The sequence below is a fragment of the Impatiens glandulifera genome, chromosome 1, assembly GCF_907164915.1.
Source record: "Impatiens glandulifera chromosome 1, dImpGla2.1, whole genome shotgun sequence".
NCBI classification, from domain to species: Eukaryota; Viridiplantae; Streptophyta; class Magnoliopsida; order Ericales; family Balsaminaceae; genus Impatiens; species Impatiens glandulifera.
Window position 1 is genome coordinate 144,175,957 of NC_061862.1, and position 144,179 is coordinate 144,320,135.

A 144,179-nucleotide genomic window follows, 5' to 3' on the forward strand; every position below is an offset into this window, starting at 1 on the left:
CTCTGATTTGTAAACAAAATAGGTTAATTTATTATTATTATTTAAAGGGTTAACATGAATTTTATAGTGATTAATCATTATTTAATTTAAATTATTTTAAATGAGAATCGAAATCACCTTTAATCTCTTAAATATTAATTTTATATCAACTTTTGTGAACTATCTTAATGTATTAAAAAAATATTATTTAAGTATTAAGATTAAAATATTAAAACTATGCCATTAATTTGAATGGTTATAATAACATTAAAACTTTCTAACACAAATCACAATTACCAAACAATTAACTAAACTAGTATAGAATATATTGAGAAAATATTAAATAAGTCAAATTACTTATTAAAAATTTATCAAATAAATAAATATTACTTACAATTTTTAAATAAAATGGTTGGAATTATATTCAAAATTTACATGCAATATTTCAAGATTGATTTTGAATATTCAAACCAATCCAATTACAATTCCACCCTAACCAGACAAATTTTTATTTTTATTTATATATATTTAAAAAAATAGTTAGATGTCGTGATTTTGTATAGAGTGTGTTTGATACCCGGTATAAGGGATATAACACTATTAGTATAGTATAAACTATACCAATAGTGTTTTAATATGATGTTTTGTTAGAATTTTATTATTAGTATAAATTATACCTCTATATAATTTATACATCATGTTTGTTATAAAATTATAACTAGTGTCCCTAAGTACAACACTTCTCACTTTTCTTATATCACTTAATTTTTAATTTCACATTATAATCTTTATTAATATTATATATAACTTATTATTATATAATATATTAAATATATTTTATTTAGTTTTAATATTATTATATTTAATTATTTTTAATATATATTTTTAAATAGTTTAATATTTTAATTAAAAAATATTTATTTATTTTTATAATGATAATTTTATTAATTATTAATTTATATATTTACTTATATTATAAATAATAATTTTATTTGATTACAATTATTAATAATATTTAAATTAAATAAATATAATTTATCGTTTATATTATAATTAATTCTTTTATATGTTAATTAAATTTACATTAATTATTAAATAATAGTACAATAATTTATAATAATAAACAATATTATTTATAATATAGATAAATATAAAATAATTAAAATAATAATAATAATTAAAATTTTAAATTAATATTTATACAACTTATATTATATACCAAACACAAAATTATAAACCATATACAACTTATACCATTTCTTATAATTTATACAAAACATCAATAACCTATACAATTTATACTACCCTATATTATTTATACCTCGTTACAATTTATACCTCTATACAACTTATACCTTATATAATTTATACCACGTACCAAACGCTACCTTATTATATAATAAAACTATTATTTTAGGAAAATACTATTGTAAATAAAATGTTATTTGTGGTAATATTTTGATTGATGCAAGTTTAATGATAAAATTATATTAATTTAATGTATTACGAAAAATGAGATTTTTTTTAAGTGAAAAAAATTCTGTATAATATTTAAAAAATAATAATGAAAATCAAAAAATTAACGAGAACGAAAAAATGTTATACAAAAAGGCGATTAAACGACTCTAATAATAATTGTGTTGTGATGACACGTCGATCATATCTGATCATTAATAATTATTAAAAGTAGTTTGATTCTTGTCCAACTAGACAGTATCATGGATACTGACACAATGATTCATGTTCGGTAGAAGTCATATTTGACGCATTAATCCTGTTAGAATACGCAAGATCGAATTAAGAATTACATGAACATTTCATATTCAAGTTACAACTTTTATGTGTGGGAAATAAGGAAACCATTGATCATCTTCTTAGGGGCTGCCTATTTACTTTTTGATTTGGGATAAGTTTTTCAAATCTATGGGTCTTCTTAGTTTTCCAAGAGATTGAATGGATATTAAAGAAGTCTCTCACCAAGGCTAAGGGTAGAGATTTCACTTCAAACGTTTGAAGTGTTTCTTTGCCAATATTGTTTATCACATTTAGATGTAGCGGAATGCGAGAGTTTTTTCAAGAGTTTGAAATGATATTCAACATGTTTGGAGGGATATCATTTTGATGATAACTCACTTATCTGAATTTGATAGTGAATTCTCACTTGTGAAAGAAATTGATTGATTTGTCAAAATTGGATCATTGCTTATGAGGAAGTCACTCAATTTCAAAATGACATATTTTTTTTAATTGTGGTTGTTGTTTGGATTGTTGTAGTTCGTTCTTAATGGTTGTTGTTTATGTCTTTTAAAATCGAGTTTAGGGTTTGTCTAGCTTGATTCAAATAACTCATGTTCGTTTTTTTCCCCTTTTTTAGGCTTTTTTTAATAAAATAATGCTATGTCTTCTCCAAAAAAAAAAAAAATATTTAAACTTTTTAAGTTTTATTTAAAATAATTCGGAATTTAATTATTTTGAAATCCGATTATACGTCATCGTCTTTCAAATTAATTGTTTATTTTAATTTCTTGTAACGAGCCCGTATAAGAATTTTAGAAAATAAACTTATTGTCTTGAGATTTTTTTTAAATTATAAATGAAGTAGTAAAAATTAATATATTTTACTTACAAATTTCATCTCAGTGATGATCACAACCCAAAATTTTTGAAACGAATCTTAGCTCCCCAACATTTTTGAAACGAATCTTAACTCCCATTGATATTCCAAGGTAAGAGGACCAAAGGACACCAATGACGCGAAACCAAAACTTTAGCCAAACTCATTATTCACCTTGACAAAACAAAGTCCAAAATAATATAATAATATAATAGATTTACCAAGATTAACTCACAAACTGAAGTAGACACCAAATAACCATAGAATATCACGAAGATGCAAACCTATCATATTTTTTAGTAAAATGTATTACAGTCCTCACTTTTTTTACATTATTATTGTCTTCGTTTGGTGACATTTTTGTTAGAAGAATGAGTCTGATTCTTTTTCATTATTATTTCATGGAGCAAGATTTGGAGGAATGTTGTGAAGCATCCTTAACTTGGATTGGGTGATACCCAATGTGTACTATCTCAGGATTTTGGAAGGATTGAAAATGGTGGTTCTATTTAGAGGCGTGACAAAAACAAATGTTTTCAATAAGTTATTTTGTTCTCGTTACCTTGGATTTTCTAGCAAGTAGGCCAATACATCCTCTGTTTCATTTCGGGCAAAAATCTCAGCAAATTGTTCCATCTCAAGTATTTTCTCAAGAAAGTTGGTTTTTTTGCAAGTTGATAATGTAACAAAAGGAACATAACTGATCCAAAAGAAAGATTAATTGAACAAATACATTCAGAAATCACAAGTTTCTTAACCAAAGAAAAGCTCCATAGTTATAAATCGAGCAAGTATCACACTCCAACAACAAACCAATGAATTCTGCTTTGTAAATTTTTTTCCTATCTCTTTTCCAGAAACCAATGAATTTTTTTTTCACATTTTTATGTGTTCTAAAATAAAATAAAAAGGAAAATTAGAAACATCAGTTCATATCATTAGTGCTTTCAACTCAAATCAGAATTCCAAAACCAATGGCATGTTCAACTTCCTTCTCTTAGCTTTTGGGCTACTGGGAGAAGAATCTGCAGATGTTGATTCATCGCACTTATAGCTCAGGCATGCAGCATCAAGTACACCAATCGGGCTTTGGGGTATTGATGGGGAAATAGAACTTGGAACCTTAGTAGTTGTCCCCACTAAATATGAACCATTGATCAATTCGACACACATAAACAATCTCTCCTGCGAGAAATGAAAAAAATATGATTTAAAAATTCACAAAATGTAAATCATTCATGGATTCCTTTAATTGTGTTTTGCTTTTACCTTATCTAAATGCTGAATGAGCAAATGATAGATCGATTCTTCCTTGTCATCATCTCTTTCGAATGATTCATCTGCAATAGACAATGCCACAGCTGCTGCAATCTCGGAAGGTCTAAACTCCAAGAAATCAATCCCTACATTTGAATACAAAAGATGTTATGAAACAAAATGGAAATCAACCAAACCAAACCATCCGAACCAAACAAATTGTGAAGTACCTTTCAGTAAGCTTGATATGAGATGGATGGATCGACAGATGGAAGATTTAGGAGGAGTTCCATCATTGTAGATCTTTCTAAGAAAATAGTCTATGAAGGAGAATGGAGTAATTGCCTGCATTCTCCATTTCAATGTACTCAAAACTAGTAGCTCCATTCTTTGTATAGTCTTACCCTCAAACAAGAATCGCGATTCACCCACCTGTCAATACAAAATGCAATTCAAAAACGAATCAAGAAAGAGAACAAGTTGTTTTGTTATCTACATTTTCATGTTGATCATGATTTCCAAAACCAAAATCATCTAGAAAATAATCTACATTATGATCAAGAAATAACCTGATCATGATCTAAAAGTTACACTATAATTTGGATTATCCAATTATTTGTATACAAAATGAAGCAACAAAATCCACACTATGGATCGTGATTGTGACAAAATACCAGTTTCTAAATAGGCTCAACGAGTGTGATATATAATACCTGTAAGTCTAATGTTAATGGCATCTCAGTCTCCTCCATTTTGGCTGCAATAGAGAAGCAAGCCACAGCTAACAACTGCATCATCCAAGCTTTACCCTTCTTCAGTAATCAAGCAAATAGATCAAATGAGCTATTTTGATTGGATCAAGTTGAACAAAATATGATAAACATAGATGGGCAATGTAAAATGTTTTGAAACTTAATCATCTACTTACTGGTAGCTCATAGATTGAAAGGAATCTGTCTAGATAGTTTATAGACAAATACAAACACAGTGGTCCAAAATTGAAGTAAGCATGAGCCTGTTCAAATCAATAAGAAGAAGAAAAAAGAAAACTCATCAAATCTATGAATCTCTCATGTTCTTCAGTAGACTGACTCAATGGAAGAAGAAAAGCCCAATATATGAATTCAGATCCTAAAATAAAACAGGACAAATCACTGGTATAAGGCAAACCTTTCCAATCCAATCAATGGCATGCATTCTAGCATCAGAATCCAAATCCCCATTTCTCAATCTATCCAAATAATCTCTAGCAGCCAAATGCTCACACTCCCTTTTCAGCATCAAGGTGAAACACTCATCATTCAAAACTGGCAACCCAATCAAGTATTCATCATCATAGTCAAAGATATGGTCTTGATGATTCTTTTGTTGATTAGTACTATCAAAATCGTCGAAAATGAGATCGTTGTCTTCTTCACAGAGAAGGCTACAAAGAGCAGAATCGAAACCAAGTTCCATCGCAATAGCACAGTGCTTACTGAAACTAAGTAATATGGATGATAAAAAGAAACAGAAACTAGGGATTTATAGTTTAGATTTTGGGTATTTTTTTTAACCGATAGATGAAGAAGATGTAGATTATTATTGATAGAAAATAGAGAAAACCCTAAACAGTATGAGATATTAAGAATCAGTAGCAGATTAAGCAGCCATATCACTCTCTCTCTCCCCCCACCTCTACCCTTTTCCTCAGAGTAGATGAAAAGACTGAACTCTGAAGGAGAAGCTTATGCAGATGAGGATTTGTGCATCCCCTTCGTTGATCTTTAGGGTAAATGGGGGGAGAGAGAAAGAGAGAGAATGAAATTGAAGGCTTGAAGATGCAAAAGATTGAAGAGAGACAGGGAGAGAGATTTTCTTGACTCTTTTAGACCTTGTGTAGTATTATGTAGCCCTTTCTCTTTCTTTGATTAAGTTAATAATTATTTAAGGCATTATTACATTACCCAATTTTTTTTATTTATTTTTTATAGTTAAGAAATTAATAAAACATGTCATTGATAAATTAATGTACAGGATAATTAGAATATATGTAAAAAAAATTAATCAAACAAGATTTTGTTTTAATAATTTTAAATGTTATAAATTATTATTTACGTGATATTCATAAATAAATAAATAAATAAATAAATAAATAAATAAATAATTAATATCACTAATTTAATAATCAAATTTCAGTAAAAAAATTAAGAATTTTGATTACTAATTCTCTGAAATTGAGTAGTTAAATTAGTGATATATATCTTTTATTTATTTATAAATGTCACATAGATAATAAGTCAACTACGTTCAAAACGGTTAAGACAAAACCTCGTTTTGTATAACTTTAACAACAAGGAGCCCCACTTGTCTAAATAAATTGATTGAGTTGATTTATGGGGTATGTGTTTAACCCGCAAGGATTAGTCGCACTTTGAAAGAAAAGTATAACACAACCTTTAAAAAAAAACAACCAGGAGTCCCAATTGATAAGGTTTTGAAAAAGAGTATGAAATCTCAATTGTCCCACTAAGAGCCTGTTTTTGACAATTTGACCAAATTTGATTGATTGAATAAAATAGCTCAAATGGTTAATTTGAGCCTTTCATTGAAGGTAATTGAGATTTTGGATCTCTTTTTTCAAACCTCTAGAGTTCTTTTACAAAACAAAGTTTCATATTAATAGTTTTAAACGTCCTTAACTTATTATCTACATAACGTTTATAGATAAATAAAAGTTTCACATCACTATTTTAACTACCGAATTTCAGTGAATTAAAGATTTTGCTTATTGATTCTTTAAAATTCGGTAGTTAAACCCTCAATCTGGCTTGAAATTTGGTAGTTAAATTAGTGATATAAATATTTTATTTATTTAAAAATGTCACGCATAATAAGATAACGACGTTTGAAATTATTAAGACAAAATCTTGTTTTTATATAACTTTAATCACAATAATCATTAAATTATGATGTTTAAAAAAAATACTTAGAGATTTTAATTGGCCATATATAAAGATTGGTGTTTAATGAAATTCAATGTACAATTAAAAGTCTATAAATTTTCATAAATATATAATCTATCAAAATATCATTCAAATTAAATACAATTGAGAGTACAAAATTTTAATAAATATATAATCTATCAAAGATCATTCAAATCAAACTAAATCCAAATTAGTTGAATCTCAATCTCAGATTTAAAGATGGCAGAAATAAAATTCAGCTGCAGACAGATTCAAAGTGATAGAATTGAAAAACTTTTGCATATTTATGATAGAAAACTATGGATTAAGATTGGTCAAATGTAATACTATTTAGAAAGATGGTTATAAGGAATAAAAACTCCAAAATATAAGTAAACCATTTGCAAATATATAGGTGTTGTTATTTGAATCGGTAACATGTTTTATACAATTAACAGGGTCGGTCGTGAGATTGAGATTTGGAGTGTCTTAAGCGAAACAAATAAATTTATTTTTATACGTTGTTTTATTAGGTATATTTTATGTTAGAATAATTACATATATATAATAATTTTATAGGGTCGGTCTTGAGATTTGGAGTGTCTTAAGCGAAACAAATAAATTTAGTTTTATATGTTGTTTTATTAGGTATATTTTATGTTAGAATAATTACATATATAATAATTTTATAGGGTCTGTCGTGAGATTTGGAGTGTCTTAAGCGAAACAAATAAATTTATTTTTATATGTTGTTTTATTAGGTATATTTTATGTTAGAATAATTACATATATAATAATTTTATATTATTAATAACAAAACTAACTTAGTTTAATTGGTTAATTAGTGAGAAACCTTATTAGTGTGTGTTTTTTCTTTTTTCTGGTGCCATGTATACAAATAAACCAGTTAAATCCATATTAAAAAACTCTACTGCTGAAAGAGATCACATTAACAAGAAGAAAATTACCAAATACCAACATACTAAAGTGATAATATTAATTGATATTCCATATTCCAATAGTGAAAACAATTCAGACAAAGAAATTGAATTTGTTAGATCCAAATGAGTTTTGACTTCAACTCGGTCGGGTCGGGTCGGGTCAGGTCGGGTCGGGTCGAGCCTACAATGTGATAAAAGAAAATATAAATATTTTAAGTTTGGATTTTCATGCTTATTTTCGTCACTTTTTTAAATATATGGTCTTAATTATTTTTATATGTATTTTTTAGATGCTAGTAATGCTAATTTAGATGAATTATTATTACAATTTGACAAATTGGTAGTTCGGGACAACATATGAAAAGAGGAAGTAAGATCTTAATTAAAGATCTGTCTCATATTCATCTTCAAAAAAAATTATGGACAATAGAAACCGAGCTTAGAGATGATGTTATAAGAAGATTTCGATGTGAGCTCGTCAAATGGTACATCTCTTCAAAAAGATCCCATCAGATTGCAATAAGAATTTAATTTAGCAAGCTCATATAGGAAAATAAAGCAAACATGATTAGGGTTTCATGATATGAAGCATATTGAAGAACTGAAACACATCAAGAACAATGTGGTTAGTAGCAATATTGTCCCACAAAAAAGATCACGGATTTTATTTTCATAAAAAACGTTTTGAATGAAAGTGGAGAGTCATGATTGTGTGGTGAAATGCTAATTCTCCTTAATTAAACAAAATTGTCACAAAAAAAAATATTCAAACATAAGGAGGTTATCGATGAAGGGAAATCATAAATCTAAGTCCAATTTCGGGTTTATAAACTTCATAACAAAATTTGAGAGAATGATGTTTATGTCATCAAATTTTTAATAGGAGACTAACCTATTAAAGTAACTCAAGTGACAAGAGTAAGTCCTATAAGATCAAGGTCACGCATTCGATTCTCAACTAAAACGCCTTAAGCTGAAATATATGTGCGGAATTGCCAATTTGAGTGCAAACACATCATTCATAATAACAACATACTATTCCCAGCATGTCACCGCATTTGATGAGAACTCATGCCTCATATGTCACAACAAATATAAAAGTTAACCACAACAAATATAAAAGTTAACCATACCACAACCCAGTGTTCTATCTTTGTTAAATCAACAAGTTTCTAACGATAGGGATCATGTTAGTATCTTACATCAAATAAAAAATCATCAAAATTCTATGCAAATAACATCAAATGTTTTTAAAACCCTAATCATTTTTTTAAACACTCTTAAGGAGAAGATTGGTGAACATGCCACAAATATGAACAATTTTTTTAATTCTCATATAAAGAGATATAATCGAAACTTAAATTATGAAAAAAATATTAAAAGAATGAAATTGGGATATGACTATATTGAAAAATAGTTTTGAGATTCCCTATGAAATGAGGAATATTAGGAGACACTATAAGAGAAAGTTTCAATTCGAAGGAAGGGCCCTAGGCATCCACCTAACTGGCCCTTACCCTAGGGTGACGATTGAAGCTATATGAGATCAAATATCAAGTTGTTCCTGATTAGTATATAAAAAGCTTTTTGAGTTTTTTTTTTTTTTTTTTTTTTTATTTTATTTATTATGTTAAGAAAGTATTCAGACAATGGTGTAATGTACCTCTAAACTATCCCAAGCTCGATTACAGAATTAGCAAAATATATATTTTTTTCTTTCATTACTTTCAGTAATGTAATTTCTTATAGAAAAAAAATTCTGTGTATGTTTAGAGAAACGTTGCTTAATTGTTGCTCAAAACAAAAAAGTTGAAATTTATTATTAAATTTAATAAAAAAATTTGGTTTTAAAAAATATATGAAAGACTATAATAGATATACTAACTTTATCAAAACTCAATCTCCATCTTTGCAAAAAAATAAATAAAAAGAAGTTAAAATCCAATCTCCATTTTATTAAGTAGTTATGATAATTTTCATATATCTAACTTTGAGATTGATATTGATTTTAAAAGATAATGTTTTGTATTTGGTTTGTAAAGTAGTAAACTATACTAAATATAAAAATATTAAACTTACTAAGATAATTTAAGTAACAAGTGATTCTTAAGAGATTTAATGTTATATATTCGATTTTTGAGGTTGTTTGATATTATTTGTTTAAAATTTGAATTTAAACATATATCTTTTATTCTATTGAAAAAAAATTAAAATTTATCATTTTTAAAGTGAGTTTGCATTCTCGTTAATAGTCTCTATCCTCCCCCATTTAACATCACATTAATATAAATGTTTGTAACATGTTTAATTGTGTAAATTATAAACTATAATAGATTTGTGTTTAAATATAGGTAAACATGAACATGGGTGTAATATGCTGTGCTTTTTTTTTTTTTTTTATCATAAAATAACCTTTTATATTATGATAATTATCACCTACAAAATTTCCTTAATTACCGCACTTACACAAGAAAAAGAATAGCTCAAAATAAACCATATAGCCTTATATCATATTGTATGACCCCCTAAAAAAACTAGACCATATAACCAACATCCCTTTCGGTCACCGCTCCCTTAAAGACACGTTAATGGGTTGGCCTAACACGTCCCACGTCCCTTGTAATTCATGACAATATGAAGTTAGAAGAGTTCTTTGGCGGTGAGGTGTCCTAATAGTTCTTCTTTAATTCAAAAAAAAAATTGCTCACTAAGAGTCCATCTTCTCTCTTATTTAGAAATATTTATTTTTATTTCTATTAAGAATCAAACATAAAACCTTGAGTCTTTTACGCAATATTTTTTTTCAAAATTGACACTTGAGTTATTATATGATGTCAAGTTTGCATTGCATCACTATTCTATTTGCAATTTTAACTTAAAAGAAAAAGTTAAGTTTGAGATTAGATCGAACTAAGGTTTATATATACTCATAAATATAATGAGTTCATTTTAAATAAAGTTCTTCAATTTCATAGAAATTAAAAATGAAAATGATTTTTATTTCCTTAATATAACAAACTGATCAATAAACTATATTAAGGTAATGTAGTCTTAACTGTAATAAATATATTTAAATCATAATAATCATATTTTACTCAAGTTGGAATAATTATCATATAGAGCATTGAATGGAGAAATATACATATATTATTTGAATAATTTTCAATATTTTGGTTTGGTAGAATAATTTTCCAAGTAAAATGCAACAAGTTGCTGGCTGGACTCAGTGTGGTAATTAATAGGACTCAGTGAAGATTAATACATCAAATGTAAGTTGACTAATGATAAGTAATTAAGATATGTAATTAACAACTAATTTACACATTTAATTTGTATAATTGATTACTTAACTAGGATTAATTTGCAAATTGTGCAAACTATAACAGCATCTTATATGTGATCCAATCTTCTTCTTAAAATACTATTGTATTAAAAATGTCATTAATAAATAAGCTAAAAAAATAGTCACAAGATTACAAAGTATAATAATAAACAATGTAAGAATATAAAATAAATAAAAAGTACAGAAAGTGTGACATAACCGACTAGTTGTAACTTTAAACTCGATTTTCACTTGTAACGACTTAAGTTAAAGTGGGATCATTATTATGAATGATCGTACAACTTTTTTTTTTTATAAAAAAACTAAGATTTCAATTTTTTTTTTTTGCAAAATACATAACAAAACTATTGCAATCAAAAGTCCTTACAAAATCTAGAATATCACTAGCTGAAGTAACTGGGAGAGCTCCAAAGAACCTGGACCACTACATATGTAAGATCGCAAACCACAGTCTTGCGATCTTTTCTAGTCGGTTCTATATACATTTGATTCAAATTTGAAGTTATTGAATTCGAGGCGAATTCGAATATAATAAATAATATTTTGAGCCGAACTCGAACTAAAAATATTTTGTTCGATTGTTCACGACTCGATCGCAAACTTTTATTTATTTCGAATTTGAATTATTTGAATTTATGGTTTGATATTGTTTGAATCAAGGTTCTAACAATTCAAATCGTACTCGAGTTCGAACTTTACTTCGAATCGAGCTCGAACCAAATTTTATTAAATTTTCAAGCTTCCAATCGAAATCAAATTCAAATACGGTTCATATTTTTTGAGTTAATTCTCGAATATCATTTTTTTTTGTATTATTCGATTTGATTCGGTTCATTTGCACAAGAACAAGATCATATCAACAAATAAAATAATTGTTAAAACAATTTTAGTAAATATGAACACTTCAATAATATACAAAACTCAATATTGATTATTATTATTATTATTATTTTTAGCATCTTCATGACACTTGTTTTGATTTAGAATCGGTCAGAGTGACTAAACAATAATGGTCTACTACTACTTATTGTCACATGAAAAGATAATCAATATTTGATTTTCTTTATTGTCAATTAATTAAAAGGTATATTAGAATCTTATGAGGCATGAGCCAATATTTTCCTTAAAAAAAGACATTATGTTGGCCATTAAATAGCCACCCCATTCAAACACAAATTAGTTGAGAAAATGTCTGCCAGAAATCTCAATAATTTGTTGCAGTTGGGCAAATAACTAAAATTAAAGGTATGTCTTTCTCCATGCCGGATAATTAGAAAATTCAAATACCCTTTTGCTTCTTTTCATTTTTATTATTTATTTATGAATTTCTGCCCTTTTTTTAAGTAATTAAATCATAGAATCCTATAATTAATATATGTTAATTCTAATCATTTTCAACTTTAAGAAGTGTTCAACTCTCTTCTAAACATCAAATATGACAATTTGACATCAAACACAATTTTTTATTAATTTTTTCATTGTTATTTGAACTATTATGATGAGTTAACTTTTAATATCCATTTTATTAGTAAACTATATTTAGATTTTAATTTCCAAATTGATATGCCTAATAGATATAGTTTCAAATGCTAATGAATAATTAAGCTATATATATTCTTTGTAATCTATATTTGATTTCTAATTAATTTTAGAAATTTTCATTAGATTGCAACATAATCAGATACGGATTTATATTAGGGATAGGGCTTATGTCGATTCAGCCAATCCTACAAAAAAAAAAAATTAATTTTATGGTAGAAATATGATATGAACTCCAAATTTCATATTTGTTTTTTCAATTTAATTAAATATTTATTTATTTAATATTTATTTTAAAAATGATAAAATTTATATTTATACACTCGTTTTATCCATAAATTTTATTTTATTTTTTAAACTCACCACAAATATTTTTCAAGTCCATCCCAATTCGAATTTTCCATCTCTTGACACAATTAATACTTGAATAAAAAAACTAATACTACCAGAATAGTCCGGTGGAAAGAGTCAACTTAAGAGACCAACATGTCACGAGTTCAAACTGTGGGTGTCATATTTCGTAATTCAAAAAAAAATATTACTTAAACAAACTAATTAACTATTCCATGTATATATTATATATTTTGTTTAGAAAGAAACAAAAAAGTAAAAAGAAAAAGGTAGCTAGGACAAGGTGATCACTTGTTTTGTCATGGGATTCTATTAAGTGAATGCATTCCCCAAAAACGTGTTAATTAACAAACAAATGTTTTTTTTTATCTAAAGACACTTTGTGGGGGACACAAGATTCAAAAAGCATTTCTTCTTCTTCATGCCATCCTAATATATATTGTCATTTAGCTTCAATGTATAATTCACCTTTTATATTTCTTATTCATTTGTTTTAGACAGCTCATAAATCCTTATCATTCCATATATAATGCTCACCATTTATATAATCTAATTAGTTTTCCATCTGTATATATTGTAATGCTACTAATTAACTAAGAAGAAATTTAACTTTTTGTTTTTATCTTATTGAGTTCGGCATAGGTTATGATTGAGTATTCGTGTTATAGTGCTTAAAATCGTGGATCTGCTAGAAGATATTATTAGCTAGTTTGGTTGCTGTTTTCGCTTTCTTTTTTATTTGTTTTAGTCGTCGTTTTATTTTCTTTCTTTTAGCATTATTGTTATATTTATTTATTTTTGATAGCACTACAAAAGTACGTGATTACATTTTTTGTTTTTGGTATAAAATTGTGGATAATTCTCTTTTGGTATAGTATTATTTATTTATTGAGAAACGAATAATTATGTTAAAAGTTGTTAAGATCATATCAAATTACTTAGAAAATTGATTGAAGAACAAAAAAATTAAATAATCAAACATAATAAGAATTGAGTATTAGAATAAAGGTGATAAAAGATCAAGACATGTAGTGTTGTATTTTCATAAAATAGCTAAAAGTTAAGCAGTGTTGGAATGATTCAACTATTCAAAATTCTTGTTGATATTAAATATGAGTTTAAGAAACAACACTAACATTTGTATTGTTATAAAAAAAAGTTATTGATTTGTGTTAATATAATATTTTTATTGAGAAAAAAATAGTTATTATATTAAAAGTTGTTTAGAGCACATCTAGCGCTGTGCAAAAAATTTGAAAAATCGAACCGAACCAAACCGATTGCTTCCTAATTTCATTTCATTGGTTTATTGGTAAACTGGTTCTAGCGGTTCCGGTTAATCGTATTTTTATAGGTTAAATGTTTCGGTTTTCGATTGAACTATTTTTCTAACTTTTAACCGGTACCGGTAATAATTTAATTATATATTTATATTAGTTATTTTGTAAAATATTATAATATTAATAATGTATATTAGTTATTTTTAAATATTATATATCTTATAATATTTAATAATCTATTATAAATAACAGAATATGAACAAGAAGACGACACAAACCATAGTTTTGAAAAACATTATTTGCCTCTTAGTTTTTATTTTTAATTTAATTTAACTTAAGTCTTCATTTAATTATTTTTCTTTTGACCATTTACCATAAATATTTATTAGTATCTTGATAGTATATGTAATTGTCCAATTGATGAAATATTTAATATTTAATTTTAAAAAATTAATTATCAATTTCCGGTTAAACCCAGTTAATTGACCATGAACAAGAACGGGTATGTACCGGTAAAACCGATATTAATACCGGTTTGTAAAATAAAAGGAAAAACCAGACTTAACCGGATCTGTTTAACCGGTTAATCACCCCAAATCATAACAAATTAGTAAGAAAAAATGAACAATAGCAAAACATAATAAAAAAATATATATTACTAGAATAGAAGTGATCATATTCTTTAAAATGGTGACTTGTCAATGTTGTTTGAACTCTCAATTCTACTATAGTCTATAGATAATATTGATATAAATTGATATCAATAAAGATTCAAGGAGAACAATATCAAGTATTGTCAGGATGCAACTTTTCAAAATTCCAATTATATTACATCACTTTAAAAAAAGAATACATTTTTATGTGGTAGAAGAACATTGTTGATTCTTCTTTGCATTTCTCTTTGACCCAATCTAATCCATGCCTTAACCAGCTGACCCGGCTTCCTATGTGTGAGTAAATCGACCCACATTCCCACTTTCTCTTATCCTATTTTTAGTGGTCCAAACTATTTTTGAAACACCTAAATTCAGAGTGGGACATATTTGAGTTTGAACAAAATAATTATTGTTTTTTTTTTAAAGTATTTTGGATTATTGATTTAGATAATATAATGTTTAGAAATATATTTAATGGTGTACATATTAGTAAATTAAATAGATTCGGTTAAACTCATCTTGATCCACTCGGTATTGTCAAAAGTGTATTGACATAAAAAAAAAATTGTTATTATATTTTTGTTTATAATGTTATATTAAAAACATATAATAGTTGTATTATAATGAAAAAAAGTGATATGCGATAATTATATACATATTATACCATAACTATTATTCTCTTTTCTCTTGCTATAAAAAAAACTAGTGAAATTGAAAAATGTTGTTTTTCGATTCTTTCGATGACTTTTCTAGCATTTAAAAGTGTCTCGTTTAATTTTTCTTCACTTAGATTTGGTATTATATTTTGTTCGGTGCGACATTTTATTTACCCGGATCAAAATTTTCATATTATATTTTTTTTTATTCAAGTAATATTTTCAACCGTAGGTGAGTCGTTTGCTTCTCATATCCTTTAATTATGTTGGTGATCTTTTATCGAGTTCGTATATGTCTCTTTCTTAGCAGCAAGACAAAATTATATAAAAATCTTTTTTATATTTTTTATTTATGATTTGTACGAGTTTCTCACTTTTTTGCCACATACGTAGATGGTCAATTGTCATTTTGGAAAAAAAAAATTCTGACGTTCTTTATCCACCCTTGACTAAGAATAATTTCAATTTTCGTTCAGAATATTTAGTAGAGATTCTTTCGACACTATTTTATTGGTTAGTTTGGCTTATTCTACTTCAACACTCATATTTTATAAAAGTGACCCTCAATAAATTGCATGATTATCGGATATTCACAGTTGAAAATTGTAATTTTGTAAATTGTTCATCTAATTTGATATTTAAATCATTAATTGTTTGTACTGATTTTTTTGTATTTTTATTAATTAACTTTTTATACATAATTTCAATTGAATTAAATGAAAAATACGTACTTTTTATAATGATTATTATGTTCTTATGTTCAAACTTTAGTAGTATAAATTAAATCTATTTATTTTTCCAAAGTGGAGATGGGTTGGCCCAACCCTAGATCCAATCTATCTTAAGGAATTTCAATGTTTTCATTTCCAAAAAATAAAATATAAACACTCAATTTTATTCTAACTTTGAAGCATACAAAACACAACTAATTGGTTAATCTTATTTGTAAACTAATATTTTATCACAAGTAGTAATTTCATTGAAATATCATTAAATGTTCATTTACTTTTGATTATTTAATTGGTCATGAACCTTTTAATTTCTCAATGAACCATGCACATGCAAGTATTAAGAATTTGGGAAGAGGCAATTTTAAGATCATTGACTACTATATATTAAAGCTAGCTTAGCTAACTTCATAAGTTCTATTTATATCTCAAATCTCACCTTTCAGTCAATATTAACAATGGCATACCTAACTAAATTACTTTTTCAAAAAAACTAATTGGTGTCCATTCCGATTCTACCCCTTAGAAATGCAATCACTTTTGTTTTTGTTTTATAACAATTAACTTTATTTTAAAATATAACAAACATAACACAACAAAGAGGTTTGTTTCTTTGTGTGGGGGGAATAATTATGTATTAGAAAATAATAAATAAAAATGAAGAAATAAACAAAAGAAAGTATATAATTAGATTAAATGAAAGAAAGTTTATAATTAATAAAAGTGTGTAAGCAGCTTCCTACACATACGACCATTACATCGGTTAGATGCAAGTTGGCAAAACCCATAATCTCTTGTCTTGGAGCTTGTTTGATATTTAGTTTTATCTGAGTTTTGGATAAAAATATTATATTTGGTTTAAAAAAAATAGTTTTTTTAATTTATTGGTCATTGATCCTCTAAATAGATGAAATAGAAATATGAGGGAGGATATATTAAAATGTATTTTAGTGGATAAAAGAAGTGATGAGGTAGATGAATTGAAATGAAGAAAAATATTGAATTTTGAGTAAAAATATAGAAAAAATCATATCAAACAAGCTCAAATATGGTCTTGGTCAATTCCTCTTTATCATTTATATATAATACATACTTAATCTATATATCAACTATAAGGAATTTTGTACTTACTCAAAAATAAATGAAAATTCCTAATTATTTTGAATTATTTCTGTTGAAGAGAGAACATTTTTTTTGGTTATGTTTTAATAAGGTTTTTTTTAAATAAAACAAATTTCATTATTTGTTTTTGTTTGTGAAGATTATGAAAAAATAATAAAAAGTATAATACAGTGTAAGTTAATATTATATATATGTTTCTTATAAATTATCTATCAAGGTAGCTCAATGATAAGAGTAGGCTTAAGTGACTAAAAAGTCACGGGTTCGATTTCAATTGAAAGCGATTTAAGTTAAAATGGAGAATTATGATGGTAGGAGTGTCATGTTAGTTCTCCTTAATTAAAAAAAAATATATTTTCTCAGAAATTATTTACAAGAAAACTCAAAACACCCGAGATACCTCAAAAACTCATACATTATAAGGTATGCCGTGAGATTTTTCAACATCTTCCTTTGAAATTGTTTTTTTAAATAATGTTGATTATTCTCTTTTATTTTAAAGTATTTTTCTCTTTTTTTTCTAGTCCTTTTAATCTTGGTGGCCAGATTCAACATAGGTAGAGGAGAAATCATTAGATTAAGACTTTATTTTTCTTAATAATGATTTAAAAGATTAGATGAGAATATAAATATGAACAAAAGTAAGCAAGTCCTTTTTTATTGGCATATGGGAGTCAATAACTAATTTATATAGAGATCTAGAGTTGTGTCATTGAAATTTATTTAATTCACCACAATTAATTATGTTTCCGATTTGATTTGGTAGTTGATGGTGAATAATATAAGTACGATGTTTACAAGTTTTGTGAGATAATCTCATTTGCTATTTTTAATTAAGGAGAACTAGCATGATAACCCTACTGTCATTGTCCATACTTTCATTCAAAGCGTTTTCAGTTGGAATCGGGATAACCTCATTTGTAATGATGTGTATTAAAAATTATTATAACTGTTAGGACCATTAAGTTTGAACTACAGGAAGAGTTTAAAAAAATACCTCAAGAATAGTGTATGAAAATATAATAATTGTTACATTAGAAAAAAAAAACATTGATTTCAAGATGATTATAGTAATAAAAGTTTGGCTTTGGATGATGTTTGGCATGAGGTTATAATGTTATATATGAAGCAAGAAGCTGCTTTTCTCATCTTTTAAGAAAGTTTGACTGTGACTTCATAATAAATGACCATTTGTTTTTATGATGTAAATTTTAATAATATATTATTAACAAAACTGTTAAAGGAGAGATTGTGACATCATTTATTATAATTAAATACAATATATTTAAAAAAACTAAAAAATGAGAGAAAAAAAAATAAGAAGAAGAAGCAAGTGACAACATATTCAAATTGTCTTTTATGTCTCATTCGATGCCAAGACCTTCCTATAAGAAAATTCTTCAAAAGAACAAATGTGACAATAAATTGTGTCAATGCCAACTTATTGTTTGGTCATTAATATAAACATTAAACTTATTTTTAAAATAACTAGACCCAAACTAGTTATAATATATATAACATTAATAAAGTTTAAGGAAAAAAATTAAGTTAAAAACTTTTCTTTCAATTTTTTTTTGCTTTTTTGTAAAAAAAGATAAAAACTATTTTTTCTTGACCCTTCAAATGAGTTTTTTTTAACATTGGAGGGTGCCTCATTTGTTTTTTTACTACTCAGAATTTCAGTTAGTGTTATGCTTTGTTTGGTGTGATATTTTGTTTAGCAAAATAAAAAAAAAAAATTATTAAGAATTTGTATAATTCAAATAATATTCTCAGTTATTAGTGGGTTATTGTTTGTTGCTTATACTCTCCGATTGTCTTATTAATCATTTCTCGAGTCTATGTTTGTCCCCTTATTTGCGATAAATGAGATAAAGTTACCAGATTTGAAGTTTCTTTTTTATTTTTTAATAAGTTGTCACTAAAGTTGATCTTTCAGTTGGAAGCTCTCTTTTAGGTATCCTTTCATTATTTTTATGAATTTCTCACTTTTTTTTACCATATATGTTAGATGATTAGTTATCAAAAATATAATTCTGGCGTTGTTTACTAACTCTCGATCAAGCACAACTTTTACTGCACTCAAAATATTTTATAGAGATTTTTACGACACTGTTTCGACTTGTTCTATTTCACCTTATATCGTTACAGTTCTTTTAAAGTCACTTTAAAAAATTACAACATTATTGAATATTCTTCATTAAAATTTTAATTAATACATATTTGTCATACCATTAATTAACATATAATTTTTCATTTAATAGTTAAATTATATTTATAATTTGATGTATAGATATATTAATTATTATAAATTATATATTCTTTAAATGTTATTTTTGTGCACTTTTTGAAATCCTATTTAAAATTTCATGTTCATAGTGTTAACAATTTGATGTATAAGTTATTTTTGTGTACTTTTCGAAATCATATTTAAAATTGCATATTCATAGTGTCAATTTGATGTATCCAATAATCTAAAAGTGCAACAAGTAGGGGTGAGCAAATGGGTAAAACCAATCTCTTTTGTTCGATCCGTATTAAATCCAAACAAAGTTTATCCAATCCATAATCCAAACCATTTTACTAATTAATACGGATTTGATTGAAAATGGTTTGGATAATCCACACTAAAAAATATTTATATATATCAGCTTGAAATTAGTCAGCAATTTTTTAATTTTTTTTTTTACTTTTTTTTAATTTTTTTTTTAAATTTGAATTTTTTATTATTATTAAATTTGAATCTGAAAATAATAATAATAATAAATAAAAATAAAAATAAATATTGTTGTCAAGTGATGATAAGTAAAATATATATTATATTGAGATAAAATTTAATTTAAAGAAAATTAATTAAAAAATATATTTTTATTTAGATATTTTGGATAATTTGGATAATCATAATCCAATCCGATTTAATTCAATCCGAACTCAATCCGATCCGATCTCAGTCCAATCCGAAATATCCAATCTGAATTAGTATTTAGGATTCGGATTGGATTGGATTTCAGATTAAACCACCCAATGCTCACCCCTAGCAACAAAAGAATAAATTAATAAAATATATAAATAAGATGTAATTAATTAAGATATAAATAAACAACAAAATAAAATAACATTTTTGTTTTTAATATAGAAACTAGCATAAAACTTCACACTTTCAGTTCAATTTAAGGCGTTATAATTTAAAACTGTTGAATTATAGAGCTGGTTGGGTATTGGTTGGCCCAATCTCTAGTAACCCACCTACTGGATTTGACCTAATAATATAAATAGATATTACTCTATTGGTAGGAGACAAATGTCAAGATCCTTTATGGTGTTTGGAGACTAGAGAAAGAGTTACCGCCTTTGGTGAGGTAGTGGTGCAACGAAATCGATAAAAAAGATAAACTGAGCCAAACTTCAATCGCATTCACACCCAACAATGGTATCAGAGCTAGGGTTTAGGGTTTGTAATTAGAGTTTGAGATTGGGTTGGAGAATATGAGTTATCTTCACCAATAAGCGCAAATTTGTTTATTCTTTCATCCTGTTACTTTTATTTTTTACTTCTGCTGCTACCGGAGGAAGAAGAAAGTCGCCGCTTCTAGAGAAGAAGTCGTTGTTGTCCTATTCAACCGTTATCGGTGTCGCGTTTGTCGCGACCGCTGAGAATCAAAGCCGTCGCTATGCCGCTGCTGAGAAGACGAAGCAGCAAATCCCCGAGCGGGGTGGGTAAGTCAAAACTTTATTTGAGTTTTGTAAGGTATCATAGTTTGAATCTTCATATTAATTTCTGTCAATTGATTGTTGATTATTTTTAATTTGTTTGATAGCATGTCTGGTGTTAATCAATATGATATGATTCTGTTTGACGGAAAAACTAATTTTAGCATTTGGAAACAAAAAATGAAATGTGTTTTGATTCAGAAAAAATGATTTAAAGTTGTTAGTTAGGTTTATGCTGTTACTGATACCATTGAGAAAAATAGTAAAATGAATGAAAATGCATGTGCCTCCTCTATATACTTGAACTTATATGATTCTATGATGAGAAAAAATTGTAATTTAGAGTGTGCAAAAACCTTGTGGGATAAATTGTCTGAACTTTATACTGAAACTTCTCTTCCTAATAAAATGTTCTTACTTGAAAAGTTTTTCAAATTTAGATGGGATATGTCCAAGGACATTGAAGATAATCTGGATGTTTTCACTAAACTTATTTCTGATATTAAGTTGTGTGGTGATAAGAACATTGATGAGTATGCCCCCATTATCTTGTTGAATGTTGTTCAAGATTCTTTTAATGATGTGAAGTCTGACATTAAGTATGGTAGAGACAGTGTCACTCTTGACATTGTTGTCAATGTTCTTAAGAGTAAGGAGTTAGATTTGAGACACTCTGGGGGAAAGTCTGGTGGGGAAGTCATGCATGTGAGGGGTAGATCTCAGAGTAGATCGAGTGCCCAAAAGAATGTCAGTAATGAGAGTTCTGGTAAGAAATCTCATCATGCTAGTAAAAATAGATCTAAGTCTAGGTCTAGTGCTAGAAAGTGTTATAATTGTCATGAGTCTGGTCATTTTATCAAGGACTGTCCTAAGCCTAAGAGAAATTAGCATGTTGAAAATGCTAATGTGATTGTTTGTGAGGGTAATATGAGTGATATTTTTATGATTAATAATCTATGTGATTATGCTAGCTTGAACTCTGTGTTATCTAATTCTTTGTGCAAATTTGATTGGCTAGTTGACTCTGGTTGTACCTTCCATGTGACTCCATTTAGAGATTTGTTTGCGAATTATAAAGAGATTGAACATGGTTTTGTGTCTATAGCAAATTCCAAAAATTACAATGTGTTAGGAATATGTGATGTATGCGTAAGGTTCTCTTGTGGTTCTGTGTTTACTTTGAAGAATGTGAGGCATGTTCCTGATTTGCGTTATAATTTGTTGTCTTGTGCATCTCTTGAGAATGATGGTTTGGAAGGAAAGTGGGGGGAAATGTGTTATGAAAGTTTTATGTGTGTCTCTTGTTATCTTTACTACTAAAAAGATGAACAATTTGTATGTGTGTCATGCTAAGACTGCTTGTGACTCTGTGAACTCTGTGATTGGTGATAAATTTATTCTTTGACATAATAGATTAGGTCATATGAGTAACAAAGGTCTAGAAATTTTGCATAAAGGTGGTCAATTTGGTAGTGATAAATTATCCCCCATCCCCTTCTGTGAATCATGTGTGCTAGGAAAACAGTATAAGGTGAGTTTTCTCATCACCTCCTATCCAAACGTGTCTAAGTATACTAATATCTTTGAATATTTGCATGTTGATGTGTGGGGTCCCTTTAGTGTTGCTATACATGTGGGAACCAATATTTTTTGTCCATCATTAATGATTATTCTAGGAAAGTTTGGGTGTTACTTTTAAAACATAAGTCTGATGTTTATGAAAAGTTTAAGGAGTGGAAGATTTTGATTGAGAATCAAACATGTAAGAGAATCAAAATTCTAAGGACATATAATGGTCTTGAGTTCTATAATAAAAAGATGAATGATTTATGTGTTACCTGGGGTATTAAAAGACATAGGTCTGTGTCGTACACACCACATCAGAATGGTGTTGTTGAGAGGATGAATAAGACACTTCTAGAGAGGGTGAGAGCTATGTTAGCGTCTGGGTTGTCTAAGAAGTTTTGGGAGGGATGCTTTTCATACTACTGCTTATTTAATAAATAGGTCCCCTTGTGTTCCCTTAGGAGAGAAATGTCCTAAATCTGTATTTTCAAGTAAACCTCTTGATTTGAGAAACTTGAAAGTTTTTGGCTGTGTTGGTTATGTACATCAGAAGGTTGACAAGTTGAAGCTTAGGTCCAAGAAATGTGTGTTCTTAGGCTACCCTGAAGGGGTAAAAGGTTATAAGCTTTGGGATAAGAGTGAACTTGGGCTTAAGATTGCGATAAGTAGAGATTATGTCTTTAATGAGAATGATTTTCCTTGCTTGCATATGTCCCCCACTCCTGTTAATGATGCTCCTAATAAGGTGGAGCATGTGCCTGTAGTTTTTGATCAACCCGCTGAACATGATGTGAATGTTCTCAATGAGGTGGAGCATGATAATGTGCATTATATTGATGATTTTCATGATTCAAATGTTTTGTCTGATTCACATGATTTTCTTGATGATTTGAATGATTCAAATGTGTTGTCTGATTCACATGATTTGTTTGATGATTTGCATGACTATCAACTTGCTAGAGATAGAAGTAGAAGAACTGTTAGAATGCCTGCTAAATTTAGGGATGATAATTTGAATAATTGTAATATGTATGAATTTGCTTTTAACATGTTTGAATTCCTAGATTGTAATGAGCATAACTCTTACAAAGAAGCTTTGAGGTCTAAGTTTTTTACTAAATGGATTGTTGATATGAATAATGAAATGAAGTCCCTGAGAATCAATGATACTTGGAAACTTGTTCCTAAACCTCATAATTGCTCCTTAGTGGATTGTAAGTGGTTGTAAAGGTGAAGCAAGAGTCTGAAAAAGTTAGATTCAAGGCTAGGTTAGTAGCCAAGGGATTTACTCAAAAGGAGAGAATAGATTATGCTGAAATTTTCGATCTTGTTGTCAAATTCACTACTGTTAGAATTATGCTTGCTTTAGTTGCTCACTTTGATTGGGAATTGAAGAAAATGGATGTTACTATTGCTTTCTTACATGGTGAACTTGATAAGAATATTTATATGCATCAACCTGAGGGGTTTGTTGACCCCAAGTTGCCTGATCATGTTTGTTTGTTAAAAAAAGCCTTGTATGGTTTAAAACAATCTCCTAGGAAATGGAATATCAAGTTCGATAAGTGCATGCAATCTTTGATGTTTAAAATAAGTTCTTCTGATCATTGCCTTCACTTCAAGAATATAGACTTTGTGCATGTATTTCTTTTATTGTATGTGGATGACATGTTGATTGTTAGCCCATGTCTGAAGTCTGTTATGCATGTGTAAAAATCGTTTTGTGAAAATTTTGACATGAAAGACTTAGGTATTGCTAAGAAGATTTTGGGAATGAATATCATTAGAGATAGAACACAATTTTCTCTTGTGTTGAATCAAAGTGCATATGTTGCTAAAATTTTGAGTAAATTTTCTATGTTTGATGCTAAATCTGTGAATGTGCCTCTTGCTTCCCACTTTGTGTTAAGTAAGGATCAGTCTCCTAAGACTGAAACTGAAATAACTGAAATGAAGAATGTGTCTTATTCCAATGTTATAGAATCTGCTATGTATCTCATGATTAGTACTAGGCCTGATATAGCATATGTAATTAGTTGCTTGAGTAGATTTATGTCTAACCCTGGTATGCCTCATTGGAATGCTTTGAAATGACTTTTGAGATATCTAAAAACCACTATTGATGTTGTCCTGACTTTCTTTAAGTGTTCTGTAGGTACTAAGTTAGTTGGTTATGTGGATTCCAATTATGCTAATGATAGGGATAATAGAAAGTCTACTACTTCCTATGTGTTTACTTTGTGTGGCTCTTGCATAAGTTGGAAGTCTCAACTTCAAACCATTGTTGCTTTATCTACTACAGAATCTAAGTATGTAGCTGCCACTGAAGCTTTTAAGAAAGCAATTTAGCTTAGAGCTATTTTGTCTGAAATTGGTTTTCTTGACAAAAATTTGGTTGTGTTTTCTGATAGTCAATCTGCTATTCAACTGTGTAAAAATATTTTTTTTCATGATTGAACTAAACATATTGATGTTAGGTTTCATTACATTCGGGATATTGTTGAAAAGGGCATTGCTAAGTTAGAGAAAATTCCTTCAGAATTTAATCCTACTGATATGGGTACTAAGTGTTTACCTGCTGAAAATTTTATTTCATGTCAACTAATTTTAAACTTTAACTTAGGGAAAGCTCTTTGAGATTCTTCCTTTGTGGGCATGGCATGCTTTATGATTTTGCCTTCAATCTTTGTGATTTTCCCATGCTTTGTGCTCTTGCGTTTGATCTTTGTGATTTTTGCATGCTTTGTGCTCTTGCATTTGATCTTTGTGATTTTCGCATGCTTTGTGCTCTTGCGTTTGATCTTTGTGATTTTCCCATGTTTAGTGCTCTTGCGTTTGATCTTTGTGATTTTTGCAGTCTTGTGCTCTTGCGTTTGATCTTTGTGATTTTCGCATGCTTTGTGCTCTTGCGTTTGATCTTTGTGATTTTCGCATGCTTTGCGCTCTTGCGTTTGATCTTAGTGATTTTCGCATTCTTTGTGCTCTTGTCACTGGTCTTTATGACACAAGTTTACCTTGGGTATTCTCTTTGTTGCCTTAGTGGTAATAAATTGGCGATGATGTGTCTTGTGATTCCGTGATTGTATTTTGCACTACTTTGGGCCAAAGGTGGAGATTTTTGGGTATTGGTTGGCCCAACATTGTGGCCTAATCTCTAGTAACCCACTTACTGGACTTGACATAATAATATAAATAAATACTACTCTCTTGGTGGGAGGCAGATGTCAAACTTCTTTGTGGTGTTTGGAGACTAGATAAAGGGTTTTCGCCTTTGGTGAGGTAGTGGTGCAACGAAATCGATAAACAAGAGGAACTGAGCCAAACTTCAATCGCATTCACACCCAATAGAGCTTACATTTCTAATAAATTCTACAAAAGTTAATAAGAGTTTATTGAGTTTGTGTTTAAGTTTAGACTTGGACTGAATAAAGAGTTATTTATGTTTTATTATCTGAATGTTTATCTTATAAATATATTGTTGGTTAGTTATTTATAGGGTAAGCCAAAATTTTAGAGACATAAATAATGTGAGGCAAAAACTATGTATTCTTCTTCTTTTTCATAGTGAAATCCGGTGACGACGAAAATGAACATAACTCTTTTGAGTGAACCACTATAAATTTGTGTTTTTCTTGTGTTCATATTTTTTGCAATTTTGAAGATCGTTTCAAGCAGGTAATATTTGAAACATCCAAATCTTAACAACTGGTATCAGAGTTGCTAGGATAGACCAGAACATTTGAAACGATGACAGACACAAACAATATATGACATAACATTGAAACATTCGATGAAACATATTATGTATTTTGGATGATGCAGATTGAGGATTACCTCTACAGAAAAAAGCTTCATGTTTCTTTGAGTGAGAAACCAGAAAATATGGATAAAGCTAAATGGAAACTCCTTGATAAACAAGTTTTTAGAGTTGTCCGATTGACACTAGCCAAAATTGTTGCTCACAATGTAACAAATGAGAAGACCACTAGTCTGATGAAAACACTCTTTGATATGTATGAGAAGTTATCTACTAACAACAAAATACATTTAATGTAAAATGGTTAATGATACTTCTATCACTACTAATTTGAACGAAATTAATACAATTGTGAATAGATTGTTATTTGTTGAGATTGATTTTAGGGACGAAATTAGAACCCTGATTTTGTTAGTATCTTTACCGAATAGTTGAGGAACATATGAGGGCAACAATTAGTAACTCTGTTGGAAATGAAAAATTAAAATTTATTAAAGTTAGATATCGTATTTTGTTGACGAGGTTAGTAAAATTAATTATGTTAAAATGTTCAAAGGTTCTACTCTGAATGTTGAAAATAAAGGCAGGGGTAATGATAAAAATTTCAACCGAGATAAGAGAAGATCTATATCGAGGAACATGAGAAGTCAGTTCAAGTGTGGGAGAATATTTGATTGCTAGAGTTGTGGTAAGTAGTGTCACTTGAAAACACCGAAAAGAAACAATGTTGATAAAAATGATGTAGTTAATGCAGTTACATAAACTATCATTGATGCGTTGTTTCTATCATTTGATAGCCCGATAGACTCATAAGTTTTGGACTCGGGAGCGTCTTTCCACACCACTCTCCACAAATAGTTAATATAATACTATGTGGCTGAAAATACGGGAAAATTTATCTCGCAGGTGGTGAGCCTTAAAATATAGTGGGCATGAGGGATATCAAATTGAAGATGACAAACAGTTCTGTTTAAAAGATTAATAAGGTCAGACACATTCCAGGTTTAATGCATAATTTGATTTATGTTACACAGATTAATGACGATGGTCATAGTTTCAGTTGTGGAAACGGTGCATGGAAGGTGACTAAATGAGCAATAATTGTTGTTTAATGTCATAAAACTGGAACATTATACATGACTTCAACATGTAGAGAAACAATTGTTGTTGTACTTGATGACTCAAAGAACAGTGAATTATGACATTACATTTTAGGCCATATGAGTGGAAAAGGGATGCAATTTCTTTTAAAGAATGGTTAAATTTCATAACTAAAATCCATTGAACATCAGTTATGCGAAAACTGCATTCTTGGAAAACAGAAACGTGTGAGTTTCTTAAAAATTAAGAAAGAGCTCAAGAAAAATAAAGTTTAAAGTTGGCACACACTGATGTCTGGGGACATGAACTTATTTCTTGTATTGGCGGATCACACTACTAAGTGACGTTTATAGATGATTCGACAACATATATATGAGTATACTTTATGAAGAACAAGTCTTATGTATTTGTTGTTTTCAATAAATAGAAGACTTTAGTTGAAAATAAAAACAAATTAGAAAGTTAAGTATTTGAGATCCGACAACGGAGACAAGTACATCAATTCAGATTTTATAGAGTATTGTGATGTGAATGAGATTAGTATGGTGAAGAATATTTCCCAAACGCCTCAAGAGAGTAGTTGAACGAATGAATCAAAAATTTAACGAGCATGCTAGAAGCATGAGATTGCACGTTGGGCTGTCTAAAATCTTTTGGGAAGAAGCTATCAACACAGCTGTCTACTTGATAAATAGAGGACTCTCTATACCTTTTGAATTTAGAATTTTAGAAGAAGTTTAGTGCAATAAAAAAGTAAATATTTCTTATTTAAAAGTGTTTGGTTGTTTATTATATGTGCATATTAATGAATGTGATAGAAACAAGTTTGTCTCAAAGTCTAATAAGTATTTTTCATTGGTTATGGAGATATCGAGTTTGGTTATCGTTTCTAGAATAATCAAAATTGGAAGACCATTCGTACCAGGTACGTCATCTTCAATGAACAGGTTCTTTACAAAGATTGTGTTGGAAAGTCAGATGGTTTCAAAATTAAAGAGTCTATTATAGTCGATTTAAGAGATTTTTATGAATATTACCGAATATCAAAGAAGACTAATGTGTTGTTGAAAAAGAAATCGATAAAAACGTGGCCCCATAGGCAAATCAGCCAACATCGGTTATACAGTTGAGAAGATTATCAAGAAATTGAAAATCATTCGAACTGTGGTCTCCATCTCTGAACTACATCTTGTTGACAAATAGAGGCGAAAATGAATGCTACGAGGAAGCAATGAAATCTGATGAATGAATTAAGTGGGAGCCTACGATGAAAGATGATATAGACTTTTTGAAGTCAAATCGGACTTGGCAACTCACTAAACTTTCAAATGGAAAGAAATCACTTCACATTAAGTGGATCTTCAAGATTAAAAAAGAACATGATAAAAGTATGAGGTACAAGGCAAAGTTGGTTGTGAAATATTTAAGTAGAAGGAAAGTATTGACTATAACGAAATACTCTCTCTAGTGGTCAAATTGATGTCAATAAAAACTATTTTAAGTTTTGGTTGTGAAAGAAGACCTACATCTTAAACAAATAGATGTCAAAAGCCTTTTTCTTCGAGGTGATTTGGATTAAGATATTTACATGTAACAACCATAAGACTTTGAGGTAAAAAGAAAAGATGAGTTTAAAATAGCTCAAAGACAATGGTACAAAAAAAATATAGCTTCGGGAAAGGTAACAACTTTGTGAGGTGTGAAATTGATCATTGTTGTTATATCAAGAGATTTAAAAATTTGTATATTATTTTGCTCCTCTACATTGATGATATGTTGATTAGTAGAGAAAATTTGTCTTAGATTAATAAATTAAAAAAATAGTTGTTTAAGAAGTTTGTAATGAAGGATTTGGGTGTTGTAAAACAAATCATTGGGATGAGAATCTTCAGGGATAAAAAAGTTCTCAAACATTCACAAGAAAAATATGTGAAGAAAGTTTTCAGCAGGTTCAACTTGTACGATGAAAATCAATTACTACCCCCTTAGCTAGCCACTTTAGACTATCTAAAGATCAGTTGCATTCAACATAGAATGAAAAAAAATAATGACCACTGTTCTGTATACCTCTACCACTTGTTGTGTTATGTATACGACGGTTTGCACACGACCGGACATTGCATGTGTAGTGGGAGTTATTAGAAGATTTATGAGAAACCCGAGTATACAACATTAAGAGTAGTAAAATATGTACTACAATACTTAAAGGAAAGTATGAGTCTCATTTTGTGTTTTTGAAAATCTAACATTGGTTTGGAAGAATACGTTAATGTTGACAATAGTGGAGATGTTGATAGTAGGAAGAGCACAACAGGGTGTCACTTTGGTTTTAAAATTGCAAAAGAATGTTGCTCTTTTCTAGTTCTGAAGTAGAGTATGTTGATGTAATAGAGGTTGCTAATGAGATGATGTGGTTACAACCTTTTTTGCGAGAATTCGGTCAAGACTACGAAAGAAGTGTGTTGCGATACGACAATCAGAGTGTCATTCATTTGGCAAAGAATCCATTTTATCATGGAAGGACGAGGAATATACAAATTCGTTATTATTTTATCCGATTATGTTTAGGAGATGTAGTGTTAACTCTTGATAAGATTCCCAAGAGTGAGAATCCAGCTAATATGATAACGAAAGTTGTGGCAAACGAGAAACTGAAGTTGTTCACAACTTCAATTGGCCTTCTTCGTTAAGACACAGGATGAACTTACGCTACCGATAGAGAGAATATAAAGTTAGTCTCCAAGTGGAGATTGTTGAATTTTGGAGCTTATAATAAACTCTGCAGATTTTTTTTTTTTTTTTGGGGGGGGGGGGAAACGGTTAAAACCATTTCATTAAAATCCCAAAAGTGGGAGGGTCAAGAATCAAAGTTAAACAAGTCTTAGCTAGGATTATAAGATGACAATCAAATGACCCTAAAGAACCTGATTAGTAGCAATCAAACATACAAGAAATAGAGATTACAAACAAAGATTACAAACTGTATCAAATCCTAATTATCCCAATCAGGATTTTTATTTCCATATCAACCTGATGTTTCAACATATTGTCTTTCTCTTCCCCTTATCCTTCCTCTTCCCCTTCCCCTTCCTCTTGCAATGAACGGGGGATGAACTGAAGAGGTTGATGAATACTGCATATTCTCATCTTGATTTCTTTCTTTATATGAACTTGTTCTTATTTGATAGAAAGAATTATTCTTCAGAATTTCTGAGCTCTTCACCTTGTTGTTCTCAACTTGAATTTCGAGATCATTGTCTTTAATTCCTTCAGCTTCATCTTTGGAATCCTCAACAACTTTAGATTCCTCTGTATCAACATTGGCATTCTCTTCTTCCTCTTGATTAACCTGAGTATCTTCCTCTCTGTTTTTATCAACAACCACTTCAACTTGATTTGATTGAGAATCATCAACTATTTCTTCAACATGATTAGGTTGAGGATCCACCTCCTTCTTAGTATCGCTTTCTTCTTGTACATAATTTTTTTTATCTTCTGTTTCCTGTTCCTTAACCACATTTTTCTCTTTAAAAATAGGCACATTTGTATCGTTTTTATGCATCTTTACTTTCTGACCATTATGAATTTTCTGATTTTCTTCCTTAGCCAAATCACATTTTGGGTTTGCATGTTGGAAAGTAATGGAGAAAGAGCATCTGTCTGACCTCCACTCATAAGTGATTTCCATGACAGTAGGTTTTCCTTTTCTGTTTACTATTGTCATACTTTTCGGCAGTGTGCTTCTAGGATGCACCTCAATGCTAATTCTAACAAATGTTAGGTGCTTTCCTCCTTCAGTAATTGGATCCATGTATAATGGTCTACCCAATAAACCTGCAAAATGACTAAGAGCTTCAGAATTGTACATATGTGCAGGTATATTCCAAAGCTTGAACCATATCTGTGCAGTTTCTTTTGACTTACTCAATAGGTCCAAGTCTTCGGACCATTTTTCTAACTTCATACAATTGGATCCTATATATGTATGCTCATTTTCTAAAATTTCCTCTAGATTAGATCCCTTCTTGAATTTAAGGAAATATAAATCATGGACATTTGCTGAAATCTTCTCCAGCCCTTTTTCTTCCCATTGCTTCAACAATGCATCTTTAGTAATTGGGAAGGATACTCTGTTTTTCCCTATGTAGTTTCCCACAACTACATTTTCTCATTCTTTTATACAACTTTCTTCTACTTCAGTAGGCAATTTAAATTCAAATGGAGAATTCAGTACCTCCACTTTTGTCTGTGTATTGCCCAAGTATATTTTCCATTTATAAGAATGATCTTCTAACTTTTTTGTATTGTTGTTCTTCCAGACTTCATTAGTTTTCCATGTCGAGTTGCTCCTGATAGTATATGACTTAGATTTGGGAGCCTTCATTAGTTCCTTCATTGTAGAAACTGACCATTAAACAATTTCTTCATATTCTTCTTTTTTCAACAGATTCCAGTCTTGAAGATAGTGGGTGTTGAGTTGAATTATAATCTGTTGTGCTTTCTCCTTATTGATGACAATTTCTCCCGTTTTGGCATGCATAAGGAGCTTTGTAATCTGATTCTTGAGCCCAAACAGATTAGCTCCTTCATTATAGCGTATCTACCAAGCTCCTTCATTATCCCCTTATTTTCCTGCATTATTTTCAATAAGAATTTTCCCACTAGTAGTTGGAGCATATTGCTTAATTGTGTTGGTATCCTGTTGTTCTTTGATAACTTCTTCAGAAATTCTTTCAAATTCTTTGATTGTTGCTTCCTTAATTCCTTCAAACATAAAATCCCTAACTTCTTTTGATTTATTACTTTTATTCTTCCCCTTTCCCATAATAGCAGAGACAGAGTAATAGAACAAATTAATTGCAGAAACGCTAAAAGATGATCAAAAGTAAACCGCAATCGATGGCAAAATCTAACGCTGCTTACAAATGTACAATAAACCCTAGAATAGCAACACTTAAGGAACGACGCAAGATAATACCGGGATGCCTGTGTCGATCGTCTCGTGCCGCATTTGCATATTGTGTCGCCTGTGCCGATCGTGTCGTGCCGCTTGTGCCGATGGCGCTTCCTTTGATTAATGGTAATTCCGATGTCGATTTGATAACTTACGGTACAGGACAATATGGTGTCATTCGTGCCTTTCTGCTTGTTCCTATCGTGCCGCTGTACCAATCGTGTCGTCTGTGCCGATCGTGTCGCCCGTGCCGATCGTGCTGCCTGTGCCGGTCGCGAATCAAATCTCCAGAGCTTGAAACTCTGCAGAAGTTAATTAGAGTTTATTGGGTTTGGACCTGAACTAAAAGTTATTTTGATTTTATTATTTGAATTTTTGCCCATATTTCTGTATTTTCTCATTCTTATAGTAAAATTTGTTGTGAGTGAAGTAAACGTAACTATTTTGAATGAACCACTATAAATCTGTGTTTCCTTATGTTCTTATTTTTTTCCGTTTTTTATATCTTTTTAAGTAATAAATTTTGGAGCATCCAAATCCTAAAAAAAATCAAATATGTAGTGTCAACCGGTTAATTATTTATGTTAATTTGAATTTATTCAATATAAATACATTTAAATTAGATCATGTGATGATGAATTTTAAATTTTATTCTTTCATGATTGGGTTTGATATATTAGAATTCTGAATGTAAATTAAATTTTTATATATCAAAATTGAAAATATCCAAACGTCGGTAACGGTGCAAAACAGTTGTTAGTTAAACGTCAACGTTTAAAAGGTCACAAGAAAATGTCGCTAAATATTATGACGCTATATAAGCGCCGCTAAACTAAAACCTAGGTTATATAAATTCCTTTACTTTAATTGTTGCCGACACAACTATTAACGACGTTTCATTTTGCGCCGATAGAGTTAAGGCACATTTTTTTGTAGAAAAGAAAATTACTTTTATTAAATTAAATAATTAATAAAAAAAATTATAACAATGAAAAAATTCATAATTTAAGTTTATGACAATAAGAACTTAGTAATTAACAACTTACCATTTATTTTCCAATCTACAAATCAACTTTTCATTATTAAACAGTCAATATTTTGTTACTTGTTGACTCATCTCGGAATAAATTTGCTATTTTGATTTTGGAGATCTCGTTTTGATTCGGATTTTTAGAATTCCAATAACTAAGTCATGCAATGTAATTAATTACTTATTAAATTTGACTTTTTTTATCCTCGATTTGTCCGCCCATTCTCCAGTTGTCCATTTATAAATTAAAGAAAGATGTGAACAAATTAATGAATATTTGCCTAATTAAATTATATTCAAAACATCATCTCATCTAAATTAACTTTCATCAAAATACTTGGCCAAAACAAATGTTACATAGAAATTTATCGAAATTTTCTCGTCAAAACCCAAACTTACTAGTTATAGCTATAAAAGTGTTTATAAGCACAATCAATTTTGAATTTTAAATTGGAAAATCCAAGGCTTTTCAAGTGTAATAAACTTTTGAATGCTAAAATGTAATGAATCAAGATAAAAGGGAAATATAATATTAATCAAATTTATTAACTTTTTCTTGCTATGAATAAAATTTGAATTCATAGTACTAACAGTAGATGATGATAAATTATCAATAATAATGATTATACTTTTATGATTTCATCAATTTAATTCACCACAATTAACAATCTTCCATTAATGTTACATTTCCCCAAAACTTGTATTAAACTTTATACAAAGAAGAACTTAAAATTTATTTCTTTAGCCTTCATTGAAAAATTTTCATTTATGCAAAGAAAAATAATCAGTTCAAATCATCGCAAAGAAAATGTTCTCTGGCGGCCGCGACCTCAATTCTCTCCGATGGGTCGCAGAGGTTTAGTTGTCTCGATTTTACGTTTCTGAATTAAGAAGATTTTGCGCATCTTATTGTTTTGATATTCTTCTATGTTTTTTGTTCTGTCACGAAACTTATGTCAACTCATGTTATAATTTGTATCGATATGTTATATTGAATTCTAGATCGATGTATCAATCATGCGTAATTTCTGATCCATTTCATTTAAATTCAGGATCGTGTTAATTATCATTTATCATCAAGAACTATACCAATTCAAGGTCATGATGAAACAACGACAGATACAGAACACGAAGAAGTTTATGAGGGCGAACGATATTCTTCGCTGGATTCACCCCCACAAGAAGATAATGTTTCCACCAATATATCTGTTCTTAGAAAAAATGGTGCAGCTGAAAGGTATTCAATAGGAAAAACATGTGGAATGGTTTATACAGATGATGATTCTGATGATACAAACTCTGAATATTCGAGTACTCAGCCTGTAAACAACGATCCACTTTATCGTGTTAGAACATATGAATCTAATGGCTATTATGGTTCTTCTTCTTGTGGGAACTTTGCTGCTGAAAAGGTAGCCTCTTATTAGGGTTTGTCTTTTTTCTAAAGAAAAATTGAGTTATATTGAAATAGTATATATATTGAAACTAAATGTTATTGTGTGACATATTTGTGCCTAGCTTAGAAGGTGAGAGTTGAAATTCAAATAAGGTTAAAGATAATTTGTGTGATATTATTTTTCATTGATCTTCATAATTGAAGGTAACATGCACTAGAAACCTGCATTATGAGAAGCTCTATGATGATCATGATGATGCTCCATTCTTTGATTCTGCTAAAGAAATCAAACAAAGTACTGATCCAAGAGAACAAGTGCTTACTTCAAGAGTAAACTCTCATATAATAAATACACATGAAACTGTTACTGGATCACTTCAATTCCCTACATTTCATGCCAGGTTCTTGTTAATATGCTTGCTTCATTCCTGTTTATTCAAATTTGTGCCATTTTTAATATCTTCTTGATTTAATTCAGTTCACAAGGGCCATGGCTTTCTGTGATTGCATACGATGCATGTGTTCGATTATGCCTCCGTGCCTGGGCAGAACAATGCATGGAAGCTCCTATTTTCTTGGAATCTGAATGCGCTTTGTTGCGAAATTCATTTGGGTAATCATCTTCACTCTTTTAAGTTTTAACCCAAATTGGATTATCAATTCTTTTTTTCCACCTTCCACTACAGATTACAGAATATATTATTGAAACCAGAGGAAGAGCTGTTGGAAATACATTCTTCTATCCAATCTAATGAGATAGCTGTCACTAAACCTAGGAAAATGGTTGGGAAGATGAAGGTTCAAGGTAATTGTCAATTGTAAATTGTATGCAATATGTCATATACTAAATGTATTGTTGATAATGGCAGTAATAAAGGTAAAAACAGCTATGGATCCACCAACTGGCTTCAACTTATCATCCCTGAGTTCAAAAAAGATCAAGTTGTATACTACTGTTGTTCAATATAAGCTCTCTAATATTCATGTAAGACTTTCCTCTGGCTGGAGAGCAGTTGGAAGAATACGTTTTACTCGTGAGAGAATACCTTCAAACCGTTCATTTTCACGCAAGAACATGGCTACTTATGTACGGGCTAGTTCTCGGTATGTCAAACAGGTCTCCAGATTGGTGAAAGTTGGCGTGAAAACTTTGCGCAGCAATTCATCTTCTCGTGATGAAGGTGTCCCAGTCCCAGGTTTGTTTTGTTTTTTGTTGTGTTACTTGGTTAGAAAATTTTCAAAAATGTTCTAAAACCAAGTTTCAGCAGAAGCAACAACATACACTTGTTCCTTGCGATTGAAGAGTTCAAGCGAAGAAGAGGCTGTTCGTCTGAATCCTGGATCGGGTGAAACTCATGTTTTGTATGTGTTCTTTGCATTTTACTTTCAAAAAAAGTTTGTTTCCTTAACTGTTTTTGATCAGTCTTGACCATCTTAATTACAGTTTTCCAGATAGCTTAGGAGACAACCTCATTGTTGAGATTAATGACTCTAAGGGAAACAAAACAGGCCGAGTTGTTGCCCAAATAGCTGAGGTTGCTGAAGATCTGGTAAAATTTTCATTAACTTGCTACAACAGTTGTTTCTGAAATAGTGTTTATGATGAAGAAAACTTGATTTTTTTTCAATTTCAGGGCGAAAAGCTACGATGGTGGACCATTTATCGCGAACCTGAGCATGAGATTGTTGGAAAATTACAATTGTATATTAATTATTCAACAACATTGGATGAGAACAATCTTAAGGTGCTGAATTTGTATATTTATTATTGGTTTACTTGTTGTAAATAGTACACATATAACTTACATTAATTTTGGGCCATACTATAGTTTGGCAATATTGCAGAAACAGTTGCATATGACTTAGTATTAGAAGTAGCCATGAAGGTTCAGAAATTTCAACGAAGAAATTTATCGCTACACGGGCCATGGAAATGGTTACTAATCGAATTTACGACTTATTATGGTGTTTCTGATGCATACTCCAAATTAAGGTATTGTTTCTAAAAAAAATAGTCTTTCCGAGACAGTTATAAAACTTTCAATAACTGAAATAAACTTTATCAACAGATATCTATCCTATATTATGGAAGTAGCCACTCCAACAGCAGATTGTCTCACATTGGTTTATGATCTCTTATTTCCTGTCATTATGAAAAGAGGAGATGACATTAAAAGAACATTGAGCCACCAAGAGGTATATAATTACTGAAATTTTGATTATTATTGTTACTAGTATTTGAACTATTTTGTGTTATTAATGCGTTAGAAACTAATTTATATTATTCGATTTCATATGTTCAAAATTCATTAGTTAAAAAGAGCTTTGAGATTTATTGTTGGTTCCTTATTTGGAAAGATCAAAGATCACATTTTAGTTTGAAGAGTACTTTCATTTGCCTCCTTCTTCTAAGAAGTTAGATTTTGTAACTTTGTATTTATTTCCTACTAATTCTTCTCTGTGTGGTTTCAAAAGAACCGAATATTAGGAGATGTCGAGGAACAAATCAACCAGATTCTCGGTCTGGTTTTTGAAAATTACAAATGTTTGGATGAGAATTCACAATCAGGAATGAAGGAAGTTTTCATCCCTTCAACTGGCATTGCAGCACCTGCCCTGGAGCCTGCTGTGAAACTTTTCACTCTTCTTCATGATATTTATTCCCCTGAATCTCAAGCAAAACTATACGCCTATTTTCAGGTTCAAATTTGACCGATAAACCAATATTTTTTCATCGTGGTCAATCAAACTGTCAAAATATCCTTACTTTTTTCTTTATTTCACTTTGGATAATTTCAACTTTAGGCTGCTGCTAAGAAGAGGGCAAGAAGGAATCTGACAGAAACAGATGAGTTTGTGACAGGCAACAATGATGCTGTCTTGATGGATCCTGTTACTAATTCTACTGCTTATAAAAAAATGAAATCTCTTTGTTTGAACTTCAGAAATGAAATTTTCACAGATATGGAAATCCACAATCAGCATGTTCTCCCTGAGTAAGATTATCTATAATGAATTGGGTTAGAACTTAGAACTTAGAACTCGATTGGATTAACTCATTTGTACAATCCTGCAGATTTATAGATCTTCCAAATTTGTCATCAGCTATATATTGCGTAGAATTGAGCAATAGATTGCGTAGATTTCTGATCGTTTGCCCACCAATTGGACCAACACCTCATGTAACAGAACTTGTCATTGCAACTGCAGATCTTCAGAAGGATCTTTGTAATTGGAATATTAAGTGAGTTTGAATTTGAATTTGAATTCTATTATTTCTGCATTAGTTTTAATAATCTCATGTGTTTTCTTTCTAATCAGTCCCATCAAAGGTGGAGTTGATGCTAAAGAACTATTCCATTTCTATATTATGCTTTGGATTCAAGATAAACGTTTGGCTTTACTTGATTCATGCAAACTAGATAAGGTAAGAACATTAATTTTCACATCAAACCTCTGTTTTTATTTTACAAATTCTTTGTTTTTTTAATGTTTATAGATCAAATGGCCGGGAGTTAGAACACAACATTCAACAACACCTTTTATCGACGAAACTTATAACCGTCTGATGGAAACTTTGAATGATTATGAAGTTATAATTAGTCTCTGGCCAGATTACACTACTGTTCTGGAGGATGTAATGGTTTATTCAATCATTAAATTTTGTTTTGTTTGTTTTATTGGCTTGAATTGACGATTTTGTGTTTTGTTCTTCAGGCCATTGCTGATATAGAGAAGGCAACTATGGAGACTCTAGAAAAACAATATGCAGATGTCTTGTTACCGATAAAGGAAAACTTTGCCCCGAAGAAATTTGGACTCAAATATGTACACAAGCTAACTAAAAGATCCACATTACAATATGTTGTCCCTGATGAGGTAAACTCTTATAAGTAAAATTAAATCTCATTTGAGTAATGCTAACAAAAATTTATTTTGTTTTTGAAGCTTGGGGTTCTGTTAAATTCCTTGAAGAGAATATTGGATTGTTTGCAGCCCAAGATTGAAAAGAAATTCAACTCATGGGGGGCAGAATCTGTAGATTGTTTAAGTGAAGTTACAATCATGATTCGAAGCAAGTTTCGAAACTATATTCAATCTGTGGTGGAAAAACTAGTTGAAAATGTTAGTACTAACTCTTCTACTTGTCCTGTTTTATGAATTGAAGAAGTTTATGCTGAATTTTATCTGTTACAGACAAAATTACATAATGTTACCAAGTTAAAAAAGATACTCGGAGATTCAATAGAATGCGTGTCTGAATCTGAAGTCGAAAACAGAATGCAGCCGCTAAAAGACCAATTGACAGACACAATAGAACATCTTCATGGAATTTTAGCGACGCGGGTTTTTGTTCTTGTATGCAGAGGATATTGGGATAGAATGGGACAGGTGAATTAAATTACTTGATATATAGATTATTTCTTCTTCTATCTGATATATTGCAATTTTTTTTGTCTATCCTAGGAAATTCTTACATTCTTGGAGAATAGAAAAGATAATAGATCATGGTACAAAGGTTCAAATTATATTGTCGAGGTAATTTTTTGTTTTTTTAATAGCTTATTTGTCACAAAATGTTCATGCAACGAGTAGTGGTTGGGTTAAACCAACATATTTCTCTATAGAAACCGAAGAGTCCACGTAACATTTATTGTCTCGTTACTCAAATATTTTCTTAGTTATCTAACCATCACATTTATTATTCTTAAAATTGTATAAATACCGGATTTATACAATTTGGAAATCATCAAGAACAACTACTAATATTCATAGTGGATAAGAGTATATTCATTTGGCTCTCTTCCTCTTTTATCTCTATTTTATATTCTCAATTTAGAAACGGAGCATGTTGGATTGCTCCTCTTCTTTGAACCATCAAATGATTGAAACAAATTATAGTCACTCATTTTCTTCCTTCTTCAAGTTTATCTATTTGAAACTTGATTATCACAATTTTATTCTTTGGAAGTCTCAAGTGATACCGGTTCTAAAAGAAAATCGGTTGTTTAGCTTTGTTTCCAGCAAAAATCAATGCTAGAATGCTACCATTGAAAGTGATGTTATTGATGAAGAGGAAAAACCTACCATCATATTCAATTCCGATTTTGAATCAGATCAAAGGATAATAAGTTGGTTCTACGCCACCAAGGTAGTCCAGTGGTAAGAGTTGGCTTAAAAGACCAAAAAGTCACGCTTTCAATTTAATCTGAAAGCGTTTTGAATTTAAACGGAAGCCATGACTATGGGATGTCATGCTAGTTTTCATTTAGTTCATAAAAAAAGTTGGCTCCTATCAATTCTCACTGAACCCGTCCTTACTCAAATTATCGGAGAACTCCATTATTTCGGGTTTTATGTAAAAACCTCTACAGCTACGAAACATTTTACACGTACCTCAAATTACAAAAAAAAAATATTAAGTGTTGCTCGTTTACTATGGATAATAATGTTTTCTTTGAATTACATCCATCATATTGGACGGTAAAGGATTGCATTATGAAGATAGAGGTTCTTCGCGAGATGCTTAGAAATGACTTGTATCACCAACCCCCACTAAACCAAGTATTCATCGGCTCTCGGTCCTCAACATCAACTTTGCATCGTCGGTTGTGACATCCTTTGATCGCTACCACTTCTTCTATCATTTCTCAATTCCATTTATCTGTGTTGGGCAATAAAACTCTTCTTTTTTGTGAGGCATATCAGTTTGGAAATTACACAAACAACCTTTTAATATATTGGAATCGCAAAGTAATGCTCATCTTGATTTAATTGATTCCGATGTTTGGGGACCGACACCAACCTTCTCGTTATTTAGCTATCGTTACTTTGTTTACTTTGTCAACAATTTTAGCAGATATTTGGTTGTATCATATTCATAGAAAATTCGATGTCCTTCTCACATTTATTAAGTTCAAAATCTTGGTTGAGAACCAATTTTATAAGAAAAATAAAAAGATTCAAACGATTGGGGAGGTGAATTTTGTAGTCGTGTTGCCCTAACTGATAGTAATGGTATTCAACATTGACTATCTTGTCCACATACGAGTGAGCAAAATTGTGTTGTCGAATGGAAGATTCGACACATCATAGAAATCGGTCGTGTCATACTTGTTAATGCCTCCATGCCACAATAGAGCATTGGGATGATTCATTCCTAGGCCAACTTTTAACCGTGTTCCCCATATGAGTTTTTTTTGGACAATTCCTCGATTATGTTGCCTTCAAAACTTTTGAATGTGTTTGTTACCCTTTCACTCATCCTTACCACCAACATAAATTAGATTTCAGATCTATTTGTTGCACATTTATTAACTATAATCTCTCATAAAAGTTATTGTTGTTTGCATATCCTCACTAGACATCTTTATATCTCTCTTGACGTTTTGATGAAACATCATTTCCTTCCTCCATAACTTCTAACCCCACACCACCTCCACCATCATTACCCACCCCCACATCCATTTTACTTCCCAATTTTTTCTCTCAAAGTCTTACTCATCCAACTAGTGCAACAATAACTGAGACACATCATTCCCCTATTACATACTCACAACCCTCATCCCCAACCTTTTACAATCCTTACACTCTTCAGCTAAAAATACTACTATTATTCCTCCTCCAACTCGTCATTCTCTCATTTGTGCTCCAGATTGTTACATGCATCCTATAACCACTCGAGCTAAAAATCGTACATTCTCACATTCCGCTAACCTCACCTCAACACCCATGCCTAAACCAACTTGTGTCTCTTTAGCCATGAAAATCAAGCATGGACTACTATGACATTAAAGTATAATGTTCTACTAAAGAACCATACGAGTGGGATCTTGTTCCACGCATTTCCACTCAAAATGTTGTTGGATAAATGGGTCTTCAAATTCAAATGCAAAGCTAATGGAACCATTGAACCCCACAAAGCGCGACTAGTTACGAAAGGTTTTCATCAATAGTCTAGTATTGACTACAAAGAGACTTTTAGTATGGTTATCAAAGCAATGGCCATCTAGACAATTCTCTCATTGGCTATTACCCGTCAATGACATACTCATCAACTCGACATCAACAATGCATTACTCCATGGTACGTTACTTGAAAATGTATTTATGGCTCAACCCTGGTTTCACTCATTCAGAACTACCTAATCATGTGTGTCATCTCAAAAAGTCATATATGGACTTAAGCAAACTCCCCATGCATAACTCCATTCTCTATAATGTTTTATTCTCTATTTGTTTTTTTACATCCAAATCAGACACGTCTCTATTCCTCTATCATAATAGTGATATATATGCATAATTACTTATTTATGTGGACGATATCATCTTTACAGGTAACTCTTCATCTCATATCTCATCCTTTATAACTCAACTACAAAATATGTTCCACATTCGAGATATGGGATCTATTCACTACTTTCTTGAGATTGAGGCCACTCGAACAACTATTGGCTTATATCTTATTCAGGTTAACTATATCTCAACATGTTAAAACGTGTTAACATGTGCAATGTGAAACATTTTCTTACTTTGGTGGTTGATGGTCTTCCCTCTCCAAACATGATGGCGACCCTCAATTTATATATCGAAGTACAATACCTTACTTATTAATTATCCTTGCCTTTGTTGTTAATCAAGCATGTCAGTTTATACATTTCTCTATCATTAGTCATTGAGGAGCAGTTAAACGAATCTTAAGGTACCTTCAAAATACCCTGTATCATGGGCTCTTGATTTTTCGATCATCACATCTCTCTCTGCCTATTCAGATGTTGATTGGTGTAGTTGTCTTGATGACCGATAATTCACTACTGACTTTTTTATATTTCTTGGTGATAACTTAATATATTGGAACTCCAAAAAGCAAGTTGTTGTTTATCTCTCTAGCACTGAGAATTTTGAGCTTTAGCTCAAATCACCACTGAACTTGGTTGGTTACAATCACTTATTGATAAACTTCAACTTTCAATGTCTAAGGCTTTACTTTATGGTGTGACAACATTGGGGCTGCATTCTTATCAGTCAATCCGGTCTTCCATGCCCGAACTAAACACATTAAAATTGACTTCCACTTTGTTCGTGAATGAATCGCTCGGAAGGCTCTCACCATCCCATACATCTCTACTCATTATTAGATTGGTGACATTCTTACTAAAGGACTTTCTTCTAACATATTTTCTCTTTCTACGTGACAAACTTACGGTGTGTGTCACCCATTTCGCTTGTGGGAGGATGTTAAATTAACATATTTATCTAGAGAAGTTGAATAGTCCACATAACATTTATTGTATCGGTTACTCTAATATTTTCCAACCATCACATTTATTATTCTTGAACAATGTTATCTTTTATTGTATAAACATCGGATCTATACTATTTGTAAATCATCAAGAAGAACTACTCATATATATAGTCGATAAGAGCATCTTTATTTGACTTTTTTCTTCTTTTATCTCTGTTTTATATTCTCAATTGGTTGATATGTCCAAATTTTGTAGATTTTGGATTGTACATTTGCATCACAGATGCAGAAGCTGTTGGGGAATGTGGTTCAAGAGTCAGATATTGAGCCTCCGAAAACTGTAATGGAAGTTCGCTCAATACTTTGGGAAGATGTTTCGAGGAAAAAGGGGAACTCGTTTTATTATTAGTAGTATATTGGATTATTTTCTTGGAGAATATATACATAAAGAGCTTATACTGTTTAATTTTTTTTTATTGAAAAGTACTTTGATTAAATGTGTAGAATAACTGGATTAATCAATGTGCACCTAAATTGACCAAATGATATTATTACCCTCTAATGGCATGAAAACATGGTTTCATTTTATTTTATTGGTTTATTGGCTGCTATTTTTCTTGTTGTTTTGTCTATTGAGTTTGGTTTATTGTATTTACGTAATAATATTGTATTAATTCATTGAGGTGCATTTATGATGAGATTTTAACGGATTAACATATGCATTAAAAATTAATATATGTCTTATAAAATTGAATTGATTTCACATTTTTCTACATTATTGTGGAACTGGGTATTTATAGTCTATTTATGAGCTTAACTAAAATTCAATTGGTGAAAGTTTAGTTGTTTTTGGCCGTTGTTGGGAGATTTGAATTTAGATATCAGATATAGCATGCCAAAATTGTTGAATAACTGTCTATTATTATTTGTAAATTATTGTTGAAAAGAAATCGATGTATTATTAGAAATCGTATTCGACTTATGCATATCATCCATAACGCTATTAGTCTGACATGTTACAAATTTTATTTGAAAAAACCATAAATGGAAATGTAAAATTAGTTGAAAAGTTAATCATTCTCGTGAGATCCTTTCACGGTTAATCTTTTGGTTTTGTTTTGGCCTATTTTGATATTTATATATTTTCATGGATTTTAAAAAATCTTCCTTGATTAGTGATTGTATGACCTAATAGTATGTTACATTTTCTGACATTCTATTTGAAAAATAAGATCAGACTTAGTTGGGAAGCTTTTATGAATAATCTTTCTTAGTTAATCATAATTTTTATAACCTATTTTGATCTTTAATTTACTTTTCACAAATTTTAATTTTTTTTCATTCTTTCTAATATCATGTTTAATTAAAGTTCATTGTGGTTAAACTATTTTTATTTTCTTATAATAATAGATTTTAAAAAAATAATAAAAAAATATTTATTATAATTTATTGTATAATAAACTAATCTATCTCAACATTATAATTCATTTTATTAATTAAATAATTAAAATTATCATTTAAAATATTTATTTTAAATTATATTTTATTTTAATAACATTATATATATTAAATAAAAAAAAAATATTTTTCATCAAATATATTTTTTCTTTAGAAAAGACAGGTGAGAGAAAAAGATCACATGCAGCCTTATCACCTAGCAAGCAAACAAATGAACACAGCTGGGGATTATCGTCGGATTATAAAATAATTTCTTTTCTTAATATATATATATATATATATATATATATATATATATATATATATATATATATATATTCATCCATCATTCTTATAAAAATAATAATTTCATTTTTTCTGATATATTTTATACTAATATTTATAATACATTTATCTTCTATTTTTTTTTTTTTTTGAAATAATATTATATTTATCTTTGCTTGAAAAAAATATATATACAAATATTTCAAAAAATATATATTTTTAAATAATGGCCTAATCAAAATGTATACATTTCATTTTCATATACTGTAGATATAGGTTTCGAACCTTATATTTTTTGTTATCTATATTGATAATACAAAAATTGTTTAATTTTCAAATTATGTACAATTTACCATGAAATAACTCTTAATAAGATTTGGCACACCGCCAAATTATATGTTTACCGTTTTTAAATCCTAAATAAATAATTGACGTCACAAAAACGATAACCCTTCCAAACTTTAACCAAATCTAATTACCGAATATTGTTTGTAAACAACCCGACAATCATTACAAACATAAATTTGTCGGTAGAGGGCCGACTCAATCAATTTTTATGAATAACTAAGTATGACAAAAGATTTCAAGAACATTGAAGCGAGTTCATCTAAAGAAATCTTTTGTCCTCGGTTACCTAATTAATTCAAATAAGACAAATGACATAGATTTTATTAGTAATTAATTTGATTGAAATCAAGTTGATAATATAATTAATTAATTTTTGGCCATACAAAATTAAAAGTAGTAATATAATAGAAGAAGACATATTTCAATTTATCATAATATATAACTAGAGTCCAACATGATATGGATAACTCAATAATGACACAACCACAATAAAAGATACAGACAAACAGACAGTAATGATCATTAAACATCCAAAACAAAACAGATAATTAGTTACAGTTCTCACGGGCTATCCCAACAAGTGAATTAGCAGTATCAAACAAAATCCTCAAATTTTGTTGCTGCAAATTCGCTATCACGTTCAAAACGGAGTTCACATTATTAGGTGCTGCAGCCATAGCCAAACAAGCCAAAGAACCGGAACTGCTATGAATCAAGCTGTTCTCTTGTGGCAATGCCAAGTCCAACCCTGTGAAATGAAACGTTATGGTTGGCCCCACATCCCCGTTAATCGCCATGAAACACGTGTCGAACGCCCCCAACGACGAGAACGCGCTCGCCCCCACTTGTTTCCTAAACTCGTTGCGAACGGCTTCGTACACGGATGGTACGAACCTCGTTATCACGGTTCCTGAGTCGATGATGGTTCCTGCCCCGGAACTCTGGTCGAATGCTAGTAGTTCCGGGGCAATTGGGACTAGAACTTTACCCACACTTATCCCGGTAAGGTTCACGTAGTACAAAGAGGGCCTCCTAGGGTTTTGGAGGAGCGGAGTGGTCCTAATGCTCTTCGGTTGTCCCACCGGCCCGAGTTTCAATGACCCGGAGAAATAGTATGATTTGAAGCTCGGCAGGCAATAGGAAAACACGCCTGAGTACAACGAACCGGATTGAGACATCAGCGACATCGGGCCACGCCCGAGGCCTAACAGGCCTTGGGGCGGGACAGACTTGCCCGAGACGGCGTTGACACACCCGAAGGCGTAGTTCGGGATAATATCGGAGGCGAGCGCGAGAGAATCGCGAGATAACGCGGCGGAAAAGGATGAGTCACCACCGTACGACTGGTTGAACGAGCATTGAGCCGTGACTCCGATCTCATTACTTGGGCATGACTGACCACGGACTTGACTGCACTCTGGGAGAGTACAGTCAACTGACCCGTAGGTCGATGAGGCATTGGGTGTAAACAGGGTGGTGGATGTGCACCCGGTACACCCGCTGCATGGGACCCATGCAGCATTATTGCTCGTGTCCAGGACCATGAACATGACTTGAGGTGGGGTCCCAATCTTAGCCTTGACAATGTAATTGCCTATGTTAAAGCTTTGGCCAGAGGCAATGGGGAGAGAAATTGGTTTTGGACCTTTTGTTGCCACCAAGCTTGACAAGTAAGTGACTCTTTGAGGGTCCTTAGAGGCCATGTTCATGACGGTGTCGATCCAACCGGAGGATGTCTTCGGAGCGATAAAGAAGGGCGAACATCTACCGTATACATGGATTACCGACAGATCTGAGGGGTCGGATTTGAGAAAAGAAACGTCGCAAGGATTGGAAGTCGAAGTAGTGGAAGAAGTAAAGAACAATAGAGTAACAAAAAGGGAGAACAAAATGGATGATTCCATTGTTTTTAAGTGTTGTTGGCCAAGTTTATTCTTTCAAGCCAAAGGGGGTTCTTCTTTATATAGGGGAAGTTTGTGGCAATGAAATTACCTAAATACCTATGAGAGTATTTATATTATTTTTATTGTAATAATTGTATTAGATTGAATATAGAACATGCATACATTATTAAATCACATATACTCATTAGGAAATTAAGTTTATTATGGATTTTAATTAGATGAATATTAATGGTTAGAAGCTAAATTAATAAAAATGAGTATAATGATGTGTTTAAGAGGATTTGATATGACTTGAACAGGAAATAATCAGCAAAATAATGGATGTTTGTTTGAACATGGAAATTGAATAAATAATAATAAATTATGAAAGAGAGGACAAATGCATGTGATTAGAATGGAAGATAGAACTCTGGTTCGTCAACAAATGAGCCCAAGTACATTTTTTAAAAAATTAAAACATTATTATATAATCATCCCAAAGGCATAAATGATTCTGAAACACCCAAAAACTAATTTTAAAAAAAACATCTAGGAAACATTAAAATGTTGATTGAATTATGTATTAGGTATATATGTATAAATATATATAATGAATCAAACTAGCTATGTTAGGATGGTTATAAGAATAAAACAAATTATTTGAGAGTATAAATCCGAATATTTAACTTTGTGTAATAACGTAAAAAATTATAATCTAATTTTTATTTTACCTTTTTTTTAACTAAATAAATTAAGTATAAGCTGAATTTTATCAAAAGTAATTGAAAATAAGTTGAACAACCCGAAACAAGTAAGCTCAGAGTATATGAAGTGAAGGATTCAAATATGTTGTTTTATCACATTACCTAAAATGAATTAAACTTATCATGTGAGTGTGTATTAGCGTATATTAAGTACGTAAGTGAAAATTGAATGTTTACTATTTAAACTTTTAATACCGATTTTTACTACTTTATAGATTAAAAAGTGTGACAAGAGCTCTTCAAATGAATCACAATTCACACATCATAGTATTACTCTAGCACACACATGAGTTTTCATGAAATCTAGGGCATTAGTTTTTGCACCAAACTACAAATATAATTATCATATAAAATAAGAACATCTTAAAATATTTAATTTCAATTTTTTAATTTCCAGCAAAACATGGTTATTTTGTTATGCGTACCCGACATACGGGTGGTCACGGGTTCTTCAGAAGACTTCTAGACAGTTATGGGACCTACCTCTAGTTTTATCTTAGACTTTTTTTTTTTTAATTTTGTATGTATTTTAAAAATTATTTTAATAAAAGTTTAGTTATTTTAATTTTTTTTAGATAAAATAAAAATATTTTAATATTTTAATTAATACATTAAATAATGGTATGATTAATTATATTTAAAAAAAATATCAAGACTTCAATATTGCATAGTCTTGTTCAACTATGGTTATTTAGAATTTTGATTAAATTTTTGAAAAATTATTGTTTAATAAAAAAAAAGAATATTTGAGTTTTTAATTGATCGAATTATTATAATATATTTTTGTTTTTAAAATTTTTAATTTATAAAATATTTAATATTCTAATTAATAAATTAAATAATTAAAAAAAATAATATAAAAAAGACCCACATCAATACTATTAGTGAAAAAATATTAGATAGAATGTTTTTATGAGATGGGAGTTCACAAAAAAAGAAGAATATTATTAAAATATTTGTTTTATATTTTTATTTAAACTAATTATGATACAATACTTAATGATTAAAATAACTATTTAATTATTAAACTAGCTATTTAAATTAATTTTAATGCAATATTCAACTATTAAAATAGACAACACAAGTTAATATTATATTTTTTAACCCTAAAACCCAATTTGGCTTAACAACTTTCCCTTGTTATTTCAATGTAATTATTGGATTTATAGGTGACAATTTTATTTATTTATTTACTTATTGAACTTAAATATATTATGTGTGAAGATGTTTGCTTTAACAATAAACTATGACTTTATAATAAAAATATGAATGGCTAATTAAAAACATATTTAAAAGAATTAACATTAGCAATCAAAAACTTATATTGGATTCCATCTTGCTATATTCAAACTTTTATGCTATAACTTTTTAAATATTATTATCTACAAGGTTAAATATTTGTTTGAAAACTCATCAACCTTCTTAAAAATATTTTTGTACTCGTTAATTTTTTTATTTGTATGTATTTTAATATTTGTTATGATTTGTCACTTAATTTTTATTATATTTAAATAATTCTCATTTTTTTTATAATGTATATATTTGAATTTGTATGATGTCATGTTTAATTTCATTTACTTACACAAATCTCAAATTTTATAATACATAAATCATTTAAAGAAAATTCTCACTATATTATTTTTTTTGGAATAAAGGATCGGAGAGCTAACATGACACCCCGATTAAACTCAAAGGATTTTCAGATTGAATCGAACCTGTGACATTTTGGTTTCTTAAGCCGACTTTTACCACTGGGCTACCTTAGTGGGATAGAAAATTCTCACCTTATTCCAATGAAAAAACAAATATAGTGTCATTTTTCAAAATAAAAAATATTATGTTCTCATCATATAATTGACATTACAAAGATAGCTAAGTATTTGTTGTATTTAGAAATTACAATCAACAACCATATTAATTACATCATTATTCATTCACCATATATATATATAATTATAATTAGTTAGTTTTTAATTAGTTTTTAACATCATTACAATCAACAACCATATTAATAACATCATTAGTCAAGAGTGTTTTTAATATATTTTTTATTTTATTAAATTTATTAAATTGTAAAGATAGCAATATAACTGTGAAAACCTATTATAAATTTGTTTAGTTTAAGTAACAATAAATTGTCATAAATTATTTTAAATCTATTCCATCAATATCATAAAAGATCACAAATATATTTGATTAATAAAAAATAAGAGAAAACGTAACCATATAAATTATCTCTACCCCACAAATAACTTAAAAAAATGCTGAATCAAATAAGTCATAATGTTTATTTTAATACTAAATTATACCTAAGTCTTTCATTTATTTTTGAAACTTTAATATTTTATACCTTTATAAATTTAAATATTGAGATTTCAAAACACAAACCAGAACAAAACTAATCCATTCAAAATAAATAATACCAATAATAAAAACAAATTATTTAGCTTAGAATCCTGTTTTGCTATTAATGTTTGAGATTCTGATCTCAATAATTTATTTATTTTTAGTAACATATAAAGTTACATCATTCTAGATCTTCTTCACAATCTCATATATATAGAATTTTATTTTATTCACTTTTCTTTGATTATTTTTTGCCATTTCTTGTACTTTTATATTCAATAAAAAAAAAGGAATTGAGAAGAAAATGAATGATATATTCAGCATATTTGAAATTTGATACTTTTGTTTGCAATACAATTAATTCTTATTAGAAAATATGTCAAAATTGAAATTGAAATTGAAAGAATATTTATTAAGATTATGGTGTATTTTTTTGACTTCTTTGATATAAAGATTTGGTAAAAGAAAAATATATTTAATAAATCAATATCTAGATCATTTCCTAAATAATTGTAGATTCTTTTGAACAATAATTTTAAATAAATAATAAAAAAGAAGAAAGAAACAAAAGTGCTTTATGTCTTCATCATCAATAATAATTTCAAGAAGGTCCCATTCCATTCACGAGATCACATTATTTACTCACTTTGTCTATGTAATTTTTAGTAACATTTAATTAGTCTTTTGTTTGCAAGTTTAAAACTCTATTGTTTTGGTAGGTTTAGTTTTATCAAAAACGTAAATGCTTAAATATTTTGAAATTTAGTTAAATTCATTGAGTTTATTGTTGAACACGCAATTATTACATTTAGACATTTTGTGTTGTAAGAAACAATTTTTTATCGGCCGAAACTTATTAGTATCATATATTTTGTATGCTACTAAATACAATCATTTGGATTTTCGGGATTTGTTACATTTGTATCAGAGCTTTTGAATAATGTATGTACCAAAATCGATTAATATTTTTTTCACTTGTATTATTTTGTTTTCAATATATAAAAAAAAAAGTGTATCATTAAAAATATTGGGATATATTTCCTATTTATCCTAAGGTTTGTTTATATATCATATTTTAGCCCATATTCCTTATTTGCTTAGGGCTTATTCTTCTAGCCCACTAATGTTAAGATTTATTAGGGGCTTATGTGAAGGCCAGGTGAGTCAAAGAGGGGTCCAAAGACATTAAAAATACAATGATTTTAAGTAGGGATTATGATAGTAAAGTAATAATCTTATTTATTTATTGGGGAAAATCTAATAACTTGTTTGATATGGAGTTATTTGTATTTAATCCAATCAATTCATTGTATTATCATCTATTACTTTCTCAATCAAAACTCAAATCATTAACTAAATTATGAAATTAATTTCCCCTTTTCATATGAATGTTGCGAGTAATTGGTTGAGAGTACTCCTCTCCTTGTTCATGTCGGGATTGAAGGTATTTTTTTTAGATTCGGTTCATCCAAGCAGTGTAGAAGTTGAAACCCCACTCAAGCGCAAGTATTGGATGCTAAATTTTGAGAGAAACAAATATATTGGGAGAAAAAGGCGGTGATGATGACAACTTTCATCGATATTGTGACATTGAGAAGAATTTTGGGCTTAGAAAAAAAAATAGTCACCACTTACACTTTTGATGTGTCTTATATAAGATAATGAGATATTTAATGGGAAGTCTAAAAAAGCAAAAGAAAACAAAGAAATCTCAACTTTAAATAGAGTTGTATAAGCTGAAGAGCAATATATACTACGATGAATTGACCAAACGCAGTCTATGACATCGATTGAGTTTTATTTTTGATTTGCTGAATTTCAATTTGTGTTACTCTATTGTTTGAGTTTCTTATGGTTATAATGTTGTAAATTATAACGGTTTTGGTCTAACTTTAACTTGTTTAGTTGTTTTTCTCTAGTGATGTGAATCTCACATTATCTATAATCAACTTTAAAAAACAATAATTTAGTTTAAATATTTTGATCACTTCCCAAAGGAGATTTGATTTAGCTTATTAAACTTACACAAGATTATTGTGGCTATGAAGGAGATGTACTCTAGAAAGAGAGTGAAAAACTCTAGAGATTTTTAAGGAAGCACAATTGGTACAGGCGGCACAACACGACACGATCGGCACATCCACAATACGATCGGCATAGTCAACACGATAGTGTCTTGAGTCGGAAGTCATAAAATCGGTGCCAAAATCGGCGCCGAATTTAGCATTGTTCAAAGGAAGCGTGATCGGTACAGGCGACACGACACGATCGGCACGACCTGATCTGTACGGACGACACAATATTGTCTAGTGTCGTTCTGTTGTGCAATTGGTTTTGCCTGTTGTTTCTGGTTTCTTTTGGCTGCTTTTTGGGATCTGTTGGTTGTCGTCTGCTATGCATTTTGCTCCCCAATCACGCTGGTCTGGGTTGAGTGGCTTTTGCTAGCTCCTCTATTGTCATTTGCTGTTGTAGATTACTGTTGTTGATTTTTGTTGTAGGTCTGAATTGTTGTTGGTTGCTAAGGCATTTGTTTGTTTGCTGCGTAGGCTGAGCCACGATGAGCCTACGCTCGACCAGCCTCCTCAACCGACCTAAAAGCACAAAGAAAAATAAAATAAGTTTGGAGAAATTGGCTAAAAATACTGCCACTTCTTCTAGTTGTCTGGCCGGTAACAACGCTGCTGATGTAGATGACACTGTCTTCAATTCAACTATTGCATCGACCAGTCACATAGTTGGTCTATCATCCGGTTGCGCCTGTCTCCCGGCTCATCTCCCAACCGGCCATGACTCCCCTCCCCTAACTGGTCATGTAGTCTCTATCTCGACCGACCTGGCTGTTGTCAACCAAACCAACAACACTACTCCTTCGACAAGTCATTTCGTTGTCACCTTGACCGGTCACGATGTTATTTTTCCAGTTGGGCTCACCTTAATCACTACGGCATGTCACAATATCCCCACCATGACTGCTCAAATTCCCGATAAGTCGTGGACCATGGGACAAAATAAAATCGCAAATTTGGCAGGCATTCGGAACCAAATTCTCAAGTCCCTCGCCCACTTCCAAAGGCATGAATTTGTCATGACCAATGAAAGGAGAGAGTAAATCATTTACCAATTCAAAATCCGATTCGACCAAGATCGGAACTCATTCGACAAAGCCAAATACGAGTATATCATTATGTGGTCGGTTATTGTCATGAGGGATTTTACAAGTGCCCCAAAACCTATGTCTATACTACACAAACAAACACAAACCGAACATGATAAACCAACAAGACTTGGGGTAAAAACGAGACAGCTAATGGAGGCAAACTCAATGTGGATTCTAGCCTAAAAATTGAAACGCTCGAACACCCGTTCCAAATCGAACTCCCCTTAGAAATTGAAGAGGGATGGGTCAACGATTGGAAGCGAGTTGTCGTCGGTCACTTCATGGTAGGGCTGCAAATGAGTCAAGCTGCTCGTGAGCTGTTCGCGAGCCGCTCAGTCAAAGCTCGGCTTGAGATTGACTTTGATCGAGTTCGAGTCGAGCTCGAGCCGGCTCGTTTAATATTCAAGCCGAACTCGAGCTCATATAATGCTTTCTCTATAGCTTGTCGAGTTTTTTCGAGCCTGATAATATATAATATATTTATTTATTTATTTAATATAAAAAAACTTAAAATTTAAAACAATTTTTTTTATTTTCTCTCTATTTTCAAATCCCTTATAGAAGGCCATAATCCACATTATTATATTATATTGTCATAAAACAAAACCCTAATTTCTAATGTATCAATCATAAGTGACTATTCATCTCTTTTTCTTCTTCTTTCTTCCGTCTTCACCATTTTTCTTCTTCTTCCTCTATCTTCACCATTTCTTCTTCTTCCTTCTTCACTATTTCTTCTTCTTTTGTCTTCATCATTACTTTCACTCATTCATAATAGGTTAATACATTTTTTATGTTATCTCTCATCTACAATATTTCTCTCATTCATTCAAAAGAAACCTACGGGTAATTAAAATATATTTTCATTTCTACTATACTTATTGCTCATACTTTTAAATAACTTTGTTTTTTTTTGTATTATGAGAAATTTGTGCTTATATAGTTCGTTCATAGATTTATATGGAAAAGCACTATTATATATATTAATTGTTCATAGATCTATATGAAAAACACTATTATATATTAATGCGGTTCGTAGATCTATATAAAAAAAATACTTGATTATAGTTTTATATAGAAAAACACTTATTATGCGTAAACAATATTATATATAATAAAAGATAAAAAAAAATATAATATGTTGAGAGAAAAAATGAATTTACAATATTAATAATATATTGTAATATATAAATAAATTAATAGATTCTTGCTATAAATAAGTTAATAAATTATTGTTATATTTGTACCCAAATAATTTAATTATATATACTAATATTTAATAGAAAATAGTTGAATTTGTTTTTGTCTACCCTTAAACCTTAAAGTAAATTAAATTTTAGTTATTTGTTTTAACATATATTTTTTATATTAATTATTTGTAAGCTTAAATTCAGGTATGTGTACTTATGATATGTTTGAAGAACGTGACTTAAAAATATTAATATATTGAATGTTCAAACAATTTATATAGTATTGTACTTTAATTTTAGAATTTTATATTTTAGAATTTAGAATTTTAAATAGTTATGATTTTTTTTGATATTTTTAATTTTAAATATTATCTTTTAAATGTTGAATATGTATGAAAGTTTGATATTTCATTTTGAAAATAAATTTTAGTTTGAGATTGAGCTTGAATTCGAGTTCGAGCTTGAGTTAGAGCTCGAATTCGATCTTGAATTCGAGCTTGAGTTCGAGCTTTTCGAGTCGAGCCGAACTTATAGGTAAATAGTCGAGTCGAGTTCGAGCTCAAATTTATAAACTCGTTCGAGCTCGAATTCAAGTCGAGCTAATAAATACTAAATCGAGTCAAGCTCGAGATCAAGCAAATTTGAGCTCGACTCGGCTCATTTACAGCCCTACTTCATGGGCACCCACAAGGCCCCATTCCGAGCAATCAAGGCCGCCCTTTTTCGACAATTGAGATAAAAGGAACTCAAAAAAGACAAAGTCAACGACTTTGGCCATTTCTTCATTGATTGCTCGGAATGGGGCCTTGTGGGTGCCCATGAAGTGACCGGCGACAACTCGCTTCCAATCGTTGACGCATCCCTCTTCAATTTCTAAGAAGAGTTCAATTTAGAGCGGGTGTTTGAACGTTTTAATTTTTAGGTTAGAATCCACATTGAGCTTGCCTTCATTAGCTGCCACATTTTTGCCCCAAACCTTGTTGGTTTGCCATGTTCGGTTTGCGTTTGTTTGTGTAGTGTAGGCTTAGGTTTTGAGGCACTTGTAAACTCCCTCATTACACTAACCAACCACAGAACGGTTTCCTCGTATTCAGCTTTGTTGAATGAGTTACAATCTTGCTTGAATCAGATTTTGAATTGATAAATGATTTGCTCGCTCCTTTCATTGGTCAGGACAAGTTCATGCCTTTGGAACTGGGCGAGGTACTTGAGAATTTGGTTCTGAATACCCTCCAGATTTGTGATTTCATTTCGTCCTATGGTCCACAACTTATCGGGGATTTGAGCAGTTGGGGGTGGGGATGTAATGACATGCCGTAGTGGATGAGGTAAGCCCAATTAGAAAAACAGCATCGTGACCAGTTAAGGTGGCACTGAAATGGCATGTCGAAGGAGTAGCGCTACTAGTTTGGTTGACAGCAGCCAAGCCGATCAGGGTGGAGGCTACATGACCGGTCAAGGGAGGTGAGTCATGGCCGGTTGGGAGATGAGTCATGATACGAGCGCGACCGGTTGATAGACCAACCATATGACTGGTCGATGCAACAGTTGGATTGAAGGCAACGTCATCTACATCAACAGTGTTGTGACCGGTCGGACAACTAGAAGAAGTAGCAGCTCTTTCAGTCAATTTCTTCAAACTCCTTTTATTTTTCTTTGTGCTTTTAGGTCAGTTAAGGAGGCTGGTCGAGCGTAGGCTCATCGTGGCTCAGCCTGCGCAGCAGACAACAAAATGCCTTAGCAACTAGTAATAGTTCAGACATGCAACAGAAATCAACAACAGTAATCTATAGCAGCAGATGACAATAGAGGAGTCAGCAAAAGTCACCCAACCCAGACCAGCCTGATTGAGGAGCAAATTGCACAGTAGATGAAAACCAACAATTCCCCAAAAGCAGTCAAAAGAAACCAGAAATAACAAGAAAAACCAACTGCACAACAGAACGACGTTAGACAATATCGTGTTGTCCGTGCAGATCGGGTCATGTTGTCTGTGCCTATTGTGTCGCCCGTGCCGATCGTGTAGTGCCTATTGTGCCTATCGCACTTCCTTTGATCAATGCTGATTTCGACGCCGATTTTATGACTTTCAACTCAAGACAATATTGTGTCGTCTATGTCGATCGTGTCGTGGATGTGCCTATCGTGCCGCTGTGTCGATCGTGTTGTGTTGTGCCGCTTGTGGCGATCGCGCTTCCTTAAAAATCTCTAGAGCTTTTTTCTCCCTTTCTAGGGTTACATCTTCGTCATATGTTGTGCCACAATAATGTTGTATAAGTCGATTTATCCCTACCCTAATAAGCCCAGTAAGTCTTCGAATTAGGGTAATGTTTTCCCTAGAGCAACCCATTTAATAAAATAAATAAAATATTTAAGTTAAATTTATTATTTATAAACACATAATAGGTAAGATATCAAATCCTACTAATAAAATAATTTGTTTTTATCTATTTTTTAAACTAAACTTAGGCTAATAAAAAAAATATAACTTATTTATTTTTTATATTTATAATATTATTTAATAATATTATTATTATATATATATATAATTATATATATATTATGAATATGATACAGTATATATAAATATATTTAATAGGAGTATGTTCTTATTTAAAATTATTTACGATTGGTTGGGTTTGGAAATATATATATATATATATTATTATTATTATTATTATTATTATTATAATTTTATATAAATATATAAGATATTAAAAAGAGTTGGAATATATGAGAAATAATAAATAAAAAATATTAGAAATAAATTAGAGAGAATGAATAAAAAAGATTAAAAATAGATGGAATAAAGGAAAGAAAATGAATAAAAAGATATGAAAGAGTGATAGATAAAAAAATGCTGAGATTATAAACTTAAACGTTGAAGGAGGGAGGTAAAGAGAAAATTATGTTTAAACGTAAAATATGTTTAATAATAATTTTTGCGTTAACTTATTACGCAAAATTCTTGTAACAGATTCTTACGCAAACGTGATAAGCAATATTTAAACACTTAATCAAATGTCGGTTAACAACCGACCGCTCTACCATTAAGCTACCAAGGAACAACGTGTGATTTGATCTTATAGAGTTCAATTCTCGTTCTCAACCCATGACCAATATGAATCGAAGCTTCTTTCGTAACTCCCGGAATTTCTTCATAGTGTCTTCGTTCCATGCCTCATTTCATAGGAAACCTCAAGGTGGCTCTATTTCATTATATTTCATCCATATCCCAATTTTATTCATCAATATCTGTACTGTGATTCGTTGACACATAAACTTCACTTTTTTCTTTATATCTAGTATCTAGGAAAGAAGTTAAGTAAATTGAATATCTAATTTAGGCATTAATAAATATATATATATATATATATTTGAAAATATGACTTATTATAAATTTTATTTATTTTGTTCACAACACTAATTTATTTTCTTTATATATATATATATTAAAATTTAAAAGAAATAAAATCTGAAAAAGATCAATGAAACAAAGTTCATTCCAATTGTACATTTCATCGTCTTTTAAATAAAGAGAAATAATTTGGGCAACAATATTATAACTAAAGTAAGGTCACGAATTCGACGTGCTATACTATGCAGGAGAGAGAAAATTAAAAATAATTATTATTTTTTCCCTTATCTGCCTCTTTGTATTCTTTTTATTTTATTTTTCTCCCCGTCTGCCTCTTCAGTTTCATTTTCGGCGATTTCGGTGTTTCCATCTTTCGTGCGACTTCTTTAGTTTCTTCTTTGACTATTTCTTCTTCTTTGGCTATTTCTTTGACTTCTTCAGTTTCTTCTTCGGCTATTTCTTCGACTTCTTCCTCCTTCTGTGACTTCTGCAACCTCGACGATTTCTTTCTTTGAAAATAGTAAGCCTTCAATGGCCATGTTCATGACTTGATTAACCCTAACATGACATTAACCCTATATTTTTTCGTTTCTTTTCAGCAGAATGAGATTCCTACATCTTCATCTAAGTCTATCAAAAAATCTAATATAAGGTAAGTTCGGGAACTTTTTTTTAGGTTTATCCCAAACATGGCAATGTTCAATAACTTTTTGTTTATGTTTTTGGATATGGCCAAATCTAAAGATTTTATAAAATATGGCCAAAGAAACGTTTTTTATTTCTATTTTTGCATCTATATCACCACATGAATTTGAAGAGATAGTGTTTTTTATTTCTTAAGTAATGTGTTTAGATATATGCTTTAGTCCTGAACATGACCATGTTCGGGACTTTTTTGGACAAGTGTTCAAATAAAACTTGAATTTTTAACACTTTTATATTTGTTAAGTGTGGTTCATTTATCTATTTTTTGTATAGTACATAAAAAGAACTGTCGGCCCTCGACAACAGATTTGTCACTGCTGACCACAACTGCTACGACTGATGATAAGGGTGTGCAGCTCCCTCCGCTCCCTCTCCAAAAAGGCAAAAATTTAGTCACAACATAATTTTGACATGGACCTCGTCAATAGGACTTTAAAATCTACTTAAACAATGATCATATGAACAAAAAGAGGCCACGAAGGTCATAAACTTCAGAGGGCTTTTGTCACTTTGCCTTTCAAAATGTACGGGTGAACTCTCTCTACACCTCGTTAGGTCATTTGACTACAAAATGTGAGCAATCATCCTACGGAATGACGAGAAATTTAAAATAGATGAAGAGGATATTTAGTGTGTATTGGACATCCCTAAAGGGGAGATTTGAAATTATCAAGTCAATTAGAAACGAGACAATGTACCCTGAATATGATGATTAGTTGAGGTCGTGGAGAAGACAATGGGAATAAAACAAAACAACGGCGGTCCTAAAACAATTGAAATGTTAGATAAGATTTTAAACAACTAAGCAGTTGATAATAATTTTAAAATAGACTTTGTAATCTATGTTGTTAGCAGCTTTATCTAGACCTCACAGAATCAACAATGCAAATATAAAATTATTCCCAAAAAAGTTTATTCTAAAGCATCATTAATTTATATACACTTCTCTTACACAATTTTTATATTTGTAGGTCCTGAAATCTATATTTAATGATAATAATATCCGAAAGTTGAATTTGTACCAATTCATAATTAATGGCTTAGTTGATGCCCGCAAAAGTGATAGATCAATGAAACAAGTCATTTCCATGGACCGTAGGGGTGGCCAAACCTACGGATCGGATACGATCCGGTATTTCGGATCGGATATCCGCTTTTATTTTTTTCAAAAATTGCGATCCGTATCCGATCCGGTATCCGACCACTATCCGATCCGAAAATACCAGATCGGATCGGATCGGCCAGCCGGATACCCGCTGATCCGATTTTTTTTCATATGCTAGAAAATTGAAATTGTTCATTAAAAATCTTAAAATTCAACGCATAAGTACAATACATATCAAAAATATAATTCAAATACCAAAATGAAATCAATATTTTTTTAAACAAAAAGACATTAGTCCACCCAAGTGACTCAACATTTTATAATACTTGTAGGCTGCAACCTTGTAGGAAGTTCCATCAACTTTAGTGGCTTCTTCTTCAATGAGTCCCAAAATTTATGAGCTTATTCTATAAAAAAAAACAGCACAATAGCTTCACATATTTTACCACAATGATTTATTCAATCAAACATTACAAGATGATGTACCTTGACATTTTTCTAGTTCTGGTATGATAGACTTAAGTCATAACTCTCATCATCAATTATAAAGCTTGGTTGCTCTGTAGTTAAATCTTTCATTCCTACGAAAATCAACAATGAACAATTTATAAATATCATTATTAGTAAATTTAAAAACATATTAATCAATTAAAATTAAATAAAACAATTAAAAGATTAAACCTTCTTCAAGTTGCTCCAATGATGCTAAACTTTCTTCAATTATCACAGCCTTAGTTGTTCGTTCCCAATCTTGGGTACAAATAAGAGCCTCAACTATTCTCGGGGTTAAAGAAGTACGAAATGAGTCAAGGACGCGACCCCCGGTACTGAAAGTCGACTCAGAAGCAACAGTTGTCACAGGTATAGCAAGTACATCACGGGCCATCTTTGCAAGAATAGGAAATCTCCTTTGATTATCCTTCCACCAAGACAAAATATTAAAATTCTCATAATCATTCTCAAGTGGCTCTTCTAGATACTTATCCAACTCAGATTTGTTCCTTTGAGCATGATCAAAACCAACATCCATTTGAAACCTTGAAGTCAACAACTTTACAAAATCCATAACTTCCCCTTGACGATTCTCATTCCTATTTTTCAATGGACTATTTGAAGAGGAACCTGTTTGCTTATCTTCTTGAGGCATTGAAGAAGTGTAGAGCTTGAACATTTCATCAATAAGAAGCTTCACATTCAAATTCAAGATTGTGCTTTTGGTATCATCAAAGCAATTACGCACAACCCAATCAACTAGATGCATCTTATGCCTTGGATCAAGTAACATAGAGATAAATATCAAATAATTGATGTTAAGAATGTCGCCCCAATACATTACTTACAAGTTACCGCAGCAGCTCCTGCCTCCAAGCTCCAGCCTCCAACTCCAGCTCCAGCAACTTCTAATGAGGATTTGAGAAACAGACAGATAAAGGAAAATGTGAAGAAGAATAACTCCGGCAGCTTCTATTGACTGGAGAAAGAAAAATGTGAAGAAGAAGAAAGGAAAATGTGAAGAAGAAGAAAGAAGAAGAAAGAAGAAGAAAGGAGAATGTGAAGAAGAAGAAACAGATCTCTAAAAGGTAAGAATTAAGAAACCCGTTTGAAAGGGTTTGTAATTTGTGAACAGACAAAGGAAAAAAAAAGAAAAAAAAAGAAAGGTAGAGAGAGAGATATATTTAATTATTTTATAATATTTTGTTTTTAAATTTATTTATTTAACAAATTTTAAATATCATCGGATCGGTTTCGGGTATCCGATTTTTTTTTACCCGATCCGGAAATCCGGTAAAAATATCGGATCGGATCGATATCCGAATTCGATCCATCGGATACGGATTTTTTCGGATCGGATTGGCCGGATCAACGGATCGGATCTTTCGGATCGGATTTTTTGGCCACTCCTAATGGACCGTATACATTTTCTCGTTGTAAATAATATTTTTCAGTACTTTAATTCAGTGGTTTATTCAAATATATATATAAATGTTTTAACATATTGATTATTGTTTCAATTGTGCTACATAGATAAAATGGAACTGAGCCGATGAGGATTCAGATTTAGAAGGGATGTTGGACGCCTTCCACTTTCAAGAAACTACTAGGATGAGCCTGAGATGGTGGCAGATGAGGTGACAAATGATGTGACATGTGATGTGACAAATGATGTGGCAGATGAGGTGGAGCCTCAAATTGTAGAGGATGAGCCTCATATTGCAGGGATGGTCAAGGGAAATGGGAGTAAGACCAGTTTGCATCGGTATTAACCTCATTCATTGTTAAAAATGAATTAATGTTTATTGCTATATATACAAAGAATATGACTATATATGCACAAAAAATAGCAAAAGCCACACAAGTGTTGGGAGATGTAGCAACATCAACGCAATAACATAAAATGAACACATCTATCTAATTTGATTCCTCGATCCATGTCTTGTACGAGGCTATAGAAACAAATGAATTTCTTAGGGATGTTATGCACAAATACTTTACAAAGACACCCCTATAGAAGAACCTCAACTCATAGGGGTTCGAGTTGAAACACCACCGGAAGTGGTGACGGTTGTCATACATCCTCAACCCGTAGAAGTTCGAGTTGAAACACACCCAAAGTGGTGGTTAGGGTAGGAAAAGAAGCCCCCAAAAGAACCCAACGTAAGGAGAAATTTATAGTTGAATCACCACTCGATGTGGTGGTTGGGGTAGGAAAAGATTCCCTAAAAAGAACACAACTTAAGAGGAAGATTAATAAACTTTGGGCAGTTCGAGTTGAAACACCACTCAAAGTGGTGGCGTTTGTCATACAACCTCAACTCGTAGAGGTTGGAATGTTGGAGTAGTAAAAGAAGCCTCACTCCCACTTAGATCATAGCCTAAAATGAAGATTAAGATTAAGAAACTTTGGACGGTAGTTCGAGTTGAAACACCAGAAGTGGTGGTGGTAGGCATATATCCTCGACCCGTAGAGGTTCGAGTTTAAACACCACCTGAAGTGTTGGCAGGTTCTGTACAACCTTAACCCGTAGAGGTTGGAGTGGCAAAAGAAGCCTAATAGGATTAAAAAACTTATGTCGTCTCTTAGCTCTCCATACATGGAAACAACTTCGAAGAAATATGCCAAATACTTCGAATCGATCAAAATATCTGAAAAAGAAAAATTCATTGTGGAGTTAATTTTTCCGATTTAGACTTAAGGCATCTTTAGAACTCTTCATAGTCATTATAATGTTTGGACTTAACTCTTATCAAGATGTGTTTTTTTCATTTTCTATGTAGTGAAGATTTATTCCGGAGCGAGCAAGTCACGCTGAACAGAGACCATATGCTTTCGATGAAAAGTGAAAATTATGTGGATTGTGGAGAAATTGATGATTGAGCCCAAATTATCAATTTCAGAAATAGTAAACAACCCAATAGGGTCATATAGAGAATTTTCTTTCTACATTTTCATATGTAAGCTTTTTTTATCTGATTATTATCTTTGTTTTTTAATTTGATGTTCATTTAAAGATGACACGTTGTTATGAAGATTCTTTCCCATTACACTTAATGACGAAATGCTATTATTTAATATATTATCTGAAGTCTTAAAGATGGTTAACATTTTAAGTAATCCTTTCAATATTTTATTTTTTTCGGCTATCTAATCATGTGATATCTTAAATAAAATTGTCCTTTGCAGATCTTCTTCCCTATTTTAGAACATTCTCATTTTTATATTTTCTGAATTAATATGACAAAAAAAGAAATCCAAATAATTTACAATCTTCCATTTCCAGAAGGTTTACATTGGGAGGAAAAATATGACAAATCTCAGGCCTTGGTAATAAGTCGAATTTCGCTATCTAAAAGTGTTTATATTTCACATCTATGTTTATATTTTTTCTTACCTGGTAAAACAGAAACGAGTTTTTGTGGAGTTCATGGAAATTGTTGACTTAGGTATCACCGTTTCAATATCTGAATTCACGTTTAATGTTTTTAAATTTCCTTGGCAAGACTCCAATAATAAAATAGATTGTGGAATATATTGTATGTGATATCTGGATTTAACATTTTATTGTTTAAGAATTCTCTATACTAACCTTCTGAAACTTAATTTTTAAAGTTTAAGGGAATAATCGAAGCATTAAGGATAAAATATGGTGGGAATCCTGATGTAGAAGTGAACATTCTTAGGAAGGAATTGTCTGAAAGATTACGTCTCCATCACCAAAAAATGAACAAAAATATAAATAAATGAACACAAATTGGAACATTATATATTAAATGAATTGCAAATTAATACCATTTGAGGTGACATATTATCATATAAATACATTAATCGTGTTGCTACATTATACATCCTTATATATTTCTAAATTAACATAAAAGTTATAAATTCATTATCTAAATCAAATAAACTTATGAAACAAATTAGCAATTTTAGTCCCGAACATGACCGTGTTCGGGACTTTTTTGTTTGAACATGACCATATTTAGGACATTTTAGTTTCGAACATGATCATGTTCGGAATTTTTTGTCCCGAACATGACCATGTTTGGTATTTTTTGTCCCGAACATGGCTATTTTATATAATTCCTTTTCAGATAAAATCACGTTTTTTTAAAAGGAATCTTATTTGTAATTTTTGTTAATAATCAACAAGAACCTAGAAAAAATCCCCAATATACTAAATCAACACAAACATAAGTTTTTTAATAATTCAATATCTTATGAAAGTTTGAGTTAGAACATATTTACAAAATTAACATCCTTAATCTAGTTTGAGCTAAAATATGTTTACAAAATTAACATCCTTAATCTTTTGTATTTTCAATGGGAATGTCTGTTTGTACATCTATTTTCGACCCTATCAGCAAAAATTGCGATGACATGAGAAACGTCAATGAATGGTCAGGCATGTCAATGGGGTAGTGGGAATTCACGTCTAGTATTGGAGTTGATGTTAGAATTGAAGTTGTAGGCTGAAACAAAAAAGCTTTTACAAAACTTTTATTAAACATACCATTGTAAATAATTAAGATAAAAAATAATGCAGTTAAACCTTCTTTTGAGATCTCGAGTTGGTGATCGACTTCCTCACAATTTTCTCAATGAAAGATTGTTTTCTCTTAGTTAGTTGTCGACTCGAGTTCTTACTTTCACAAGAGAGTGTACCAAAATTCATGTTGATGAAGATACTACTATGCCTTTGTCTGGAGATATTTATGTGCATTTGTCTGTCCTTCCATGATTATCTTCTATAGACAAAAATTGTTCTTTGAAGGCTTTTAAGCCGTTAGCAATATAGAACAATTTTCTTCAGATTTTGCTCAAATGTGTTGAACCTCTTGCATTAATGGGGTTAGATTGTTGTAACTTTTTTTTCTTCCATAGACATATATGAATCGCAAATGTTGATGATAGTTTGATACTCACACTTAATATCTTTAGGCCACTAGTTCATGATAAAACACATATGTACCTCATTCACCCTCAATTTTCTCAACACATCCATGATATGTCTACACAAAATACCTCTAAACTCAAACATTCGATATTGACATTTAACATTATAGTCCAATTCAGTATAGTGCACTTTGTAAGTAATATTTCTTAAATTTTCTCCATTAATTCCCAAAATGCTCTCCTCAACTTCAAATATAATAATTGTCATTTCTTCTTTAAATATAGAGATATTACAGAACATAAACCCTCTAACTTCTTATTGGAACAACTTGAATATCTCTTGAGTGTAGAATCTTTGGAATTGCCTTTAAAAAGCATAATCCCTCACAATTGGTATGAGAGAACTAAACGATTGAAAATCCAACTTTCTCAATATTCTTCAACAAAGCCTTATCATATTGCTCCACAAATTGTTTGAAGGATATTTTAGAGTGCACAAAGTCGTCAAAAAAGGCGTTCATACTTTCACTCCGTTGAGATGTGGACATCTTTGCCCAAAAGTGGTCTTTCACATAAATAGGTATCCATTTAGATCTTTTTTAAAAATAAATAATTTAACCAGACATTATCTTCTAGCTGATAATCATCTAATGGTTTCATTCAATCGTCTTTACATTGTTGAATAGTAATGGAGTTGTATACAATGTTTTTATGTCCTTATTTTTGGTTTTTATTCAACATCGCTTCCAAATTTTGTAGGAATTTTCTTCTTGATATGTCACAAACAAAAGTGATGATGAGATTCATGGAATACCTTTTCAATTGCAATTGACATTGATCTATATTGATCTTTGATTATGGCATTTAGAGCTTGATAAAGCATACATGTCAACCAAACTTTAAACAACCAAGTGAAAGACTTTGAATCTTCACTTGACAATAAGCCACATTCAAGTAAAATGGATTGACCATGATGATTGACCCCAAAAAATAGAGCAAAGAGCATGTCATAACGATTAGTCAAATAGGTTGTATCAAAAGTGATAACATCAAAGAAACACTCATAGGCAACCATGCACTTTCTGTATGTCCAAAACACGTTTCTATTTCGGGATTTCTCGTCCAAATCAACAAAGTAAAAAAGTTAGAGTTACTACTTTTCATTCTTAAAAAAATAATTACTAAGTGCTTCAACACCCCCACTCCTTAACCTTAACCTTCGATCTTTTAAAATGTAATTCCTACATGTTCACTCATCATAAGACATGATATCATACCCTCCAGTTTCCACTACAAACAATTGAAAACTTTTGACCAAAGTTATTCCTATTTCATCGTTTAATTTCAATCTCCTCTTTGCATGTGTGTCCATTACTTTGTAAGATTTAATATGTCGTGCCTTCCCAAGGCTTAATGTATGGTTATGCTTAATACATACGCTTGTTATCACAAATTCTTCTTCATTCCGAATAACTACATTAATTTTAGTTTTATAATTTGTCTTAGTTATATGTCAAGGTTTAAAAAGATTTTTTAGACATCGTTGGTTTCATAACACTCTTGGAACAAGCATTAGTGAAGCATTTCTACTTATTGTCTACATCATTTTTTGTCCTTATTTTGTAAATTCCGAATCTATTTGATTGGGCATATGATTTATAGAATTCACAAAGTTCTTCTTTGGAGGAAAATGTCATTCCAACATTGGGAATTCGGCTGCAAAAAATAGTCTGAAAATATCATTATAAAAGTTATTTTTAAATGCAGGCATGTTCATTATACATTATTATTTGAACTACCAAAATATCTCAAACATGGCCATGTTCGGAACATTTTGGTCCCGAACATGACCATGTTCGGGATATATTGGTCTCAAACATGATCATGTATGTAGACTTCTTCATGTGGAATGCAAAACAAAACAATACCTTTCGGGTTCAATAGACGATTTGCTCATTGCTTCTTCTTCTGGGTTCAACGACGTTGTCTTTGTTAGGTTTTTAAACATAAAAATGATTTAAGGTTCGTTAAACCTGAATTGAAGAACTTGGTTAACTATATAAAATAAAAATAAATGTTTTGTATAACTGAAGCTGAAAAACATATCATTTCGACGAAATATTTTTGTTTTGTATAAATGAAATGAATAAATTTAGGGTTTTGAGTTATGAGAAGATTTTCGTTAGAGAGAGTTGAGAGAGAGAAATGATTTTAAGAGAATGAACGCTGAAATTGAATTTAGACATAAAATATTATTAATTTTATTATTATTTTTTAATTTTCTTTCTCATGCACATGTGGTAAGTCACGGTCGGATTCGTGTCATTACTTTCGTTATAATTTTGTTGCTATTATTAACTCTCTTAAAGAAATATTATATATAATTGTATTTATTTGATGGAAGATAGGTTATTATTGATTTTTAATTGATTAAATTATTATAATATTTTTATTTAAATTTTAAATTTAATAAAAATATTTTGATTGATAAATATAATAAATATAAAAAAAATTATCTAACAACCCAAAATCAATCCTAGATCAAGAAAATAATTATGAATAATAAAAAACATAACCTAATTAAAAGATAAACTAGATTACATCATATAAATCCAAATTTCAGCTAGTTAAGGCATTATTATTTCTAGAAGAACTAAATATTATAATTTCTTTTTGACTTTAAAGCTTGTACATATTTGACAAATGTAATTTTGAAGTTTACTGATTTGGCAACCCGAAAATGACTACTGACCTGCAAACTGTAATTTAAAAATATATTTTCTTACATTAAAAATAAAATAATCTAAACTAAGCAGTTATTACCCACCTTTGAACTAAAATTGAAATTACATTTTTTTCAAGTTTTTAGCTATTCATTTTAAGATTTGTTTGGTTGGAATTTATTTGAATAAATTTTGAATTATTTTAAAAAAAAATTATTGATGTTGATTGTAGAAAATAGTTTTTTTTATAAAAATATTAAAAGGTATTAATATATATTAAATGATAAAAAAATTTAATAAAAAAATAAAATGTATTTTAATATTTTGGTTAATAAATTGATTAATGTAATTAATGAAAAAATAGATAAAATTATATTTAATTATATATAAAAAACTGAACAAGGCTTTAATTTATTTGTGACATGCTTTTCTATTTGTTTTTTTTTTTATTTCACAAATAAGACTAATTTTATTGCCTTCTCTGAATTATTTTGATTTGTTGGGACAAATTATTACTGAATTATTTTGATTTGTTGGGACAAATTATTATTATTATTATTATTATTATTATTATTATTATTATTATTATTATTATTATCTTAATTTTTGTTGCAACTCCAACATGCGTGTATTCTTTAGTAAATAATTTGAAAAATAATTCAGTTTACATTATTAAATAATTAATTTAAATTAAAATATTAAACTATTTCATTTTTATTTTTTACAATATTAAATAGATGATTTAACCATTTAACTTAAATAACCCTAAATTATCGTAAAATATTTGAGATTAAGAATCTAGCATGTGGCTAGTACCAAAAACTTTGTATTTCTCTATTTTTAGATTTTTTTTAAATAAGTTGTAAGTAAAATTATAATTACTTATGTTTTAACATTTATCAAACACATTAGGTTAGTTCAACTAACCAGAGGAGGATTGGTTAATTCCTAATTAAGTGAAAAAACAATTAATTTTTAAAAACTTTTAAGCCACTTTTAAGATTAAAACTCTTAGTTGTGACATATAATATAATGTTTGGTGAGACTAAAAATTGAAAATGGATTAATGAAGGGTAAAAGATCTAAGGGATTGACGATTGTGAGGTTGTGAGACTCTTGATTTTATAGGGGAATATGATAAGATTCTTATGGATTTATGAAAAAAATTGTATTATGGTAAGCTGTTGTCGTATGTGTTATAAGGCATCGTCAATGGCAAGTATGACTGAAATTCACGAGGTGATGTCCGAGTCTTTAGATAGTTACTATGAAGTTTGTATTGAGTCGGATGATATGGTATATGAATACATATTTGAGTATCATCCCGATTATTTTCTGGTAAATTATCTAATTGGAGAGAAATCATCGAACTTTTAATGATTGTAGATCCTCCGATGCATATAATTCATAATGATATTATTATACTGCTTTCTGATATTTGTTCTTGACCGGTGTAGTTGGTTGAGACGTTATTTTTTATTCTTAAGAATTTACGAGTTCAATAACCTATTATGTAATATATTTGTATTTTTTTCTTATTTTCATTATTTTGTGACTTTTTTTAATGTAATACTTTGTTGGTATGTTTAAACGATATTTTTTTTATCAATTTTAAATATATATGGGTCATTTAAATAATAAATCAAAACTCTATTATTTTAGTTAAGTTTAAACTAAATAAATATAATATAATAATTAATTCATTAGGATAGTTTCAGTAATTCTTAAACCATAAACAAGTTTAATTTCCATTTAAAACGTTTTAAATTAAAATATAATTTCATTTTAATCTTTCATTTTTTATATAACATACTAACCAAATTCATCATTAGTGCCTCTAACTAATCTTTATTCTCAATTATTTTTTCTTTTTAAATAACTTAATTATTTGTTGTAAACTTAATTTATGCACTATATCAATTTTTTAGCCGAACTAAATCAATATTGGTAACAAAGTGAAATAAAAAAACACTTTAACCATAATCTGTAATTTGGTTACCCAAATCTATTACTCAAATCTTTGTAATCTGTCCACGGAACATATTTTACTATCCTTGTGTTTTTTAAACTACAATATTTATAAAATGATATTTTATTAATAATAAATTTATAACTGTATATATAAATAAATAAAAAAGAATGACATGACATTATCTTATTGGTTATAAAAAAATTAAAAATAAAAAAATTATTTTTTTATTTCAAACAACTTATTTGTTATACTTGAATCCATCTTTCAATATATACACCATGATTCAACAACATTAATATAATAATTAATATTATTGGTGTAACTAACATGAGCCGACATTCAATTGAGCAAGGGGCATGCCACTTGCAGAATTACTTATTATTTTTAGCTTCATTTTATTCGGATCACTTTTTCATTTCACATTGCATCATTTAATCAAATTTTAAATTGATTTATTATTAAATCTAGTTTTCAAATATATATATACATATATGTGAAAAATATAATGAAACCATTAAGCATCTCCAACTAAAATTTAAGCTTCTTATTATCTATTAAGACTAAATTTATTATAATTATAAATAAATGTTATCTTAATAAATAATAATTTATCATTTCACTAATATATTTATTAAATAGTATTGTAATATCATTCCATACAAATTTATTTTAACAAATAACTTTGAATGATTAAGTATCATTCGATATTAATAATTCAAATAAACTAAATATTATCAAACATATTTAAAGTTAAAATACTAAACTAATAAAACTAGACCATGTATTTATGTCAAAAACGACATTGAAATAATGTATAAAAGATCCTGATCAGTTGACTAAAGGAATAAAGATTGATTCCATAAACCTTATAAACATATAAAATAATGTAGCTAAAATTTTACAAAAATTATATTAATTTTAAATGAGCACTCAAACTGTACCTTTCAAAAACCAACCTAACAAAAATCATCATCTTTTAAGTTTCATTAATGGCGACGTTGAAATATTATTTGTAGCAATATGAATTTGACTTTACTTGATAATGTATATAGCTATTAATATATTTTTCAACAGAAAAAAACAAAATCTGAATACATAAATCATAAGAATTTTACTAGTATCAGATTTCGAATTTGTCGTTTTTTTGCATTCTAAGATCTCACAATTATGATTTGATTTCACTGTAATTTCATTTTAATTTAAAACGTTCTTAATAATAATTAAATTTGAGATTTTTATTATCTTAAATAAGTTTATTTATATTAAAACACATAAAATAAAGTAAGAGTTATAACTCAAAATTATTATACTAAATCATAAAAAAAAATTAATCAATGTTAAATTTACCTGAAAAAATTTAAATTTATCTAAATAAAAACAGGATTAGATGATGACATTTATTCTTGGAGTAATTTGGTCCGCTTTTGAATAAAGTTAAATTCAATTATACTCTATTAAGAGTAATTTACCTGTGACGACTTTATATACGGAAAATTGAATAATTCAGATATTGAGTCGGGTTTGGTATTATTTGGATATCCGATTTTATACCCCAATAATTCATATTTACTATGTTTTAAACAAAGTTAAAACAATTAATCAAACAAAATTAAGAATAAAAACATTGACATGATAATTTTCTTCTATATATAAAAAAATAAGGAAAATAGAAAAGCATGTAAATAAAAATAATATTCTCTTTAAATAAAAATATAAATCATCCTCTAAAACTGGGATAGAATTAAATGAGCCATACTAGTAAGTAAAGGTGAATATTTAAACAAAACAATAAATTTGGGGGCTTCCTTTATAAATAAACCGGGACCAATGGACCAAACAAACTAGGCTCTAGGTGAAAAACAAAATCCACCAAACCGGTTCATGTAGGTTTGGCGGCCAACCGGACCGGTTAAAAAGTTAACTCCAACCGGAATATTTGGGTGGGCAAAGAATTCACGTCTCCCTAATCAAATTCTTTTCCTCCAACCATCAAATTCTTTTTATTCTTGTACTTCTTATTAATAATAATAATAATGAAAGTTAATATTATTTGAATAACAAAAGATAGGAGTATTTGAAATGCTTATTTATTTTAAGAAAATAAAAGAGTTATATATATATATTGATCTTAATTGTAGTGAATTTTTTTTAATAAAATATATAATTTAGTTTAAATTTTAATCAATTTTTTAAATGATTCAATTATATTAAAAATTATAATTATCATTTAAACTAATCGATCAAGCATAACATAAAAATGTGTTATTCAATATATTATCGAGCTTGTAAGTACTCGAGAAAAGAGTTAATTTTCCTAATTGACTCTATCAGTTTTCTGGTACGAATCTAAAAAAACGTTATAATAATAGTATTAAGAATGATACACATCAAACGACTATGATAATTGAAAGTTCAACGATTTCTCTCAAACCAGATAGCCCACAAAAAAAATTAATTGGGATGGTAACCCAAATATGCAGACTTATTATATCAGCCACATCAATCCAAATTTCTCAACAATTACTCAAAAACTTGAACATCACCCAATGAATCTCAATAATACTGCACAAAAGACTCGATATACTAGCCACCACTCGAATTCGGACTCCTTATTAGGCTAATTGAGATTTTATACATTTTCTTTTAAACTTCACCATTTGATACTACTTATTGTTAAAGTTATACAAAACGTGATTTTGTTTTTAACGAATTCAAATCTTATTATCTGTATGACATTTATAAATAAAGAAATAAAAAATCCATAACTAACTATCGAGTTTTAACTACTAATTTCAAAAAAATTGGCCGTCAAATTCTTTAATTCGATAATTAAATTAGTGTTATGTATTTTTATTTAATTTTTTATAAATATCACACAAATAATAAGTTAGCAACGTTTAAAATCGTTATGACAAAACCCCATTTTATATAATTCTAATAGTAAAAACCCAAATTATGGGATTTAAAAAAAAAAAATCAAAACTCAACACTTCTCATTTAGAAAAAAATTTAAGACATAAACATTCTTTGACAAAGTAATAAATGACTTAGCTTTGTTTGATGTGAAATTATTTGAAATTTTATTTTATTTTATTACTTTGAATTAATTACAAAAAATCTGAAATTGAATATTTTAAAAATAATATAAAAGCAAACATATATGCCAAAATCTAGAAAAGAGAGATAGAAACAAAAATAGTAATGGTTGTCAGATAGGCTAAGAATCTTTTTTTTAATTTTTTTCAAATAAAATTTGTGATCAAGTTAAAACTAGTCTGCAAGTATTCCTTCCCATCTTTGACATTTTTCCTTTTTCTCTTTCTCTCTCTACAAATTTCACTACTTTTCAAAATTCGCCCTAAAATCTCGATCTGACTTCTCTCAATCTCTCCAAATCCATACACAGACTGACGATTCAATTCATTCTCTGTATGTGTATGGGATTTTTTCAATCTTCAGATTCATATAAATGTTGTTGTTTCAACGTATTTCCACAATCTGGAAGATCCTTCATTTCTCCACAACCACCACCGCCCTGTTTCAGAAATTCTCCCCGTCTGCTTGCTGTTTGTCGCGGTTCATTTAATCGGTTGTTCGATCGTCTGCATGCGAAATCTCAGCTGTCGACGCTGCCGGAGGCTCTATGCGAGTGAGATTTCGATTTCGATTCTGTTGTGTTGGATGCATTGTATTTGAGAAAGGATAGATAGATAGATAAATGCTTGTCGGAAGGGATCTAGGGTTTTCGTACCTGGTCCTGATTTTTTCTTTTATTGGTCCTGTATTCTTCTTTTTGGTACGCCGAAGATGGCGACGATCTGTCGCTAGAAAAGAAGAAATTAAAAGACTTTTGATTTTGGCGGCCGAGGAGGCGGCAAGGGTTGAAGTTGAGGCGACTGCTGACTACTACACTAATTCAGTTCCCTTGTTTATTCCTCTTCCCGTGCATTATCAGTGCGTTGTGTGTTTCTCACCCACCAAAACACGATGTGCCAGATGCAAGGCTGTTCGTTACTGGTAAGAAAATTATTAATCTTGCTTTCTCTTTTCAAATGTCATTGTCTGCTTTCTTTGTATCCATGTCTTTCTTCTCTTGCTTTTTTCCATTCACAATTCCCCACCCACATGCATCTATTGGATTAACTAGCCTAGAGTTTCTTTGTATCCTGCTTATTAGAATTTCCTCTAACCTGATTCCTTGAGAAATTTTAGTTTTCTTAGAGAATAAATCATTTTCCCTTGATACTTTAGGACAACCATTTGTTGTAGAGTGAAGGGTAGAAAGTGTCTCATTAGGTATTGTCTGGTGCTGATATTAGTGGAGGGGTTTGTTCATTTCGAAATTGATAGAATTGATAATGTGTGCTTGGTAGTGTGTTATTTCTTTGTGAGCTTAGCTAGAAACAATAACATATGATGGATTCACTATATGTAATTTGGGTGTTGGTCTCCAATATATGATGCAGAAAATACACATGAGAATGATTGACATAGATATGCTTAGGATACTTACAGTTGATGTTTATATGCCCGTTTAATAAAAAACTTTATGCTGCAAAAGAATTAGAGGGCCAAAGGAGGTTGTATTAAGAACCATGATCAATGAAAGATGTGTATCTACATTGTGCACACTATTCCTTAAATTAGTTCATGCAGGAACATGTTTCTGATATGTGTATATATATATATGCATGAATCAACAATTTGTTGAGAGTTTCCTGATTAAACTTCCTTATTTGACTATAGTTGTGCTGTTGAAATTATTAATGAACTTTCAACTTTAGCAAAGTATAACTATTATTTTATTTTTTTGAAAAGGGTAAACTTTGTAGTTCATAGAGGTTTTAAAAGTGAATGCGAGGAGCGGTCAATTTACGAAAGCAGAAATAAAATTAAATGCAAAACAGATTAAATTCTAATGTTCTTAAAAATATGAAGGAAAGAGATGTACTTATGACACTCAGGTTAGTCCTTTTTGTTTCCTCCACAATCCGCATTCAAGCTGCGAATAATTTTGTACTTATCACTACATTTGAGCTATCTTAAAGTCCATTTTCCTGACGTACTTTGTGTGATACAAATTTATTATCTGCCATATTAGAAGATTAGCTGACGGAAAATTGTGATATGTTGCTCATTATTTGTAATTTTCATGTAGTGGAATAACTTTTATAGCTTATTCTCTTGGTTTTATAGTGTAAAGACACGCGTCCAAAGGATAACTCAAGGATAGAAACCGATAACTATGATTAATGCAGTGAATTATATTTGTACAAAATTCAACCTTATCTAAAGTTTTTAGGATCGTTGTGAAGACAATTTTAGAAAAGTCACATATAGAGGAAAAGGGTATTTAAGTATCTAGCTCAAAAGACACAACCACCACTCAACATTAAATATCAAAAAGCTATCCTCCAAGGTAAAAGTCAAACACAAACCAAATGAAGATAATATTTTCACATCATGAACATGCTATAGATTTTATTTATATATAAAAGGTCAACTTTTCATTAAAAAACAAGAGTGGAATGCAAAAAACATTCCTAAACAGCTTGCAGAATACATAAGGGGTGAAGAAAGCCAAAGAAATTAAATAAATGAAATACAAGAATGTTAGATTCCGATAAGCTCGAAGTTGTCCCATCCGATGCACATCTCCTTTTTCTTGATTGACGCCGAAGTTTGTCGAAGAAAACCTTCCTGACTGCCCCAAAACTCCTTCCTTTGAAATGAATATGCTATAGCTGATTGCATTCTTTGTTCGACTTTGATATGTTTGATGGATTCTCTAAATTTTACATTCCGCTTGATTCATGTAATGACATTTTATATTTCCATATTGGTGTATCAAATTTTCTAGCTCCAGCAAGTGCCAAATCATTCACTGGAGACAAGGCCACAAAGAGGAATGTCACCCATTTACCATTCATGATGACACTGATGAAGCATTTGATGCTGTTGAGAAAACATCAAAGCACCTAGAATATGAAAGTGGCGGAAACAATTGTGAAACAAAAAGTACTCAGCATGCAAATTCTGATTTACACTATCCTGAAGACCCATCCTCTCATTTGGATTTATCTTCAGAGTGCTCCTCTCTAAGCAGTGAATCTGAGGATGAGTGTATTACTCCTGAGGAAGGAACCAATTCTAAACATGACTCCAAAATTGATAATTCTGACAAGGCTAAGAGGAATTGTGTTGCCGATGTTGAGAAGATTAAGCTATCATTATCAGAGAGGACTTCTGTTAGTGACGCTGTAAATCATCTCAATAGTCCTTTGAAGGAAAACCAACACAATTCCAAAATCATTAACCAGACCAGCCAGAATACATCATCCAAATCTGTGAGTTCATTTGTAAGTGACTTCAGTAAGTCTCCACTCCATGACCCTCCAATATCTTCAGCGGATTTCTGGGAAGGAACCAGCAAGACCAGTCGAGCCAGACTTGATGCTCATGAAGATTCTGCTCAAAACAAATCAAGTGCAGATGTCAATTCTGGCATTGATGATGTACATGCTCATGAAGATTCTGCCCAAGTCACATCACTTCGAGATGGAAATTGTGGTATTGATGCTCATGAAAATTCTTCTCAAATTAGATCAAGTAGAGATGAAAATCGTTTCATTGATGACAAGAGATCCCCTCAAAATTCTCCCTTTAACTTGCAAAGGAATGTGGCCTCTACTACCCGCAAAGACATTTCTAATGCCTCTACTCCAAGAATTGTGGCCTCTACTACCCGCAAAGACATTTCTAATGCTTCTACTCCAAGAATTGTGGTGACAAACAAAAGTATGGATAAGACTATTTTGCCAGAAGTTGAACAGAGAAAGTCTTCTACTAATCATCAATGTGCTTCCAAGTCGGGTAGAGAACAGTTATTCACCAAAGGGGAAAATCAATTACTAAATCCATTGGTGTCCAAATCTGGTGGAAGTGAAAATATATTTGTTAGAGATGCTCCTCTTTCATCCAGCAATAAAATAAATTCAGTTCAGGGTGCAAAGCCTATGAAATTGGATACTTCGACTTCTGTTGCAGCTAATTCATCTCATTTCAAAGATCATTCACCTAATGTTAAAAATGGCTTGAGAGCATCCGTTTTGAAAGTTGTTGAGCAGGCATCTAAATCATCAAAACACTATTTGTCAGGTATTCGGAATGAGATTGCTGGTCGACATGACAACAAGGTTGGAGCTGGAATCTTTTTGTGCTACCTATGCTTGATAATTATTTATATTGCATGTGTTGACATCTCTTGACACTATAATTCTTTTGCAGGCTTTATTTCCATACGATCAATTTGTGAAGCTTTATAACTGGAAGAAGTTTGACCTACAGCCATGTGGCCTAATCAATTGTGGGAACAGGTGATTTCAATCAGTCTTTGTTACTGGAGATGGATTTAAATACTGAATTCATTAGCCCATCTTATTAGTCTGGAACTCTATGTGTTTGCTTTATCAAGTAACTTTAGATTACAATAAATGTTTATTTGTTTCTCATTGTCCTTTTTTGCCAGAAATTTGAGTTTCCAACAATTGCTTTCCTTCTTCTCCTCATGTCCATAACTGAGTAGAAAGAAATACTGTTTCTCTTGAAAATTTTGGTCCTTCAGACTAGTCAGTTTGCATTTTCTTTTGTTTACTTGCATTACAATAAGTGATAAATAGTTCTGTTCTTCTACAGTCAGGATCGGGTATATAGTTTTGTTTTTACACTCAGGATTTGTATGTAGTTTTATTTAGCTACAGTCATTATAATTTTGTTTCACTTGTCCTCTAGAAGAGGTTAGCGCCTCACTCCATTATGGTGTGTTTTCCTATTTATTTACGTTAATATATTATTATGTACTTACTAGGTAAATTTAGCGTGATATAAGAATGTGACTTGAATTTCACTCAACCTCTCAAAATTTTCTACCGTCAATGCATACACTCCATTTCAAATAAAGGAATGAAAATAAATATAAAAATATATTTTGAGAGACCTTAATTTTGAAATAAGTATCTCAGGGAAAATAGAGGGTAGGAGTTAATGTATTTTTTTTAAAGAAATGAATTAAATGTTTTTCCTTTTCCTTTTTCAGTATATAACTTTTACACACTTTGGGCTTCTTTGTTCAGCTCGTTTAAATGTACTTTATTTCTTATGGTTTTGCAGTTGTTATGCTAATGTTGTGCTACAGTGCCTAGCTTTTACACCGCCCCTGACTGCTTATTTTCTCCAAGGGAGTCATTCTAAAGCATGTATGTCTTTTGATCAATCTTCCTTGTACTGGATTTACAGAACTTAAAAAAATATTTTGTTTTATTATTTATACCTTTTGGGAAATTTTTTTCTTCTATCAAAGGTCTAAACAAAGAGTGGTGCTTCACTTGTGAGTTTGAAAGACTCATTATGAAGGCAAAGGGGGGCACTTCTCCTCTATCTCCTATTGGAATATTATCCCAAATTAAAAATATCGGAAGTCATCTAGGTCATGGTAAACAAGAAGATGCTCACGAGTTTCTAAGGTTAGCATTCCTTGACATTGATTTGATTATTGTCCTTGTTCACAAGTCTTCTGATGATTGAAACATCCAGGTACACTATTGATAAAATGCAGTCTATCTGCCTCAAGGAAGGTGGGGTAAATAATAATACATCAGGATTCTTGGAGGAAACATCACTCATAGGCCTTACATTTGGGGGTTACCTACGGTCAAAGGTACTAAACTTTTCTGTAAAATAAAATTAGTGAGCCTGAAAGGGGACTGAACTGGATGGGGCAGTTCACAAGCAGGTTTTTATGCAGTGTGAATGAGGCATATAATATTAATGTTAGTACGGTTGTGATTCTGTAGATCAAATGCATGAAATGTGGAGGTAAATCTGAGAGGCATGAGAGGATGATGGATCTTACTGTTGAGATAGAAGGTGATATTGGAACTCTGGAAGAGGCTCTTAGACGCTTTACAGCTACCGAGATTCTGGATGGTGAAAATAAGTATCACTGCAGCAGGTTGGTGATTGATTGTCCTTTCTTGTTAGGCTGTTAAATAATATGGCTTTGTTTATTTGTTATGCAACTGTTATTTCTTTATTTAGTTAATATGCACAAGTCAAGTTGTTTATGAGAAAAAAAAAATTTAAAAATAGAAAATTTTTTCTCGAGAAAAAAAGTTGTTTTCGAGAGATACATTTTTTGTTGTCTTTGACGTCAAAGAGTCCCAAATTATTCAATGTATTTGGTGAATTCATTTCCTATTTAACATCACCATTTTCAGATTATTCTTGTCTGCATTTCACATTTCCATTAAAAAAATATATTCTCTCGTTAACTCCCTTTTTTTAAAGTGTATTTTGGTCCAAAATAATTTCATACAGTCTTCCTTAAGAACTCATCCCAGAACCTTGAGGATTTCATAAAACGGAACTGAGGGAGTAATATTCTTCCATGTTAAACATAATCATCTGTAACTGGGAGAAGGAAATCCATCTTATAGGAAAGTATTTTATATATTTCTTCATATATGATGATGATCTATGAGTTTTAATATATTCCCTTTTAATCATCATTGTTTGGAAGCACAGTAACCGATATTTATATCTTCTTTTATTGGTCCTTATGGTTTAACATTTTACCATATTTCCCTTGTTTAAGATGGTTGGCAGAGAAACATTTCTGAATTTTGTATGAGTGCATAACTTTCCATTATTGTTCTAATTCTGTAAGATAACTAAGCTTCTATTCTAGCATTTAGATCTAGGGCAATTTTTCTTTAAGTTGTACCGAGTTTGTTGTTGGTTATGTTGAGTTTCCTTCACCTAATGACTGATATTGATTTACCTTTTTTGGGTGTTGATTATCAGTTGTAAATCGTACGAGAAAGCCAGGAAAAAGTTAACAGTGTACGAGGCTCCTAACATCCTAACAATAGCATTAAAGCGTTTTCAGGTGAAATAAGCTTTGCATAGTTTTACGTTTAACCTACTTTCTTTGACAAGACTCTTGTAATAATAAAAGAAGTTGCCTTATATTTTTGTAGTCTGGTAAATTTGGGAAGCTGAACAAGTCAATCAAGTTCCCGGAAACCCTAAACCTTGCTCCATGCATGAGCAGGACAAGTGATAAGTCGCCCGTTTACATGTTATATGGAGTCGTGGTGCATTTGGACATTATGAACACAACGCTTTCTGGTCATTACGTCTGCTACATTAAAAATGTTCAGAACAAGTGGTTCAAGATTGATGATAGCACTGTATGTATGCTCGGCCTTGCTCCCAATCACTACTCTGATAAACAACTTATCTCTTAATCTAAATAATTAAGTGTTTTTTTTTTGTATTAAGTTGTTATGACAAATACTTCATTATTTAGATTCAGCTCAAATTAAGATTATAAAATAGGCTAGAAAACTTGACTCATTTGGGTAAGTTATAAATGACTTAATTTTGTAAAATAGTAAAAACGTACACAAGAAAACTTTTAACCTGCGTAAATTGATCAAACTATTTTACAGTATGGTTAAAATAGTTTTTTTAAGTTCTTTCTGACATTAGTTTTCATTTGCTTTAGTTTTTCATTTGCTTTAGTTTTTTAACATTTAACTAATCAGACAATCACACTTTTTTATTCAAAAGAACGCAAGATGTGTATGCCTAATCAGACACTTAAAATTGAGTATATAGCATACAACACTTAATTTTCAGTTTTATCAAAACATTTAGACACACTTATGTATTCTAATTACTTGTATTTAATATTTGAACTTTTGGTTTTAGGTTAAAGCTGTGGATCGTGAAAGCGTCTTAACAAAGGGGGCATATATGCTTCTCTATTCAAGGTTTGTAATTTATTTGGATTTATCCACATCGACCCATATACCGAATTATTCTTACTTTACTTTTTATAACATTTTAAATATTAACTCATTTATCATTTAACTCAAAATAATCCAAAAAGTGGATTATTTCAACGGCTGAGAGTCCTGAATCTTTATTTTTTGTTGGCAAATTGTTTTTATAGGTGCTCACCTCGTTCCCCTAGGTTGATAAGGAATCCGACTATGAGAACATCAAATGAGATAACAGATGGCAGACGATCTGGCAGCAATTATCATCCAAATTGTACTTGTTCTCAACAAATCCATTCAATTCAAGACGACGATTCTTCTAGCGAGAATTCTCTATCTATGTTCTCCGAGGAACGCTCTTGCAGTACCGAGAGCAGCAACGTGGACTCTACAACAAGCTCTGACGACATATTTGAACAGTTTTTAAGTGATGTGGGTTGCCATTGGAATAGCCTGTGGAAGCATTCTTCAGATTCAGACTCGTCATCTTCTTCATCCTCGCCATCTCCATTGTACCACCACGGCTTAAGGTATTCTTCTCAAGATGCTGATCCGATTTTGTATACTGATAAAACGAGTAGAAAATTAGGTAATGGCAGTAGTTGTTGTAGGGTGACTGAAATTGACAGATTAGGGCGGGCTAATGAGGGTGTATTGTTGAGACGATCGAGAAAAGATTAGGGCATCTAGTTCCCTTTTTCTTCTTTTAGAGGCCCGGGTAGTAATAGTAGTAATAAGAAGAGTATTTAGATGGGCAGTGTTTCGTTATGGCGAATATGGCCATCATTTTGTTAAACTCTTTTATATGTAATGACAATATTGTTATTATTGGTAGATATGATATGTATAGTGGAAGGGGATGTTAATTTAGCCAATGCTGCCATTCTTTTATTATTTTTATGGCTTAATTTACCTTTTGTTACCGCAATGTTTAATACACTTAATTGTTACTTCTTAGCGATAGAAAAACAATAAAATCTATGGCCCTTACTTAATTGGACAGGAATTCCTCAAAATTCTAATAGATTAGGTCAGAATCTTGATACATGCTGCTTGATAACATTAACAGCCTTATTGAGTAGTTTTGCATGGAGATACAAGAAAAGAGGTATTGAAGGCTAGGTTGGGTAATTAATGTGAGATGGATACAAAGAAAAAGATTGTGTTATACAAAATAACCTATTTATGGTCTTCTATTGAATGAGAAATTTAAGGTTGAGCATTCAAACTGATTCGTCTATAGCCTATAATGATCTCATTCGATTTGTCGGTTTATATGTTGTAAATTTATTACTATTATTTATAAATTTTATTTACGTCTTTATTTAATAAAAATGGTTGTTATTTTTGCGGGGATTTTTTATACTTATAATTGCTAAAGTTAATTTACAATATGTCAAATCTAAAAAAATCTAATTAGCTCAATTACAACTCATTTATAGTAATAAAACTCATTTATGGTAATAAAACTAAGGAGGATAATGAGTACTCGATATTCGTGGGTACCCGATAATCGAATTCGGGTATTTTAAATCGAATTCGGGGTCGAAGATAGAGAGTGAAAATGATTACCCATTCGAAAATAAGAAGCGTGCAAAATTCAAACTCGAATCCTCAAAATATTAATATTAAAGATTAAGACTTTTCAAATTACACGTCATTACAAATTTATAATAAATATATTATTAATGTTATCTATACTTACGTTCCACTCTAACATATTTTAATTTATCTTTCTTATAATTCTTAATTTTCACTTTTTTACTAATAAAATATTTTCTCATTTCAAGTTCAACAATTTTTTATTTTTTAATTTTGTTAAATTCAAATATGTTATAACAACTTCATATTTTTTAACTTTTACAACATAATTATACCATACAAATAAATAATATTTTTTTTTTATAATTTTAATATTTAATATATTTAAAAAATAATAAATATAAATTCATATTTTAATTGGATAATAGGTTTTTGTCATGTATCGAGGTTTAAGGTTTAAGATCTTGATGGTATGCTTAATTTTTAAATCTTAATTTTAAGACTAATAAATTTATATATTTATAAAATTTAAAATAAGAATTTGTGTATAATTAAATATGTAAGAGTTTTAATTAATTTAAAAACCTGATATATATTTATTTTTTTAAACAAAGTATTCACTAAAATTACTATAAATACAAATATTGCATCATTCAAGATAAAAATCAAACAAGTTGAATAAAGTTACAAGTTACAACAATGGTTCCTTCAATTTCAATTTCTTATTACAGAGAAAAAAAAAACTGAGTTTGGGCTCAAGGGCAAGTATACATATAATAAAGAAAACAAAACTCAACATTTCGGCGTTATTTAAAAATAAAATTAAAAAACGCAAAGTTGTAAAATAGCAAGTACCTTATAATCGGGCGACATATGAGTTAGACTGAGTGACATATCTCACCCATCTGTAAGGATTATACGCCGCCTTCGATTTATTAGCTATCTGCAAATACTTCACCTGTTGTATATAAAATCAAATACCCAACCACTTTTAGAAGAAGAAGAAAAAAACACTAAAATAGCCACGTCGAACAAATATGCAGTCAAGATTCACTTGCCTGAAGTCTCGAGGCATTATACATTGGTATGGTAAATGTCATATTAACCGGACCAGCTTCCTTGGTAAGATTTCCTACCAAAAAAACAAATAAATCAAACCTAATGAAGATTGATTTTGCAATAATGAAGGATGTTGTAAATGATCATACCATGCGATTCCTGGGAAAATGTCAGCTTTGCCCGAAGTGTGTTTTCAGACCCACCGACAACCTGTCGCAATATTATGCAGCGTTATATATTGAGCTATGTTTCATAATGGTAAGAAAATTCTTACTTTATTCAGACTCCATTCTAGTCTTTTATTGGACTCTTTAAAGTCTGTTGTTTGTCCAACTGCACCAGGTTCCAATTCAAAATGAACCCTAAAAAATATTGCAGGATGAAAAGAGATCAGCTAATTGCATAATAGGACGACTAGATAGGGAAAAATAAATAAACTTTTCCAAATTAACCCAAATTCCTTCTAGCACTAAAATTCGGAACTATTTTGATCTTTTTTGCTAAACGGAGATGAAACAGATAAAAGGAACGCATGACTGGGTCATTTACAGAGAAGATGAGCTGGTTGAACAAAATGAGCCCCGGTTGGAATTTATGAATTTCTAATTTTGATGAATTCAATGTTGATCAATGAATCAGAAATGAAGACAACGTGGTGAAAAGTGATGTGTGAGCTTCTGATCAAACCCTAATTAGCACAACACTACAATCAAACATGCAAAAGTGGCCAAGTTTGGAAATTCAGTTAAGGTTTTCATGTCTGAGTATTTATTGATTCTCCTTATTTGTGATTGCGGTTTCTCTAAGCCATGAAAATTTCTTGCATGTCAATATAGACAGTCTAGCAACAGTTAAACACAATCCATGGAAGAAAACTATCTGTATTTATTCCCTAGATAATTCAATCAAAAGTGAGATACGTTTACAGCTTTATTTCATTGAAGTTCTTTTTCTATGCAACTTCGCCAAGAATCTATGTTCAGGATCTTTTGGGCAGATAGGCAGTGTTTGATAACACAGTTTATTTGATAATTTGAGTTCTTATTTAAAATTCCTTAATTATTTAGATTCATCTAAACTAAGCTAAAAAAATTGGATTAATTCGATAAGCTATGAAACTTAACACAACAATATAGTAAGCGCGTACAAAAGACAACTTTAATCATTGACAAATAATCAAATTACGTCTCTGTAAGGGTTAAATAGTCTGAAAGTACTTTTCCGACATCAGTTTCACATCTTATCAAACCATCTTACATATGACAGACTTAAACTCAGAATTTATTTTTTCACACACTTCAACTAGTTCGACACTTAAAATTCAGTATTCAACACTCCCATAAACTATATTTCATTAGAAAATTGTCATTCTGATATCTTACATTTCTGAGAAATTAGGGCCTAGTAAAATATGATTGAGAAGAGATCAGTATGAACAATACCTGGAAGTATACTTTGGCAGTGGCATTTGTACTTGAATTGTGTTTGCAGTAATGCTCGAAGAAAATTCAGCACGTACTTTCAGAATCACTTCAGCCTTTTAAGAAAGGGCAAACAACACTATAAGAACAGAGAGCTTGTTTGATCTGGTTTTTCTTTTGCAAATAAACCAGTTTTATTCAAAAAAACCTTATTTGATGCAAAAAGTGGTTTATTTGGGTAAAATGACTAAAATAACATTAGTATTTAGAATTTTCAAATGTTATAAAAATAAAATAAGGGTGTTTTTGGTATTTTAGTTGATGATTTGAATGATGAAGTGATTGATGATGGATAATGGTTTATCAAACATAATTATTTGCCCTCAGAGCTCCAGTTTCTTTATAGAGAGTAAAGAGGTATAAGAATTATATTGACAAAGTATTTGCAATGATATCTTATGTTATTAATACAATCTATGGATTTGTTGTAGGGGCAACACATTTGATAAGGTGATTATTCCGCTAATTTAACATAAGAAATCCATCCAATGAGCAGAAACAATGTAAGATCTATTCAGAAAGAACACCGAAAATAATGACCAAAGACAGAAGTTCAGAATAACAAAATTTTACAAACAGACTACAAAATAAAGGACAAAGTTAAGATCTACCTTCAGTTGTCCAGCTTCTTCAATTAAAGCATTAATGCGAAAAGGTGGCTTAAATTCCTGTGTCATTCGGTAGTTCATGACAGGGAACTCACCATCAGGAGGCACCTAACAATCATAATAAGCAAGATTAAGAATCAGATTGATTGAAACAACCAGAGAGAGAGTACAAATTTCATATTGTAGTCCCCTCACCAGAGAGAGAGTTCTATCCACTTCAAAATTATCAAGATGTACAGATTCATGGAAATTACAATCATCTAAAATAACTGCTCCTGATCCAGAAGACCCACTGTAATCTGTTGAGGAAGAAATAACTCAAAATCTTGGTCATATGTATTAATTAAATATGAACAAATAAACATTCCAAACTTTCAGTTTTTACATGCAATTCAAACTGAGAAATGCTGTTGATTATAAAATCCTTATTTTTTCATGAAAACGTGAATATGTAGAGAGTTAGTTGAACCCCATAAGTGCATAAAAACTGACGAACTGACAAAAGAAAACTAACTGAATAGACATAATGATGTCATGTGTCATAAAAGCAATGATGGAGCCATATGCGTGATACATAATGCAAAGTGGGGTTATGGTTAAGAATATTAGAAAGCCCTCGAATATTGATACCATATATTGATCTCGACCCTGTTCCAATGCTCAGGTCCTCATTAAGCGCTAGACGAATCTCTGGATTGCCAGTAAGATAACTCTTCATTTGAATAGTGCCATCAATCTCCGAAGTCAATATATATCCCTATCATGCCAATATCATTTGAACAAGTCAGAGACCAAGCAGAATATTAAAATCCACAAAAGCAGGATTTGCAAATCCATATATGAAAATAAACATAAATTTTCTTTAGATTTATATGTCATGGACATATTCATGCAAGGGTAGCTGCAAATATAGGTAAACCATATATGTTTTTCTATCTTATATTTGATCTCTTGTTTCAACCTAGTCTTGTCCGAACAACAATAGGAATCAAATCTACAGCTTGATTCAAGGCCATCACCTTGACATGACAGATTGCATCCAAATCATTCTTTGATAAAGATCTATTGTTTCTAGAAAACAATGGTATCACTTACTTACTATCCCAAAATTCTATACTACAAAAATGTGAGCTAAATTTGTGAACCAATGAAGGAAGACCTAGATGATACTCATTTTTTCTCTTTATTGGTTTCAATTTATCTGAAGCATAAATCATATTAACAAAAGCAGAAATTTCTCAAAACCCGGGAATTCGAACATAGTAACAATTAGAAAACCTAGCACATTGGCACCTTTTATCATGCTGTGGTTCTGAGCCTAGTCATACATGTTTTCATCCATTTGGAAAATGATGAATCAGACAGCTTGTTGTGGGAGGAAGTGAGAAAGAGAAGAAAGCTCATCAAAGATTCTAAAAGAAAATAACAAGTCGGAGACAGACAATTATTACATGCAAGAAAAAACAAATATAAAATGATGACATGTCGGCACCAAAATAAGACCCTTGTAGAGTTTTCCTTGCCTTGCTATTGTACTCTATCTTAACAAAAGCAAAAAAATAAAAGAATTAAACATGAAAAAAAATATCACACTAACCCAATGTGCCATTTTCAGTTTGCAATGGAAGTGATTGGCATAATTGAGGAATAATAATAGAAAATAGCATAATAGCTTTCTTTCTGTTAACAGATAATACTTACGCTTGAGCTGAATGTCAGACTTATTTTCTCAATTATATCCACAAATATCTCCTCCCTCTTCTTGCCACCAGGTTCATTAGCTACAACTGATTTGGTGATAGCTGTACCTGGCATTCTTTTGTTCCCTTGCTGCCAATATTCATTTGGTAAGTTCATTAGAACAATAATAGAAGATGAACACAGATAGTATGCCATATTTGGAAATTAAACACATTATATAACACAATACCATAAAGATGGAAGCAGGGCCCAGATTAGGTAATCGTGCAGCATCAATGAGAAGGGGTTCGTTAAACACAAAGGACTTCAATACCTCTGTTGATGTTGTTTGTACATAACCAAAGTCCTGGTACCAAATATAAAGCCATGTGTAAACTTTACTTATTATGAAGTTAAACAATGTCTTAAGTCTTTCTATACATGAAGAATATTTTCTTCCCAAAAGATGGGAAAACAAGAAGTTATTTTTTAAAGTTATTTCTCTATTGGTTGCTGAAACAGAAAAACCAGAAGTAGCTTAAGGAAATTAGTTAACTACGTGATATTCCATTATGCCTAGAATAACAAAAGCCAGGAGAGACACTTACTATAACTTCATCAAGCAACTCATAAACAAGTATAAAATTCTTCCGCAGTGAATCTTCATTTAGAATTCCAAGGTAGTCTTTGGTAACACGGGCAATCCTTTGTAATAGTTCGAAAACAAGAGAAGGTGGGATATTGGCTCTTGTGGTTGCAACGAACAACAGCCCCGCAACTTTCACATGGAAGTAGTTCACTCCATCAACATTCTATTTGTAGAGGAACAAATCCAGGAGAAACATTAATATACTCATCTCAAATTCACCAAATTGCAATAATATACTTGACACTGAAAATGCAAACGAAGTTGATGGGGAGAAGAACTTAGAGATAAAGAGAATGTAGAAGTCTCTTTTAAATTAATTATCAATAGATAAGGTGAAGATATTTCAATCCAGTGGACTACAAACATAATTTGAAATTTGTCCAATTATTTTATCAACCAGAAGAAATAGTTAGATCTCCCAAGAAAGTAAATTAGAAATTACCCATGAGCTATAATTCATAATGTGTTTTGGGGAGAAAATCAAAACTTCTATGCTACCTCAAAATTTAGAAAGGAAAACGTTACCTACAAAGACAGGGGGCGCCTCCTCTTCGCCATCTGCATTCCAAAACTTAACTTTACGGAAGAATATTTCTGCACTCCCTTTAGGTATATCACCACGATCTGTATCAACAGAAATTAGTTAACAAAGAGTCTTAACTTTCCAAGGTACATAATCGCTACCACACTTTCATGGACCAAACCAAGTCACGCTCAAACAATAAAACATATGAAGTTCATGGTACATTATATCAAGAGATTAAGACGCATAAGCATCTAAAGAGCTTATTAAAAAAGGCATCTAAAGAGAAAAACAAACTGTATGCCATATAGATGGATTAAAGCGTGCATATACTATTTAAAGAACCGAAATATATATTTTTTGTAACCAGGATGTGTGAGCCAGCTTTTAAAGAACCGGCAATGACAACACATGTAAACAGATATGATATTATTTTTTTTCCGTTTTGTTAGCTAGATTTGGTGCATGCAAAGGCTCCATCACTTGTAACAACATAGCAATTCCTAACACATGAGCATCAACTATGAATGCCTATTTCCCCAACATGCTCAACTCTAAGATAAACTTGGGAATCTATTAGCATCCACGACAGATCTAACAAAAAAGCCAAAAACTGATTTATCTCTTTTCGAAATAAACAAGGAATAGATACTTAATTTGTCCATCAAAGTATAAATGCATATTAAGATTCCTTTTTGACAAAATTCATGCACCTGATTTAGAAATATACAAGCAAACAGTTCATAAATGGTTGCATTGAAATCAAAATAGGTAATTAATGGTAGTTTTAGAACCCATGAAGAGTCTCATTCTAAATCGAAGTGGAATGATGCATGTTATAGAACAATCTGCTCCACTTTTCTGATCAATTCAAAAGAAGATCAGTAATGCCAAAATTACAAATTAAAACTTCTCAGTTAGTTCCCATTATGCTACTCTTCAAAAAAATTACAGATATCAGATTAACCAATGTTTCACCAAACCACTAATCAATTCAAATCAATCATGATTGATCATATATATAGCAACCCCAATTGTAACAAATAACAATCCATTATTGAATTTCAGATAAATCAGCCGTATGAATCGATCTAGCTTCCAGTACACGATTCAAGAGCAACGGAAATCAAATCAAGAGTTGAAATTAGCGGATGAATGAGATCTACTTGCATGTAAAAAGTTAAAGAGAAGAAAGTACTCACAATCACGGAAGACGATGTTATCGCCTCTCTGCGATAACACAAAAAACTGAGAGATCATTTCTGCAATTTCTCAGTATCCACCTTCTTCAGATGAGTTCTTTCAGTAGCTTCTACTATATAATATACAAAGGAAATTTCTCTCTCAACCTCTTCATAAACTTAACTCCATACCCATGATTTTACTATATCATCTAAATCTCATCCCTTGTCTTTTATATTGAACTATTAGATGATGAAAGAAATTAGGTTTTTTTTCATTTAGACATTTTTTAAGCCCTAATTAATTTAACGATGAGTGATGAAATAGTGAAACCCGAACAAATCAATTAAACAGCATCGAAAAAATCTCTATCAAATATTCTGAGCGGCAGTGAAAATTGTCATTGGTCGAGGGTTGGTAACCAATAGTGAAAAAGATTATGTCAAATAATAATTGACGATCTACATATATGATAAAAAATTAGAAATTCATAAAAACAATCCGAGGATAACTATAGGAGAGTTTCTAACTGAAAAATCTGTTTAAAGTGACTTTTTATTGAAAAAATACAAAATAACTTCATATTCGATAACTTAATCTTATTTGTTGCTATTAAAGAGATAGATGGACTCGAGAAATGATTGCCAAAATAATTGAATGATATGGGCAGCAAACGATCCATCAACCGCTGAGAATATTATTCGAATTATAAAAATTTATGATAAAATATCTGATTCGGTTAAATAAGATGTCGAATCGAACTTAGCAAAACACCTACTCAAATATGAGTGGTGAAAATAAAAATGAGACACCTCCGAGGTTAAAAAAGTCATCAAAGGGTTAATAGAAAAAAAACTGTTTAAGCAAATTTTATGGTGAAATTCTTATATCATAGTTTAAAATTACACCTTGATTAGCTTAATGCCTTAATCATTGTATAGTTGTGTTGATTGTAATGTCCAACCAATCAAGTCAAATCTTCCTTTTAAAGTTAAGCTAAATTAAAAGTTTTCTTTTCAGTTTTTTTTCTTCTTGAAATTGTAGACTTGATTTCTTAAAGACATATTACTGCATGGGTAGTTTGGTCGTAGAGCAGATTTGGTTACTCAAGCTTATTTGATTTTGGTTATTGGAAGGTTTTTAGTGGATTTATATATATATATATATATATATATATATATATATATATATATATATATATATATATATATATATATATATATATATATATAATAAACTTATTTGAAAAAAAAGATGATTGAAATGGTTAAATTTTGGATTAAAATCTAAAAAAAAATTTATCTCATACTAACTCTAAGTGACTTTTTATCAAATTATTTTGACTATCCAAAATGACCATTTTTTTCACTTCTGTACTTTAAGCCGTGTTTGTTAGATAGTATTAAACTTTAGATATAGAATAATAATACCAATAGTAAATTTAGTTAATTGTTTGTTAGATAGTATTAAACTTTAGATATAGAATAATAATACCAATAGTAAATTTAGTTAATTGTTTGGTTAATTATTTGAGAAATTTGACGAAATAATCCTAATAATAGGCTTATTTCCAAATTTAGCATAGGCATGATAAATTTTATAAAATTAACCTTTTGCCATGGGTAAAAGACAATTCTACCCTTAATTAAAAATTTGGGTTATTTATGTTTCTTTTCCTCTCTCTCTCTTCATTCTCTTTCAGTTTCTCCTAGACCGATCCTTTGGTTTCCTTTCTCTCATTTCAGTTTCTCCCATTTTAGTTTCTCTTCCGACGATTCAAGCGAAACAACGAAACGAAGGAAGCCGATCGATCAACTCCCCGAGGCAACGCCGGAACGCCTTCATCATTTCAGGTGAGTTATGCCCGTTTTTCCATCGTTTTCCTTGCAATAATGCTGAAACGAAAGATTGGTTTAGAGTTTAGGGTTTAATATGCATTTGTCGTAGGCGTCGCAGGCGAAAATGCATATGTCGCAGACGAATATGCATCTGTCGTCTGCGAATATGCATCTGTCGCCTGCGAATATGCATCTGTCGCCTGCGAAAATTGCGCATCTGTCGCCTCCGAAAATTACATTTGCATATGTTGAGTTCTTGTTGTTGAGCAAAAAATGAAGTAAAATGTTATTGTCCTTTGTGTTTTGTAAGATAAAGTATCATTTTTTTTCTTTGTTTTTTCAAGGAAAGTGAACCCTGCTTCCCTAAAGAAGTATAGTGATACAAGGGAGAAATGTCTAGAGGAGCATGGGGTTGACAGGCCGTCAATTGGAGATGTTTTGTGGAATTTGGAGTACGCCTCTAGCTTGAGGATCTTCATCGGCTCTGACGGAACCGGAAGACAACAACACGAACCATATTCAAGGAATTGCATTGAATCCTCCACCTATGGAGGCGTTTGATAACAACAGCGCAAATAGGGTGGAGGATGCGAGTTATGGGGAGGAAGATGTGGCGACAAGTGCTGTTTTCTCGCAGCTAGTAAATCCTCGTGAAAGATAAAAGTTTTTGCTCGTGAGAATTGAGTGCATTTATACTTAAAATTTGTTATTTCTTTCTTATCATTTGGTGATAATAATATCTTAGTTGATCACTGAAAATCATATATATATGTGTGTATATTGGATTTATGTCTCTTCTACGTACATTGCTTAGAGAAATCTTGTCAGTTGAACTAGCTCCATAAAGGTTCACAATTCATCTAATACTCCATAAGTTCAGTCATTCTACAATTGTTGCATTATGTGTTGACTCACTTCTCCTTTGGAATCAGATCAATCTGGATTTTAATCTATGATGGAAACTAGCTTGACGATAGCTGGGTCTTTGTGATAGTAAACTACTTAGTAAAACAGGACAGACACCTTTTTTTTTGTTCCTACACTGGGATATTGTAAAAGGTATTAAACAAACTCGTCAAAGATGTTTAAAAGAAAAATATGATTGAAACAATATGACATAAGTAGAACACACTAGAAGAATTTGGATGCATCTTTTTTCTTTTGGATTTATGATTGATCTTTCTTTTGTCTTCATACTCGCTACAAAAGGCATAGATGAACTTTTTTTAATATAATCATTATTTAACATAAATTAAACTTAATATGTCTCTATTTTTTGGTAACTTACTCAGATGATATAATATATGTTTTATTTATTTGATAATTTATTTTAACAAAAATCTCAAGATCTTAATAAATTCCAAGACAAACACAAGTTACATCCCACAACATAATTAACAAAAATAGAACAAAGTTACATAATTCATCATCTTCCCACGACAGAATACAAACGAGATGAAACTACTTGACTTTCTTCTTCTCCTTGATTGACGATGAAGATGATACAACACCAATTCTATAGGGGTCGACATTGTAAACGTACTGCTGAATAATGGAGAAAAAACCCATCTCCAGACACACCAACACATTCTGATACGCCTCTTCAATTTGCTCCACATCAATCCAAATATGATGGGATTTTATTACCCCATGGCAACTAGAATCTCAAGCACAATCCCCTATTTTGTTTGTACACAATAGATTGAATGATTCACAAATATAATGATTTGGATCCATATTCAAACGGAAGGTTAGAATATTACCTGCCAGAAACAGAAGAAGACAATTCCCTTGATGCACAAGAATTTCGCTAGAGGGCTGTGTGGTTTCAATTCTTTATCAAACACATGGTAAAAGATCACAAGAGAATACAAGGCAAGTGAGACTGAAACATTTAAGATAATAGTGAATGTCCAGTTAATCCAACTCGGATATATTCTCATTCTTTGAAGAACTATCATCAAGATTGAACATACAAACTGCCATGTCCACTACTTTAGAAGCTTTAGCGATTGGTGATTCAACCGAACTGTATGGGCTGCAATTAGTATAAAAAGAACCACATCTTTGAAACAGAGGAAATAAAATCTTCAAAAACTACACCCAAAAAAATAAGTTTTACCCACCTGAAAGAGAGTCATTGGAAACGAGTGGTGAATTTCTCTTCCTTTTACCCCATCTGGAACTATGTTCTTTCTCAAGGATATGTTCCAAATAGCTATACATCAACGCCATAAACTTAGCAATCACCTGCATTTACAACAACAACGGAATAATCTCCCATTAAAATTACAAAACCCTTAAAAATGTTTGATACTATACTTACCAAAGTTTCATAGCATTCCTTGATTTATTCAAGAAAAGTAAAATAAGAACTGCTCCATGTAAATTGTAACAAACAAGTGTAGGATACAACAACATATAAAGGAGCCATGAGAATGATAACCAATATAGCATTTTGTTCCTTTGGTTCCCTCCAGCATAATATATGTGTCAAGACTAATTTAGTAGAAACCAACAGTGTAATCACCAAGCAACAAGTTGTTGCAATATAAGTCATTTGTGTTGAATGCATCTTTCCTTAATAACTGAGAACCTGCATTACAGATTTGAAACTTCAACCCTTAATAACTAGATTTGTTGTATTATTCACGGGTAGATTGACACCGAAAAATTAGAGAGATATGAAGTAACACAAGAAATCAATCGACACTCTTCACTCTAGGAATCCACCAAAAGAGTTTAGAGCAAGATAAATAGAAGATAAACTTCTAAACAAGCTTAAAGCTCAAAGTAATTATTATATCAAAAGTGAGTTGTCTTTCACGATTACAAAAAGGCCTAAAAATAGGCAAAACTAAGAAGTTGGAACAACTCTCCAAAAAGAAGTAAATAAACTTTATTACTAGATAATTAAATATTATGACGGTCGATCTCCAAAAGTGACTATTTGAATTCTACCACACTTCATTAATTTGATCTTATCTTCTTGACTTCTAGAGGCTTCCCAATTCCAGCATCATTCTCCCCCGGTTGGAGAAGATTCGACATCGAGTCTGGAACTTGTTTGTCATCAATGTATGGTGAAAGATCAGAAACATTGAACGTGGTTGAGACATCATAGTTTCCTGGTAACTCCACCTTGTAAGCATTATCACCAATCTTCTTCAAAATTCTAAAAGGACCATCAGCTCTAGGCTGTAATTTTCCATGTCGAACTCGAGGAAAACGCTCCTTTCTTAAGTGAATCCAGACCAAGTCTCCTTCATTGAAAACATAACGCTTTCTATGCTTGTTCGCCACCCTTTGATATTTCTCATTGTGCTTGATAATTTTTGACGAACTTTCTCATGCAATTGCTTAATATCCTTAGCACGATCTTCTCCATCCTTGCTTATATGATGAGTAATAGGTATTGAAGCTAGATCTATGGGAGTGATGGGATTCTTACCATAAACAACCTCGAACGGACTCGACCCGGTAGTTTGACTCGATGATCGATTGTAAGCAAACTCTGCTTGAGCCAAAACCTCATCCCATTGGCGAGGATTCTTTCCAATCAAACTTCTCAAAAGGTTTCCCAAGCTCCGATTTACAACCTCTGTCTGTCCATCAGTTTGTGGATGGTGAGAAGAACTAAATTGAAGTTTAGTTCCAAGTTTCTTCCAAAGCGTTCGCCAGAAATGACTCATAAATTTCGAATCCCGATTAGAGGTTATTGTCTTTGGAATGCCATGAAGCCTCACAATCTCTTTAAAATAAAGAATAGCTACGTGAGTGGCATCCATTGTTTTGATGCAAGGAATAAAGTGCGCCATTTTTGAAAACCGATCAACGACCACCATAATCGAATCTTTGTTCCTTTGAGTGCGTGGTAGCCCAACAACAAAGTCCATACTCACATCTTCCCATGGAAATAATGGTACCGGTAAAGGTGTGTACAAACCCGTATTTTTCCCATGACTTTTAGCAATATGACACACTCTGCACCTCTCTATGTACTTCTTGACATCTCGTTCCATACGTGGCCACTAAAAATTTTCTTGTACGAGTGTAAGAGTCTTTTCTTTTCCAAAGTGTCCCGCAAGACCTCCGTTGTGTGCCTCATCGATAATTGTTAGCCTTAATGAACAATCTGGAATACATAATAATGTACCTTTAAAGAGATAATCATCATCAATCAAGAAAAACTTGAATGGAGCTTTTGAAGATTCCTCCCAAATTCTGCCGAAGTACAAATCATCTTTGTAGAGATCTTTTATCACCTCAAATCCAAGCACTTGTAACTGCAACGTAGACAACAAAGAATGTCTTCGACTAAGAGCATCTGCCACTCGATTTAGCACGCCAGACTTGTGCTTGATCACAAAATTGAATGCTTGCAGAAACTCGACCCATTTTCCATGTCGCGGGTTCAACTTTTGTTGTGAGTTCAAGTACTTCAATGCTTCATGATCCGAGAAGAGAACAAACTCCTTGTGTAGTAAATAATGTTGCCAATGATCCAAGGTACGAACAAGGGCAAAGAACTCCTTGTCGTATGTTGAATAATTGCGTCGGGAGTTATTCATCATCTCACTAAAGAAAGCAATGGGTCTGCCTTCTTGGCTAAGAACTCCTCCGATCCCCACGTTAGAAGCATCACAATCTACTTAAAATACCCTTCCGAAATCTGGAAGTTGCAAAATTGGAGCTTCCGTGATTTTTTTCTTGAGAAGTTCAAAGCTTTTTAATGCTTCCTCCGTCCACTTGAAACTACCACCTTTCAAACATTTAGTTATAGGAGCAATGATAGTGCTAAAATTTTTGATAAACCTGCGGTAAAATGAAGCCAAGCCATGAAAACTCCGAATATCATTAATAGTCTTAGGGATTGGCCAACTTAAGATAGCTTCAATCTTGTCTCGATCCATCTTGATACCGTCGGAAGAAATATTGTAGCCCAAAAAGACGAGGCTGTCAGTGAAGAAGTGACATTTCTTCAAATTGGCATATAACTTCTGTTCTCTTAGCACCCTAAAAACTTGTCGAAGATGATTTAAATGCTCTTCTGGACTAGAGCTGTACACAAGAATATCGTCAAAATAGACAACAACAAATTTCCCAATAAATGGTTTAAACATGTGATTCATAAGTCGCATAAATATAGAGGGTGCATTAGAAAGTCCAAATGGCATAACCAGCCACTCGTAAAGACCATCTCTAGTCTTGAAAGCGGTTTTCCACTCATCTCCAGGCCGCATTCGAATTTGATGATAGCCACTCCGTAAATCAATCTTAGAACCAATTTTGAAGCCGTGAAGTTGATCAAAGAGATCATCGAGGCGAGGAATAGGAAAACGGTATTTGATCGTGATTTTATTCACCGCCCTACTATCAACACACATACGCCACGAACCATCTTTTTTTGGCACAAGAAGTGCTAGCACAGCACAAGGACTCTTACTTTCTTGTATAAGACCTCTTGCCAGCAAGTCTTCAACTTGTCGCTGCAACTCTTCATATTCCTTAAGATTCATTCTATAAGCAGCTTTATTTGAGATTGACGCACCAGGGATTAAATCAACACAATGTTGAATATTTCGCATGGGAGGAAGACCCGTAGGAATCTCTTCAGGTACGACATCAACAAATTCTTGTAAAAGAGGTCGCACTTGTAGAGGAATAATATTATCTTCCTTGTTTTCTTCCAAAACCACCAATGCAAACGCCCCTAATGATTCATTCATTACATCCTCAAATTGTGATTTGGCGAGCAAATTATTTCCTTCTTCCTTTGATGGTTTAACAATGTCCTTCATTCTTGAAGGTCCCAAAATTATTTTCTCGCCATCTTTTATAAAAGTATAGGTATTTTTGAATCCATCATGTTGCGTTTTCCTATCAAATTGCCAAGGTCTCCCAAGAAGCAAATGACAAACATCCATAGGGATAACATCACACCAAATTTCATCTTTGTACTTTTCTCCAATAGAAAATTGAACGAGACATCGATTATTTACCTTTACTTCATTACCTTTCCGAAGCCATGATAATTTGTAAGGTCGAGGATGATTTTCGGTTTTTAATTGCAGCTTCTCCACCATAGCTGTAGCCACAACATTTTCGCAGCTTCCTCCATCGACAATGATGTCACACACCTTGCCATTTGACGTGCATCTAGTGTGAAAAATATTATTACGAAGCCATGAATCATCTGGAACATAAGTGGTGTTGAGGATACGCCGTATTACTAAAGCTTCCCCATAATCTTCATAAGTGATATCTCCCTCCTCGTTACATTCATCGTAAATTGGTGTTGTCTCTTCATTCTCTTCTTCATACTCTTCCTCAACGAGAGTAATGATTCTTCGATTTGGACAATCAGCGGCAAAATGTCCGAACCCTTTGCACTTGAAACAAGTTTTTTGATTAGTTGGACCACTTGATTTTTCAAAACTAGCAGCACCACCATCCTTACTTGTAAAAGATTTATGTTTTACGTCTTTTATAGCTGGACTGTTCTTGGAAGTAGAAGCACTTCCTCGGTTATAGCCACCACCACCCGATGAGAAACGTCCCCCAAAATGACTCGATTTTTTTTGTTGTTTTTCAACTTTGAGAGCCAACTGACATACATCATTATATGTCAAATATTGCTGCAATTGGACCACATTTCCAATTTCATATCGTAGCCCTCCAAGAAAACGAGCAATAGTTTGTTCTTCCGGCTCCAAAACATCGCATCGCATCATAAGATTTTCAAATTCAGCCACGTAGTCTTCCACAGATAGATCATTCTGCCTGAAGTTGTGATATTTGAGAAAAGCATCTTGGCGATAATTATTCGGCAAAAATTTCCTCCTTAACTCCTTCTTCATTTTGTCCCATGTTTTGATCTTTTTCTTGCCATCACGCACACGTTGCTTCTTAAGGTGTTCCCACCAAATGGACGCATATTTTTTTAATTTGATAACCACTAACTTCACCTTGTTATCTTCTTGAACATCTTTGAACTCAAAAATTCTCTCAACGGTATTGAGCCAGTCAATGAATTCATCAGGATTATTTCTTCCTTCAAAATCTGGAATATCAACTTTAAAATCCAAAAACCTGTGGCGGACATTGTTTCTTTGGAACCGTTGACCACGAGATGCACGGTCACTTGCGTCATTATCATCATGAAATGGATTGAAATCCTTATCATTAATTCTTGAATCATCATCTGAACCATGACCATCAACATCATGTTCACGATATTCGCCACGCGCAAGGCGTTGTTCGAGTTGCTGCACTTGTCTCCTTAAATCTTCTAACTCAATATCACGAAGGTCTCTTTGACGAGGTTTAGGTTCATCATCGTTTGGTCCTCTTCTTCTCCGACCAACCATTGTAAACCAAAGCTCTGATACCACTTTGACACCGAGAAATTAGAGAGATATGAAGTAACACAAGAAATCAATCGACACTCTTCACTCTAGGAATCCACCAAAAGAGTTTAGAGCAAGATAAATAGAAGATAAACTTCTAAACAAGCTTAAAGCTCAAAGTAATTATTATATCAAAAGTGAGTTGTCTTTCACGATTACAAAAAGGCCTACAAATAGGCAAAACTAAGAAGTTGGAACAACTCTCCAAAAAGAAGTAAATAAACTTTATTACTAGATAATTAAATATTATGACGGTCGATCTCCAAAAGTGACTATTTGAATTCTACCACACTTCATTAATTTGATCTTATCTTCTTGACTTCTAGAGACTTCCCAATTCCAGCATCATAGATTTCAGAAAATTTCACGAGATTCTAAATCTAAAAGTTAGAAAGAAAAATGTATGATCAAAGTAACTAGGATTCCGAGTAGAATCGCGCAAACAACGAAGGTTGTGAACTCCGACAAGCGAAAAATGTATTTTCGCAGGCGACATATGCATTTTTCGCAGGCGACAGATGCATTTTTCGCAGGCGACAGATGCATTTTTCGCAGGCGACAGATGCATTTTTCGCTTGCGACAGATGCATATTAAACTTTAAATCATTCATCCACCTCCCAAAACGCTAAAACCCTAAACTATTATTTCATTTCAGCATTCATGCAAGGAAAACGACAGAAAAATGAGCATAACTCACCTGAAATGATGAAGGCATTTCGGGGCGTTGATTCGAGGAGTTGATCTATCGGCTTCATTCGTTTCGTTGCTTCGCTTAGATCGTCGGGGGAGAAACTGAAAAGAGAGAAAGGAAAACCAAAGGTCGGTCGAGGAGAAACTGAAATAGAATGAGGAGAGAGAGGAAAAGAAATAGAAATAACTCAAATTTTTAATTAAGGTTAGAATTGTCTTTTACCCATGGAAAAAGGTTAATTTTACAAAATTTATTATGCATATGCTAAATTTGGAAATAAGCCTATTATTAGGGTTATTTCGTCAAATTTCCCGATTATTTTATATAAACAGTGTTGGAAAGTCATATAATTTATACTTCAAACTAAACTAAGTACAAGTTTCTACCTAGAACCTATTACAAGCCTATATAAACAAATATATTCCATATTTAACCTTATACTTCTACTTTTATTATTTTCTTTATTTAAAACCCCTATTTTTACATTTACCCTTATATTTCAGTTATGTTTTTTTTCTTCTTATTTGATATGTTATTTACATTTTTTTTTAATTATAGTTTGGTGAATCTATATAAAAAGTTAATATATTGATCATTTACTCCCTCAATTTTAAAAATGTTAAAATTATTTTAAAAAAAGTATTATATATAGATTCTATTTAAATATAAATAATATTAAATAAATAAAAATTTAAATAAATTATTGGTGTATAAAATATATAAGATAATTTAATATATTGTAATAATCTTATTAATTATGTGAGTATTCTCAATCATTTTCTTTATTAATTAGATATATTCTTAAATTAGGTAAATTAAAAATACTTATTATTACTTTACTAATGTCATGATTTAATATATTGATAACAAAGTTGATTATTAAATTAGATGTAAAGAGTTTAAGATTTTTCAATGAACAAATAAATAAGAAAATTATAAGTAATAAACAAAGTTTCAATATATTCAACATAAACAAAATATCTATATTTGTTTGCAACATTTTATAACATAACACAAAATATGTTTAAAATAATAAAAAACACATGAATGAAAAAAATAATAAAAATAATTATTAATTTAACAATTAAATTTATATAAATATAAAGGATAAAATTGTCTTTTACATTTTATACAACATTTTTATACTACCAACCAAACACAAAATTATAAAATCTATACAATTTATAACCTTCTTATACTTTTAACAAAATACAATTAACATATATAATTTATACCTCTTAATACCCTTTTACAACTTATACCCCTTACAATTAATACCTATATAATTAATATCATATAACAAACGCTACCTAAAAAATATATTTCCAATTAGTAATAGCTCTTTAGGACATACCATTCTACTATGGGAATTTAATTTTACTACTATTTTTTTTTGCCTTATAAAAAAAACATATCTTATAAAATATATAGTATAATATATTAATTTATTTATTTTTAATGTAATAAACTAGTATGAACCTCACCTGAGTCTATGCATTATCTTTTTTCTATTTTGGTTTAACACATGGGTGAATCAACTTATAAGTTCCCATTGAAATATGATCCACATAAAAAAAGCACTTCGCTTAGCAGCACGACGCTCCCCACAATCCGTTTTCACGGTTTAGGCTGCCCCCAACCGATGTGCGTCAAGTGGTTGATATTATCCGTAAGATTTGTCCACGGAGTGTGAGTCAAAGCTAGATTGGGGTCGGTCCCGATGGGACCTAATGATTTTTTTTGAATCGTGATCTTTTTGCTCAACTTTATCCCAGTTTGGCCGAGGAAGCAAGCAATGACGATATCTAGAGAATAAGCATCGGCACAACAGTCGCAATAATAAATTATTTTCATTTCAACTTAAAAGTTTAAATGATAATCGAACTCGTGATATTTAATATTTTAAAAATATATATATATATATATATATATATATATATATATATATATATAAAACTTGTAAGAAATATAAAAATAAATATATCAATAATTTTATAACATTTAATTATACTTACTCGTGTTAGCTACAAGTCTACCACATATAAAATCACCCCAATAGAATATATTATAATACAAAGGAATAACCTTCCATTTAAAACTAAGTAGATATATTATTTCCTCTTAATTAGAAACTCTAGAACTAGTTTGGGTGGATACTTATTTTTTTTCTTGACAATTTATGATGTTTTGGTTTTAAATAAAAAAAACTATACAAATTCAAAAATTATTTTTTAAATAAAACTAATCCATAAAATCCAATCACATAAAACAAATAAGTCATTTGTTGTTGTTTATTTTAAGGAAATTTAAGAGTGAGTCGGTACGGTATATCGTAATTTTTTATTCATACCTTATAACTTATAAAAAGTTTCAGTATAAGAAAATTCATGTATTTACTATACCTTGATTTTGATACATGTAACGTTAAAAATCGACCATTCCCGTAAAGAGGTTTTTGTTACTCGATAGTCGTGTTTCATAACTCACATTTCTCTTGAGTCTAAAATGAGACGAGGAACCAAAATAATAAGTGCGACTAAAATTTATTTAAAAAACATTAATTTATACTATTTTTGATTTTTTTTTAAATCGTCACATTATTTATTACTCAGAAGAAAACTATTGCTTATATATATTTTTTGTTTACACAAATTTGCCAACAACAAGCTTACTTACCCAACCTCTCAAGCCATTTACTAAAATAATTTTGTTTGAAATTCATTTCCATAAGGTAACTTATTTTATTGATATATTTTTAAACTAACCTAACTTAGTATATGAATCAGATACATTTTCCCACCTTTTTTTTTTCCTTTTTTAATTATTTTTATAATTTATTTTTAAATATATTCTAAATTTAATAATTAATAATTATAATTATATATATTTAAATTATTATTTTTATATATGTGATTATTTATATTTTAATATATTAATTTAAATTATTATTTATATAAATTTAATTATTTATATATTTATACATTTAAATTATTATCTTTTATTTTTTTTATAAAAGAGAAATACAATCTAATAGAAATGGTAGTTGATTAAACCTAACGACAAAATTTTACAAAAACAAAATTTTACCAAATACAACGAAATTAACCATTTTGAGAACAAAAATTAAAATGTTCATCAACAAAAACAAAAATAAAAAATGTTCATCAATAATAATGAATAATTTAATAAATATTCATTTAATTATTTTCATAAATATTTACTAAATAATTTTTATTATTAGTAATTTAGTATAACTTTTTTTTTATTATGTTACATTGTTAAAAAAAGTAAGTATTAATATATATATATTATTATATTATAATTTAATAAAAATGTGAGTATAAATTATAAATATATATTATTATATTATTAAAATTAAATTATTATCCTATTTATTATTTAATGTATTAATAATAATTTAAATTATAAAATAATGTTAAAATTTTAAAATAAACTAATTAATTAATTAATTAATAAAAATAATATCAGAGAGAATTAGAAAACTTACATTTTTATTTATAGAATTTATTTATTTTTATTATATTTTATTTTAATTATTTTATTTAAGTTAATATTTTATTTTAATATTTTAATTTAGTAAGTTTAGTTTTAATTATATATATTATATTTATAAAATTAAATAGTTTATTAATTAAATGAGAATCTAAATAAATTTAGAGAAAATGTTAATGTAAAGTTGAGTAGATTAAGTAATGTGTCTAATTGTGTTTATATTGTTTCGTGTGTATACTCATGCCCGTGTCGTGTTTATACTTGTGTCATGTCCGTGTCAACTCGTGATCGTGTTACGATCGTATAAATTTATAATCGTGTCGTCTCGTGCTCGTGTCCAACTTACGACCAGAGTAAGATTATACCGTATCGTGTCGTTCCGTACTAATATCGTGTTGAATCATGTTAGTTCGTGTTGATCCAACCCATTTCCTATCTCTACTAAGACTGTAACATATCCGCTAAATAGTAACTGAATGTATGACTTCCATCTACATATCTAAGCTAAAGTCCACATGAACGATATTAGGACATCATATCGACCATATTCATTACATAACTCATTCAAACATGAAATCATATTAGATGAATATGAGTTAGTTGGATCAAAGGAGTTGGACTGATGAATCTGCATATAAACATTTAATTAATTATAGTAGGTGAGAAAATTAATCTCGATTTATAAATTATTGAGTCAAATTTTTTACTTTTGTTCTTAAAGGATTTATAGAGATTAAGAAGAAAAATTTTAAATAAGAGACTAGAAAAATGTTTAAGTAATTAAGAAAGAAATTTGGAATGAGTTTTACAAAGATTTCAAGTTTATTTTTTTTAATTAAAAAGTACTTATAACCTTTTAATTAAGAATTAGGTGTATAAATGGAAGATAATGCATGTAAATTGAGAACTACTTACTCCCAATTTAGGGCATCCAACGCAGGACCTGACCCATAAGTCATTACTTCCGTATCAAAATCTACATTTAACTCTTGTGGTGGATAGTGTAATTTTATTTTCATACAGTATAATATGAAAAACAAAATAGTGAGAAACATATTTTATAACATAATATTTGTAATTATTAATAAAGTTTTATGCACATACCCAATTAGAGTTGGGCGTTGTGCATAAACATGCGACTCGGACAAGTTGTGTTAGACTTTAAATTGTGTCATATCGTATCATGTCTCAATCTTATGCGTGTTGTGTCGTGTCTTGACGCATTCAAAATATTATGATCAACGTGCTATTTCGTGTCGTGTTAATTTGTGTCCACAAATTTATTTGTGTCGTGATAACTCGTGTTTATTCGTGTTTTGTGTTATTCCAAATATAGTTGATCATCGTTTTGATTCAACCGTGTCGTGTCGATACCCATTTTCATGTGTGTTATGTCTTGTCTTGACACACATATTAATTATTTATATATATATATATATTAAATTATATTGTTAATAAAAAATATAAAATATAATTTTTATTTTATCTATTTATTTTAGTTTAAAAAAGTTAAATTAATTTAATAAGTTAAATGTATTAAATATGTTATTTTAAAAACTAATTAATATGTTAACTATTTAACATATAATTTTATAATAATTTGAATGTTAATTATTTAAAATGTGTTTTAAAATTTATAAATAATTATTTAAGTAAAATTAGTTAATAATTTAGTAATTGAATGAGAATTTAGAAAGATGTGATAATTTAAGAATATTAATATAAAAATAGGTAGTATATGAAAGTTGACTAAAAATTTAGTAATTGACATATTTATAAATATATATATATATATATATATATATATATATATATATATATATATATATATATTATATCATAATTTAATGGAAATATGAGAAATGTGGGTAAAAATTATAAATATATATTATTATATTATTAAAATAATTATTATAATATATTAATTATTTAATGTATTAATAATAATTTAAATTATTAAATAATTTAAAATTTTAAAAATAAATTAATTAATAAAAGTAATTGTAGAGAATTATTAGGAAACTCACCGTTCTATTCATATAATTTATTTTTTATATTTATATTTTATTTTATTATAATTAATATTATTCAAGTTTGTTTAGTTTTAATATATATTACACTTATAAAATTAAAGAATTTATTAATTTAATAAGAATCTAAATAAATTTAGAGAAGGTTAATGTAAAGTTGATCGAGTAGCTTAAGCCGTTTTGTATGTATATTTGTGTTCGTGTCGTGTCTGTATCGACTCGTGCCCGTGTTACGATATAAACTCATAATAATGTCGTGAACATGTTGTTTCGTAATTGTGTCGTGTCCATTTATAACTCGAGTGAGATAATATCAAATTGTGTCGTTCTATACTAATATCGTGTTGGATCGTGTCAATTCGTGTTGATCCAACTCATTGCTCATTCATTCAATTGATTCGTTTGTGTTCTCAAACTTTTAAACTCTTAATTCTTATCTCCTTTGTTGAGAACCTTCTTTCCAAACTTATAATTTGGTTTGGTATTCCATCCCTACGGACGACATATGCCACAAACGGTGAATAACTTGCATAGAAAGAAAACATATTGAAGAAATTTCTCTGAGTAATCTGCATTTTGAAAACTAATATATATCATTTTAAAAGCGTGAATGCAATTGGAAAAGTAAGAAAAATATTCCTGATGATAGTATCTAAAAAGAAATGAAGTTTGAATTATGATGGTCATTAGGAGGTCCGGTCAATCATATAAAGTTAAGGATTTTTTATATTTGAATATGTATATGATTATAGCTAACCAACATTTGTCTTTGTATTGCCAATATATGTAGTTACTTAATTTAATTTAATTTAATTTGATAATTTCATATTTATAAACATTTTAATATTTTCAAGTTATATATATTATATAATAAGTCATATATATGTTTTTTATTGATATAAATATTTATTTGTTTTTAGAATTTATGTTTATTTATATTGGACAAACATAATGTTGAAAGTCACCTCATACAGAGATGTGCATCGTGCATAGACGTTTTTAATCAATTAAGACAAATTGTGTTAGACTCTCAATCATGTCGTGTTTCAATCTTATGCGTGTCATATCGTGTCTTGACCCGCTCAAAATATTACGATCCACAAACTCTTTCGTATCATGTTAATTCGTGTCCACAAGTTTATTCGTTTCGTGCTAACTCATGTTTAAATTCGTATTTTATGTTATTCTAAGTAGAATTGGTCATCGTGTCGACTCAATCGTGTCGTGTCGATGCACGATTTCTTATAGTAAGCCCTAATGTTCAAAATGTGTTTAATTAGCTAGTATGGCTACTAATTAAATAAAATTAGCAACTTAATTAATTAAAAAGAATTATTACCAACTCTGTTGGAATAAACTATACACAATATTATGATGTATAATTTTGCCCAACAAATCTTGCCATGAACAACTATGCATCCATCATCTTCTCTCAAACAATGAGAAAAGACTTTAGGCATAACCCGTTGCAATGTCAACTTTGATAAGAAAGATGAATGACCCTAGCCAAACCCAAAAATTTTGTCGAAGGCTAGACATCCCTAAAATATTGGCCGAAGTGCTACACCTATTAAAAAACCAAATTAAAATTAATAGATGTTTCTTAGAGAGATACGTACTAATACATAAAAAAATATTCCACTATTCTCAATTCGGATAGAAAACTAACCAATGTTCTCCGATCAATTAAATATTACCCAAAAATAATGGAAGTGTATACCACTGAAGACTACAACATATCCGTTAAATAGTAGTCAGATGCATGACTTTCGTCTACGTATATAAGCGAAAGTCTACATGGACTACTACTATTAGCACATCGACCATATTCACTACATAACTTATAAATCGTCTTAATTATTAATAATGATATCAATATTTATTTGTTTTTGGAATTTAAGTTTATTTATTTTGGACAAACATAATGTTGAAAGTCATCTCAATACAGAGATGGACATCGTGCATAAACGTTCCTAATCGACTGAGACAAGTCATATTAGACACGCAATCGTGTCGTGTTTCAATCTTATGTGTGTTGTATCGTGTCTTGACTCACTCAAAATATTATGATCCACAAACTCTTTCATATCGTGTTAATTGGTGTCCACGAGTTTATTCATGTCGTTCTAACTCGTCTTTAAATTCGTGTTTCTTGTTATTCCAAGTAGAGATGATCATCGTGTTGACCCAATTATGTCGTATCGATGCTTGTTTTCATGCGTGTCAAGGTTATGTTTTGACACACTCTTGTTAATATATTTATATATATATATTAAATTATATTCTTAGTAAAAAAATTAAAATAGGATTATTAATTTATTTATTTTAATTTAAAAATTTACAACTTAATTTAATAAATTAAATATGTTATTTAAAAAATTAATATGTTAAATAGGTAAAATATGTAGATATAAATTTTAGCATATAATTTTATAAATAATAATTTAAATATAAATTATTTAAAATGTGTTTTAAAATATACAAATAATTATTTAAATAAAATTAGTTAAATTTATTGTTTTACAGTTATTAATTTATTTAAAATAATTAATATATTAAGCTAGTTAAATATGATAAATATGAAATTTTATAATTTTTAAAATATTAGGTAAGAATCTATACATAATTATTTAATTAAGTATACAGTAATATATATATTAAAAAGAAAAGGAGATTTTTTTATGAGAAAATATAGTTTCTATTTATTTTTATTTTATTTAATCAATTTAATCTTATAATTTTATATTGAGATATTTATTTAATTTTTAAAAATTTAATAATGTTGTATTAATTATATTTAAAAAAATTGTATTTTGTTTGTAGTTAATTTATGAATAAAAATAAATAAAACTAAATAACAAAAAGGAAATCAGATTTTTTTTAACTATAGATCTAGATCTGGATCTCGGGCCGAATCAAATCAGATTTTTTTAAGACAAAAATGAAAATAAAAAAATAAAAAAATTGAAAACTATTTTTTTTTATAAATATCTTTTTAAAATATTAATTTAAATAAAATAATATTCTTAATTAAATAACTTTATTCCAATTTTAATTGTTTCAAGATTCTATCATTTAAATAACTACATTAAATAATTATTATTAAATATAATATAATACTTTTATATATTTTTAATATAACTTAAAATATTTCGAGTTAAAAATCAGCTGCAACTAATTCATTAAAAATATTAAGATTTGTTATAATTTCAAACATAACATGTTGTATCTTAATAGTTAAAGATGAGAATATATAACTTTTATTTGATAAATTTATTTTAAAATGTGTTCAAATCTTATCAAAAACTATTTTAGTTTATTAAGGATAACAACAAAAATAAGAATTTTTATTTTTTTTTATTTTAAAATATTATTTGTGATTTATTAAAAATTTTAAACATTAATACATATTATTATAATTTTTTTAATAAATTTACTTTTTTATTTTTTATATCCGTGTTCCTAGATAGTATTAAAAGTATCAAATAGAATGTAAGATTATCTTTATAAAAATATATTATTTTTATTGTATTACTGAATTATAATAAAATATTATCATTTGTAATTAAATAAATAAGAATATATTTTTAAAATATAAATAATATAATAAATATTAAATTAATATATATCAACCAAACTAAAAATTAAAAATAAAATTTATAAATTAAAAATTATTTTATACATTTTTTCATACCAAATATCAAATAGTCATCCAGATATTGTTTAGCGAAGATCCAATTTCAACATTAATTCCAGATGCTTTCCAAATTGGCCTTATAATATAATAAATAAGAATATATTTTTAAAATATAAATAATATAATAAATATAAAATTAATATATATATATATATATATATACCAAACTAATAAATTAAAAATCATTTAAAATACACTTTCTCATACCAAATATGAAATAATCATTCAGAAATTATTCTTGGGTTTTTCACCAAAGATCCAATTTCAACTCTAATTCCAGATGCTTTCCAAATTGCCCAAATTTATTCCATTATTTTTATTTGTATGGATACCAAATTTATTTTGTTTGGAGGCCTCCCATTCTTAGGCTGGCCCTAATGCATATTCATTTATTAACTAGCTACCTTGTTAGTGCATCATTTATAAGAATGATGCACTAATCTCATTTGATTCCCCTCACTTACATTCTTAAATGTGTCATATTTGATTATCATAGTTCTATATTTTATTTTTTAGATTTAGATTTAGATTTAATTTTTTTTCTTCTAATTTCTTCAAAATTTTTATTTTATAAAATGAAATAGTAATTATATTGACGACAACATTATAACATCTTAATCCAAACAAATCCTTCCCTTATTTAGGGATATAAATAATACGGAATTTTTTCTCGTCTTATCTCAAATTAGGTTTTCCGTCAAAACTCTCTACTATTTGGGCGACTCGGTGAGCGTGTCCATTTTTCTCTGAAATTGTTGTTGTATCGTCTTTCTTCTGTGTAGTTTCAGATTTGTTCTTCATTCGTTTTTGCTCATTATTTGTTCGATTATATCCATTTTGTAGATCTTTGTGTATCTTTCGATTGTATCCATTTTGTAGATCTTTGTGTATCTTCCGATTGTCATGGTAGCTTAGAGAGTTCTTTCGACATATCGTTTTTGCTCATTATTTGTTTGATTGTATCCATTTTGTAAATCTTTGTGTATCTTTCGATTGTATCCATTTTGTAGATCATCAGATTGTCTTTGTAGCTTTAAAAGCTCTTCCGATATATCTTTTTTTCTCATTATTTGTTCGATTAGATCCATTTTGTAGATCTTTGTGTAATATATTTTTTTTGTAGATCTTTTGATCGTCTTTGTAGCTTAAAGAGCTCTTCCGACATAACATTTTTGCTCATTATTTTTTCGATTATATCCATTTTATAAATCTTTGTGTATCTTTCGATTGTATCCATTTTGTAGATCTTCAGATTGTCTTTGTAGCTTAAAAATCTCTTTCGATATATCGTTTTTGCTCATTATTTGTTCGATTAGATCCATTTTGTTGATCTTTGTGTAATCTATTTTTTTTAGATCTCCTGATTGTCTTTGTAGCTTAAAGAGCTCTACTGTTCGCTCATTATTTGTTCGATTATATCCATTTTGTAGATCTGTGTGTATATTCCGATTATCTTTGTAGCTTAAAGAACTCTTCCCATATATGCTCTCATTTTATTAGATCTCTTATTCCCTTTGATCTTGCTCATTTTGTCTCAATTATCTAGATTTTGCAGATCTATGACAGGGCATAATTGTAAACATCCGACTGCATCCATTCTGTCTCGTTTGTAATATAATTCTAAGGTAAAAATACATATTATTGATGTAAGAGTTAACTAGTTAGATTTATGTTAGATTTTGTGTGAGTCTTTGTAGATTGAAGAGAGATCACTCACATAGCTTTTTTTTTTGTGTGATTTAGGTCATTAGTTAAGTTATCTTTCTCTTGCAATTTTTTGTTCTCTTATAATTCTCTTATTTATTCATTGGATATTAATTTCTCTTTGATTTGTTCATTATGTCTTTTGCAGATCTATGTTAGAAAATCATGAACATCCGGTTGCACCATACTTTCTCGTTACATACTATAGTTTCACGGTAACATATATTTTCGTTGATTTAACTAGTCTCAACGAATTATATTCGTTTTTGTCTTCTTTAACCATGTCATATATATTTGATTGTTCTTATATTTCAACACTAACATTTATTTTGTATAGATTAAGGATTTGTAATGCTATATAACACCTATTAGGACATGATTTTTTTAAGTTCATAGATCCATCCATAAGTATTGTATTTCTTATAGCTGTAGTTTTTGCAACAATAATATCTTGATGACTATAAATGATTATGCCTAATCAGTTACAAAATTTTCATTTTCTTTTTCAGATTTGTAATCACAATCAGCCATTCTCCTCTAAGATAAAAAAGGTTAGTAGTTTCTCTATATTATTTTCAATGATTTAATTTAATACCAGTACATGATTTATAATCAAATAAAAATTGTTCAAATTTAAACTAATAATGTTGATCAGCATTACAACTTTTGAAGAAAAAGTCCTATTGGATTATGATCTAATCCAATTATAATGTTGGATAAGCACACACAGATCTAATACAACTTTTATTGATAAATTATTTGTTCTAATTTAGAAATGAACCGTTCCAATCTTCCAACGAAGAAATCCATTCCCCTAAAATATCTTCTTGTGAAGGTTCCATCTTTCTCTTCTTCTCGATCGGTTCGGACGATTCTTCCTCGTAAAGAACCTACAATTTCATTTATTTATAAGATATAAAAATTAAAACTATTTAATTTTATGTTAATTAACTAAATATTATAAGATTAATCAAGAATATATATATACTTACCATAGCATTGTCCAAACTCTTTCTCTTCTTCTCAATCGGTTTGGACGATTCTCCTTCATAAATAACCTATAATATCATTTATTTATAAGATATAAGAATTAAAATTATTTAATTTTATGTTAATTAGCTACAAATATTATAAGATCGAATTGAGAATATATATATACTTACCATAGCATTGTCCAAACTCTTTCTCTTCTTCTCAATCGGTTCAGACGATTCTCCTTCATAAATAACCTACAATTTTATTTATTTATAAATATAAGAATTAAAATTATTTAATTTTATGTTAATTAACTACAAATAATATAAGTAATGGAATTGAGAATATATATATACATACCATAGCATTGTTCAAAATGTTTTCACTTTTATATTTTTTTTCTGAAACAAGTGGCATTCTTGAGTACATTATGAAGTTTTGCACCTCTATGAAAGAACGGAATTTTCTAACTTTACGTTCATTATCGGCGTAATGATAGTAAAACTGTTTACAAAAATTATGTATTAGTCACATATTAATAAAAATATATAAAATTTAGTTTTAATTTAAAATCATATAATTAAATACCCAATCACATCTATTATCAATTCTATATTTTTTATTAATCCTCCATCCTTGAAGCCTTGTAAACAATACTGGTGATTGTTTTGCTTCCTACATTAATAAACCATATGTTTTATCAATAACAATATAACAAAATTAAAATAAAATAAACTTGTAATAAAACAATACCTCTTCCCTCCTTAGTAAAATATGCATGATGTCATCAGGGAGGAAGAAATTTATAATTCTCGACCATATTTCTGTCATTGGTAGAAAAACACCTACTCTCACATATTCTTCCGTCTGTTAAAAAAATTAAATTAATTAACTAATAAATCGAATATAATTAGAATTGGTCTAAAATTCTGCCCTACAGTAAAAAAATATCAATTTACCGTGGTTTCGATAAAAATGTTTTCGCGAACTTCACGGGGAAATTTTAGTCCAAAGTTTAAATCGAGATTCCCTTCCTCTCTTCGTTTATTACTTTGTCTTGATGTCAACTGGTTAGCATAAACAAATATGAACCAGAAAAACTAACAATTAAGATAAAAATACAAATCTAAAATTAATAAACTTACCTGAGTTTTCAATAGGGTAATTCCCAACGGATAGTCTAAATATTGAACTTCAGCTTCTTTATTTTCAATTTCACGAATCACAACCATTTTAAATTTGGTAGAAAGTATGTTTCACAATAAACAAATAAACAAATTGATCAGATTGATGATAAATGTAAAATAAACAATGTTATTTATACACTTTAAAATTATCCCAACCACAATTTTATCAAATTTATAACAACCCAATATTTAAAATTAATTATGTTAAATTTAATTTTCAGATCTTATTGAGATTATAATTGCAATTTAAGGTATAAGATATAGTATATTAATTAAAGTTATATTTATATTTCTGTAATGTTGAACCATTTATAATAATGTCTTATAAAATATATACTCTTTTTACAAAAAGGAATATATATATATATATATATATATATTTTAAAATAAGGTTAAATAATTTCCTAGAAAAAAAGTAACATAAAAATAGTTTGAAATTTCTAACAAATGGTCAAATATGAAATAAGAAATAAATTGACAGCTATTTCTCGTCTCTTTTTACTTCATGAATATTAGTTAAATGCATTAACCAATATTTGAGTAATCTTTTTCATATTTATGTAATCTTGTCAAGTATCATGTGAGGTAAGCTGAATATAATAAATCAAATATTCATCATTCTTATCTAATAAATCCAATTTATTTATTAAAAGTAAAAATATATATTAATAAATAAATATTTTAACGGGCCAGTCCCACTTTCAAAATTTAAAATCTTAGGTTTGACTGAAACTTATAGATTGTTTTATTTAACTAGCAAATATTGAAAAGTAATTTTAATAAAATTGATTCAGATTTTGATGATAAATCATTAATAAATTTATTTGAAATATATATATTTAAAAAAATAAAAAATTTCATTTTATTATTATTATTATTTTAATACAAGCATGAATGTGTCTAGTCAAATTTGAACCATTTACATATATTACCAAGCTTATACAAAAATGGACAAATATCTGTGCATAATAAAAAACATGTTATAATTTAAGGTAAATTTTTAGGCATTTAATTTAATTGAAAATCGAACTTTAACTTCTTTTTTTAGTATTGTATGTGAATTATTTTCCTTGTTTACACATTTAATTGTGTCTTAAAATTTGGACTAAATAGATTTTATGTGATTTCTTTCTATTTTTTTCAAATCTGAAATCTCATTCTAATCTTATAGTTTATTTTTTAAGATAAAAAAGTTAATAGTTTCTCAATTTTAATCATTTAGTATAGAATTAGTACATGATTAAAAAAATTATAAGGACTGATATTGATTAGGATTATACTTTTGAAAACAATCTTCAATTGGATTATGATCAAATACAATCAATGTTTGACCAGAAAAAATAGAAGCTTAATAATTTGATGTTTTGGAGTCTAAATACAACATTTATTTGATAAATTCAATTAATCTTATTCAAAATATATAGTATATGGTAAATAAAACAATCTAGAAAATAAAACAATCTAGAAGAATGATGAATATTTGAAAGTGGGACCGGCCCGTTAAAATATTTATTTATTAATATATATTTTACTTTTAATAAATAAGTCAGATTTATTAGATAATAATGATGAATATTTTATTTATTTATACAGCATACTCTCATATCATATTTGACTAGATTACATAAATGTTTTTTAAAAATGGAAAAAATATGAAATATTTTTAATGCATTTAACTAATACTCACACAGTAAAAAAGACGAGAAATAGATGTCAAGTTATTTCTTATTTCAAATTTGATCATTTGCTACAAATTTCAAACTATTTTTATGTAACTTTTTTTTTTAGGAAATTATTAACCTTATTTTATTATATATATATATATATATATATATATTTTCTTTTTATAAAAATTGTATATATTTTATTGGACATTATAATAAATGGTTCAACATTACATAAATATAAATAAAACATTAATTAATACACTATATCTTATTCCTTAAATTGTAATTATAATTTCAAAAAGATCTGAAAATTTAATTTGACATAATTAATTTCAAATATTGGGTTGTATTAAATTTGACAAAATTGTGTTTAGGATAATTTTAAAGTGTACAAATAATACTATATTTATTTTACATTTACCATCAATCTAATCAATTTGTTTACTGTAAAACATATTTTTTACCAAATTTAAAATGGTTGTGATCCGAGAAATTGAAAATGTAGAAGATGAAGTTCAATATTTAGTCTATTCGGTAGGAATTACCCTATTGAAAACTCGAGTAAGTTTATTAATTTTATATTTATATTTTTATCTTAATTGTTAGTTTTTCTTGTTCATATTTGTTTATGCTAACAGTTGACATCAAGGTAAAATAATAAACAAAGAGAAGAATGGAATCTCGATGAAAACTTTGGACTAAAATTGCCCCGTGAAGTTTACAATAACATTTTTATCGAAACAACGGTATATCGATATTTTTTACTCGATGGAAGAATTTTAGACCAATTCAAATTATATTCGATTTATTAGTTAACTAATTTAATTAATTTTTAACCGACTGAAGAATATGTGAAAGTAGGTGTTTTTCTATACTGGTGATAGAGTTATGGCCGAGAATTATAAATTTCTTCCTCTGTGATGATATAATACATATTTTACTAAGGAGGGAAGATGTATTGTTTTATTACAAGTTTATTTTATTTTAACTTTGTTATATTGTTATTGATAAAACATATAGTTTATTAATGTAGGAAGCAAAACAATATATTTTTATTTAAATAACTTTGAATATTATATATTTTGTTAATTGTATGTTAAATTAACCTTTTATCTTATTTATTCAATATTTAATTTAATAATTTATAAACACTATTTTACTATACAATAATATTCTAAACTAAAATAATAAATATTTATGAACTAATTTAAAAATGTCAAAATATAATAAATTATTTTTAAAAACTATACTATTTCTTAAATAATAATTCAATTATTATTTAACTATTATTAATAATTATCTTAATATAATAAAATATTTTATGATAAAGATTTAACATCTACATTGACATCTTAGATTAATTATTTAATAAATATTATAATAATAGATTAATATATTTAAGATGATATTTTTGAGTGTGTTTTGTAGTGATATTTTAAAACTATTAACTATTCTTATAAATATATATATAAATAAATTCATAAAATATAATAAATATATAATCGTATCCAAACATTAAAATATGAATAATTATTTTAGTATTATATTTTAATATGTTTTAATAGTTTATTATTGTAATTTATAATATTATTGTTTAACAAAACATTTATGTTATTTTTTAAAATTATATTATAAAATTAAATATTGAAGAAAAAAATTGAAATAAAAAAGTTTATTCAAAATATATTAAAATGAGTTAGAAAAATAAAACATTAAGACAATATTTAAATACAAAATTATATTAAATATATTCAACTAACATTGTTAAGTTTTTAAAGTGAGTGATTTAGATATTTTAAACTTAGTATATGGGCTAAAATTATACATTATGATGTTTTGGACAAAGTTTAAACTGAAAATAATTACCTTTTACTTTTATCTAAACTAAACTTATTCAAATACATTTTTATCCTCTAATTTTGTTTTATTTACTATTAATTATTATCTTGTAATTCTGAAATTACTTGAAAAAAAATATTAGTGTTAAAATATATTATTTTAAATTCTAAAAAATAAATGATTAATGATTATTTTATAAAGAGGAAAAATATATTATTATGGACTTAACAAAAATATATTATGGACGAGTAATTTGAATAATCTTTATCCATAATCAACCTAATTCGAACTAAACTTAAATATTGTACACAAATTATTAATTTGGATTTGGTTCAGTTTAAATTTGGATTGATTTTTTTGTAATGAAACGATATAGATCTTTTTCTATAAAAAAATGTTAAAAACCAACTTGTAAATAAACGATGACGAGCTAACGCAAAATAAATATTTAGTTTCTCACTTGAAAGAAAAGGGTATTTCTAGTAAATTTGTAATTAGGTTTACCATTTCTAGCAAAATTTTCACTTATATAGAGATATAAATGACATCAATTTATCTCGCGTTATCTTAAATTGGGTTACCGACACATTTCTCTCTATACTCTTTTAGAAACAATGTGAGCGGCCATTTTTCTATGATATTTATATTGTACTATATTTCTTTGTTCTACGAATCTTTGGATCTACACTTCATCCATGGTTTTTCATTTTTTGTTGGATTATCTTCATTTTCTAAATTTATATTAGACCTTTGTAGATCTACTTTATTTGTACTTCCTTGTTTCTTATAATTCTTTATTTTTTATTCACTAGATCACTTATTCTCTTTAATGTTGTTCCTTATGTCTTAATTATCTATGTTTAGGAAACAGTGAATATCCAATCTATATTGTCTTGTTCCGATAAAATATATATATTTTTTAAATTTTTATTAATTTATGAGTAGATAGTTAAAGTGACTCTATTTTATATTCCACTCATCTCAACAATTATATTGTTCATCTAATAATCGATTCAACACCTTATAAAAAAAATATACTTTGATTCTATTTAATCTCTTCAATAAAGGTTTCTTAAAGGTACATGTCATATTTGATCGGTCTTACATTTTTTTAAGTTCTTAGATCCATCCATATGCATTTCATTTCTAGTAGTTTTAGTTTCTTCACCAATATATTGTCTTTCAATGCATTTGTCATTATAATTATGAATATTTTTTTCCATAATTTTTATAATTTCTGAAAAAGGTATGTTGGATGATTTGTTGCCGATATCGTGAAGATATATGATGATAGTATCATCTTTTAATTTTCTCTAGTGTGTTTAAATTTGGGTAAAATGTGTCTCATTTAAATTGAATGACTATAAATACATATTTGTTTAAAACATTATGAATTCCTATGGTTCTAATTTTTGTGTGACCCGTATTTAATCACTAGGTTAACGCAACTCTCTTAGTTAGAAGGTTTTTATTGGAAATCAAGTTGTTTGATATTTTTTTTAAACTCCTTATTTTATTATTTTAGTGCTTTGATAGTTATAATTTAAAATCTACCTTGGATAGAAAGTCTAATTCATCTCTCTCAAATAAACATAAATGTCTTTTCAAATCATTATTTTTTTATATTCTCAATTTCTTTATTTGTTGTTTTAGTCTTTCAACTATATTTTCTGATTAAAAATAATTATAAATATCAGTTAGAACTTTATCATTAAGTATTAATTTTTTTTTACTATTGTTGTATTTTACATTGTTTCTTCTTTCATTTTTTTTAGATTTATATTAACATCAAGATAAAAAGGTTAGTATCTTCTCTATATTATTTACAATAATTTACTTTTAAATTATTTAAAATTATGATCAAATAAAAATTATTCAATGAAATAATGTTGTTGAAGAAAAAAAATCAATTGGATTATGAGCTAATCCAAGTATAATGTTGGATAAGCAAAACAAATTTAATACAATATTTATTTGATATATTATTTGTTTTAAAATTCAAAAATACCAATAATATAGAATTTACTTTTAATTTAAAACCTTTAATTAAGTATAAATCTAAGTTTACCTTATCATTTTTTTACTTTGATAGTTTCTATATGTTTTTTTTATCTTCCATCCTTGAAGCCTAGCAAACAATGCAATGGATGGTTTCGTTTCCTACATGTTTTAAATCATATATTTTATCTAAAATAAAATTAAAGTGATTTTAACAAACAAAAAAAATAAAAATGAAATTAACTAGTAATAATATAATAATTCATCATTCCTTAGTAGAATATGCATGATTTCTTCTAAGAGGACAAAATTTATATGTCTAGACCATATTTCTTTCTTCAATAGGATAAGACTTACTTTGACACATTCTTCTCTATTCAAATAAATTGTTTTAGATATTTAATTTGTTAAAAAACTAAAAAGTAAAGAAATTATTTAACAAATAAATCTAATAATTTCAACCATTTGTCTAAAACTTTGTACGTAGAAGAGAAATATATTAATATAACGTTGTTTGGATGAAAATGTTTTCACGAAAATCCCGTGGCAACTTAAAAGCAAGTTTTTCAACGATTTTCTCCTTTCAATCTACTCATTTAGTTTGACGTACAGTGTTTAGAAACAATAAGTATGAAAAATCATTAATGTTTGTTTTAGTTGTCCATACTTATTTATTCTAATTAGTTGACGGCAAAAAAATGGTAATTAAAATAGCGGAAAGCTCGATGAAAATGTTAAGATTTTCACGAAAATATTTTTATCAAATTAACGTTTATTGGTATTTTTTCTTCAAACACAGTGTTAGATAAATGGTACAAATTATAATATTAGATTTATTTGTGAACTAATTTCATTATTTTTATTTTTTTTTAGCAAACAAGAATATGTCAAAGTATGTCTTGTCTTAATGATGACTGAGATTTGGTCTAGATATTTCAATTTCATCTTCTTTAAAGATATGATGCATATTCTACTAAGGACGGGTTATGTATTATATTATTATTAGTTTATTTATTTTATTTTTGTTAAAATCATTTTAATTTTGTTTTTGATAAAAAGACATTATTTACAAATGTATGAAGTGAACCCATCCATTATATTCTTTACTAGGCTTAAAGAATGGAAAATAAGAAAAACACATAGAAAGATAAAAGTAAAATATGTGACAAAGTAAACTGTAACCTTATACTTAATTAAAGTTTTTAAATTAATAAATTCTATATATTTTATTAATATGTGAATAGTTTTTTACAGTTTTACTATCATTATAATGATACTGAAAAGATATTTTGCGACCCATGGTGGTTTGCTGTTCAAGATCTTCTCTTAGGAATAGGGATTGCTGGATTGGGAAGTTATTGCAGAAACAATATATATCTTCTAAAAGTTACGTTTTAAGTTTTCTTAGATTTATCTTCTCTTCTAACATAGCGGTAAAAAGAGGTGAATAACCCTAACTTAACTTGTGTCTTATCTTTATGTAATATTTGATTGGAGTCAGCTATGTAAAACCGAATCATAATCACTCCTGAAGTTGATGATATGATTATTTGACTCAAATTTTGCTACAAGTACGATGGGATTGGCAACTTTTAATTAATAATGTTCTATATTTTCAGCATTTGTTAATATATTCTTCAGTATTATTTTTTTTTCCAATTTAAATTATTTATTATGCAAATATATTGATTTTCAAAGAAAAAACAGAGGTCATTTACATCAACTTTGAGGTGTTATTAAAAATTATTTGTTGGCTTTCAAAATAGATATCAAGAAAGTTTTCAACTCTTTTTAGATGGGAAACCATTAGAGACTTTCTGGTTGTTTCTGCTTTTTCTATGATTTTTATTGATTGGATTATGTAGCTCGTTTCATCGTCCTACTTTGTTGTTAGTGTCAATGGAGTCCACAGAGGCTATTTCAATGGTGAAAACGGGGTAAGGCAAGAGGACCCCCCTCTTCTTACCTTTTTGTAGCTATCATGGAGATCTTTGAGAGCATCTTCGCGATGTTCCGAAAGAATCGTCCATACATCTTTCACCCATTTTGTGAGGTGGAGGAGGTAACCCATTTATGTTTTGCTGACAATTTGTTCATTCTAGCGCACGCAGACATTGATTCCATTAAAACTATTAGGGCTGCACTAACATTCTTTTTTGAGGTTACAGGTTTAACTATTAATGAAAGAAAAAGTGTGACATTTTATGGAGGCATAAATGACGAAACGAAGCAGGACATCTTCAACATCATGGGCATCAAGGAAGGAAATTTTCCCATAAGGTACTTAGGAATTCCGTTAACCGCGAAGTAGATCGAGATCTCACACTACAAGCCGCTGATTGAAAAGGTATAAAACACGATATCTGGATGGGCAGCAAAAAACTTTCTTATGCAGGGAGGATCGAACTTATCAAAACAGTGGTCATGGGCATAGTTGGCTACTGGGCGCAGCAAATGGTCATTCCGAAGAAGGTAATGAAGGACCTCGATACACTAATGAAGAACTTTATCTGGGGCAGTAGCGGAAGAGGAGAAAAAAAGTCAAATGGACCGTTCTCTACAAACCGAAGGACGAAGAAGGCATCGACTTGAAGAATTGTATCGAGTGGAACAGGTCTCTCACCTTCAAGCATCTGTGGGCTTTAGAGCGCAATCATGAGTCATTATGGATCAAATGGGTGTATACGAGGTTTATGAAATACGAAACCAGCATCTGGACCTGCAAAATTCATGAAGGTATGAGCTGGTCTCTAAAAAGATTCTTAAACTAAGAAGCGATATTGCAGATCTTTATGACATCCGGTTAAGGGACGAGAAAAGCACTCTATTCTGGCATGACCCCTGGTTCGAAAACCAGCCTATCATCCACAAGGAGGAGTTTCAAAATACCCGCATCAAAAGGGACTACACAGAAGCGAAAATCAGAGACATTAAAGACGAAAATTGGGACTCACTCCTGAGAAGAAATCCAGAAGGACAGAGAATACTTGATCATATAAGTAACATACAACTACACGACAGACCGGATATTCATGAATGGAAAGCTGAGGACAATGGGATGTTGGTATCGAAGAAAATATGGGAGGTAACCCGGGAAAAAACACAGAAAGTAGAATGGGCTCCTCTTGTATGGTCAACGAAGATTATCCCTAGACACCAGTTCATCCTATGGCTCGCATTCTGAAAAGACTCAACACTCGTGATTGTATCAGCAAGTATATGAATATCCCAAACACGAAGATCACCTATACAGGAGCTGTTGTATTGCTTCAGAGCTTTGGGACAGATTCTATAAAAGCCTGAAGCTGATCAGTTTCCCGAGCGAATAGAATCAAATCAAAGATGCAGCACTACTCAAAACCAAGGAAAATAGATTTGCAACAAGCGTGTTCAAGTGCGGCTTTGGAACAGTGGTGTATAATATTTGACAAGAGCGGAATGCAAGGGTATATGACAAAACCCGTAGGAGCGTTGAAGAGTTATGGAAAGATATTGTATCGGATTGCAGCGCCCTCGCGGGAACGTGGACAAGAATTCCAGGCACGGAGAAGAACTGGAATATCTGTAGCAACTGGATTTACCGTTTTTTAAACTCACTAGAATTGAAAGCATTGTAATCAGATAATTCATTTACGTTTTTAGCTTTTTAGCTTTTACTCAGAATGTTACGACTTCAAAATCATTCTAGGCCTCTCTAGAATGATCTCTTAAACTTGTGGGTTTTTTTTCCCATTTTTGGGAATTTTTAATGAAATGACGCTAAGTCGTTTTTCCAAAAAAAAAAATTACTTTTGTTAGTTTAGCTATTTTAGTGGGTGATAAATACAGAAGTAATAAAAGTCCTTAAATACTAAAATAAAAAAGCTCAAAACTTCTATCATTTGAAAGAGATTCCTTCTCTTAAATGTTCATGTGGATATGTAACACATAGGACCCAACCAACCATCCATGGACTAGGGCAGACCCTTAGGCAAACCATTCAAAAAATAATTAGTAAATTTAATATGTTAAAGTCAACACAATAGGTCATATAACACATTAGTCTTTGTCCATTTCTTTTTAATATAGGCAATAACCAATATGAAGAAGCACAATGTGTAATGAACAAAAGTTTAGAAATATAACCATAGAGTTCTATACCATCTTACAACTAACAGCAAAATATAATCGCAATATAATTGCTTCCATCTTACAACTAGCAGAAAAATATCATCACAAAATAATTGCTTCCATCTTACAACTAACAACAAAATATAACCCTAATCGATAAAAGAAACAATTTCCAATCATAGCAAAATATAGTTTCTTCCATCTTACAGTTAACAACAAAATATAAGCCCAATATAATCACCTAATTGATACAAGCAATTTCCCAAAAAAAATATAGATATATGGGACTTACTTCTCCCTTGGCTTGTTTGTATCTTTGTGAATGTCATCATCTTGTTCAATATATTATTTTAAATTATTATTTTTATAAATTTGTGTGAGACTCTCAATCATGTCGTGTATCTTATACATATCATATCGTGTCTTGACCCACTTAAAATATTATGATCCACTAACTCTTTCGTATTGTGTCGACCCAATCGTGTCGTATCAATGACCGTTTTCTTATAGTAATCCCTAATGTTATAAAAAAAGTTTAATTAGCTAGTAAGGTTACTAATTAAATAAAATTAGCAACTTCATTAACTAAAAAGAATGATTACCTACTTTGTTGGCATGAACTTACTATACACAATATTATGATGCATAATTTTGCAAAGAACAATTATGCCTCTTCCATTTCCTCTAAAATGTGAGAAAATACTTTAGGCATAACCTATTATGATATTCAACCTCGATAAGACAGATGAATGACCCTAGCCAAACCCAAAAATTTATTCGATTGCTCAACATCCCTGAAATATTGGCCCATTGACTGAAGTGCTACACCTATTAAAACAAATTCAAATTGTTGGGTCAAATTATTTTGACTAAGTGTTGAAATAATTTACCCACTAATATTTTGATGATGAAATAATTTATGAGTTATGATACAGGTGTATTGAGACAAAATATTATTAGACTTTGATCTAATGATGGCCATTAGACCGATGTTGATTTTCATTTGCATAAAATTAGACGCACAGTCTAACTCATCGGAGTTAGATGTGCAATCTAATAGACGTGTAAATTAGACGTGTAAGTCTAATAGATGTGTAAAGAATTAGACGGATAGTCTAATGAATACACGGAATTAGACGTACAGTCTAACTCATCGGAGTTAGACGTGTAAGTCTAATAGATGTAAAGAATTAGACGGATAGTCTAATGAATACACGGAATTAGACGTAAGTCTAATGGAATTAGACGTACAGTCTAACTCATCGGAGTTAGACGTGTAAGTCTAATAGATGTAAAGAATTAGACGGATAGTCTAATGAATACACGGAATTAGACGTGAGTCTAATGGAATTAGACGTACAATCTAACTCATCGGAGTTAGACGTGTAAGTCTAATAGATGTAAAGAATTAGATGGATAGTCTAATGAATACGCGGAATCAGACGTCGGTCTAATATATTTGGAATTAGACTGGTAGTCTAAGTAGTGAAAGTTAGACGTGCGTCTAACTCATTCAGACAAGTCTGAGGTAGAACCGGAATTAGACGCGTCAGTCTAACTCAGTGGAGTTAGACGTGCCGGTCTAATGGTTATTGAATAATTAGACGGATAGTCTAATTAGTGAAAGTTAGACGTGAGTCTAACTCCTTAGATAAGTCTGAGGTAGAACCGGAATTAGACGCGTCAGTCTAACTTAGTGGAGTTAGACGTGCCGGTCTAATGGTTATTAAATAATTAGACGGATAGTCTAATTAGTAAAAGTTAGACGTGAGTCTAACTCCTTCAGATTAGTTTGAGGTAGAACCAGAATTAGACGTGGCAGTCTAACTCAGTGGAGTTAGACGTGCCAGTCTAATGGTTATTATAATTAGACGCGAGTCTAATTCTATTAGACTGGGCGGTCTAATAGACGTTTTTCATTAGAAGGAGTTGACTTATTTCATTAGATTGATTTTCACAAATCCGTCTAACTGAAATACGTCTAATGCTCTGTTTAAGCAGTACGCTTGAATCTAGCATTTCTCCTACCCACGTGCTATAGCTGTACCCTATTTCTGCTCCACTTTTCAGTGAAGATTAGTACAATAGCTATATGCATCCAATCATGGAATGCCACGTAAGAGAATTTCCCTCATATTACCCGTTTTGCAGGTACATCCCTGATAGAATATTCGGCGCACTACCAGTTCGGTACGGCCATGATCCTTGTGCTCAGAACCTGCTGTGTACAATGGAGGCTTTCCAATGGAAGAGTGCCACGTATCATTCTTGAAGATTCGACCGTTAGCTCCTCTCAGTATTTAACAAATTCTAAGGACAACGGACAATCTGCCGAACAAACAAGCGAATACAAGCGAACAAGCAATCTGATTGTGAAGAGAGAGGAACTACTCAATCATCTTGCTTACTGAACTCATTCTGTGAAGCTTCTTTCTGATTGTATTGTGTGTGAATAGAGAGAGAGAGAGAGAGCTAGAATCAAAACACCATTAGCTGAGTGATATTATTCATCTTGTAATTGAACAGAAAGTTTTCTGTTCAATAGTGAGCTAAGTGTGTGTAAACTGTATTTGATTCTTATCATCTTATAGTGAATCCTTCCGGTGGTTGGAAGAAGGGGTGACGTAGGAGAGTTTCTCCGAACATCCATAAACAAACTGTTGTGTTCTTCATTTCTGTCATCTTTTCATATTTCATCTTGTGCTTCAAACCCAAGTAAACAATTCCGCCTTGAATCTGTTTCAAGTGTTTACACAAGTTTGCGTAGAATAGAAAGAGATATTAATCTCTAACAGAATTTCTATCAAACCGTTTTTCATAAACCTTCATTCCTAGCCAGACCCCCGTCTCTATCGATAAAGCCGATCCTATCACAAATTAATAGATATTTCTTAGAGAGATATGTAACTAATACATTAAAAAATATTATACTATTCTTAATTCGGATAGAAACTACCTAATGTTCTCTGATCAATTAATTATTACCCAAAAATAATGGAAGAGTATGCCAACGAAGACTGCAACATATCCGCTAAATAGTAGCTAGATGCATGACTTTCGTCTACATATTTAAGCCATAGTCCACATGGATTACTACTATCAGTACATCAACTAAAATCTCTGCATTACTCATTCGAAGATGAAATCGTCATAATTATTAATAATGATATCAATATTTATTTGTTTTTGTAATTTAAGTTTATTTATTTTGGACAAACATAATGTTGAAAGTCTCCTCAATACAGACATGGAAATCGTGCATAAATGTTCCTAATCGACTACGACAAGTCGTGTTAGACTCTCAATCGTGTCGTGTTTTAATCTTTTGTGTGTCGTATTGTGTCTTGACCCACTAAAAATATTATGATCCGTAGACTTTGTTGGGTCAAATTATTTTGACTAAGTGTTGAAATAAATTACCCACTGATATTTTGATGATGAAATAATTTATGAGTTTTGATACAGGTGTGTTAAGACTACATGTTATTAGACTTGGATATAATGAGGGTCATTAGACCGATTTTGATCTCCATTCACATAGAATTAGACGTGAGTCTAATGGAATTAGACGTGAGTCTAATAGAATTAGACGTACAGTCTAACTCATCGGAATTAGACGTGTAAGTCTAATAGATGTGTAAAGAATTAGACGGATAGTCTAATAAATACACGGAATTAGACGTGAGTCTAATGGAATTAGACGTGAGTCTAATAGAATTAGACGTACAGTCTAACTCATCGGAGTTAGACTTGTAAGTCTAATAGATGTGTAAAGAATTAGACGGATAGTCTAATGAATACACGGAATTAGACGTAAGTCTAATGGAATTAGACGTACAGTCTAACTCATCGGAGTTAGACGTGTAAGTCTAATAGAGGTAAAGAATTAGACAGATAGTCTAATGAATACGCGGAATTAGACGCGTCAGTCTAACTCAGTAGAGTTAGACGTGTCGGTCTAATGGTTTTTGGATAATTAGACGGGTAGTCTAATTAGTGAAAGTTAGACATGAGTCTAACTCCTTCAGATTAGTCTGAGGTAGAACCGGAATTAGACGTGTCAGTCTAACTCAGTGAGAGTTAGACGTGACGGTCTAATGGTTATTTAACAATTAGACGGGTAGTCTAATTAGTGAAAGTTAGACGCGAGTCTAATTCCTTCAGATTAGTCTGAGGTAGAACCGGAATTAGACGCGTCAGTTTAACTTAGTGAGAGTTAGATGTGTCGGTCTAATGGTTATCTAACAATTAGACGGGTAGTCTAATTAGTGAAAGTTAGACGTGAGTCTAACTCCTTCAGATTAGTCTGAGCTAGAACCGGAATTAGACGCGTCAGTCTAACTCAGTGAGAGTTAGACGTGCTGGTCTAATGGTTATTTAATAATTAGACGGGTAGTCTAATTAGTGAAAGTTAGACGTGAGTCTAACTCCTTCAGACAAGTCTGAGGTAGAACCGGAATTAGACGTGTAGTCTAACTTAGTGGAGTTAGACGTACCCGTCTAATGGTTATTGTAATTAGACGCGAGTCTAATTCTATTAGACCAGGCGGTCTAATAGACGTTTTTATTAGAAGGAGTTGACTTATTTCATTAGACTGATTTCTTCAAATCTGTCTAACTGAAATACGTCTGATGCTCTGTTTAAGCAGTACACTTGAATCTATCATTTTTCCTACCCACGTGCTATAGCTGTACCCTACTTCTGCTCCACTTTCTTGTGAAGATTAGTACAACAGCTATATGCATCCAATCAAGGAATGCCACGTAAAAGAATTTTCTTCACATTACCCGTTTTACAGGTACATCCCTTATGGAATATTCGGCGCACTACCAGTTCGGTACGGCCACGATCCTTGTGCTCAGAACCTGCTGTGTACATTGGAGGCTTTCCAATGGAAGAGTGTCATGTATCATTCTTGAATATTCGACTATTATCTCCTGCTCAGTATTTAATCAATCCTAAGGACAACGGACGAAGTAGTGACTTTTGCCTTAAGAATTTTGAAAAACGAACAAGCATTCTGATTTTGTAGAGAGAGAGTCTACTCAAACCTCCTTCTTACTGAACTTATTCTGTAAAGCTTCTTTCTGATTGTACTGTCTGTGAATTGAGAGAGAGAGAGAGCTAGAATCAAAACACCATTAGCTGAGTGATATTCTTCATCTTGTAATTGAACAGAAAGTGTTCTGTTCAATAGTGAGCTAAGTGTGTGTAAACTGTATTTGATTCTTACCATCTTATAGTGAATCCTTCCGATGGTTGGAAGAAGGGGTGACGTAGGAGAGTTTCTCCGAACATCCATAAACAAACTGTTGTGTTCTTCATTTCTGTCATCTTTTCATATTTCATCTTGTGTTTCAAACCTAAGTAAACAATTCCGCCTTGAATCTGTTTCAAGTTTTTACACAAGTTTGCGTAGAATAGAAAGAGATATTAATCCTTAATAGGATTTCTATCAAACCGTTTTTCATAAGCCTTCATCCTTAGCCAGACCCCCGTCTCTAACGATAAAGCCGATCCTATCAATTGGTATCAGAGCCAGGTTTCTATTCTCAAGCCTTTCCTGAAATATGTCGAACATACCCAATGATGCCAGTGCTACATCCATTCCAACCTTCTCTCGTGAAAACTACATTGTTTGGAAGAAAAGTGTTTGTGCTCATCTCTCTTCTCTTCATGATGACATATGGAGTGTTGTCACAGAAGGTCCTATCAAGATTGATAAGAAGAAGGCCGACTAGACCGCTGATGAAAAGAGGCAGAACAATCTCAACAACATGTCTCTTGATGTTCTGTACAGATCTCTCGATGACAGTATGTTCAACTACATCATCGAATGTGACACTGCCAAAGAGGTCTGGGACAGACTCACTCAACTGTGTGAGGGCAACGAGCAAACCAAGGAAAACAAGATCATGGTTGCCACTCAACAGTTCGACAACTTCAAAATGCATCCTGGTGAAACAATGAACGATTTCTACACCAGATTCAGCAAGATCGTCTCCTCTCTGCCCATCCTAGGCAAGACCTATAACAACCGGAGGCTTGCTATCAAGGTCATGCGTGCTCTTCCAAGGGAATGGGACATAAAGACTATGGCGATGAGAGAATCCAAATATCTGAATAAGATCTCTCTCTTTGATCTCTTCGCTGACCTCAAGGCCTACGAGTTCGAGCTGAACTGTAGGATGGAAGAAGATCAACCCTCGTCCGTTATTATTACCAAGGCGTTGGTGACTGCTGAAGAGCCACCAACCGCTCCGAACGTGAAGATGACAACTCAGCAGGTGAGCAGCGATGCCATGTCTCTCTTTGTGAAGAAGTTTGGCGACTTCATGAAGAAGAGCAACTCTAACTCAAACTCTTCAAATTCTAATGATAATAGAAAATCTAAAGCTAATATTACTTGTTTTAACTGTGGTATTAAAGGTCATTATGCATCAGAATGCCGGAAGCCAAAGCGTGAAGATGCCAAGAAATACGGAAAAGAGCTGAAGGCTCTTATGGCTGGTGACAGAAAGAACAGAGGAAGCAACCGTGGCTCGTACTTCTCATCCAGTGAAAGTGATGAAGAAGACGTGGCTTGCTTCATGGCCAGAGAAGATGAGGAAGGAACTCAGGAAACTAAGATATTTGATTTCTCTTCCGAAAGGTTTTCAAGGGAACAACTGGTAGCTGCACTAGATGACATGGTCATCGAGTACAGAAAGCTAGCAGAATCTCTAAATGAAACTAAATCTTCATCAGATTTAAATAAACCAAATCTGTCTAAAGAAGAAGAGTCACATGTTTTTGAAAAGAAGATTGAAGAGATCTCATCTGAAAATGAGATGCTCAAGGAACAGATTCAAACTCTTTCATCTGAAAACAAAAGGCTTAACTATGTTGTTTGTGTATGGACAAGGTCTGGTGATGCTGTCAAATATCAGATCAGCATGTTGAAATCTGCTGGATCTAGATCCGGATTGGGATTTGATAGCAATAACCCTAACCTGTCCTGCAAAAAGTCAAAGCCAAATGACAAACTTAAGCCAATAAGTTTTGTCAAAGGAAGTATGACTGACAATGAATCTGATCCTATTCATGAAGAAGTTGCTTTCAAAAATGAAATAGTTTATGTTCTACCAACCGTTAGCTGGCTTAAGAATAAGCTTGAAAAGGCTAATAAGTCTGGTAATTTAAAACCTGACTCAAAGTCAAGGAGTTTTAAAACAAAATCTTCTTCAAAAACTAAAGGATTAGTGGCTAGCAGGAAGTCATCTGCTAAGTCAAAAACTTATGCATTAATCACAACACAAAACGGGAAATCCATCAGAATAACTCAAATATAGATTCCTAAGGGACTAATTGATCGAGGACCCAATCGAGTGTGGGTACCAAGATTTGTAAATAGTTTATTTTGTAGGTGATGCAGGAGGATAGCAGGAAGGAAGCTAGAAGAGTACTCCTCTGAGTACACAGCTTGGAAGATCAACAATGGCTCTTGCCATTCTGGAAGAATAAATGCTTTTATTTGTTAAAAATGTTTTTGGTCTTTGAACCACAAAAATTGTTTATAAAACTCTAATGTCCATATTCATTGTGAGAAGAAAATTTTCTTTGGAATTAAAGATATTCTCTAGACGAATATCCTTAATCGGTCTAATTAGACAAGAGTGTCTAAAAGAAAAAGTATGTACTTAGACGTATTTTTGCTCACAATCCATACATTTAAGTCTATGTGTTGAGATTTTATATCCACGCAATTAGACGGACACGTCTAATAGACGTTAGACGTTTTTACGTCATGAGCAAGAGGATGCTCACGTCTAATAAACACACGTCTAACACGTGTTGTTTATGCGGAATTAGACGTACACGTCTAATAAACATTAGACGGATTTGTTATAAACACGGAATTAGACGTATGCGTGTAATACACTCATCCGTCTAATAAACGCTGTGTTATTTGTGAAGTAAGAAAAACGTCTAACTACGTGTCGATTAGACTGATCAGGGACAGCTGTCACACGCTGAGAGCTATCTACTTTTCCCGCTCAAAATATCGAACAGTCATCTCTTAATAACATGAAGACATGTGTCTATCAAGTTTAGAGAAAATGACTGATATATCCTCATTTTTAATGATTACTTCTTGAAAAAGGACGTCTAACATTTATTAATGGGCCATACCCCTAGATTAGACGGTTATTATGTATTTCCATATCTCTTCTATATAAGGACATTACTGCATGATTTTGAAAACTTTCAATCTCTCGAAATCTCTAAGAACCCTAGATTTCTTGCATTTCTCTCACTAAATCTCTCTAAAATATCGTGTCGATTCACACTCTTTCAAAATGGTGATGAAGATCACTCTCGGTCACTGTACTTTGTAGGTGGACTTTCCATCGGTATACTCTTTTGATTAACCGGAGGTGGTAAAAATGTTCCAAACCCTAGAATATTCTGGATTGAGGAAGTATCCGGGCGGACCGTTCATCTTCTATGAAGACGAAGTTCGCGAGTTCTTCAAGACGATAGTTATGGTGGATGATTCCATCGTAGCAACCGTCAACGGAAAGTAGATCTCATTTGACGAAGCGGTTTATGCGGAGTTCTTTGAACTCCCAACGGAGGGTCATCTGTTCGACTTGGTGCTCCCTTCAGAAATCATGGAGGAAATGAAGACTTCCTTCTCTGCTGATGGTTCTAAGATCCATGTGAATGGATACAAGAAAGTATTCAAACTCCACTTTATTCTCCTAAACGATGTGGTGGAGAAGGCGTTGCAAGGGAAGGCTGGCTCTTTCAATCTATATAGTCAAGACCGTTTTGACTATATGTGTGCCAATTCTAAAGGAATCAAGTGAATTGGGGTCATACCCTGTTTCAGAATCTGTGTTACTCCATCAGTCAGACGAACAATGAGAGTATCACGTATGCGGCTCAACTGAGCCACTTGTTGAAGTTTTTGGGGGTTCCTGTTGGTGAACCGGCGCAGATTAACTCTCCAAGAGTTTTTACTGCCTCTACGGTGGCCAGCACTCTAACTAGGATGAAGAGCATCCTAGAGTCTGTATCTGGGGCTTCTAGTTTCCAGACTGGTGGAAGGCCTTCCACCCAATCAAAGCCCTTTGCTTCTGTTATGTCAACAGGAGAAAAGAGAACTAGAACTGTGAACAAATCGGAGGTCAGTTCCTCTAGCATGAAAAACCCAAATCAGAAGGACACGGAATCTGTTGATTCAAGGGTAAAGCAAGGTCCAGGCGTACTTGCTGCAACCCCAATGACATCGTTATCCAATCCCTCAACGTACTTGAGGAAACCTTCGAGGTCTTGTGTCTCAAAGGAGAAGAAGACAAAGGCGCCCCGCGCGTCTAAATCTGCCAAGGTAAAGTCTTCTAAATCTTTGGCTGTTGTGCCAAAATTTGATGTTCCCGAAGTGGAACAAGCTGAATCTGTTTTCTCTCCCTTGAGAGAATTTGCTGAAGGGCCTGTTGTTGAGTCAGCCGGTCCAAATGTTGAAACTATTAACATGGAGGAGTCTCTTGTTACTCAATTTGATCATAAAACTGCCGGTGCTACAGAATCGTCGAAACCAGAACAAGGTGATGTTCTTACCCTTATTGCTGGTGAACCCATCATTCCTGCTCCCAAGGATTCCTTGGTGGTTGGAAAAATTGTCAGTAGAGAGCTCCCTGGTGAGTTCTGCTTGAAACCCCAATCTGCCTTTGAATTATTGCGGGCCAGAAAAGGGACCAGAGGAATTATAATTGGTGAACCCAGACCAGCTCCAAAACCTGTAGAGGTTGTTGGAAAAGGGAAATCCACTACATTTCAAGCTCCTGAGAAGATATCTGAAGCAAGAGGTATCGTTGATCTTATTCTAGATCAAGTGAAAGTTATTTCTGCTGAAAAATTAAAAGTCTATGATTCCTGGCGTACTGAGAGACTGTCCTCTAAGTACAACGACTCTCTATCTAACGCTGCCATAACCAAAGAATTGAAGAAGAGAGTGGCAAACGAGAAGAAAGTCCTGAAATGGGCAAGAACTTCAGAGGTGGGTGAAGCGTTGAACAAGAGAGAACTGGTGGAAGCTTGCATTCTTGGAAAAGCACTGTTTCCAATTTATGAAGCTAGGAAATCAAACTTCAACCCTGATGCAAAAGGAGCTGATGTTGAAGCAAAAGTGCTGAAAAAGTTGAATGATATTATGGAAAGTTATGTCTCTGCTGCTTCCAGATACATTCATGGCGTCGATTGCTCTAGCGCAGTACCTCTTAACGAAGAAGAAGCAATGGACATTCCAGATGCTGATGAATCAGATGCTGCTCTCCTGATCGAATTCGGGAACCTGTCTGCCGAAGAGAGACGCATTCAAGATCATCCTGTTCAAGAGCTTCCGAATGAAGAAGAAGGAATGATGAATGTTCAAGAGGCTGAACAAGATCATGAGACAAATGTTGAAGAAGTAATCATAGAAGATGTATCAGAGGAGGCTTTGAAAGCTCCTTTTGAAGAAAATGCCATTATAACCCCTATTGCGAGAACAGAGGGTGTTCAAGAGAACCTGGTCGAGGTCACTCAGCCAGAAACTGCAAGAACTAAGGGGGAACCCTCTAAAGAAAAAGATGATAAAGAAGAAAGTTCCTCGTCTGAGGAGGAACAGGATGAGCAACCAAAGTTTGTTAAGACCTATTTATTTCCCGATGGTTTGTGGGAAGTGTTTAGGAAAAAAAAAACATTCCCCGTCACTATTCTTGAAGTCTGCTCGAAAGATTTGAAAAGGCACAAAAAGAATTTGAAGAAGAATATCAAGATAAAGCTGCTAAGAATGCTGAAGTAAATCAGCAGGAGCAATCCTTGCAGGTTCATACAAACTTTGAGCCTATTCAATGTATGACAGCAGAATCTGAAGAAGTGTCGTCTCACGAAGGGTCATCTGCTGGAGGAAATAAAATGATAAGATCTATGAGGTCTATGCTCTCCTCAATGCAGAAGACTATGTGTCAGACAATGATCTCCATGGAAGAGGAAATAGCGAATTTTGGCAATATTTTCAAGATCCTAACTGAGCTGGATAAGACCTTGAAGATGAATACTTATGAGACCCATGTCTCGAATGTAAAGTTTGCAAAGTTTGAAAAGGAAAGCTTCAGTCGCCAAAGTGAACTGTTTGACATTGAGAGGCATATCAATGACGAACGCCACAAGGGAACCATGGATGAATTCAGTCTGGTGAGGAATCAGATGGTAGAAATGCAGGGTTGCATGAGCAGAAATGATAATGAACGTCAAGCATTTGCTGAGACCATTGCTAGAAAGTTTCAAGCAAAGGAGGATGTTTTAGGCAATGCTGAAGGTGCTCAACCTCGACCAATTCAAGGTGAGTCAAGCAGAAGGAATGATGGTGTGTTAACCGGGACCAGATCCAGGCGGACCCCAAGTACTGATGACAATTCTAGGCCAACCAAGAGAGGTGGTGGTCGAAGCGGTGCTGAGCGTGGTGGAAGAAGTGGTGGTGGCCATAGTAGGCTATCAAATGTCGATCAAGGAGGACGTGCCAGTGCTGGTGAGCGTGGAGGAAGATTGAATGCAGGAGGTCGTGGTGGTCGCGGCTATGCTCATTTCATGAACATGCTTCCCAGGCAAGAGATGAGTCCATTCGACCCTCGAGTGAAAAGAGAAGAACAATGATCTCTCTTCTATTACTCTGTTTAACTTTATTGAACATGGTTTCTTGATAGTTTTTTGAATACTGGTTCTTTTGGATGAATGGTGTAAGTGAACAAGGAGTTTGTTTATTTACTTGATGAATGCATGTTGTTATATATGTACGCATGTTTTCAATTTCTTCATCAAAAAGGGGGAAATTGTTGGGACAAATTATTTTGACTAAGTGTTGAAATAAATTACCCACTGATATTTTGATGATGAAATAATTTATGAGTTTTGATACAGGTGTGTTAAGACTACATGTTATTAGACTTGGATCTAATGAGGGTCATTAGACCGATTTTGATCTCCATTCGCATAGAATTAGACGTGAGTCTAATGGAATTAGACGTGAGTCTAATAGAATTAGACGTACAGTCTAACTCATCGGAGTTAGACGTGTAAGTCTAATGGATGTGTAAAGAATTAGACGGATAGTCTAATGAATACACGGAATTAGACGTAAGTCTAATGGAATTAGACTTGAGTGTAATAGAATTAGACGTACAGTCTAACTCATCGGAGTTAGACGTGTAAGTCTAATAGATGTGTAAAGAATTAGACGGATAGTCTAATGAATACACGGAATTAGACGTGAGTCTAATGGAATTAGACGTGAGTCTAATAGAATTAGACATACAGTCTAACTCATCGGAGTTAGACGTGTAAGTCTAATAGACGTAAAGAATTAGACGGATAGTCTAATGAATACGCGGAATTAGACGCGTCAGTCTAACGTAGTAGAGTTAGACGTGTCGGTTTAATGGTTTTTGGATAATTAGACGGGTAGTCTAATTAGTGAAATTTAGACGTGAGTCTAACTCCTTCAGATTACTCTAAGGTAGAACCGGAATTAGACGCGTCAGTCTAACTCAGTGAGAGTTAGACGTGCCGGTCTAATGGTTATTTAACAATTAGACGGGTAGTCTTATTAGTGAAAGTTAGACGTGAGTCTAACTACTTTAGATTAGTCTGAGGTAGAACCGGAATTAGACGCGTCAGTCTAACTCAATAAGAGTTAGACGTGCCGGTCTAATGGTTATCTAACAATTAGACGGGTAGTCTAATTAGTGAAAGTTAGACGTGAGTCTAACTCCTTCAGATTAGTCTGAGGTAGAACCGGAATTAGACGCGTCAGTCTAACTTAGTGAGAGTTAGATGTGCCGGTCTAATGGTTATTTAATAATTAGACGGGTAGTCTAATTAGTGAAAGTTAGACGTGAGTCTACTCCTTCAGACAAGTCTAAGGTAGAACTAGAATTAGACTTGTAGTCTAACTCAGTGAAGTTAGACGTACCCGTCTAATGGTTATTGTAATTAGACGCGAGTCTAATTCTATTAGACCAGGCGGTCTAATAGACGTTTTTATTAGAAGGAGTTGACTTATTTCATTAGACTGATTTCTTCAAATCCGTCTAACTGAAATACGTCTGATGCTCTGTTTAAGTAGTACGCTTGAATCTAGAATTTCTCCTACCCACGTGCTATAGTTGTACCCTACTTCTGCTCCACTTTCATGTGAAGATTAGTACAACAACTATATGCATCCAATCAAGGAATGCCACGTAAGAGAATTTTCCTCACATTACCCGTTCTGCAGGTACATCCCTGATGGAATATTCGGCGCACTACCAGTTCGGTAAGACCACGATCCTTGTGCTCAGAACTTGCTGTGTACAATGGAGGCTTTCCAATGGAAGAGTTCCACGTATCATTCTTGAAGATTCGACTGTTAGCTCCTGCTCAGCATTTAATCAATCCTAAGGACAACGGACGAAGTAGTGACTTTTCCCTTAAGAATTTTGAAAAACGAACAAGCATTCTGATTTTGCATAGAGAGAGTCTAATCAATCATCTTGCTTACTGAACTTATTCTGTGAAGCTTCTTTCTGATTGTACTGTGTGTGAATCGAGTGAGAGAGCTAGAATCAAAACACCATTAGCTGAGTGATATTCTTCATCTTGTAATTGAACAAAAAGTGTTCTGTTCAATAGTGAGCTAAGTGTGTGTAAACTGTATTTGATTCTTATCATCTTATAGTGAATCCTTCCGGTGGTTGGAAGAAGGGGTGACGTAGGAGAGTTTCTCCGAACATCCATAAACAAACTGTTGTGTTCTTCATTTCTGTCATCTTTTCATATTTCATCTTGTGCTTCAAACCCAAGTAAACAATTCCGCCTTGAATTTGTTTCAAGTGTTTACACAAGTTTGCATAGAATAGAAAGAGATATTAATCCTTAACAGGATTTCTATCCAACCGTTTTTCATAAGGCTTTATCCTTAGCCAGACCCCCGTCTTTAACGATAAAGCCGATCCTATCAGACTTTTTAGTATCGTGTTAATTGGTGTCCATGAGTTTATTTGTGTCGTGTTAACTCGTGTTTAAATTCTTGTTTTGTGTTATTCTAAGTAGAACTGGTCATAGTGTCGTGTCGATGACCGTTTTCTTATAATAAGCCATAATGTCAAAAAATGTTTAATACTAATTAAATAAAATTAGAAACTTCATCAATTAAAAAGAATTATTATATTTTTGTTGGCATGATCTGACTATACACAATATTAGGATGCATAATTTTTCCAAGAATAACTATGCCTCCTCCATCTCCTCACAAATAGTGAGAAAAGACTTTAGGTATAACATGTTGCGATGTCAACAGCGATAAGACAAATGAATGACCCTAGCCAAACCCAAAAATTCCGTCGATGGCTCGACATCCTTAAATATTGTCCCATTGGCCGAAGAGCTACACCTATTAAATCAAATTCAAATTAATAAATATTTCCTAGAGAGATACATAACTAATACATAAAAATACTCCACTATTCTCAATAGTGATAAAAAATTACCCAATGTTCTCCGATCAATTAATTATTACCCAGAAATAATGGAAGAGTATGCCACCGAAGACTACAACATATCCGCTAAATAGTAGCTGGATGCATGATTTTCGTCTACATATGTATGCCAAAGTCCGTAGTCCTGAAATCGTCATAATTATTTTAATGATATCAATATTTATTTGTTTTTGAAATTTAAGTTTATTTATTTTAGACAAACATAATATTGAAAGTCACCTCAATTTAGAGATGGGCATAATGCATAAACGTTCTTAATCGACTAAGATAAGTCGTGTTTGACTCTCAATCGTGTCGTGTTTCAATCTTATGTGTGTCATATCGTTTCTTGACCCACTCAAAATATTATGATCCACACACTCTTTCGTATTGTGTTAATTCGTGTCCATGAGTTTATTCATGTCGTGCTAACTCATGTTAAATTCTTGTTTTGTGTTATTCTAAGTAGAACTTGTCAACGTGTCGACCCAATCGTGTCGTGTCGATGACCGCTTTCTTATAAGCCCTAATGTTCAAAAAATGTTTATTTATCTAGTACGTTTATTAATTAAATAAAATTAGCAACTTCATCCATTAATAAGAATGATTACATTTTTGTTGGCAAGAGCGAATTATACACAATATTATATTGCATAATTTTTCCAAGAACAACTATGCCTCCTCCATCTCCTCTCAAACAGAGAGAAAAGACTTCAGGCATTACCTGTTGCGATGTCAACAGCGTTAAGACAGATGAATGACCTTAGCCAAACCCAAAAATTCCATCGATGGCTCGACATCCCTCAAATATGGGCCCAATGGCCGAAGTGCTACACATATTAAACCAAATTCAAATTAATAGATTTTCCTAGAGAGATACGCAACTGATACATAAAAAAATCCAGTATTCTCAATTCAAATAAAAAATACCCAATGTTCTCCGATCAATTAATTATTACCCAAAAATAATAGAAGAGTATGCCACCGAAGAATACAACATATCTACTAAATAGTAGCTTGATGCATGACTTCCATCTATATTTGTAAGCCAAAGTCCACATGGACTATGCTATTAGCACCACGACCATTTTCACTACATATCTCATTCAAACATGAAATGGTCATAATTATTTTAATGATATCATATTTATTTGTTTTTGGAATTTAAGTTTATTAGACAAACATAATATTGAAAGTCTCAATTTAGAGATGGGCATCGTGCATAAACATTCATAATCGACTAAGACATGTCGTGTTAGACTCTTAATCGTGTCATGTTTCAATCTTATGCGTGTCATATCGTGTCTTAACTCACTCAAAATATTACAATCCATAGACTCTTTCGTATCGTATTAATTCGTGTCCAGAAGTTTATTTGTATCCAAGAGTTTATTTGTGTCGTCCTAACTCGTGTTTAAATTCTTGTTTTGTATTATTCTAAGTAGAACTGGTCATCGTGTCGACCCAATCGTGCCGTGTCAATGAACATTTTCTTATAGTAAGCCCTAATGTTCAAAAAAATGTTTATTAGCTAGTAAGGCTACTAATTAAATAAAATTAGCAACTTCATCAATTAAAAAGAATGATTACATTTTTGTTGGGATGAGCGGACTAAACATAATTTAGAATGCATAACCTGTTGCGATGTCAACAACGATAAGACAGATGAATGACCCTAGCCAAAACCAAAAATTCCGTCGATGGATTAACATCCTTCAAATATGGGCCCAATGGCCGAAGTACTACACATATTAAACCAAATTCAAATTGATAGATGTTTCCTAGAGAGATACGCAACTAATACATAAAAAAATTCCTCAATTCGAATAAAAAACTACCCAATGTTCTCTGATCAATTAATTTTTATCAAAAAAATAATGGAAGAGTATGTCAGCGAAGACTGCAAAATATCCGCTAAATAGTAGCCTGATGCATGACTTCTGTCTACATATGTAAGACAAAGTCCATATGCATGACTACTATTAGCACATCGGCCATAGTCACTACATAACTCATTGGAACATGAACTCGTCATAATTATTAATGATGATATCAATATTTATTTGTTTTTGGAATTTAAATTTATTTATTTTGGACAAACATAATGTTGAAAGTCACCTCAATATAGAGATGTACATTGTGCATAAACGTTCCTATTCGACTAAGACAAATCGTGTTAGACTCTCAATCGTGTTGTGTTTCAATCTTATGCGTGTCGTATCGTGTCTTGACACACTCAAAATATTATGATCCATCGACTTTTTCGTATCGTGTTAATTTGTGTCCATGAGTTTATTCGTGTCGTGATAACTCGTGTTTAAATTTGTATTTTCTGTTATTCTAAGTAGAACTGGTCATCGTGTCGATCCAATTGTGTCGTGTCGATGCCCGATTTCTTATAGTAAGCCCTAATGTTAAAAAAATGTTTAATTATCTAGTAAGGCTACTAATTAAAAAGAATGATTTCATACTTTGTTGTCATGAGCGACAAATACACAATATTATGATGCATAATTTTGCCAAAAACAACTATGCATCCTCCACCTCCTCTCAAACAGTGAGAAAAGACTTTAGGCATAACACGTTGCGATGTCAACCGCGATAAGACAAATGAATGACCCTGATCAATCCCAAAAATTTTGTCGATGGCTCGACACCCCTCAAATAATGGCTCATTGGCCGAAGTGCTACACCTATTAAACCAAATTCAAATTAATAGATGTATCCTAGAGAGATACGCAACCAATACATAAAAATATATTACACTATTCTCAATTCAGATATAAAACTACCCAATGTTCTCCGATCAATTAATTATTACCCAAAAATAATGGAAGAGTATGTCACCGAAGACTACAACATATCCGTTATATAGTAGTTAGATGCATGACTTTCATCTACATATGTAACTGTAAGCCAAAGTCCACATGGACTACTTTTATTAGCACATCGACCATATTCACTGCATAACTCATTCGAACATGAAATCGTCATAATTATTAATAATGATATCAATATTTAATTGTTTTTGGAGTTTAAGTTTATTTATTTTGGACAAACATAATGTTGAAAGTCACTTCAATACAGAATTAGGCATCATGCATAAACGTTCATAATCGACTAGGACAAGTCGTGTTAGACTCTCAATCTTGTCATATTGTGATTCAATCTTATGCATATTATATCGTGTCTTGATCCACTCAAAATATTATGATCCACAAACTCTTTCGTATCATGTTAATTTGTGTCCACGAGTTTATTCGCGTCCACGAGTTTATTCATGTTGTGCTAACTCGTGTTTAAATTCGTGTTTTTTTGTTATTCCAAGTAGAGATGGTCATCGTGTTGACCCAATCGTGTCACATCGATGCTTGTTTTCATGCGTGTCAGGTCGTGTTTTGACACACTCGTGTTAATATATATTGTTATATATATATATATATATTAAAATTTATTCTTAGTAAAAAAATTAAAATATGAATATTAATTTATTTATTTTAATTTAGAAATTTACAACTTAATTTAATAAATTAAATATGTTATTTAAAAAATTAATATGTTAAACCAGTAAAATATGTAGATATAAATTTTAGCATATAATTTTATAAATAATAATTTAAATATCAATTATTTAAAACGTGTTTTTAAAACATACAAATAATTATTTAAATAAAATTAGTTAAATTTATTATTTTAAATTTATTAATTTATTTAAAATAATTAATATATTAAGTTAGTTAAATATGATAAATGTGAAATTTTATAATTTTTAAAATATTAAGTAAGAATTTATAACTAATTATTTAATTAAGTATATAATAATATATATTAAAAAGCAAATAATATTTTTTTTATGAGAAAATATAGTTTCAATTTTTTTTTATTTAATCAATTTAGTCTTATAATTTTATATTGAGACATTTATTTAATTTATAAAATATTTAATCATGTTTTATTAATTATATTTTAAAAAATTGTATTTTGTTTGTAAGGATAAATATTATTTATAATACTTAAATTTAAAAAATATTTAAATACGATTAAAGTTAGTTAAATTATAAATATATTAAATACAATCAATTATGTGATTAAATTCATTTATGAATACAAAGAAATAAAACTAAATAACATTCTAATAAAAAATTTCAACAATATTTGTAGGTTTTTTTTTTCTAATAATATGTGAGTTTTAAAATATATAATGTTTAAAGTATTTTTTTTACTAAAGTTTGATTTTGAATACTTTCTGTTTTGTTAATTAATTAATTTGTTTAATAGCTTTCAATTTAGATTAAAACCATGTACAAGTTAATTTTTAATAGCCTAAGCCTAATGTTTTCATTAATCAGACTGATAAAGACAACTTGCTCTTCTTCAAGGTTGTAGAAGGAAGGGATAGTTTAAATTTAAAACATTTAAAATCAATTATATTTGTTTGTTCTCGTTCAATTATTTAATAAAAATAATAAAATCAGGTACTAGAAAAGAACTTTGCTTATATGTTTAGAATATGTTTTTTCATCCTTTTTAAAAGATGAAAAAAGAGTAAAATAAGATGAGGAAGCCATCTAGAACTTTTTTTTAACTATAGATCCAGAGCTGGATCTCCAACCGAATCAAATCAGATTTTTTTTAAAAAAAATTAAAATTGAAAACTAATTTTTTTTTATATAAATAACTTATTAAAATATTAATTTAAATAAAATAATATTCTTAATTAAATAACTTTATTCCAATTTTAAGTGTTTCAAGATTCTATCATTTAAATAATTATATTAAATTACTATTATTAAATATAATATAATACTTATATATATATATATATATATATATATATATATATATATATATATATATATATATATATATATATATATATATATATATATACTATTATATATTTTTAATATAAATTAAAACATTTCGAGTTAAACAAAAATCAGCCGCAACTCATTTATTAAAAATAATAAGATTTGTTATAATTTTAAACTTAAAAGTATTTAAAGATGAAAATATAGAGCTTTTATTTGATAATTTTATTTAAAAATGTGTTCAAATCTTGTCAAAAATTATTTTTAGTTTATCAAGGATAACAACAAAAATAAGAATTTTTATTTTTTTATTTTAATATATTATTCGTGATTTATTAAAAAAGATCAAACATTAATACATATTATTATAATTTTTTTAATAAATTTATTTTTTATATTTTTATCCATGTTCCTGATTAGTATTAAAAGTATCAAATACAATCCAATACAATGTAAGATTATCTTTATAAAAATAAATTATTTTTATTGTATTACTGAATTATAATAAAATATTATCATTTATAATTAAATAAATAAAAATATATTTTAAAAATATAAATAAAATAATAAATATTAAATTAATATATATCAACTAAACTAAAAATTAAAAATAAAATTTATAAATTAAAAATCATTTTATACATTTTTTCATACCAAATATCAAATAGTCATCCAGATATTGTTCAGCGAAGATCCAATTTCAACATTAATTCGAGATGCTTTCTAAATTGGCCTTATAATATAATAAATAAGAATATATTTTTAAAATATAAATAATATAATAAATATAAAATTAATATATATATATATATATATATATATATATATATATATATATATATATATATATATATATATATATATATATATATATATATATATATATATATATCAATCAAACTAATAAATTAAAAATCATTTTAAATACACTTTCTCATACCAAATATGAAATAATCATTCAGAAATTATTCTTGGGTCCAATTTCAACTCTAATTCCAGATGCTTTCCAAATTGGCCAAATTTATTCCATTATTTTTATTTGTTTGGAGGCCTCCCATTCTTAGGCTGGCCCTAATGCATATTCATTTATTAACTAGCTACCTTGTTAGTGCATCATTTATAAGAATGATGCACTAATCTCATTTGATTCCCCTCACTTACATTCTTAAATGTGTCATATTTGATTGGTATCATAGTTCTATATTTTATTTTTTAGATTTAGATTTAGATTTATTTTTTTTCCGTCTAATTTCTTAAAAAATTTTATTTTATAAAATGAAGTAGTAATTATAACATCTTAATCCAAACAAATCCTTCCCTTAATTAGGGATATAAATAACACGGAATTTTTTCTCTTCTTATCTCAAATTAGGTTTGCCGTCAAAACTCTCTACTATTTGGGCGACTCGGTGAGCGTGTCCATTTTTCTATGAAATTGTTGTTGTATTGTCTTTCTTCTTCGGTGTAGTTTCAGATATATTCTTCATTCGTTTTTGCTCATTATTTGTTTGATTATATCCACTTTGTAGATCTTTTTGTAGATCTATGTGTATCTTCCGATTGTATCTATTTTATAGATCTTTGTGTATCTTCCGATTGTCTTGGTAGCTTAGAGAGCTCTTTCGACATATCGTTTTTGCTCATTATTTGTTCGATTATATCAATTTTGTAAATCTTTGTGTATCTTTCGATTGTATCCATTTTGTAGATCATCAGATTGTCTTTGTAGCTTTAAAAGCTCTTCCGATATATCGTTTTTTCTCATTATTTGTTCGATTAGATCCATTTTGTAGATCTTTGTGTAATCTATTTTTTTTTGTAGATCTTCTGATCGTCTTTGTAGCTTAAAGAGCTCTTCCGACATAACATTTTTGCTCATTATTTGTTCGATTATATCCATTTTATAAATCTTTGTGTATCTTTCGATTGTATCCATTTTGTAGATCTTCAGATTGTCTTTGTAGCTTAAAAATCTCTTCCGATATATCGTTTTTGCTCATTATTTGTTCGATTAGATCCATTTTGTAGATCTTTGTGTAATCTATGTTTTTTTAGATCTCTTGATTGTCTTTGTAGCTTAAAGAGCTCTTCTGACATATATTTTCGCTCATTATTTGTTCGATTATATCCATTTTGTAGATCTGTGTGTATATTCCGATTATCTTTGTAGCTTAAAGGACTCTTCCCATATATGCTCTCATTTTATTAGATCTCTTATTCCCTTTGATCTTGCTCATTTTGTCTCAATTATCTAGATTTTGCAGATCTATGACAGGGCATAATTGTAAACATCCGACTGCATTCATTCTGTCTCGTTTGTAATATAATTCTAAGGTAAAAATACATATTATTGATTTAAGAGTTAACTAGTTAGATTTATGTTAGATTTTGTGTGAGTCTTGTAGATTGAAGAGAGATCACTCACATAGCTTTTTTTTTGTGTGTGATTTAGGTCATTAGTTAAGTTATCTTTCTCTTGCAATTTTTTGTTTTCTTATAATTCTCTTATTTATTCATTGGATATTAATTTCTCTTTGATTTGTTCATTATGTCTTTTGCAGATCTATGTTAGAAAATCATGAACATCCGGTTGCACCATACTTTCTCGTTACATACTATAGTTTCACGGTAACATATATTTTCGTTTATTTAACTAGTCTCAACGAATTATATTCGTTTTTGTCTTCTTTAACCATGTCATATATATTTGATTGTTCTTATATTTCAACATTAACATTTATTTTGTATAGATTAAGGATTTGTAATGC

At 30.4% G+C, this 144,179-nt stretch overlaps 6 protein-coding genes and 1 pseudogene across 7 annotated transcripts; 3 read left to right on the top strand and 4 right to left on the bottom strand.

Annotated features, from left to right (window-relative positions):
- Positions 1 to 3,327: 3,327 nt before the first annotated feature.
- Positions 3,328 to 5,715, bottom strand: LOC124945669 (cyclin-D4-1-like). 2 transcript variants are annotated; one of them, XM_047486150.1, is made up of 6 exons: positions 5,021 to 5,715; positions 4,779 to 4,865; positions 4,564 to 4,659; positions 4,081 to 4,282; positions 3,863 to 3,996; positions 3,328 to 3,778 (listed from the first exon to the last, which is right to left on the bottom strand). In XM_047486150.1, the coding sequence occupies exons 1-6, from the start codon at positions 5,306 to 5,308 to the stop codon at positions 3,551 to 3,553; spliced, it is 1,035 nt and encodes a 344-aa protein (XP_047342106.1). In that variant the 5' UTR covers positions 5,309 to 5,715; the 3' UTR covers positions 3,328 to 3,550. The 2 variants fall into 2 exon arrangements, with proteins under 2 accessions (XP_047342106.1, XP_047342098.1); XM_047486142.1 differs by having other exon boundaries at positions 4,564 to 4,662; positions 5,021 to 5,713.
- Positions 5,716 to 32,445: 26,730 nt separating this feature from the next.
- On the top strand, positions 32,446 to 38,174 carry LOC124946204. Its single transcript, XM_047486779.1, has 14 exons — positions 32,446 to 32,694; positions 34,583 to 34,942; positions 35,131 to 35,327; positions 35,405 to 35,539; positions 35,613 to 35,731; positions 35,796 to 36,122; positions 36,192 to 36,288; positions 36,371 to 36,476; positions 36,561 to 36,671; positions 36,756 to 36,919; positions 36,996 to 37,122; positions 37,402 to 37,626; positions 37,732 to 37,922; positions 38,003 to 38,174. The coding sequence occupies exons 1-14, from the start codon at positions 32,446 to 32,448 to the stop codon at positions 38,172 to 38,174; spliced, it is 2,580 nt and encodes an 859-aa protein (XP_047342735.1).
- A 2-nt stretch (positions 38,175 to 38,176) lies between these two features.
- On the top strand, positions 38,177 to 39,324 carry LOC124945693. Its single transcript, XM_047486174.1, has 4 exons — positions 38,177 to 38,353; positions 38,426 to 38,563; positions 38,644 to 39,051; positions 39,124 to 39,324. Exons 1-3 carry the CDS (start codon positions 38,297 to 38,299, stop codon positions 38,821 to 38,823), a joined length of 375 nt encoding a protein of 124 aa, XP_047342130.1. The 5' UTR covers positions 38,177 to 38,296; the 3' UTR covers positions 38,824 to 39,051; positions 39,124 to 39,324.
- A 6,318-nt stretch (positions 39,325 to 45,642) lies between these two features.
- LOC124920006 (aspartyl protease AED3) lies at positions 45,643 to 47,189 on the bottom strand. The gene has a single exon (XM_047460392.1). The coding sequence runs from the start codon at positions 47,142 to 47,144 to the stop codon at positions 45,789 to 45,791; it is 1,356 nt and encodes a 451-aa protein (XP_047316348.1). The 5' UTR covers positions 47,145 to 47,189; the 3' UTR covers positions 45,643 to 45,788.
- Positions 47,190 to 73,139: 25,950 nt separating this feature from the next.
- LOC124920007 (ubiquitin carboxyl-terminal hydrolase 19-like) lies at positions 73,140 to 81,551 on the top strand. Its single transcript, XM_047460393.1, has 11 exons — positions 73,140 to 73,852; positions 75,696 to 77,031; positions 77,123 to 77,211; positions 78,005 to 78,090; positions 78,195 to 78,357; positions 78,428 to 78,551; positions 78,688 to 78,845; positions 79,697 to 79,781; positions 79,873 to 80,085; positions 80,609 to 80,670; positions 80,853 to 81,551. Exons 1-11 carry the CDS (start codon positions 73,554 to 73,556, stop codon positions 81,358 to 81,360), a joined length of 3,123 nt encoding a protein of 1,040 aa, XP_047316349.1. The 5' UTR covers positions 73,140 to 73,553; the 3' UTR covers positions 81,361 to 81,551.
- Positions 81,552 to 82,882: 1,331 nt separating this feature from the next.
- LOC124945712 (AP-4 complex subunit mu-like) lies at positions 82,883 to 89,576 on the bottom strand. The gene is made up of 13 exons (XM_047486196.1): positions 89,424 to 89,576; positions 88,228 to 88,322; positions 87,658 to 87,861; positions 87,300 to 87,416; positions 87,071 to 87,199; positions 86,000 to 86,126; positions 85,565 to 85,668; positions 85,373 to 85,477; positions 84,723 to 84,817; positions 83,555 to 83,642; positions 83,430 to 83,490; positions 83,280 to 83,353; positions 82,883 to 83,179 (listed from the first exon to the last, which is right to left on the bottom strand). The coding sequence occupies exons 1-13, from the start codon at positions 89,479 to 89,481 to the stop codon at positions 83,078 to 83,080; spliced, it is 1,359 nt and encodes a 452-aa protein (XP_047342152.1). The 5' UTR covers positions 89,482 to 89,576; the 3' UTR covers positions 82,883 to 83,077.
- A 3,126-nt stretch (positions 89,577 to 92,702) lies between these two features.
- Positions 92,703 to 93,801, bottom strand: LOC124946214 (annotated as a pseudogene).
- Positions 93,802 to 144,179: the final 50,378 nt, after the last annotated feature.

Bases quoted from the DNA above. Each gene is read 5' to 3' on its own strand.
- LOC124945669 (XM_047486142.1), bottom strand. From the start codon at position 5,308: ATGGAACTTGGTTTCGATTCTGCTCTTTGTAGCCTTCTCTGTGAAGAA. The intron at 4,866-5,020 runs GTTTGCCTTATA...TGATTTGAACAG, and splicing joins CCATTGATTGGATTGGAAAG to GCTCATGCTTACTTCAATTT. The intron at 3,779-3,862 runs GTAAAAGCAAAA...CATTTCTCGCAG, and splicing joins TCATTCAGCATTTAGATAAG to GAGAGATTGTTTATGTGTGT.
- LOC124946204 (XM_047486779.1), top strand. From the start codon at position 32,446: ATGGCAAAATCTAACGCTGCTTACAAATGTACAATAAACCCTAGAATA. The intron at 35,328-35,404 runs GTTCTTGTTAAT...GATTTAATTCAG, and splicing joins TTCCCTACATTTCATGCCAG to TTCACAAGGGCCATGGCTTT. The intron at 36,920-36,995 runs GTATTGTTTCTA...CTTTATCAACAG, and splicing joins GATGCATACTCCAAATTAAG to ATATCTATCCTATATTATGG.
- LOC124945693 (XM_047486174.1), top strand. From the start codon at position 38,297: ATGCTTTGGATTCAAGATAAACGTTTGGCTTTACTTGATTCATGCAAA. The intron at 38,354-38,425 runs GTAAGAACATTA...TAATGTTTATAG, and splicing joins ATTCATGCAAACTAGATAAG to ATCAAATGGCCGGGAGTTAG. The intron at 38,564-38,643 runs GTAATGGTTTAT...TTTGTTCTTCAG, and splicing joins ACACTACTGTTCTGGAGGAT to GCCATTGCTGATATAGAGAA.
- LOC124920006 (XM_047460392.1), bottom strand. From the start codon at position 47,144: ATGGAATCATCCATTTTGTTCTCCCTTTTTGTTACTCTATTGTTCTTT.
- LOC124920007 (XM_047460393.1), top strand. From the start codon at position 73,554: ATGCTTGTCGGAAGGGATCTAGGGTTTTCGTACCTGGTCCTGATTTTT. The intron at 77,212-78,004 runs GTGATTTCAATC...ATGGTTTTGCAG, and splicing joins CTAATCAATTGTGGGAACAG to TTGTTATGCTAATGTTGTGC. The intron at 79,782-79,872 runs GTGAAATAAGCT...ATATTTTTGTAG, and splicing joins TAGCATTAAAGCGTTTTCAG to TCTGGTAAATTTGGGAAGCT.
- LOC124945712 (XM_047486196.1), bottom strand. From the start codon at position 89,481: ATGATCTCTCAGTTTTTTGTGTTATCGCAGAGAGGCGATAACATCGTC. The intron at 87,862-88,227 runs GTAGGTAACGTT...CTCTACAAATAG, and splicing joins AGGAGGCGCCCCCTGTCTTT to AATGTTGATGGAGTGAACTA. The intron at 86,127-87,070 runs GTAAGTATTATC...TTGGCATGATAG, and splicing joins GTCTGACATTCAGCTCAAGC to GGATATATATTGACTTCGGA.